We start from the raw sequence: 115,114 nt of genomic DNA, 5'->3' as shown, positions 1-115,114 counted from the left end.
GACTTCTAGTTTTCTTCCGGCGACCAAGGATGGAACATTGGAGCTCTCCAAAATCTTAGAGCAACGAAATCTTTAGGAGAGTGTCCAGGCTGGGAGGTTTAGTAAAGAAAAAGAAGAGAATCATTTATTAAAAACTTATTTGTTTTCATTCTTGCAACCTTAATTGATTTCTTTTGTATTCTCTTAGCATAGGTTATAGGGTTAGGTGATAGAAATTTCGTTGTATTTTTTTGGCCTTGTTGTTTGGGACCATCTCTACTTTTAATTTGTTTTTACCAATGCTTCTCTCTATCACCGTAGATAATAAGAAGTGATACACATTGGATGGTTATGATTGTGACTTGTTCATCCTTGAGGAAGATTCCGCGATGGTGATCGAGGAGTTCCAAGGCCTCATGAGTGCTGTCAGGGGGATGCAACTACTTCATAACATTCATCGACTCTTATGCGGCTCATCACTCCAGTGGTTTTATCTGAGAGAACCACGCTTCTATCTTAGCTCCTTTGCATTGTCTTTTATTGTCTGATTCTTTGAGCTATACTCACGTCCGATGTGTGTGAGTTGCCGATGTACCAAAAATAAATAAATAAATAAATAAATGATGTTGCTTTTTAAGGCAGCACCAACAAATATAATTCCAAAAATGCCAAAAAGCTTGCTTGGCTTCTCTATCTTAGATTAGAACATAAAAGTTAGTGCTTAATTATGGTATTAGCACCAATATTTGAATTTTGAGGATGTCCATACATATCTCAATCTCTCCCTCATCAAAAGGTTGAAGGTTCCAAGAACAGCATGGCTGCAAACTTGGGACCTATATATCAGTGTAGGATGAGGTTTTTATAAGAATTTTACTTTTCTTCACACAAATTCACCATCGGAGCACCCACCACATAGATCTCAAAGCACTTCAAACTCCATCATTCATCCATCTGTGCAGATCTCAAAGCTTTCAACAAATGAATCGACAATAAATTTGTGCGAAGAAAGACTTATCCATCTTTCGCACGAAAGAATGAACCTATTCATGCAACCTCAGCTAGGGGGTTCTTTCTTTTTATACAAGTCTGCATGTTAAAAATAGAGCTGGAGGATGAATTCTCTCCTCATCTAGCTCATCTTCTTCAAGCAGATGCTGCAGGTATTACATTCTGCAACAAAAAAAAAAAAAGCCAAAGTTGGAGGATGAAGTGCTTGAATTACTCAAGTCCTACTAGGCAAGTGCAAGGGGATAAGTGCAACTCTTTGGTTATTTTTCTCGTGCCATATTGGTGGAGGCTCATCCGTCGACGTCAAACGCGTCAAATGCCACGCCACCGATTGCGAAAGGTTACCGCTAGACTAGAGGGAGAAAGAGGGTCCAATTTGTACGGCCACCAGGCATCCATTCATTCGTCAAGCGGATAATTCCAAAACCGGGCCAAATCTCTCTTATCTAAACGAGTGATCTTTAGGATGTCAATCCATGGCATCTTTCCTTGGTTACTGGTAGAGTTCAGAATATATTAACTTATAAATTGTGACCGGGGGTTTCACCCCTGTGTTTGGAAACTAGAGGTTGTGGATTCAATTCTTAAATAGTGCATTCATGAATAATTATAATTCAAATGGATCTCCTTCCCTTTCTCTTTGTCTCTCTCTGAAAAAGAATTCAAGTTATTCAGTGGTTTTGCCATATAATAATGCTTTCAAATAAGAAAAAAGTCATGCATAAATTCGCAGCCGCATGCTTTTAAGAAGGTTTGTGTTACGGGGAAACTTAGCCACCATGCCCCACGTGACCGGCACGCGCGCCCAGGAAGACTACGGCTGCCCCTTGATCCAGCAATCCGACCTCGGGTCGGATATCTTCGGCTCCGCAGCCCGACCCCGAGTCGGCTGCCCCTTAATCCAGCAATCCGACCTCGGGTCGGATATCTTCGGCTCCGCAGTCCGACCCCGAGTCGGTTGCCCCTTGATCCAGCAATCCGACCTCGGGTCGGCAATCTCTTGACAACAACAGACTGTTCCCCTGAGGCACGCCGCGGCCCCCTGCTCCACTACTCCCTGCAACGGCCGAATCCGGCGCTGCCCCACGATCCCCTGTAACAGCCGTACAAAGCGGAGCTCCACTACGCCCTGCCATGGCCGTACCCAGCGCTGCCCCACGACGCCCTGTAACGGCCACGTCAGTGGCAACCCCATCGTGCCACACGATGACCAACCCCCAGAAAAACCCCCCAGCCTGATATATATGGGGCTGGGGGGAAGGGGGAGGGTAAGAAAGATTTTCCAGAGTATCATCTTACCTGCTACCTCTCCTTCTCCTTCTCCTTCGATCTCCCCTGACTTGATCGTCAGAGGGCCCCCACTACCCTGGAGGTGGTGCGAGGCTTGCTTGCAGGTTTTCCGGCGGAGGGCGGAGCGCAACCAAAGCAATTCAAAGGGAACCCCGTTCACACCGCTGTGCCAATCGTTCTCGGTTTGGACCCCCAGCAACAGTTGGCGCTAGAGGAAGGGTCCGGATCTCAGAGCGATCGTAATGGCACGGCGAGGTGGTCGTGGAGCTTCCAATGCTTCCGGTCGCGGGGCCTCTCGCGCCTCTGGCCGGGAGGCCGCTGCATCTCCAACACACTCTCGGCAACACTCCACCGCCCCACCGCCCATTCAGACGGTCGAAGCCGCCCAGTTCGACCAGCTAGCCCAGCAGGTTCGCACCCTCGCGGGGGCGGTGCAGAATCTGCAGGGTGCGATGTCCCGGGCGCCGCAGCGGGCTCAGGAGCCGCTGCTGCCTGAGCGTTCGCCTGTCCTCCTCAACCCGCGCTCCTTCCTCTCCCATGGGGAGGAGCGCCGGCGCAAGGAGGATTCTCGAGCACGCTCCATTCTGCCGGGACCTTCCCATCGGAGCTGTGCGGGGTACGAGAGGCGGGCCCGGGCGCGTTCCCAGACCCCCCAGTCCTCGAGGAACCCGCGCTCCAGTCGGTCCCCCTCTCGCCGCTCCTTGTCTCCCACCCACCGGTCGCGCTCCCTGGACCGGCGGGTGGACGATCTCCACCGACAACTCCAGGTCCTGAAGGGCCATTCCAAAGATCCCTTCGCCGACTTAGAGATCTCCTCCCAGCCGGCGCTTGCCTCGAGGATCCTGCGGACCCCGAATCCGCCGGGGTTCAAAATGCCGGCGATCGAGCCCTATGACGGGGCGGCGGACCCGCGGGATCACGTCGAGAGTTTCAGGACCCTTATGCTCCTCCACGGAGCATCAGATCCCCTTCTCTGCAAGGCTTTCCCGGCAACCCTCCGTGGCCCGGCGAGGGCGTGGTTCGCCGGGCTGGAGGCTGACTCAATCCGGTCCTTCGACCAGTTCACCCGCCTCTTCATCACTCATTTCGCCGTCAGTAGCCGGCGGCGACTGGTCTCCGACTCCCTCTTTGATGTCCGGCAAAACGAGGGAGAAAGCCTACGGGATTATCTTACCCGCTTCAACAGGGCTACGCTGGAGGTCCGGAACCTGAGTCAGGAGGTAGCTCTTTCAGCCCTGAAGCGTGGCTTCCGGAAGGGCAGACTCACCTTCTCCCTGGACAAACGCCTGCCGCGGAGCTTCCCAGAGCTGTTGTCCCGGGCGAACCAGTATGCGGACGCCGAGGAGGCGGCCGCCCACCGGAGCAAGGAGGCCGTCGAGATCCCTCCAAAGCTTGGGAAGAAAAGGCGGAAAGAGGCACGCTAGAGGAGGAGCCCGACGCCCCAGCGTCGGCGCAGAAGCCCGTCGCCGGCGAAGAACCACAGCGCCCCACGCCCTCGTTCTCCGCCCCGACGTTTCAACCGGTACACCCCTCTCCTGACTCCCCGGGCCCAGATTCTTATGGAGATCAAGGGGCGGGAGGACCTCCCGGCCCCGAGACAGATGCGGAGGATACCTGGGAAGAGGCCCTCCCGGGCGTACTGTGAGTACCACCGAGACCACGGCCACGACACAGAGGACTGCTTCCAGCTTCGGGACGAGATCGAGGCTCTCATCCGTCGGGGGCGTCTCGGTCGATATGTGAGCGACCGACGTCCCCCCGCAGACCCGCGTCCGGCCGACCCGGCTCCTCCGGAGCCTCGGGAGCAGAATCGACCCGTTGCGGGGGTGATCCACACTATCACTGGGGGCTGCCCCCGGCCCGTGAGGAACGCAGGGGGCTCGACGGAGGCGTCAGGGGCGGCCGTCGCAAAGAGGCAGAGGGTCGGCAATATAATCACCTTTTGTGATGAGGATATAAAGGGGGTTCAGACCCCCCACGATGACGCCATGGTGGAAGGCGTGTTCTTGTGGATAGTGGAAGCTCAGCTGATATCTTGTTTTACGAGGCCTTCCAAAAGATGGGCTTGTCCAGACAATTGTTGCACAAAATATCCACCCCCCTCATAGGATTCACCGGTGATGCTGTCCCGGCGGAAGGTGTCGTTGAGCTGCCTGTGACTGCGGGCGTCGCACCCGCAGAAGCCACGGTGCGACTCGGGTTCTTGGTCGTCCGTGTTCCCTCGGCCTACAACGCTATCCTCGGACGACCCGGACTGAACGCCCTTCGCGCGGTGGTCTCTACGTACCACTTGCTCATGCGGTTCCCCACGGCGGTCGGGATCGGGGAGGTCCGAGGCGACCAACCGACCGCACGGCAATGTTTCCTAGCGACCCTCAAAGGGAAGAAGCCCGCAGAAGCCCTAAGCGTCGAGTCCCTTGATGCCAGAGACGAGGTGGCCTTGCGGCAGGGGGAGCCGGCCGAGGGTGTGGTCGAAGTTCCCCTCGAGGAAGGCCGCCGGGACCGGGTGGTCCGGGTCGGCGCCAATCTCGACCCGGGAGCTCGGGCCCGGTTGGTGGAATTCCTTCGAGCCAATGCCGATGTATTTGCCTGGTCGGCGGCCGATGTACCTGGGATCGACCCGGAGGTCATTTCTCACGCCCTCAACGTCGACCCGACCCACCGGCCAGTGAAACAGAAGAAGAGACACTGTGCCCCGGATCGGATCCGGGTGGTCGACCAGGAGGTAGACAAGCTCTTGGAGGCAGGATTCATAAGGGAGGTGAGTTACCCCGAGTGGCTGGCAAATGTCGTACTTGTCCGGAAGGCGAGCGGGAAGTGGAGGATGTGCGTCGACTATACCGACCTGAACAAGGCGTGCCCTAAGGATAGCTTTCCGCTTCCGCGGATAGACCAACTGGTCGACGCGACTTCCGGATATCAGCTGCTGTCTTTCATGGATGCCTTCTCCGGTTACAACCAGATAATGATGGCCCCATAGGACGAGGAGAAAACTGCCTTTATAACAGACCGGGGGCTGTACTGCTACAAGGTAATGCCCTTCGGTCTGAAGAATGCTGGCGCCACTTACCAGCGCCTCGTCAACAAAATCTTCAAAGAGCAAATCGGCCGGAACATGGAGGTGTACGTGGACGATATGCTGGTGAAGAGCCGCCAGGCAGACCAGCACATCGTGGATCTGGAGGAGACTTTCACCACCTTACGGAAGTTTCGCATGAAGCTGAACCCAGCGAAGTGCGCCTTTGGCGCTTCGGCCGGGAGGTTCCTTGGTTTCATTGTCAACCAGCGGGGTATCGAAGCCAACCCGGACAAAATCAAGGCCATCCAAGGTATGTCCCCTCCGACCAAAGTAAAGGAAGTTCAGGAGCTCGCTGGAAGGGTCGTCGCGCTCGGACGATTTGTGGCAAAATCGGCCGAACGCTGCCAACCATTCTTCAAGGTGTTAAAACGCCCGAAAGACTTCCTCTGGACGGCCGAATGTCAAGCAGCATTCGACCAGCTCAAGGAATACCTGGCGTCTCCTCCCCTACTGTCCAAGCCGCAAGAAGGGGAGATGCTCTACCTCTATCTGGCGGTCTCCCCAACCGCGGTCAGTGCGGTGCTGGTTCGGGAAGAGGCAAAGCTCCAGAAGCCTGTGTACTACATCAGCCGGGTCCTACGGGATGCCGAGACGCGGTATACGAAGACTGAAAAGATCGTCTTCGCGCTGCTGACCGCGACCAGGAGGCTCCGCCCCTATTTTCAGGCCCATTCTGTCACCCTCTTAACTGATCAACCACTACGACAGATCCTCAGCAACCCCGAGAATGCGGGACGGCTGGTGAAGTGGGCAGTAGAACTCGGTGAGTTCGACATCCGCTACCAGCCTCGACCCGCCATCAAGGCCCAGGTGCTCGCGGACTTCCTCGCTGAGTGCACGGTGCAGGAGGCAGAACCTAGTCCACCGGAAACGCCCAGCCTCGACCTCCCGACCTGGACGCTTCACATCGATGGGTCGTCGAACCCCGAGGGTGGAGGGGCCGGGCTGGTCCTTACCAGTCCTGATGGAGTGATAGCCGAGTATGCCTTGAGGTTTGGATTTCCAGTGACCAACAACGAGGCGGAGTACGAGGCCCTAGTCACGGGACTCAAACTCGCCGGGGAGCTCGGCATCCGGCGTTTGAAGGTCTTCACCGACTCCCAGCTGGTGGTCGGGCAGGTCCGTGGGGAGTTCGAGGCCCGGAGCCCGACCATGCAGAACTATGTCCGGAAGGTGCAAGCACTCATTCCCGACCTCGGCAGTGTCGGCATCCAGCAGGTCCCCAGAAGCGAAAATGCCAGGGCCGACAGATTGTCCCGCTTGGTAGGCGCAGAGGCGCACAACTTGTCGAGGGCAATCTACCTGGAGACCCTGGATGCCCCGAGCATCGGCGAGGCTGGAGCGGTGATGGCGATTGATCCGGAGCCGTCTTGGATGGACCCGCTCGTCGCCTACCTCGCCGAAGGGATCCTCCCTGAAGATGAAGATCAAGCTCGGCGACTTGTCAGGAAGTCCGCCCACTACGTACTCTATGAAGGGAGGCTGTATCGGACCTCGTTTACCGCCCCCCTCTTAAGGTGCCTCCGCCCCTCGGAGGCGGCCTACGTCCTCGGCGAAGTCCATGAGGGCGTCTGCGGATCGCACTCGGGGGCTAGGTCCTTGGCGCACAAGATCATGAGGCAAGGCTATTATTGGCCTACCTTGTTGGAGGACTCAAAGGATCACGTACGGAAATGCGACGCCTGCCAGCGCCACGCCAACGTCCAGAGAGTCCCTTCTGTCCCCATGGCACCAATCACCGCACCCTGGCCCTTCGCACAGTGGGGAATGGATATCCTCGGACCATTCCCCGTCGCTTCCGCCCAGCGGAAATTCTTGATTGTTGCAATCGACTACTTCACCAAGTGGGTGGAGGCAGAGCCGCTGGCCACTATCACGGAGGCGCAAGTCCGGAAGTTCGTGAAGAAAAACATCATTGTCCGATTTGGGGTACCCCGGGTCCTCATCTCGGATAATGGTCGACAGTTCGACAACAAGCATTTCCGTGACTTCTGCGAGGAGTTCGGGATCGAGCATCGGTTCACATCTGTGTCGCATCCCCAAACCAACGGTGACGCCGAGGTGACAAACCGGACAATCCTCCAAGGAATTAAGGCGCGAATCGGTCGGACGGGGCAAGCTTGGGTCGAAGAACTCGAGAACGTCCTTTGGGCGTATCGGACCACGCATCGGATCCCTACCGGGGAGACGCCTTTCAGCCTAACCTATGGCACGGAAGCGGTTGTCCCCGTGGAGCTCGGACTTCCCTCGCCCCGGGTGGCTACGCACCGACCCGAGGCCAATTCGAAGCAACTCCGAGGAAACCTGGACCTCTTGGAAGAAGCGAGGGAAATGGCGCAGGTTCGGATGGCGATGTATCAGCGGAGGGTGGCCCGATATTATAACTCCAAAGTCCGACCAAAACTTTTCAGAATCGGAGATCTGGTGCTAAGGCGAGCCAAAGCATCTCAACCCGCGGAAGGTGGGAAGCTGGCGCCAAATTGGGAAGGCCCGTATAGGGTTCGCTGGGTAAACCGACCTGGCTCCTACCAGTTGGAGGCCCTAGATGGTCGAGAAATTCCAAGGAGCTGGAATTCCGCTAACCTACGGGTGTATTACCAGTAGAAAGACAAAGCCAGAAAGACAGTTCAAAAAATGTATAGTCCTTTTCATCTCAATAATTCCTGGTTACAATGGCGTGTTCGTGTGATTACAAAGAATTCCCAGAGGGGAATTGGGGAGTAAAGAAAGTAAGGAAGAGGTGGGGACTCCGTTAAGCTGAAGATCTGGGATCCCGAACCCTCCATCCGAAGCAGCTGCAATCCCACCGGGCGTGGGTGCTTCCCCCCGGAGGCGCCATCGACGCCTCACGCAAAAGACGAAGAGCCGGCGCGGACGAAGAAGAAGTTCGCACTGCTTCTAGAGGAACGCCACCTCCAAGGGATATTCCGGTCCTCCCCAGGAGAAGGGGAGGAAAGGAATACAAGGGAGAAGAGCGCGAGGAGGCGCGATCCCGGATGAAGCGTCTAGCGCAGAGCTCAATCGGGAGGTGGGACTGAAAAGAGGGGGGATGTGTGATCCCGGATGAAACGCCTAGAGCGGAGTTCCGCCGGGGAGAATCTCCTTGTTGATCCCAGATGAAACGGCTAGTTGGCGGAAGTCGCGAGGGGCGCGCCTCCCGTTCCTCCGGCAGGGGTTTCCCAGCCACGCACCGGAGAGGAGGTCCACGATCCATGGCAACCTGAACAGCTCCGGCTTGGCAGGCTCCACCGCACCTGCACTTATATTTATAGCCAAACTGTGGCCCCCCGGTCGTTCCGATGCGGGTGGCTCCAATAAATGCGGGCGCATCGAATCCGGAGCCGTTCCGGCTCTCGAGGCGTATCCTCCCACGACCTCCTAAGCGTCGTTCTCCTTAATTGCATTCTTCATGCAGGACACTCCGGGCGGCGTGTATCCCACGGCCCACGTATCTCCGCACGCGCCCAGGCCGCATCCGCCTCGAAGAACGCGCGTATCGCGGCCGCTTAACTGGCACTCCTCGCAAGCAGCAACTGGCCGATCCGATTTCTCAGGTAACGCCTCAATTAGCATTTAATAGCCTTCTGGTGTTCCCCAGGCGACGCTTCGAGAGGAGGAGAAATACGATCGCAGCTGGCCACGGAGAAACCCCGTCGAGCGGCAAGTGATAGGCGCGCGACCAACGAGTGGAATTCCCCGAGGCTCAGCCCTCGGATGCCAGGCTAACCCGATGATCATCCCGGGAGCAGACTAGCCTGAAGCCCCGACCGGTCGCCTCGGCTTGCGCCAGCCTTGGCCGACCAACGAGCGGAATTCTCCGAGGCTCAGCCCTCGGATGCCAGGCTAACCCGATGATCATCCCGGGAGCAGACTAGCCTGAAGCCCCGACCGGTCGCCTCGGCTTGCGCCAGCCTTGGCCGACCAACGAGTGGAATTCCCCGAGGCTCGGCCCTCGGATGCCAGGCTAACCCGATGATCATCCCGGGAACAGACTAGCCTGAAGCCCCGACCGGTCGCCTCGGCTTGCGCCAGCCTTGGCCGACCAACGAGCGGAATTCCCCGAGGCTCGGCCCTCGGATGCCAGGCTAACCCGATGATCATCCCGGGAGCAGACTAGCCTGAAGCCCCGACCGGACGCCTCGGCTTGCGCCAGCCTTGGCCGACCAACGAGCGGAATTCCCCGAGGCTCGGCCCTCGGATGCCAGGCTAACCCGATGATCATCCCGGGAGCAGACTAGCCTGAAGCCCCGACCGGTCGCCTCGGCTTGCGCCAGCCTTGGCCGACCAACGAGCGGAATTCCCCGAGGCTCGGCCCCCGGATGCCAGGCTAACCCGATGATCATCCCGGGAGCAGACTAGCCTGAAGCCCCGACCGGTCGCCTCGGCTTGCGCCAGCCTTGGCCGACCAACGAGCGGAATTCTCCGAGGCTCGGCCCTCGGATGCCAGGCTAACCCGATGATCATCCCGGGAGCAGACTAGCCTGAAGCCCCGACCGGTCGCCTCGGCTTGCGCCAGCCTTGGCCGACCAACGAGCGGAATTTTCCGAGGCTCAGCCCTCGGATGCCAGGCTAACCCGATGATCATCCCGGGAGCAGACTAGCCTGAAGCCCCGACCGGTCGCCTCGGCTTGCGCCAGCCTTGGCGACCAACGAGCAGAATTTCCCGAGGCTCAGCCCTCGGATGCCAGACTAACCCGATGATCATCCCGGGAGCAGACTAGCCTGAAGCCCCGACCGGTCGCCTCGGCTTGCGCCAGCCTTGGCCGACCAACGAGCGGAATTCCCCGAGGCTCAGCCCTCGGATGCCAGGCTAACCCGATGATCATCCCGGGAGCAGACTAGCCTGAAGCCCCGACCGGTCGCCTCGGCTTGCGCCAGCCTTGGCCGACCAACGAGTGGAATTCTCCGAGGCTCAGCCCTCGGATGCCAGGCTAACCCGATGATCATCCCGGGAGCAGACTAGCCTGAAGCCCCGACCGGTCGCCTCGGCTTGCGCCAGCCTTGGCCGACCAACGAGCGGAATTCCCCGAGGCTCAGCCTTCGGATGCCAGGCTAACCCGATGATCATCCCGGGAGCAGACTAGCCTGAAGCCCCGACCGGTCGCCTCGGCTTGCGCCAGCCTTGGCCGACCAACGAGCGGAATTCTCCGAGGCTCGGTTCTCGGATGCCAGGCTAACCCGATGATCATCCCGGGAGCAGACTAGCCTGAAGCCCCGACCGGTCGCCTCGGCTTGCGCCAGCCTTGGCCGACCAACGAGCGGAATTCCCCGAGGCTCAGTCCTCGGATGCCAGGCTAACCCAATGATCATCCCGGGAGCAGACTAGCCTGAAGCCCCGACCGGTCGCCTCGGCTTGCGCCAGCCTTGGCCGACCAATGAGCGGAATTTCCTGAGGCCTAACCCTCGGATGCCTGGCCTAGCGCCGGAAGAATTTTCTGAGGCCTAACCCTCGGATGCCTGGACTAGCGCCGGAAGAATTTCCTGAGGCCTAACCCTCGGATGCCTGGCCTAGCGCCGGAAGAATTTTCTGAGGCCTAACCCTCGGATGCCTTGCCTAGCGCCGGAAGAATTTTCTGAGGCCTAACCCTCGGATGCCTGGCCTAGTGCCGGAGGAACTTCAAGAGTCAGGAGTCGGCGAGACGCTACCAAGAGTTAAAAAGAGGAAGGACGAAAGTGAAATGGGGAAACACTTTGTTTGCATTAACTTTCGTTGCATCAGGGCCGAGACCCATACAACATGGCAAAACGCCAACATACAAAGAAAAGAACAAAGAAAAAGTACAGAGGGTCAGCTTGGAGGAACCCCTGGATCGGGAACGGCGAGCACGTCCGCGAAGGGTAGGGAGACGGTTGGAGAACCGGCAGGCAATGGCATCGGAGTGGAGTCGAGGAGGGAGACCCCACTCAGGTCAATTCCGGAGTATTTAGTGGACACCCTTGCCAGGCCTTCATCGAAGCCTAAGGCAAAGGAGTCGGACCCCGCATCCGACATGTCACGGATGAACTCGGCGGACTGACGATAGGCCTGTACCGCCTGACGCCCGATTTCTGCGCTCTTCTCGGCCAGCGCCGCCTCTGCTCGCTCCGTAATCTGAGCTTTCGCTTCCATGACCTTCGCCACAATCCGGTCGTCCGCCTCGGAGGAGACCCTCAGCAGATCGGCCCGAGCCTCCATGTGCTTCGCCTCGGCAGCGACGCGAGCAGCCTCAGCCTCCTCCAGGCGCGAATGAAGCTCCTGGTTGCTCGCACGAGTCCCCTCCAAGGCCGACTCCAATTCGGCCATCTTGGCTTCAAGAGATCGGGTTCGGTTGCGGGCGTTGTCGGCCGACTGCTGGGCCTTCTCCCACCTCTCCCGGAGTCGGCAGCCTTCCGGGACTGCTTTTCGGCTCGCTCCTCCGCCTTCCTGATCTCGCTTTCGAGACCCGAGGCAACCTTGAGTTGCTCCTGAGCCTCCAACAGTTGCCTCTCGAGGGCCCCCGGTTAAATAGGCGGAAAGGCGGGTGACGCCTCGGTGACGCCAGAGGACGCCTGGCTGCCGAAGGATCGTTCGCGCCCCAAAGGCGAATCAACGTCATTAAGGAAGGATGTCCGCCGAAATCCGCAGACTGCCAGATCAGCGACAACCGCCATACGCCATAAAGAAGGCGGGGAGCTCGGAGCGCGCGCGCCTTTCCGAGGGATGGCGGCAATCTCGAAGCGTCACTCCCTTCACCCGTTCCCCTCCTGGTTCCAGGCTCGGAAGTGGGGGGCTACTGTTACGGGGGAACTTAGCCACCATGCCCCACGTGACCGGCACGCGCGCCCAGGAAGACTACGGCTGCCCCTTGATCCAGCAATCCGACCTCGGGTCGGATATCTTCGGCTCCGCAGCCCGACCCCGAGTCGGCTGCCCCTTGATCCAGCAATCCGACCTCGGGTCGGATATCTTCGGCTCCACAGTCCGACCCCGAGTCGGTTGCCCCTTGATCCAGCAATCCGACCTCGGGTCGGCAATCTCTTGACAACAACAGACTGTTCCCCTGAGGCACGCCGCGGCCCCCTGCTCCACTACTCCCTGCAACGGCCGAATCCGGCGCTGCCCCACGATCCCCTGTAACAGCCGTACAAAGCGGAGCTCCACTACGCCCTGCCATGGCCGTACCCAGCGCTGCCCCACGACGCCCTGTAACGGCCACGTCAGTGGCAACCCCATCGTGCCACACGATGACCAACCCCCAGAAAAACCCCCCAGCCTGATATATATGGGGCTGGGGGGGAAGGGGGAGGGTAAGAAAGATTTTCCAGAGTATCATCTTACCTGCTACCTCTCCTTCTCCTTCTCCTTCGATCTCCCCTGACTTGATCGTCGGAGGGCCCCCACTACCCTGGAGGTGGTGCGAGGCTTGCTTGCAGGTTTCCCGGCGGAGGGCGGAGCGCAACCAAAGCAATTCAAAGGGAACCCCGTTCACACCGCTGTGCCAATCGTTCTCGGTTTGGACCCCCAGCAACAGTTTGGTTATGGTGCTTAGGAAGTCAATCACTCATCAAGCATGTCTATGACAATCTCAATTCTAAATTTGGTTTATATATAGTTGAAAGACTTATTTTTGATGATGAGGTGTCAATCAGGTGGCCATGTTGGGATTTAGTTGACCTACATCCAATCAAAGATAAGCCAAGTTTCAATTTTTATATGTTTTCAAACCTAACCAAGTCCCACATATGGAGCTTCAAATTTTGATTAGAATTCGCTTTCATGTCCTGAGCCGGTTGGATGGCGTGTCACATTTCTGCAGCCATCCAGATAGATGATATGGACTCTTACCTAAAGATTAGAATGAGCAAGAAGAAGTGGTCAAGAGCCATGAAGAGATGATTTGAAGACCTTTTCTAAAGTCGACGTGTAATCGGTTCAGGCAATCCTAGTAGATGCTTTAAGGGCTAAGATAAGATTTAAATCAATATCAAAAGTTCTGATTTAGAGTCAAACTATGAACGAGTCATCAAGAGTATTTTAGCCATTATTTTTTAAGGCATGAGAAACTCATGATGAAGTTTCTTCATACAGTGACAGTCAAAGCGGTGGCTGGAAAACTCTGATGACTAGTCTCCTATATAAAGAATCCCTTCCTCCCAATTGTTAGCTCATAGCACTCATCAACACATTTCCTCCTCCTCCTCTTCTGATTTCTTAGTACTGTTCCATTCAACCACAGCCATGGCGTTCGATGAATCAAGCGAGTATTTGGTGAAGGCAGGCCTGTTCATTCTGGTCCAAGTTATAGTCTATCTGATCCTGGCCAACTCTTCCAGTGTCTTCTCCAATACAAAGATGAGATCTTCAAGCTTCCAATCGATTCGATCGCTGAGCTTGCGACGTATGATCGACTTGCCCTCAGACTTGCCTGCAGGCACCGAGCCATCGCCCCGGCGCTCTGATATTAAGAATTAGTTGTGTCAACATCTTAATTAGAGCCTCCTCTCCCTATAGGAAAGATGGAAGGCCTCGGTTTTGGTTGTTCATGAAGACATAGGAATGCTATTCTTTTAATTATAGTTTGGTTCTTTGGTCATGATACGTGTGATTTAATTGGTGTGGAATTGTTTTATCAATGGATCAAATAGATTCAATCTTTTGATGATTAAAAAACTGTGTCCAGCTTTTATTTATATTCTTCCCTCTGTCCTTGCAACACAAGAATTATATCTGCAGCTGCATCACTGAATAAAAGTTTGGTATGTAAATAAAAAATAAGGTTGGTTTGCGGTTTGTGTTATGAACTGTTCCCTCATCTAAATCCTGGGGGATGATGCTCTTTGAAGAGATGTAAACGGAGGGAGTGCATATTGCCTTCCAAAAGGAGGTCATGAATTCATCAATTTCTTTAACTGCTGATGTAAAAGGAGGAGCAGTGGTTCTGACCAGTAACAGATCTGTACTATTGGAATGCCGCATGGCGCAAGAGAATTGGTGCAAAACAATCTTCTCATGCCATGAGGCTTTCAAGCAATGCATAGCAAATTTTTTTAGTATTGCTACAGGAATCTAAGAGTTCGCACATTGAGCAATCCTTTATTTTCTTGTTTTGCTCTTCAGAAAAAGATTGACGGTAGAAACGGAATTAGTAGTGTTTTCGTAAGAAACTATAAAATATATAAATCTACCTCATTCTATTAGCTTAAGCTTTTGGAATGATTTCAACATGGTATCAAAGCAGAGGTTCTGAGTTCGAATCCTGTCTCCGCACTCTTTAACCCCATTAGAACAAGTGGTGATTTCAACAGTTTTCTCTACAAAGCCTTCCATGAGAAATTTAAAGAACATATGGAAATTTAAGGAGCATACCTAATAGTCTTAATCCTTTTTCCTTTATCAAGGTCATAGATGTTCACTTATTATGAGCTTCTTCAAACCACTTAAATCAAACTAATAACAGCATGCTTGATTAGAGCCTATTATGTGCGATGCATGACTATAGTGTGCGGTTTGCGCATAGAGTGCTATGCAGCAGTTGATGGCCACCGGTAGGAGATGGACAGCTATCAACAGTGATGTGCCATGTATGGCATATAAAGGTTGCTATTGAGCGTTATATGATATTCTATGTTTCAGACCGTGCATTATCGACGATCCGTGCTTGGTGGCTAAAGTTTTCTTTTTGTGATTTTTTAAATTGTCTAAATAATATGCCTGAGTTTTTATTATCCTCTCTCTCTCTCTCTCTCTCTCTCTCTCTCTCTCTCTCTATATACATATATATATATATATATATATATATATATATATATATATATATATATATATATATATATATATATATATATATATATTCTGGAAAAATTTATGGTAGGGTTGCACATCTATGCACTGCAAGTTCAACCAACGTCCAATTCAAATTTGGATCATGTAGGAGTATAGACAGGGAAAATAGTTTAGATTACAATTGGCCCACTGCCATCGCAATAGATTGCTTCTACGTTGCATCTCAGACTTGGTGCAATGCATACGTAGGCATCATTAAATCTTAAATATCGCCCTCCATCCACACCAGGAAGCAGCAGTTGGGTGGTAAATTATCTCCTACATAAGAAGAAAAAAGTAGCAAATTTGTATCACTTTTAGTTTTTCATTTCTGGTTAATAGTGTTCGACCTTCTTGGAAACTATTTTGATTTTGGGAGTCTAGAAACTATATTTTTCAATTCACATGATCCTTTAGTTTCTTGAAGCCTTGCAAGTTTGCCTAACCGAGTCCGATATATAATTTTCCAGCAAGACAAACGTTGCCATCAACCTTAGTGCTAGGCTGCATTGCCGTCGACATTCGAGAAGGGGTCCCAAAATTCCTGACAGGCATAGCTTAGAAGAAGTTAGACTTCGATCAGGACGACCGCAGCTTAATGCTTGCAGTGCGACCCATCCACCACAGAATATTATACATCTCTAGATGGTTGCCATCAGAAGTCAAAGCTTAAGCTTATAAAATAAGGTAGATTTATTTATATATTTTTATATGTTCTTACACTCTCTCTCACATGTGAGCCGGACTTTTCTTTTAATGGAGGTTAAAGAGTGCTGCTTTGATACCATGTTGAAATCACCGCTTATTCTAAAAGCTTAAGCTTATAAACTGAAGTAGATTTATTTATATATTTTTATATTTTCTTACACCTTGTTTGATTCTCATCCATATGTAGCTGTGCAGCATTTTATGTGCACAAGAACCATGCTCAAATTTCTTACCTCATGATTATTTTATTTGAGTACTCCCAAACTGCTCCTTCATATTTTCATATTTCGGCACGTTGAGAGTCATTGATGATCTTTGTGATAGAATATAACAGCTAATAGTAGCAAAAATTTAATTTTATAAAATTATATATTAATAATATTATTTTGTTTTCAAATAAAATAAAAATATTTTCTTTCAAGGTTATTAATATAAAAATATAATATTCTATAGATATTGATTAAAAAAAAAACAGCAGTCTTAATCATCATCATGGTGACATATTAATAATAGCCATTTTATAATTATGCTATTAGGTGCTTAGATTATCGTTGATTGTTGCAATTAGTTTCAATGGTTAAATTTTAAATTCAGAAGGTGGCATACTTGTCATCCTCATACGCATATGTTGAAGGAGAGTTTGACCAAGTTTTCGAAACTAATTATATAAATTTATCAAAATAATAGCTACGCAGTTAAAAAAATATATATATATATAAAATATAACTATGTGCAAGAACAAAAAATAAATATGTGATTAAAAATCAAATGATAATGCATGATCAAGTAATAACCGCGTGTTGAACTCGGTCAAAGAATGAATTGGGTGTTAAATATTTTTTTAAAAAAATTACTCCATCAAAGGAATGGTTAGAGACGCCACCAAGATGCCATGAACCAAAGGCATATCTATACAATAAAAAAAAAATTATTTTATTGCTTCCAAGAGGGGAAAAAATCAAAGTCATGAGTAAAGTAATAGATTTTTGTCTCCTTTTACTCTTTCCACAAGCCGAAGCATGAACTCTTCTACTAGCTAAAAGTAAACCATAGAAACTATATATGAGGCCTGATAAACCCATCCAAGAGTCTCTCAACTTCTCTCATACCATTCCCATTCTGCCTTCATATTTCGTTCCCCCAGCCATAGCCATGGCGATAGAGGACTTCTTCTTTCATGGCCTTGAGGACCTCCTGAAAAAGTTGGCCATCTTCTTGTTGGTCCAAGCTCTGGTGTATCTGATCCTCATCAACTCATCCAATGTCTTCTCCTCCTCTTCCACAATGAGATCTCACAGTTTTCGGAGTGTGAGATCGATGAGCGTTCGACGGATGCTGGCTTGGTTCTCCGACGTGCCCGTTGGCGCCGACGAGCCATCCCCTTCCAATTCCCCGGCTGGAGAGGCTTCTTTGAAACACCCAGTAGATTAATTCTTTGTAAGATGTCGATGGCCTGACGATTTTGATGCTTTTATGGATTCTAAGAGTTTAAATTTTGAAGTAATGAAATGAAGTGATATGATTTATGAAAAATAGCTGAGTTCGTGCTTTTTTGGAGTATTAATTTAACAATTTCTGGCTACTAATGACTGAAAGTGATCCTTCATGCAATATTTTTGATGAATATGTCTCATGGCATGGTTTAAAAGATTACCTCCGTTTAGGAATTATTCCTAACAGTTACGTGCATGCATATGGTTTTTTCTACGTAAGTTGGTACATAAAAAATTTAATTAGGGTTTGTTATGATTACGATGGAGAACAGGGAAATTGTCCCCCTCATGTTTGATTCTAAAGACGACTCTTTTCCAAGTTGATGCGGCAGTATGCTGCTTAAGTTGTTGTTAAAGTTCAGAGAGCTATGTTGTATTTCGAAAAATTTGTTACTATATGAGAAAAAGGTACATAAATATGTGCCTAGGTCGGAGGCTGCGGAACTGTCGCACATTCATAGGAAACTTTCTCCACGAGTATGTAACATATCTCATTATGATATCAAAATCCCGCAACGGAAATAATTCAAATAATAACATTTAATTCTAATTAAATAACAAAATTAAAAGTTTTGCAAAACCAATAATATTCCAAAAACTTGCATCAACTCTAAAACAAAATCTAATCTAAATAAAGATGTCAAAATCTTGTCTCTAATTGCTCTTTCATGGTAAATCTCTGAGTTGAGCTAATTATTTGGATATGTAAAAATAGTAAAAAACCGTATAATGAGCTAGACAGCCCAGTAAGCAACAAATATTTTAATTAGATAAATCAAGCAATAATACAATAATAATATACTGAAATTAAACGTGTAAAATACATTGATTCAAAGCTAAATCGATACGCTATCCAATCACTTTAAATTTCAAATCTTGTTTCATAAATCAACTATTTTTCAAATCATCAAGTTCATATCGACAGCCATAAGACAACATTTATATAATATAGCTGGGCCAGAATATGAGCTTATCAAAGTGCCAATATATAATCCCTACTGGCAAGGTATCGATATGCCAATGTATAACCCCACTAGCGGGGTATCGATATAGCAGCAAATAACCCCCACTGGCAGGATATCGATATACCAACGAATAACCTCCACTAGCAGAGTATTGATATACCGACGAATAACTCCCACTGACAGGGTATCAATACAGTCTGGCTGCGAGTCCAAATTTATTTTGAAGCAAAAATTCATTTCTCATATTCAGTGTTCCAAATCATAAGATAAATAAATTCATACGATATCGAAATCAATCGAACATAATTCATATCAAAATCAATACGTTCAATTAAAAATCATACAATATTCTAGAAAGAAGCATATATAATAATAAAATACTATGCATCAACTTTATAAATCAAGAATGATTAGTTCGGGAGTAAGATTCACCACATCGAAAAGCCAAATCCCAAGCCAAACTTCGGAAGACATAACTTAGTTCTACATTACCCAATTGAGATAAAAGAAAAAGAAGACTTAAGGCCCACTTTTATAATTCTTTCATTTTCTTTTAAATTTCAATGGTTTGAGAGACTTCTTTCCTCCTCTGATCAGATCACCCTAAGGAAAGAGAGCAATTGAGTATTCTAAAGATCCAATATATTGAAGGCTAGGGTTTGGAAGAAAATCTTATACTCCGTAATCTCCAATTTTTATAGTAAAATATCTGCATCGTCTCTACCTATGGACGTGGATCAATAGACCCTACCATATAAATATTGTGCTCTTTTTTTTTAGCTTTTTGTTTCATTATTCCTTCTGTCTATCACAACAATGATGAATTAAGAACAATTTTGGCTGTTATAGGTATAACCTTCGTATTCATAAAATTATCAAAATGTTTCTCCTAGGATTTTTATTTTATCTTGTTCAATCACGTTAAGCAGAGCACTCATGTCCTCGATACAACAAGAAAATGGTATAAAAGTATTATTCTTCAGAAAAATCTCAGCATAGATGGGGAATATAAAAATCAAGAATATTATTGATTGATATGTACACATATAATAGCCTACCTATTTTGAAAAAAAAAAAGAAAAAGAAAAGAAAGCAGGAAGAAAAGAAATAACATATCAAATATTTTTTTGAATCATCTCCCGGACCTCATCCATTACTAGCCATGCTTTATGGCCTCCAATTACTTCAGCTTTCATTTCTCCATCCTTCCATAGCTGCATGTAGCAGCAATTTCCAATTATTTCTCCTTAAAAGAAATATTTCAATTAAGAAAAAAATAAATATGAAAATTAATTCCCACCTGAATGGTTGGCATTTTCTGAAGAATTCCCAGAAGTATCGAGTCCATCAAATGAGAAAAAAAGAAAAGAAAAGAAAAGATAAAACATAAAACTTAGAAAGCAGATATATAGTAGTTGTAATTGGACAACCATTATATTGTAAAGAGAGTGACAAGAAAAAGATAAACAGAGTCAATGGTTAACTCACAGAAATGTTCCCTCGCTTCACCAGTTCTTGAGAAACTTTGTTTACGTCCACATAATAAAATTTAACCCTGCAAACAAGAACAAGAAAGGTACAACAAAATTCACAGCAATATATCATAAAAGAGTTGCTAGAAAGTTAAATTTTCACATATTCCCTTTGCACCATCAACCACATTGTCTTGCGATTGATTTGAATGCTATCTTTACCTAAATCTTGCGATCATTCTGCTGCAGTGCATTTTTCAGATTTCTTACTTCATTGATTGGAGAATACACTGGAATTAGAGAATAATCCTCACCTTGGGTGGTATTCTGCTGCCAGCTTTTCTAACTTGGGCTTCAAATAAATGCATTTTCGACACCAAGCAGCCATCCTGGCCCAAGACAACTATCAATAACTTCAATGTTACTGCACTCAGTGGTGACATAAATTAGCTTGCAGGAGTTAAATTCACAAGATAATTTTAAGTAATTTTATCAACGATACTAAATCCAGTGGTTGTTAGAGCAAAGAAATAATGATGCAAATTGGATCAAACTTTCACAGACTCATTTGGGTTGGGCAGGTGGGGATGTACTGCACTCATGTTGAATTTGAGATGCAACTTGCTAGATACTAATCTAATCTTGTTTTTGCTATTATCCAACTGCATCCTCTAACATCTGATTTAGCTAAAAAGAGTTACACTTTTACTTGTAGCAACTTCCTAGCTAGCATAGACAATAAATGTTAGTCCAACTTATGGAAGAGTTGGTAAAGGTTGAGAATCCATTATAAATTCTTCTACACCTAAAGCCTAATTTACCATCATATAATTGTCACATATTTAGCACATAATTCGAACCCTGATCATCTTATCCATATCACCCTCTATCCGATGACTGCCAGAATTATATAGCAGACAGAGATAAGGTGTGGGAATAATTGGCTGAGGGCCATTAAACTCCCAATCCCAAAATTCTTCAAGATACCAAAAATTTATTTATAAAATTATTTCAATATTGAGGGTGCCAAATGTCTGATTGGGCATTGATACTAATGACCCGGGTTCAAATCCCACCCTTACTCGAATTTGGTTGGTCTTCTATCAGGTATAAGAAGTTATCCTTTGATTACCTTTCTCCTTGCCATCTTAAATGTCACAATTCTTTCCCCTGTCTTAAATGCCTCAATTTTGCCATCATATGTTTCTCTTGATTATTTTTCTCAACGTTTCCATGTAGCCATCCCACCCCATCCCATGTCTCTCTCCCTGTCCCAACTGACACACTCTTTATCTCTCACCCCAAGGCCTCAGCCCTCATAGGTCTTAACCATCTATCTCCCTTCCACTTTGTATTTATTTTAACATATTTCTAGTTACACTGTTTAATTTCTTTTATTTCATCATGTTCGATTTATTTTTCTATTTTTATTTTATTCTACTTTATTTTCAAAAATTATTTATGTTTTTAATTTTTTTAATATTTTCTTTTGTTATATTTTATCACTTATTCTTGTTTTCTTCTTGTTTATGCTGTTTTGTTTTTATTTCTTCTTTGTTGATTCTATATTCTATGTTTTCTTATGTGCATTTTCCAAAGGGAACTTAAAGGCTTTTAAATATGCTCATTTTATTTTTCCACTTTTATTTTATATCACTTATTATTTATGAAATATCTCCTTCTCTATGTTTATATCTTGGTTCTTACATGCATGCATTTTAATATCCTATTCATCTCTTTAATTTTTTTATTTTTTTGATGCAAGTACATATTTTATCAATTTCTAGTTGAAATTATTTTGTCAAACCTAAAAACCAGATCCTTTCTTTAGCAGTCCTGACCTAGTTACCATTTCTATTTTAGTCCATCATACATAGTTTTGGGTCTTTGTATTTTGTCATGCAATTAGGCATACTTCTAAACACAAGTTAGCATGTTTTACTAATAGATCATGGATTAATCATGAAATAAACAAAGACTATAAATAAAATTTCCAGTCCAATTGTTGTCAATTTATAGGGAAAACCTAAATTTCCCCAATTACTTTATCAGAAGTGTGAAATCAAATTTGGTCCAACTATAATTACCAGATTTACACTAAAGGTCAAGGGATATAACCATTTATAGAAGCCCTAGTTCACAAATTAAGATGGATTAGAGTGGGATTATATCAGGCCTTCCATGGACTTGGCCCATATAAATTAGACCAACATTAATGACCTCGGCATCCAGTGACTGCCCGGTAAACATACCAACCAGATTGAGAGGCTAAAATGTAATATTATAATATAAGAACAGAGAGGGGTTGGAGACTACTTAACCAGTCGATGACGATGGGCTGAGAGCGCTCCTGCGACAAACGGAGGATCTCATCCAGCTCTTCCACTCCGGCGATGGCTTCCATCTCGATCGATGTCGGCCTCGACACGTCTTGCTGCCAGAACAACCCCGCCTTTACCTCTCCTCTCGGCCTCCTTCTCCCGCTCCTCACTCCGGAGGACGCGGGGAATCCTCCGCCGTTCACCGCCACCAGCGAGCAGCATCCGCCGCCGCCGCCGTTGGATGCGTGGATCCCCTGTTCTCTGAAGCAGAGATCAGAACAGAGAATGTTAGGATTCGCTGCCGAGGCTGCCATTTTCCCCCCTGGAGCTCGGTTGCTTCGTTTTCCGGTGGGGCAAAAAAAAAAAAAACGGTGCCTTTAAGCTGATATCAGATCTGGGTATTTGAACGTTTGGCTGGAGACGGAGTGATGGGAACCGGGATTTGCGATTGAAAAGAGAGAGACTTATCCGGATGGGACTTGGAAGCAGAGGAGAGGAGAGGAGAGGAGAGGAGAGATTGGGCCCAGACAAAGAGAAAATATCTTCGGATTCATTGGACGGTCCTGATGGTCTTGTAGCTGGTCATTGGACGGTGATGATGTTCCAGGATTTATTCTGACTGAGTCACCTTCCTGTAGCTTTGAGTCCGTGCGGGGCTGCCGCGCCACCGTGCAAAGGGATTGTTTCCGGATACAGTGAAGCAATCCGAAGTCTCTCCGGAATCGATACGGAAGCGGATATTGATTTTGTGGTCTTGGTTCATCATGTCACGGCACTTACGTGGCAATAATTTAGAATCGATTTCTTAGGGATTTACAGAGGCTCTTTCTTATTATGCGGAATATGTTCTGCAGGCTGGTTGCACCGTTTTGGAAGCAGATTCAGCTTTCCTGATGGCGCATCTGAAAGAGAAGGCGCGGAAGGAGGTGGAGCACCTGCTTCTGGGCGACATTCGTCGGATACTACGGAAGTATCGGGTTCTCTAAAGACATGTCTTACGGAAGGCGAACCAGGCTACTGGCTAGATCGCCTCCTTCATTGCGCACCACTCCGGAGACCTTCTCTGGATGCAGCAGTCTTTTGTTCCTTTTGCTTTGTGTTGTTTGCTTGATGCTGATGTAGCTGGCTGTGCTCGTAATAGAGAAATGTGAGCAGTCGTTTCACCAAAAAAAAAAGAAAAATCTAGTTTCTCTAGTATATATAGGTGCAAGAAGATGAAAAGGCAACCTTAAGGGCTCGTTTGGTTCGCGGGAAGCATTTTTCCTCCTAGGAATATAATTTTTGGGAAGCAGATTCTTAGGAAGAAGATACCTAGGAAAATACTTTTGGCATGTTCGGTTGACCATGGGAAAGTGACAAATTTCCAAAGTGCTTATGTTTGGTTGAACATCCACTTTCCTGTAAAAGTTATGTATAATTTCTATTATACTCTTAATAAAAATTAGGTCTTTAATGCCTCTTTAATGTTTCTTTAATACTGAAGGGCCTTTTGGGAAAAAAATAAAAATGGAGTTATTCCCGCCTCATGAGAAAGTAACTTTCCCATGTTTCTCATGGGAAAAGACTTTCCCATGAAATGTGAGAATCATATTCCCACAGGAATATAACTTTTCCATCTCTCTTCTTTGAAAACTCCAACCAAACAAGAGGTATCTCATTGCTTTCCCGTTGACCACACTTTCCCCCCTTCTTTTCCTGCGAACCAAACGGCCCTAATGGCATTTCTTAGTAGTTGAATCAATTATGTCTTAAATTGTACCAAGAGCTTTAAGTTTATAATCGGGTGAGATTGGATGCATATTGCATTAGATGCATGATAGATCAACGATCTATTAATCCAAATCTAATATTGATTAAAAATTTAAATTCAAATTTGACCATTTTATTGAACATTAATCTAATCTACAATAAGTTGAATTAAGCTGAATAAGTTAAATGATTAACAAAAAAAAAAAGTTGAGAATAAAGTGGTGGGATGTGGTTTAAGATCGCTATCGCGCGCTGAAAAGCCATGACTAGGCTATCAATTGATTGGAGACGCTCCAGCTTGACCTGAGTTTGGCTCAAATTAAATTCAATTAAGTTCAACTCAAATTTAACTAAATCAAACTACTCATGATTCATGAGCTTTAAGATAATCTTAAACCAAGCTTGAAATTAATCAGGCTCAATTACGCTTGACTCCACAAGAATATTATATAATATAATATATGATATATATCATGTACATATATTTTACTATATAAAGTCTAAATTAAGTGCTCATGTATTTCATAATGTATTTAATAATTTTGTAGCTTTATATATTGTGAGAAATAATTTTAAATTTAATTATTGGAATCAGTTAATTGTCAATTCAAGCTTGATAGAAACCTGGACCAATTTTTGCTCAATTTTGAGGTTATCAAGCTAATTGATTGGACTAGTTCTCCTCTTGATTCAAAATTAAGTTCAAATCATGCTTGATCAGATCATAAACAAATCATGTTTGATCTTAAAAATTAGGTTCAAGAATAAGTTCAAACCAAGCGTGATCAGATCTAGGCTTAATCAAGCTCAACTTAAACTTATAGTCATTTTCTTATGTTTTGATCTAAACCACATCTAGAGTAGTGATTGGTCCCATTCCTCGATAGTAAGATAACAAAAAAAAAAAAAGGAATCCTTATGGAGGCAAATTAGGTTGGGATTTAGATCTAGCAATGTAGCTTCCACCAAGATCTCAACTTCAATCACTAGCTGCTAATTCATAAATAATTAAAAGAACAGAAAAACACAATTACATTTATGTACTTTGCCTGGGTTACACTTAGACTCCCTCTCTTTAAAAATCTCAAACCGGTCCACCATGTATTTTTCCATTCCAAATTGGCCCTTCAATCCATCATCAGGCTTTCGCAAAAGGCTTACAAGACTATAGTGTGTGTCTTAAACTTATGAAATCCATAAAGTGCCCCAGTCCATGCCTTCATCAACTGATCTTTATTTTAGTGCCAAGGCAAAGTCAATTATATATCTCATGTGATTTTCTTCTCCCCCACTTAAAACTAGGGTTCGAAGAGTTTCTAAGCCAACAATTTGGGACAATGGAGAAAGAGCGCGGTAGGGATAACCCTAAGGAGTCCAGCATTATGACTAGGAGGCAATGAAAGAAATATAGGCAAAAATTGAGACAGATTACCACGTAATTGAGCCAGAGCTTCAATATGTCCTTAAGCAATCTCTTCCATCTATGCCACTATAGAAGAAGAGCTATGCAAAAAATATATGAATAAATCTATCTCATCCTATAAGTATAAGCTTTTAGGACAAGTGGTGATTTCAACATAGTATTAGAACATAGATCTTGAGTTTAACTTCTAACTCTGTGCACACGAGATGGAGGTCATCAATAGGCTCCCCCAGAGGAATAGGAGGCTTGAGATTGAGCTCTAGAGTTGCAGAACCAGGAGAAACTGTTTGATGTGGTCTTCGTTGGCTTCTTGGATGATCACTGTAGGTGTCAATGGCAATGGGGTGGATCTGTAGTGCTACAGTCTCCCTTAGAGGCTTATTATTGGTCTTGGTTGGCAGCTGGTTAGAGGGTGAATTAATTTAAGCTTTTCATTGTGGTGCAACGGGCTATAAATAATTATTGTACTTTATATTTATATAATAAAATTATATAATATATTACTTTTACTTTTATTTTATTTTTTAATTAAAAATAAATATTAGTATTAAAAAATATAATTAAACATAAATATAAATATTAAATATTTAGTATTAAATATTTTTTTATAGGATTAATGATTTATAGGACTAATAAATATATTTTATGGAATATATTAAAGTAGTTTTGGTATTATATATACAGTGATTTTGAATTTCTATGAAATACCGAACAGGTTATTCTTGGATACTTCAAAATATTTAATGACTTAAACGTATCGTACTAAACGTGGTGATATGAGATAATCGAAGATCGGATTATCTTGGAATAAGAATTATCAGTGATCTAAAATCATTGGTGATCCTATTTGGGTCATCAAACGCTACATAAGGGAATTAGGAAAAGAAGGATGGAGGGATTCGTTTTAATTCAAATTAGACTTGCTCTAATACAATTATAAACCTATTAAAACTCCTTCCTGGTATTGATAAAGGGTAAATTAGTCATTCTAGCAGAGCTGTTGATGGTGTCATACGAGATATGGACCGATTCGAGAGTTTTTTAGTTTTTTAGTTTTTATTTTTGTACGCCGACACCTCACACAATACATATGTAAGTACAGTCAACAAAGTTAGGAAAAAAAAACTGGTGAAAAAAATAAGAAGCTTTTGTTTGATTCACTCAGAATAATCCACCAAAGTGATGCACTGCAAAGAAGATCATCCAACCTGCTGTACCATTTGTTTCTCGATAAATATGAATGATTCGGAAGGAGCTACAACTCTCGACGAGCCTTGGGATGTCGTGGGGCATAAGCTGCCCGTTCCTCGCTAGTTATTAAATTTTGAAGTGCAAGGATTTGAGTATAACAAGGGCAAAGTACAGTGTATATTCCCCAAAAGATAAAAAACGATAAAGAAACCCGTAGCATGAATTGTTCAAATATAGTAATATACCACTCTATTTTGCACCTACGTGGTCCATCCGATCACAATCATACGGTCAAAACCTTGCAATCCAAAGTCTATTTAACCATTTCTTCGTGATATCTAAAGTTAGATTACAATCGCGGACGCAGAGAGAACGGAGCCAAGGCTCACTCCTGTCCTCTTGCTCTGGTCACAGAGAGAGAGAGAGAGAGAGAGAGAGAGATGGGGTCATCAAAGACGATAAGGAGACTGGAAGTGGTGTCTCCGGTGCCCGCCGATATCGACATCGCCAACTCCGTCGAGCCCCTCCCCATTGCCACCATCGCCGAGGATCTCAACCTCGACTCCAAACACTACGATCTCTATGGAAAGTACAAGGCCAAGGTCTTCTCCCTTTTGTCCCCAAACTCAATCGCAGATCTTCTCGCTTAGGTTCTCTTCTCTTATTTGATTGGCTTGGTGGTTTGTGGGATTTTAGGTTCTCTTGTCGGCGCTCGATGAGCTCCAGGGATCGGAGGATGGGTACTACGTCGTGGTCGGAGGGATCACCCCGACGCCGCTCGGGGAAGGCAAGTCGACCACCACGGTGGGTCTCTGCCAGGCTTTGGGTGCTTTCCTTGATAAAAAGGTGCCGCCTTTGAACTCCTCTTCCTCTCGGTCTCCCTCCCCCACCTTCTGGATGCTTTCTGACAAACTCTGAGGGCTTTAATGATGAAAAGCTGCCGCCTTTGGCTTCGATGTCTCTTCCTTTTGGTATTTCTTCGTGGTTTGAAGGGGTTTTCTACTTTGTTTCTTGTACTTGTAGATCTAATCATGTGTTGGGTGTCGATCAGGGTTGGGTTTTCTGTAACTTCTTTGATGATTTAGCTACAGATGTCTGGTCGGTCATCCCAATTTGGACTGTGGGGTTGTTTTCATTCGACCATGTGAATCACTTATGAATGAGCGTGGAATTTTTCTCATCTTTATGAAGTACTCGGAGTTCGATATGGTTCGCATTTCTTTTCTTTCTTTTTTTTCCCCCCTGATTTAGAACAAGAGAGAAAGGAGAAAGTTTTGCTTTTAAGATAGACTACTGGATGACGTGCTTCATTTTTTTTTGGATCTTACTATAAAATGTGGTTTTGTTAATATTCCATGGGAGACGTTATTTCAGTATCATTTACTATGATCTTAACTCGCATGAGCAGATCTAGAACAAAGGTGCATATTTTTCACTTTCTCATCATGTTTGGACCACGCACAGGAGTATGTAAAACATAATCTAGATTGTGATTTTGTGAATCTACAAACGTTAATAAGGGCTTTTGTTATTTTGATTTTTATATCTTCATGTTGAGAGGAGAGTTAAATCAGCATACTCTTTAACTCATGTTGTTTTGGTGCTTTTCTGGTCTTCCTGAGTTTCAAGCCCTTTTTTTATATATTCACTTCATCAAATGAAATTGGAACTGACAATGACCCATATTGTCAACTGAAAGAAACCACACAAACAGATCTTGTTTACATTATTTATTTATTTATTTACTTGCTTATCCATTGGTTTGCAAAATTGTTCTTTTAATGTTTGAACTTAAAGGTGCAAGTACTAATTATTAGCTAATTAAGATTTCAAATAAACTTTGAGCTTAAATATGGTGCTAAACTGCTAATACATATAATCTCCCGGGATTGTACTACGTTTCTTGATCATATTGGTCTTATAAATGCTATTTAAGGTCATATATGACTAGTATGCTGCTGTTAATAATTCCAAAATTATTTCATTTGACCTTAAATATACTTCTTATGAGCATTCGTATTGTTTGGATACATTTTACTCTTACTCCTTTCATGAAAACTGCTGTGAATTTTGTTTTATAGCTTCTGTAATATTTATCTCTCTAGATTTCTTCTTCTTTCATTTTAAATTAGCAAAGGTGCAAATTGAGCTTGTATGTTTTTGCTTGAGTCTGCTTTCAGGGATTTGTAACCTTGTGCTAGTTAGCTCCTCAATTTTTTTTTGGCTTGCTTCACACCTCAGGGAGAGTTATACAAATATTTCTTAAAACTCAGGACCAGGCTAAATGAAGTTAGGAAAGTACATCACATAAATGAGCCATATTTTTTATGCATTATTCCTTACCCTGTGCCATCTGTAAGAGGCCCATGCAAATCATAGGTTTACTTGGCTTTGTTTTAAGATATGTTTATCTCGCCAATTGTCTGTATGATACATTCAAGTTTTTGGAAAATGTTTTCAATAGGCTATCGATTGGCCACCAATTCTGGCCATAGGCTCATTGCCTCATTTTTTACCTCTATACCCATAAACTGCATACATATTCTCCAGTTTATCTTTTATAGACCTTATCCTCTAATTCGTCCTTCGTACATTTGCTCTCAACTCTGTTTTTTGTTTTCCATTAGTAATTTAAAATCTGCAAACGTCATACAACATGACACCTTCTCTTAAATATTAGCTGCAAGCTTATGTGTGAAAAAATAATGATAGATGGGCTCAGACACATTGTAGGCTCACAAAAAATGAAAATTTATTTGTCACCACATCGACTTTTCTAATAATTCTTCTTCGTCCTTTTCACACGATTATAGCAATTTCAACACACAATACCTCATTTGTATAATTGTATGTTTTCATATACCTTTTTCTGAGATGAAAAAGATCAATGAAATATTTGAGAATATGAACTATTAACCAAAATGGGGTGTGGAGTAGAGAATGTCTTATTTCAACTGTTTTTGAAGTTTTTTGCCAAAAGCAAAAACTAGTAATGAAAAGTCACCATGTCTAAACAGTAAAGATTGAACGAAATCATTATAAACAATTGAACACTATTGGTATTGTCCTTCGCATGGATAAAACCAATATGGCCTAAATTTATTGGGTTACATTATTGAAGAATGCCAGCAAATAATTCTGAATCAGTTTTACAACTTATTTCTAGCAATACTATTTGGTTTTTTTCCTACCTACTTCATTACAAAACCGTGTCCTAGATTGCTTATTAATATTTTTTCTAAGTGTTATAGTATTTTACCAACTAAATCTGTCTCTGATTAGGTTGCCACCTGTCTACGTCAACCATCCCAAGGTCCAACTTTTGGAATTAAAGGAGGTGCTGCTGGTGGTGGTTACAGTCAAGTTATTCCTATGGATGAGTTCAATCTTCATCTAACTGGAGATATTCATGCAATCACAGCTGCAAATAATCTTCTTGCTGCTGCTATAGATACCCGGTTTTTCCATGAGGCATCTCAATCAGACAAAGCTCTGTTTAATAGATTGTGCCCTCCAAACAAAGAAGGCAAACGCACCTTTGCTGATGTTATGTTCAGGCGTCTGAAGAAGCTTGGCATCTCAAAGACAAATCCTGATGAGCTGACACCTGATGAAGTCAAACGATTTGCTAGGCTTGATATTGATCCAGATTCCATAACTTGGAGGAGAGTCATGGATGTCAATGATCGGTTCTTGAGGAAAATTACAATTGGACAAGGTCCTGAAGAAAAAGGGATGGTAAGAGAAACAGGCTTTGACATATCAGTTGCTAGTGAGATCATGGCTGTACTGGCTCTTACCACTTCCCTTTCAGACATGAGGGAAAGGCTTGGAAGAATGGTAATAGGAAACAGCAAGGCTGGTGAACCAATAACTGCAGATGATCTTGGGGTTGGTGGTGCTCTAACTGTGCTGATGAAAGATGCCATTAACCCCACTCTGATGCAGACTCTTGAAGGGACCCCTGTTCTAGTTCATGCTGGACCTTTTGCCAACATTGCTCATGGAAATTCATCGATAGTGGCTGATAAGATTGCTCTCAAACTGGTTGGAAAAGGTGGTTTTGTAGTCACAGAAGCAGGTTTTGGTGCTGATATTGGCACAGAAAAGTTTATGAATATTAAGTGTAGGTACAGTGGTTTAGTGCCCCAATGTGCTGTTATTGTGGCGACTATAAGAGCTTTGAAAATGCATGGTGGTGGACCCGAGGTTGTGGCTGGGAAGCCTCTCGACCATGCCTATTTGACTGAAAATGTGGCTCTTGTTGAAGCTGGCTGCGTGAATCTTGCCAGGCATATTTTGAACACAAAGTCTTATGGTGTGAATGTTGTGGTTGCAATCAATAAGTTTGCAACAGATTCTGAGGCTGAGATGAATGTTGTGAGAAGTGCAGCTTTGGCAGCTGGTGCTTTTGATGCGGTTGTATGCACTCATCATGCTCATGGTGGAAAAGGAGCGGTTAGTATTACGTCCATTTTTGATATGGCATGTCTATAGTGTACCTGTTTTATCTCAAAAACATGTCATTTATGCATCACTTTAGTAGCATATTTTATGTGGGACATCGTTGTTGCCGAATTTTGATTAGGAAAACCTTTGCTATCTGCTTTCTTAGTGCTTTCTTTATGGATTTTTATGTCATACCAACAAATTTCTGGCATGTTTTATATGACTCTTTTCTGTTTCCTGCTATGGCATGTTTCACTTAAACACTCGTTTTCCTGCATCTGTTTCTGTAATTTTATGTTTTACTATAGCCTGTAATATTTGAGACGCTTTGTCCATGTTTTATAATGATGATTTTTCTTTTGATTTCTTTTATCGTTTTCCATTGCATTTTTTATGAGAGTAGAAGCTACATGGCTGTATCTTGAAACTATTAGCTACATTCTTGGGACTTAGCATTTGTTTGGTCAGATATACATCCTGTACTGATTGAATGAAAAAAAAAGCAAAAAGGAAATATTAAAACAGAGCACCACTTGGTGTAGCATTTTTGTAGCTTGCTTTATCTGATGTTTCATGTCACAGTGCCATGTTTTTTTCTCTGTCCTTTTTTGTTTATTTATTTATTGTTAGATGTAATTTAAGTTCTGTAGTATTAATGTGCAAAACTAAATGCTTCTAATTGTGTGGATACATTTGCTTAGTTCCTCTGGCTTTTTCTGACCATGTATTTGAACTGATAATCATCTACCAACTTCTGGTTGCACTGAATTTGCCGTGGCTTTCTGCCAAAACCTCCAGGTTGATCTTGGTATCGCAGTTCAAAGGGCATGTGAGAATCAGACGCAGCATCTGAAATTTTTATATCCCGTGGACATTAGTATTAAGGAAAAGATTGGGGCAATAGCCAAGTCCTATGGTGCCAGTGGTGTTGAGTACTCAAAACAGGTAATTTTCTTTTTACTACTAACCAATTATGATAACTTATAGCATAAATTATCCGAATCTAATTGTGTGGAAAACTAAATCTTCATTTTAGACTTGAAATAATGCAATATGGTGAACAACTGCAAAGCAAAATTATTTGACTTAAAATAATGCAATATGGTGAACAACTGCAAAGCAAAATTATTTAAAGTCTTGATCACTACTGTTCTAGCATCTCAAGAACCATTAAGGGTCAATATGAAGGCACTAATTATCACTTGACTGTGGATTAGTATTGATTGAACACTAGAAATGAGAACTTTTATTCAGATGACCATAGACATTAATTTTCTTGTTCTTTAAATTCATTATCCTTGACATGATTTCTTTTGTGAAAGGCTGAGAAGCAGATTGAGATGTACAGCAGGCAAGGGTTTTCAGGTCTACCCATTTGCATGGCGAAAACCCAGTACTCATTCTCACACATCCCATCTCAGAAGGGTGCTCCTGCTGGATTTGTGCTGCCAATCAGAGATGTGAGGGCTAGCATTGGAGCTGGCTTCATATATCCACTTGTGGGAACAATGAGTACAATGCCCGGTCTTCCGACTCGACCTTGTTTCTTTGACATTGATATTGACATTGCCACTGGGAAAGTCCTTGGGCTCTCTTAAAATCTTCTGTATGTTGTATTTTTCCTCTATCACTGTGCATCTGCTTCAAATCTTTGTTGTTTGCCAAATGTCTAATGAACCTCGTTCTGTATTTTTCAATTGAATAAAATCAAAGCCTGCTATTTTCTGATCTAGCATAATATATTTGAGTTCAATTATATCACTTTAGTTAGACCAAGAAGCTTATACAGTTCTCCTTCTGTCTTAACATTTATCTAATGATGGTTAGAATACACGGAAAGATCCCTACCCTGATGAGAAGGAAAGAAAAAGAATGGTCAATTCGGAGTCGTGAGGATAGATAACTGGAGGGTCCAATTCTTGTGACAGATGATGCGGTGGAATTGTACAAAACTTCAAGCAGTTTTTGACAGTGCTTATAACAATTGATTGCCAGTATATTTTTGTAGGCTCAAATTTCCGAATGCTCACTGTCTGTTATATCATATTTATATAGGGCATTGCCAAGTAATATACTCCTGGTGTTCTTAGATTTCCTTCGTTTATAGATACTGGATTTCACTGTATGATATAATCATGGCACACTTTACCATACCGTATCGAATCAGAAGGTACAAGATATAGTGTATTGTATAGATTCGGTATCGATATACATAGTATGGAGGCATACCGACATTCGGTATGCAAAACCGGCTCCATACCATACTAACGTAATGATAGAGTGGTGCAAATATGGAGTCTGGTACTAAGACAACATATCTTATGACAAGATGTTTTTTTTTCCGAAATACTTGAATACTGATAGCAAACCGGTTGAAGATTTCTGAAATTTTATTTAACATGTCTGTAAGATAAATGAATTGATTTGGTGGCACTTTTTGGGGACACATCTACAGTGCACCTCACTTTTGCAGGTTGTCTTGCTGCAAATGCACCCTTGTAAAATGTTTATAAAATCAAACTGTGGAACTATTGGAAAATAACTCAATTGAAATGATGAGATGCCTAGAATCTATTAACGGCAGAGGAGGTAGGGAAGAAATATTTGCAGCCACTAGGGTGCGGAGGAGGATCACCTTTTCTTGTGAGGAAACAGGGTTGGTTCCGTCAATTAATTGTTGTCTTTATGGTTAGTGAAGCCAGCAAATGATAACAAATGATAGGCTGGTGAGCATGGATGGTGCCTATTGTTATCCCTTTCCTTCCAGGGAAGAGATAATGTCGTGGCTCATGGATGGTCCACATTAAAAAATAAGAAATAAAAATAACAGAGCTGAATATATTCTTTTATAGGTGTTTATAATTTTATTTTTTAAAATAAAAAAAAATAAAAATAAAAAGTGATGCCAAATAAATTTTTCTTTCATGTCACCTCTCTCTTCTCATGCCCTTTCATAAAATAATAACAAATTTTCACTATAAACAAAATCTTATATCCTTATGCATACTCTTGGCATTCTTTTAAAAGATTGTAGATATTCTATGCTAATGACCTGCGCTCAAGAGAGAAACAAAGTTCAAACCTTGGTGGAGGTATTTTAGTATATTACTACTATGTTGCTCGGAAAAAGAAAAATAAATATGGATTATCCTCAACATCACATATATGAACAGATGATTGAAAATTTTATGGAAGTAAGGCGTGAGAGTGGAGCAGCAATCTCTCCTGAATTGGAAAGATGCCAAGTTTTTTTTAAAGAAATATAATGAAAATGTCATCATCTAATTTCAAAATCAGGAAAACCTATCTAGTTCATGTATTGTGAAGAGGAGTGCTAACTGTAAAACTTAAGTTTCATTAGCTGCCTAACAATGATAGAAAGACACATGACATCTCCACATATCTTTATGTTATTGGAGCATTATGGTATGATAATATTACCCTATTTGCACGAATACCTCTTTCGAGCATTCTGCGTAGAAGTAACAATATAACATTGACAATAGTAAGAGCAACACCACCACCACCACCAACAATAATATCAGATTTATATAAAGATGGAATTAGCCATGGAAATTACCAAAGATCCACAAGCAAAGCAGTGACAATATGGATAAAGCAAATGAAAATATATATCAGAAGGATTTTGATTCCATAGCTAAAGAATTTTATGTGGCTCTCTAAGAGACTAGTAGAAGCACTAGAATAGCATTCAATTCTAGATATTACCATTTTAAGGCAAAGCTAGACTATAATGGAACATAATCTAACCCCAATCATCAACTAAGCATTTTATATTTCTCATCTCTTATTTGCAACAACAATACATTTTCTTGGCGATCAAGTTTAGTGATTGCATTTGCCCAAAAACATTTAAGTGTTGCACATGAATGCATCGACAAATAAATCTCAAGCAGCTTCACACTAATTATCAAACCATTTCTCAATAAATCAAATGGACGAAAATCCTTGAAATTAAAATATAAGCCTTAGAGACCTCTAATTTCTAGTCTAATAGAATGCAAAAGAAGAATAAGCCTGACCATAAGCGCTAAACCAAACCATAACCAAGAAAAAAATGAAAATTAGAGCTACAAGAACAATAAGCTATGCAAGATTTCATGAAGACATAACTGGTCATGATGGAAATCAGAATGTAAACAATACGATCTTTTAAATCCCCAACAACAACAACAAAAAAGAGAGGAAATGCCATCTATCTTAATATTACAAAAGATTTTGTGTCAAAAATTCGAAGCCTACCCTCCTTTTGTCTTTTGTCTTGTGTACTTTCTTTAAGTCTTACATTAGAAAGATATGAAATTCAAAAGATCTTTATATAGTCTTCAACCTTTTAACTTGGGGAAGCAAAGAAAGTAAGTAGTTTATACGCGCACGAGCCAAGGCAAAATTAGCAGATCTGATCCGAAAACATGTTAATTAGGTGCGTCGCGCTCGATCATTGCGCACAGGAGGGGACCCCGCAGGAGTTGAGCCCGATTTTTAGTTTTTTGAATTTAAATATTGTGTTTTTTTATAAACACCTCTTCCTTCTCTTTTCAAATCGAAAAATCTTATCTTCCTTCTCTTCATACTCTCTCTATTTTCTATGTTCCTGAGCGGTTCTGGGCTGTTCGATGGTGTCGCTGCTACATCGAGATTCATTTTCAGAGCGGTGCGATCTATTCTTAGGGACAGTGAAATCATATCTTAACCGATAAATTTTTTCTTCTTTTCATAACACTTTGTAACTAAAGACTATTCCGAGCATACTCACGGCCACATGTAGTGAGAAGTTGGTAAAAAAAAAAAGGGAAAAGAAAAGAAAAAAAAAGACCATGTATCAAGGTGCGAACTTTGAAGCAGATCTCTCCATTAATCCACCTGTTCTAAAACAGAATCCTATAGGAAAGGAGACATGAGAAGGATCTGTCTGTTTTTCCATAAAAACAATGAAAAGACACTAAAATAATTAATGGTGAGAAATTAAAAACTTAATTATAAATTTGGTTCGGGAGATGCGTCAGAGCTAGGGTTAGAGATTCAGCCATTTGTTTCTCTTTATAGATACGAAAGCAAAACGTTTTGGGGCCAAAACAATTCGATCCTGCGGGTCCCGAGCTTTTCTTTTTTTATTTTTTTTTTCTCTTCTGTCCGGTGATCTTCGAGAGAGGGCGCGCGAGCGAAGCGGGGGAAATAGAATTAGGGCACGGTCGGGGATAGGGAAGTGCTCTTGGGCTTCGAAGCCTCTACCGAAAGGAGGGAGGTGATACGACGCGAGTAAGAAGAAGTCGAAGAAATCGAAGAGATGTCGGTCCTCGTCGTGACAAGCCTGGGAGACATCGTGGTGGATCTCCACACCGATCGCTGCCCCCTCACCACTAAGAACTTCCTCAAGCTCTGCAAGTACTCCTCGTCTCCCTTTCTCTCTTTCAGTTCTTAGATCTTTGATCTCATTCTTGATCTCGCACATCAAATTCTCATCATGGATTCTTCCAAATCCGAAGGAAACCATCTCCAATCACACGAAGAAAAGCACTGTTTTTCTTCGACCATGTAGTCATCCAGTTTTTACATTCTTTGTGCTTCCATCTTTAAGCTTTTGATATGTTTGGCACCCTTTTTGTAATTTGGTTGATGAGTCTATTTTTTTTATTTTTATTTTTGTTTATTTTGGGGTCTTGTTGTTGTTGGGTGGGTGCGTGCAGGATGAAGTATTACAATGGATGCCTGTTTCACAAGGTGGAGAAGGACTTCTTGGCACAGACTGGAGACCGCACGGGGACTGGGACCGGAGGTGATTCAGTGTACAAGTTAGTATTTTTCTCCTCACTTTTGCATTAGTGTTGCTAGACTGTAAATTATCACTAAATTAGTATTGGTATACATGCTTTTTGCTGGGGAATTGCTGCGATTATGTGATGAATTTATATTCTCCTAGTTTTGTTATAAAATTTGCTTTCAGATTTGTCATTAAAGGGCTACAATTAGACTGTTGCTGAGATTGCCCAGGGGTGCTGGGGATCTGCGTATAGTCATATACTAATATCAAGGGTGTGCGATGTATAATAGTTCTTCTGGAAGTCCAGTTACTGCATCTACTAATATGCATTACAGCTGCATCTTAGAAGAAATAACTAATATGCATCAACAAAACAAACTGTTAACTTCTCCAAGAAATAACTATTCTGTCCACATGTGTCATCAAAATTTTGTGCAAGCAGCAAGCTGGAAATTTTGCTAGGACATGACATTGCTTGGCTTGCAATGCATCCTTGGATCCATCATCAGCTGCCACCTTTATGTTTTTATTGCTTTTATCCCATGTGTTAAGCTGGTCTTTCTATGTCCAAGTGTTCATCTCATCTTAGTTGTCCATCAGATTCTGGATTTGATTTTCTTTATTTACCATCCGTTATGTTTTGTTTTGGGACAATTCATGGTCAGGCCAGAATGAACCGAATGTTTGATTCCTTTGTTTGCATGTTTCCCTAGTTGGAGCCCCTTCTAGATCTCATATTGTTCATTTCATCTTATTTTCTGTTACACATAATGATCCTTTAATTTCAACAGCAACTTTTGCAGATTGCTGTCTGTCATTATTTGCGGAAATAGTTCTAGATATGATAATATTCAACCACATTCACACTTACTTGTTCTACTAGTAGCAATAAATCATATCAGTTGTAGTTTCTTCTGTTTGAGTCAGTGTAGAGGTCTTTACCTATCTAGCTATGTATCCACCTAAGCTATGTATTTTATCTGCCTAGATACTTGTATACCTATGTTATCTCTCTGTCAGAACTTTATGAGAATTTTTGTGATTGGATATTTGTCTTACCATTGGTGTTGTACTTTTAGATTTCTGTATGGTGAGCAGGCACGCTTTTTTGAGGATGAAATCCATCCAGATCTGAAACATTCTAAAACTGGAACTGTAGCTATGGCTAGTGCTGGAGAGAATCTTAATGCTTCCCAGGTATGCTATTATCTTTCTGCACACCATTTTTTTTGTTTTTTAAATTTGTGTTTCTATAGAAACTGCTTAAAATTTTTAAGATATAATTTCTTGTTTTGGGAGGGATCTATTCTGTAAAATTTTTCTTTTGTTGTGCTGACATTTTAAACCTATCTGAACCCCCATTTAACTAGTAGGAAATATGCTTGCAACTTACCTGGTATAAGTTCAGTAAAGTGAAATATCTGGAAGTTGTGAAGGTACCTTAGCAAAATCTTTCCTCCAATTTCATAGGGGCATGGTTGATTAAGTTGGATCAAACATTCACCTGATCAAGCAAAGTAGTTATTATAGAAGATAAAAGCATATCAGTGTAAAATCTAAGTAAGGAAAAAGCAATAGAATTGTATCATCTGATTAATGGTTGGCTATTTGATGATACGGCATATTAATTTGCATCATGTAATTGTTGTTTTTTTAGGAAGAGTGTATATCATCTAATGGCAGACCATTAAAGTTTTTATAGCATGTGCACCTCATAATTGAGGTCTAGTAATATGTCCTTAGTACCTTCTAGTGAGGCAAGTAGAAATAAATATTTTTGTGGAATCATGATGATCTACATTGCATGAAATGAAAGAGAAGATTTAAGAGGCCCATTGTATGTTAAACAAAAAAAATTCAGCTAACTTAACTAGCAAACTACATCTGGGGAAGACAAGCCTGGTGTGACTTAATGAGCTACCTTAAAATGATTCATATAAAATTAAATACAACAGTACAATAGTACCATGATAGAAATAACATCTTATTGGATTTTCTTTCTTTCCTCCAAACAATCACCTGGGTATTACGTCTTCTTATCTCATTGTAAAGAGTAAATTGGTGAAGGTGAGCTTGGATCTAATTTGTAGGTTTGGTTCTCTCTTGATTATATATATATAGAGAGAGAGAGAGAGGGGGAGGGAGAGAGTTTGCCAGTTATCTGTTTAAGGCTTACTTTCTTTTGGTGATTTGATCAATATGAAGGCGTGTATCTGGGCTTTCACCATATCAAATTTTCCTTTAAGATTGTTGGAGTGAACATGCTTGGCTGAGATGCATTCAAGGTCAAGTAGCTTGCAACAGATTTATGTACCGGAATATTTGGATTCCATGATAGGACCTTGCTGGAGTAAATAGTGGAAAGATTTCAGGTGTGTATGAGGTCTAGTGAGAGCTATGGAGCATAATAATGAGGGATATATATATATACGACATGATACGGATATGCTGATACATTAAATCTTGAAAAAGTAGGATATGATATGGCTATGGTGCATTGTTACCTAGACACAATGATTTTTGAGTTTTTCACTGTGGGGATTTGATACAACACTTGTGACATGGCATGATATGCATGGGACACGCCTCTTTTGAGAGTCCTTGTTCACCTGGATTCTTATAGAGTCCGATTGCCACCTCCTAATAGTCCAACAAGTCCATGAAAAAGGGAAAATAGAAAAACAAAAAGAAAAAGAAAGAAAAGGAAACTTTAAAGGAAGAGTAGAAGAAGAATTAGGGCATCTAATTTACTTCTCTTTGCTTCATGCATTTATCATCAGCTTCTTCGAGAATTTTTTTTTCTCTCCTCTCTTCTACATCTCTATCATCTAAAATAAAAAATGGAAAGCAGAAAGGAAGAACAGAAGGAGATATAGGGCATGTAAGTAACTTCTCTTTGCTCCCTGACTTTGTCGTCAGCGTTTTCAATTTTTTTTTCCTCTCCTGTCTCCTTCATCTCTTACTCTTCTTTGTTCTTTTTCTTTTTCTTCAGGGAACATCAATATCTTATCCTCTTGCGCCCCCAGCACCCCCCCCCCCCCCCCCCCCCCCCCCCCCAAAAAAAACAATGCTACTAATCTTCCTTTTGCAGAAATGCTTTAGTAACATAGAAACTTCACACAAAGTTACACAGACGATGTGCAACATCCAAATTCCTCTGTACACTGGCAGCATGCATAGTGTCATGTACTGGCAGTCAGTGAGATAGAAGAGTTACATATATCTATATAAATTTTTAAAAGAGAATTCTCGTTGAAGATTGTTTTTTCTATTGTTTTTTCTTTTTTATTTTACATCTCTCACTAGTTAGTAGTCAAAGCCTGAGCTGTCCAATCTTCCTTCCACCTTTCTCTTTTTGTAGCAGCTTTTAATGCTTGCCTGTTAGCTGTCATTGTAGCAGTAGCAGCACAGCTTTTTGAGAAGAAATTACAGCTGCATTAATGTTGCTATGTAAATTTGGTGTTTAGCCTGTTTCAATACAACATTATTCAAATAATATATATTCTTATATTGTATTATATATGCATACATGCATGCAGCATGCATGTTGCTGTATCATCATGTCCAGATTTTTAATGATTGTCGTGTCGGATTCTTAAAGACACTTGACACTGTGTCCTGCATCTAGGTAACAATGCTGGGGTACAACTGTAAAAAATATATAAGAAGGGCGACCCAGTGCATGAGGCTTCCGCTGTTGCAGGATCTTGAAGAGGAGGGGGGGGGGGGGGGGGGGCGAGGGGGTTAGATGTACATTGCCCTACCCCGCATGTGGAGAGGCTGTTTCCGTATTTCAAACCTATGACCTCAATATCACAATGAAGCAATCTTATAGTTACATGCTTAAGTTAGAGGGATTCGAATTCATTTCCTCCATTAAACCTGAGCTCTTCTACCATGTTAACTAGCCTATTAACTCCAAAAGCTTAAGTTGTTAGGAAATGGGTCAACAATGTATATTAGGCCAAACAAGATGAGAGTGCTTTATATAAAGCTGGTGCTGGTTTTCATTCCAGGAATGTTATTATAAACATGTGAATATTGATTATTTTTTACAGAGCTGAGATCAGAGTTTTGATTTTTCCTTTACTAGTAACATTTTCAGATGTTGTATGAAAATAGTCATCTGCTCTCTCTCTCTGCAGTTTTACTTCACACTACGTGATGACCTTGACTATCTTGATGAAAAACACACAGTGAGTCTTCTTATGATCAATTTTCTTGTGATTTCATAGGCCAAACAGTGATCTTGAGCGAAACATATTTACTTCATTGATGCAGGTATTTGGTATTGTTGAAGAAAAAGAAGGCTTGGACACATTGGCAAAGATAAATGAAGCATATGTTGATGATCAAGGCAGACCATTTAAAGACATTAGGTTTGTTATCATCTTATTTATTTTGATTGTACTGTTGGATTTTTTTTTTTGCCTATTTATGAAATTACAGCACCAATTGAATCTCCAGTCTTTTAAATTTATGTGGATTATTAGGAGTAATAATGACTGATTTATCTTAATTAAGTAGGTACTGTGGCAAGGTCTTTGACTCCTTACTACTTTGATGCCTTAGAAAGGTTACAAGAAGTATTGATGGAGAGACCTGAATTCATATTTTACATGAGTCCTATTTTGAAGACTGATATGTTTTTAGAGGACACCACATTTGGAAGGTAACAGAATTTAAGATCAGATCTGAATTTTAAACTGACAGAATCTCATCATGGGAGGTTTCTAAGTATGCTTGTAAATTTATTCAGGTCTAGAATTCGAATCATAGGCTTATTCGTATTTTAGTTTGATCTTCCTAGCTTTAGCAAGACTGGAAATATGTGTTGATGTGTTTTAAATTAAATGAGTTTAGATGTCACATACAATAAGTATTGCTAATAAACCAGAAAAAGTAAGTATACCTAACTTCTGCAACTTCTTAATTCCTGTGGAAATGTTAGACATGATTGAAAATGGATCTTATGCCATCTGCAGTTGAGTATAAAGTGGAGGGATGTCAATTTATTCTCTGGGGAAAGGCATGATGTTATGAAGGCTTCATGACATGTAGTGGTATGCCAACTCTAACCCTGAGTGAATGATGAGCTAGCATGAGGACAAGCAGAAACTAGAACTGGTCTTTCTGGATGGGTTGTTACTGTCACACCTCTCTTGCCCCTAGGATGTTGGCTCTTTCCCCCCCCAATCCTAATCTGGCTTCTCTGTGCGTGTTTCTCTCTCTCACCTGTCCTCTGAGCCAGGTTGTAATTTTTCTTGCTGCCCTTCTAGCAATCTGTACTCCTTTTTTATGCACTTAATGAAAAGGCAGTAGGATGCCCCATCTTTGTTTCAAGCAAAAAAGGAAAAAAAAGAGAGGAAAAAATAGAATTATGCTGTCCTTTTGGGTGGAAATCATTACAAGGGAAAAGACAATGCTTCTTCTGCTAATAAGCAATATACATGTTCAGTTAAAAGATTTTATTGTTTGTGGAGGTGGTAATAGAAAGATTTTTAAGTAATCTTTTGTTTGGGAATGCTGTGAGTAAGAGTCATGTTATTATATAACAAGTTTAGAAAGATTATTATAAGGGAATGAAGAAATGGGCATCTTAATCTGTTCTATTCTTAGGGCTGTCAAACGGGCCGAGCTGCTCGGGCTCGGCTCGGGCCCGGCTCGGTAAAAGCCCGGCTCGAGCTCGGCTCGTTAGTCAAACGAGCCCGAGCCCGAGCCCAAAATGAGGCCCGTTTAAATCTGAGCCCGAGCCCGAGCTCGAGCCCGAGCAGCTCGCGAGCCCAAACGAGCCCAAAAGAGAGCTCCAAAATCGAATTGGATTGGTTTGGGTTGGGACTTAGCCCGTTAATCCAAACCCAATCCGTTAATCCTTCCCTCCCACCTGACTGGCTGACCACCTCCTCTCTTTTTTTTCTTTTTTTCTTCTCCTTTCTTCTGGGTTTCTCCAGAAGCTTCCGGTGCCCTCCCCTCCCCTCTTCCGGGTGTCCCTCCCCTCCTCCCCTCCGGGTGTCCCTCCCCTCCCCTCTCGCCTTTCTCCTCCGCCGCCGATGACTCGCTGCCTCCCTCCGCCGCCGATGCCGAGCTCGGTTCCGTTTCTCCCCTCTCTCTTTTCCCCTCTTTGCCGACTCCTCCACCGGCGATCGTCGCTTTCGCGAGCTCTCCAGATCCGAGCTCCCTCCGCCGCCCTTCGTTCGTCTCAGAAGAAGAAGGCATCGGTCGTTAGGGCTGTTAACGACCGCGAGCTCTCCAGATCCGAGCTCCCTCCGCCGCCCTTCGTTCGTCTCAGAAGAAGGCACCGGCCGACGAGGTGAGTCTTCTCTTTTTTTATTTCTTTCTTCTGAGTCGCCTTCGTTCGTCTCTCCCTCTCCCTCTCTCCAGATCCGAGCTCCCTCCGCCGCCCTTCGTTCGTCTCAGAAGAAGGCACCGGTCGTTAGGGCTGTTAACGACCGCGAGCTCTCCAGATCCGAGCTCCCTCCGCCGCCCTTCGTTCGTCTCAGAAGAAGAAGGTGAGTCATTCTTCTCCTTTTTTTTAATTTCTTTCTATCCTTCTTCTCTTCTTCTTCTCTTTCCTTCCTTCATTCTTCTCCGACGAACCGCCGGAACTGAGCTCGGCTGGCGGCTGCTCGTTCTTCTCTCCGACGGTCGACGGAGACAGGGACGGGGATGGCCGGATGGGGCTGGGGATGGGGCGGGCTCGGGCTCGCCGCTCGGGCTCGGGCTCGCCGCTCGGGCTCGGGCTCGGGCAAACGAGCTTCACGAGCCTGAGCCCGAGCTAGAGCTATGCCGCCCGAGCCCGAGCCCGAGCCCGATCCCAATCCTGGGCTCGGTACCGAGCCCGAGCCCGAGCCGGGAAGTTGGTGAAACGAGCCGAGCCGAGCCTGCGGTGGCTCGGGCTCGGCTCGGCTCGTTAACAGCCCTATCTATTCTTCATGAGGGTCGAAAAAATCTTTGTCGTGGGGGATATAGGCTTTGAATCCTTTTGGTTTGTTGCATCATGATTCTGATGCCAAATCGTATAACTTTTCATTTGGAGTGGGTGGACTCCACCTAGAGTGGAAGTCTTTGTTGGTTGGCAGCATCTTGTATTCTAAGACTGGTACATAACAGTCTATGCGGGAGGAGGAGGAATGATTGATCAATTATCTAGTCTCACTTCTTTGGCCGCTTGATCTACCTTGGAGTTCCTCATATATCTATGATGTCTTTAATTGACGGTACGGGGTGCATTTTGTTAGACTTTGAAAAAGTTTTATGGAATTTGATCTTACGAACAGTTAAATTGTGTCACTTGGAAGGAAAATGTTTTTTTCTGATGAAAGATCGAATCAATTGACCTTTACACTAAGACAATTATAACAAATACAATTTTGTGGTTTGTTACTGTTGTTCTGAATCTTGCTTGGGACTGTGAGTGAAAAATTATTTGTAAAATGCAAAAAATGGGCTCCTGAACTGAGATTAGATACATTTGATTTTGAGTTGCACGATCAATTTTGGTATGTCTTTGGCAGATCTTAGTCCTTCCAGTAACACCATTGGAGAGTATTATAATTGCTCAATCTACTGGCATCTGGGCCTACCTACATGAGTTATGCAAGAAGTTTGGGCTATAGTTCTTGTTTAGACCTTGAGGATGATGACTGGGGTCTTCATTAATGTAATTTTGGAAGGTGAATCAAGTTGCTTATACCAAGGAGGCCTCCAATTGTAACTTGCCAAGGGGAAGTGATACAGACACAAATATCTGTGTATGTAGGCTCTTATATATATGTATGCATAAATGTCTGTAATGTATATATAGACACACACATACATAAAATTCATAACTAACCAACTTCTCTTTAATACCTTCATTATCCCAAAATCTATATATGAAAGGATGCATAGACTAAACATCGGTTGGTGCAAATTCATTTTAAAACTCTCCTTTCAATTCTTGATTTAACTTTATATTGAGTCCCACTTAACATAAAATTTTAATTTTTAAAAAGGAAAACCTTTGGAAATTTACTATTAAGAATGTGTTCATGCATGGATGTGAGACCAATAGTTTCTGGCATGCTTAATTTTCTGAAAGAAACTGAAGGTCTAGACTCTTGATTTTGCTGGAAACAGGTTTTCTCCAATGCCTTACATCGATCCCGAGCAAGAAATTTTTTGAAAAAGGATCACTGGAACATTTTCTTGCAAACATACTAATTGGTAAGGACATCTGAAGGTCCTGAGGATATGAACAAGAAATTATTATAAGCATAAGGATATTACCATCAGTTTCCTTGGTAATGTCAATGTGAAAATGACAATATAGCTGAAAATCTTTATGGTATGCCACTGGAAAATGTTAGGGACCTGCTGTTGGTATAACATATGAGAAAACTGTCAACATACAGCACTATGCTTATCATTATCATTTAATTTTTGGCACATAGGAGAATAACATTTTGTTCTTGAACAGAAAGAAGCATACACCAGTTATACACGCCATAATTTTCAATAGCCTAAAGCAGCCTGAGCTGGCTGGCCTTTCCATGATGGGCCAGTTCTAATTTGTATATAAATACCATGCTAGTTGTGATCCGTCTTGGCAACATCTAGCTGAAATGTACCATCTGGTTTGCTGAAGCTTGATCTCGATCATCTTTTGTGATTCCCTGTAGGTCGCTATTTCATGTTGATAAAATCTGTCTTGCTACTTTCTAGAAAGATCTTAGAAACCATATCTGAAGGGTTTTTTCATAAAACAAGAAGCAATTATTTTGTAGTTTTTTAAGTAATACGTACTGCTTTGAAACGGGACTCCAAATTGCCAGGAACATAAATGGGTAATGTTTTTTTATTTATTTTTATGTACTGCTTTGAAACAATTCACTGAATGAGCGCTTATGTGGTAACCTTGCATCTCTCTCCCCCCTTCTTTTATTGACATTGCCTGCTTCGTTCTCCATCAACAGAATCAAACATACATATATTTTGGATGATCCTTTTGATGATCCACGTCAGCTGGCAGAATTTATTCCTGAGAAATCTCCGGAGGGAAAACCACATGATGAGGTAACTTGAATATTACTACCAGTTTGATTAATAGCCTGGGGCCTATAAGATCTTGACATTATCTTGTCTCTAAGAATGCTAGTTCATTTGTTAGGTCCTAGTTCTTTGTTAACAATCACATTTCATTCGATTACATTTTTCTTTTGCATACTGTTTTTCAATTGATAATGTAAATGTTCATTACTTCATTCAGATACTGCGGAGTTCATTACTTTCAGATCTCTATAAAGCTTAGATTTAAGCACTATTGTTAAAAATAATCTAATATAAGAATATGTGTAAGGATTAGGTAAAGAAAAATAAAAGATATACTGTAACTTGATTCTGAGGAAAAAAAAGAATTTTGATTGATTTATTGGATATGTAATGACATTTAGATAGTCCTAGTAGGCTTATAATTGCTTGATTTTAGTCAGAATTTGGAATCTAAAAGTGATCATGCTTAGGAAATTGAGAATTTTTTGATTGAGTGGAATTAAGAGTCATATTATGAGTCAAATGTTTTATATAGTCCTAGGGACCATGATAAGTGTTTATGGGTAAGTTTGGAGTCCTTTTTAAGATTTCTGAAGGATTGGTATATACAAATAGTGGCCTGAATTTTTATGTTTTTATGATTCTTTTAAATGATTTAGGTGTTCTTCTTTCTATGGGCTGTTGCCGCTCTCTTCTCCTTTTCATCCATAAATCTCTAAGTCTCTCCATCTTCTTGCTCATCCCCCTTTCTAACAGAATGTTTTGCTCTTTTTGGCGGTATATTGCTGTAACCTACAGCTGAAATCTGTTAATGTGAAACTTAAAGTTTAGTTCAGTGCAATAAAGTCTTCAACACAGCCCTGTTGTCGCATAAGGCTGCATCAAAACTCCAAGATTGGGGTTTTTTTTTTGGGTGTGTCTGTGTGTGTGTGGGCTAGTCCTGTGCTGTCTAGGGAAGGGGTTGATTGGTGTTTTTTTCATTGATTATATCGGTGAACATCTGAAAAGGTCAAAGTTTTGTCTGAAAGGGAATGGTCTAAGTTTTATAAAGGCAAGGTTGGTCAAACTTTTTTGCTATTATGATAATAAGCTTCTAACCTTGAGATCTTGGGTTGAACTCTGTACTTTTGAAAATAAGTCCAGGTTTATGTTTTGGGCACCGCTTATCAGAAAATGTAAGCAATGAATAGACCTAACTGCTTAGAATGTATAGTGTTGAGGAATAGTCCCACATGGAATAGGTTAGGGACTCTAGTTGACTTACCTGCTTAGAATGTATAGCATTAGGGAATAGTCCCATATTAGATAGGTAAGGGACTCTAATTGGTCTCATATACTCATGTGCCCATCCACCTATCAGATTAAGCTTTTGGGCCTGATTTTAACATGATATCAGAGCCACCTATCCTTTGCCTGCTGATGCCTCCACACTCATTAATCTGCATGTCACCCCTCTCATGTTTTCCTTCCTCTTCGGGATCTACACATGAGAAGGGGTGTTAAGAAATAGTTCAAATCAGATAGGTTGGGGACTAAGTAGTGTCATATGCTCTTGAGTCATCCACCTACTAGCTTAAGCTTTTTGGTCAGGCTGTAACATATAGTACAAAATATGTCATAGTCTCATAGAATGCCTAAAACGTTAATATTCGACATAATAAGGTTCATATTTGAATCTCTGAATTTATAAATTGCAATTTTGGAAACTTCTATGCACTTGTTTAAACATGAGCACAAGCTTTTCTGTCCTTGTGGCTTTACAGCATAAAATCATTAGTGCGAGTTGCTTTTCTACTTGCTTGTGCAACTTTAGTGTCATGTGAAATTATTTAAAACATACCTATGGCAAGCATGACCAAGCGTAATTTTGACATAGCACTAGTTGAATTTCTCTTTGTTTTCTCAGGAGGAGATAGTGCCTTGTTAAGTTGGTCTTTTAACTGTTTTGTTGGAGTATAGAAAGAGAGAAATCATGTACAAAACCAAGTAAATCATGCATATGTGATGCAAGCTGGGGGGCCTAGCATGAGCATCAGAGTGACATAGCAGAATATCAAACTATCTAAGCAAGAAATTAAACTAAGTCTAGAAGAAAGCAATTAACTTTGGTAAGTAAAGGTAGAAAGATAACCATGTACCAAAAGGCTAAGGATAAGTAGCAGCTCTTTACTTCCTATTAATAAGGCCTCATCATTGTTGGAATCTGCCAAGCTCCTTTAAAGCACACCATGACCAAGGACTCCTCCAATGACCATGTTGCTATCCCTAGAATCTACCAAGCTTTGCTTCGGAATCCATCAGATCTTGCACTGAATCCACCATGCAAAAAGGATTTTGAAGCGGTCATGAGTTAAGGATGTACTTCAGAGAAAACTAGCTTCATTGATTTGTAAAACACAAGGGTACATGGGCGTATTTATGGGCTTTGGGGCATGGCCTGCCATACCTCCCAATACGGGGTGTACCATACCGCTCGGTACGGGGTGTACTATACCGTATGAGTTTCCAATCTGTATGAAACTTAATTTCAAGTCGGTACAAGTCCCATACTGAGGCGTACTAAGATAAAAATTGAGAAATATGGTCAGAGAGTTATTTTTGATACAAGGGTGTACCGTACCGTACCAAACCGACATTGTACCGATATGGTACCTGGTCCTGAGATTGCGGACGTTACTTTGGGGTCTGATACATTGAAAGGGACGAGTATGTCTTTCAAAGTTCAACTAAAACTTGAAACAATGGAGTTCTAAAGCAACTAAAACAAGTAACCTCGCCTTAAGGGTAAGTCTAGAAGCAAAATCCTTCCGACGGTGAGGAGAGCATCGATTGAATGGATCGAGTGACAGTTAGGCTATAATCAGATTGATTCTGATGGTAATATGGCGGCCATCTTGTTCTGGGGTTCCTTGTCTAGATGGGACTCGAACACTTTGATTTTGGACCGTGACTTGGTGCCATTAGTATACATTGTCGGATGTGGTAGAGTTGGACTCTAACTGGATGACTCCAAGGGGCTTCATAGAAGGCCTCCTGCCATCAAATTGAATCGGACAATGGCCTGTTTGCTATCAGATTCTTGCTGACAGTGATATGCCATCGGATCAACTTGACTCCGACTAGGGCTGGTCTTCTTTTGATGGTAAGTCCCGTGCCATTGGTTGGTTTCTATCGATACAAACTTTGTCGTCGGATACCAAGAGTCTTGCGTTTAGATCAGGGTTTGGCTCGTGTGGCTCCTTTGGTGCTTCCAAGTCCTTCACGTTGGTCCTAGGAGGCTTTTAATCATAGGACTTGGCATAATTAGGCTAGGATCGCCCAACCATAGGGTCAAGTATCTCCAGGCTGCATCAATAAGAGCCAACAGATATGTGAGGAAGATATTTAAAATTTTTCTATGGTTTCTTTTTGATATATGCTGTAGCCTTCTAGGATCAAGAAGAAAAGTTTGTTCTTCACTGAACAAACCTTCTGTCAACATTTCATTCTCAGCTCCCAGTACTCGTTAGATCTTGTTTTCTTGGTGTCAAGAGATAATGCTAAATTTTCTTTTATCTGCTCAGGCCTCATAGTTTATAGGATTTCGATGGTAAGTGTTTTTGCAAAGCCTAAAGAGGGAGTGCTCTCCAATATCGTCATTGCAAGAATTCTGAACTCCTTCCTTGGGGTACTGTAAATTATGCTATAATGATCATTTATTTGGGTCTATTTGGACATAATTTGTGTCCCATGGAGGCTGGAATAAAAAGTATGCAACAATAAAAAATCATGAAATAAATACGTGCACTATGGGACCGGTGCTTGCAAGAATTCCCTGATTTTTGTTTTCTTCCTCATGCGTGTTGATACTTATGAAGCAAGTTTCTTCTGGTTCTGATAATACTGTTATGTTGCATAAACCACATGCCTAGTATCATGTCACTTGGATATTTTTTTGTGCATTTGGAGTGATGCATAATTTTTATGAAATCATTGATGAACATACCCATCAAATAAACCTCTTTTGCATTGGAAACACTTAGAGAGCTGAGGAGCGGTTGGAGGATAACTGGGTTCCCTTGGATGATACATTAGCCCCTGAAGAGCTCGAGGAGGCGATTCGTTCTAAAGAGTCACATACAAATGCAGCTATTCTTGAAAGTGTAAGAACTGCTACCCAGGTTCCACAATTTCATGTTTAAATAGATGCAGCTAATGTTAATTGTTGCCTTAATTACGTTACATTTTGTGCTTGCAGATAGGAGACATTCCAGATGCTGATATAAGGCCACCAGATAATGTGCTATTTGTTTGTAAACTTAACCCAGTTACACAAGTTAGTGATCTTCTTCTTCTTCTTCTTCTTCTTCAGAAATATTTCCTGAGGATAGGCATTACTCTGTGTTGTGTTATATAGGGCAATCCTACGTGAAAAATTACCAAATCCATCAGTCCTCTCAGTCTGACTCGATATATTGAAATATTTCTGAACTTTTTCTTCCATTTCTATTGTCAAGTTGTTACTTCTAAATGATGTCTAATTATGCTTTAATCTAATGCAGGATGAAGATTTGTACACGATCTTTTCACGTTTTGGAAATGTTACATCGTAAGTGTACTTTTTGGATATTCAAATCCTTAGCTGCAACTCATTTTTGGTTCTTTTCTGTAAAATTCATGTATTTCTGCTTGCAGAGCTGAGATAATTCGTGATTATAAGACAGGAGATAGCTTATGCTATGCTTTCATTGGTAAGTTTTTTCCCTCCCTTTAGTAATTTTTGTAACTTGTAGTTGTTAGGTGCTACAACAAAAGATTTTGTGGTATTGTAATGAAGTAACCCTCTAGATTGTGAAGGAATACAATCTGACTCGTTTGCAAAAAAAGTGCTTTATTGGTGCTGATTTTATAAAATCTGAATTACTTTTACATACGATGAATTAGCATGGTTCTATTGCAGGTAGTACTTTTACTCTAAGCGGTCGCTATATTCATTGCACTCATCACTTGTTTCTCAAGGTCGTTGTAATAGAGAATGATAGAATTATCTATCATGCTTAGTCAACCTCTAAGCTTGGTCTATGTGATCCATCAGTCATTTGCTGATGGCTGACATTTGATTAGTTGTCAACTGGAGTCCAGCTGTCCCTCTTTCCTTGGATCCATTATTGTCTTATTGATAAATTTGGATGCATGACTTAGTTAACGAACACTGGTTCAATTTCCAGAAGGCCTACTACTGCTGATTTTTCTTCAACCTGGCTGAGGTTGATCACTAGAAGCATGGATACCGATGTGGGTTATAGGATATCGATACAACATGATACAGATATGTTGACATGATGAATCTTGGAAAAACGGGATATATTGATACATATACAATATGACAATAAATAAATGTTTTTTTAACAAATAGGATGAAAAATCCAAAAAGCATGATTGCTTTCTTACAAAGTACCATGTAACAAAAATTCAAGATCATAATACCGAGATAGTTCACAAAATGAAAATTCAATAAATAATTAACATAATAAAAACAAAACCAGTAAACATGTGTAAGAAAATAAAACAAGGGATGGGTGAGAAAGAGGGTGGTCAATAACTTATTGTAAGTTATTGGGTGTGGATACAAATCCAAGCTCAAGACCCACTTGACTCAAGCATAGTAATCCACAATATATCAATAAATGCCTTAGAAGTGTCCCGAGAGTATTTTGGAAGTATCCAGATGTATCCCGGGAGTATCTAGGAAGTATTTTGATGTATCCCAGGATTATCTAGGAAGTATCCAAATGTATCCCAAGAATATCTTGGAAGTATGCAAACGTATTCCAGGAGTATTCGAGTTATATTTTAATTATAAAAAAATTCAGGATGCTTATGTTATCCGACAGGTATCTGGGCTGTATCCGCATTCAATATGTATTGGATACAGCCACAGGTTGTGTTTTGAACCATCCTTGCTTCTTAGGTTGATTATGATGTTGTTCTTTTTGAACACCATATTAACATAGTTGTGCATGCTCTGGCTTTCTTAGCCACCAAAAAGAAAATCCAGAAGGCCCTTTCAGTAATTGAATTCCATCCAAACCTTGGGCATTTGTTTATGGCATGCAATTTTAATTAAAACCGCTGCAAATATAAATGTAATCTGATAAGATATTTCTGGCTGGATGTGAATAATGCTGGAAGCCTCCAAAATCACCAGAGTTCAGCCACAAGGGCTCTGTCTAGCCTGAGTTTTCATATCTATGCTTTGTTATGAGCTTGTATCTCTGCCACTTTGAGCTTATTCCATCAAAGATGGAGTCCATGGTTTTTGTCTATATGCTAGAATCGTGATTTTTTAAAACAAAGGTTATTGTCTCTGGCTTCTCTTTCATTTGTTTATCATTTATATGAAATCTGACATGTTTAACTAAAAATTATCTGGGGCGCATTATGTAGGATGATTGAAGAGAAAAATCTCTGGTTTCAAACAAATGAAGGGCAACTAAAGAGACATATGGTGCTAATTGACAATAAAGAGGATGGATAATGTTTATATCAACTTTGATAATATACTGTCTTTTGAAAAACCAGTTCTGATTTCTAAAACCAATGCTAGTTATTCCTTCAAAAAAATATATTTGGTTTCAGTTTTTTCTCCTTTTTTGAAAAAGGACATAATGTAGCTTTTAAGCTAAATTCTACATTAAGATCCTATTCCTTAGCTTGACACAGCATTTTTTGATCTTTTGGAAAGAGTTTGCTTCAGACCTTAGAAAAACAGTAAAAGCATGAGCCTTCTAGATGTTACTTGCTACCCAAGTAATAGTTTCCTGCATAATTACCCAAAGAAAAAGGGTTCTGCATCCTTGTTTGACTTAGTGGTATTGCGTACTATAAAGGCCTTCACCTTCTTCAGGGTACATAAAATATCACAAGGAGTGTGCAAATTAGAAGTACACTTCGAGTATTGCTAGTATTTTGAGATTCCCTAACTGAAGGAGTAATTCATTCTTCTTTGCTGAACCAACTATGTCATGGCTTGTAAAGCCACTTACATATAAGTTAAGCTATTACTGTGAATCATGATAATTTGTCACCCATGGCTGCCACCTTTGTATTTGCTCCCTATGTAGTTGTTTCACCATAGATCCAAGCATATAACAGAATTTGTTTTTCCCTCATGCATGGGCACTCCATGTGGGTCTTCCATCTTTGAGAGGTGAATGTTGATAGTAATTGTGGCCTTTTATCTGATTTAAGACAAAAGCATAATTACCAGTATTTGCTTCTCCGAAAGTCTTCTAGAATTTCTTTTCCATCGTTTTTGGGAGTAGTCACAACCTGCTTTTATTTGGAAAAATTCATAGCAAAAATCCAGGAGAGCTTGTAAGCAAACATGGGTTGTATCTCTGTGCATAGTATTAGTTGCTGTCTGAAATTAAATGAACTAAACAATCTCTGAAGATAAAGTGATGTCAAATGAAGGATGATTCAGGTCCTGTAAACAAGAAATTTCTTAGGAGGATTTATCTTGAAGATTAAGGAGAGTCTAGCCTGTGCTTATAGGGGTTCTTTTGGTTTTTAATGAAGTTTGATGTTAGTCTCTCTCTCACTCTGTGTATGTGTATGTTTATTTTTTTTGTCTGTCTATCTCTCTGTCTCTATGGAGTGCTAGATGTAAGGCTTTTATCATCTACATCTTGTCATTATCATCAATAGTGCGACCACTGTAAAGTAGAAGGTTTCTAGGAATTTGAAACAGCTTGTCCTGAAGGAGGATGTTTCTAGAATTAGAACCAGACTGCAAAAGGACCCATATAGCTCACCTGAAAGGATAGGATTAAGGTTCGCCGTTCCAATGCATACTGCCCCATACCAGGCATACTATACTATACCAGTACCGAACCATGATACGGTATAGAGGGTGTACTGAGTCTTGGTACACTAAACAGATCCACATACTGGACGTATTGACATTGTATGAGCATGGTACCGATGCGAGCCTGTACCGAGTCTCAGTATGCTAAACCGATACATACTAGGCGTATTGACATTGTATGAGCATGGTATCGGTGCGAGGTTCGATGCCGAAATTGCTAACCTTGGATGGTATAAGTTTAATTAATTAGATTAAACATTACTTTTTATTTGGTGATTTATGTGTGCATGTATGTGATTACTGGCTGAATATTGGCTTACTCTTTGATATAGTGTATTGATATTTCTTTTTCATATATTCCTGTCTTCTGAATGTTAATATCTCATTTTAACCACATGCTATATTGTTTCCTTTTTCAGAATTTGAGGCAAAAGAGGCATGTGAGCGAGCCTATTTCAAGGTGAGTTTTAGCACTTATAAGTTGTTGCCTTTAATTAAGTATTGGAGAAAAAACAAAATTTGCCAATGTTACTATTAGTTATCTTATGTGAGGCTTGCTACAGTAATTTTGGCAAAATTGGTCGAGTTTAGAAGTCAAGCTGAAATTGTAAATACAAAATGAACAATCAGTGTATTCTCCTTGAGTCAAAAGGGGGTGACTTTAGTGAATATAACTCAAGACGAATCTCCAGACATTTGGTGATTTTAATACATAATTGGGTTAACTGTATCATCCATGACAAACATTTATCTCCTATATCAAATTATGTGTTAATATGGAGTAATAAGACATTGCACAAAATGTGTAGCATGCCTGTTCCTTGACACAATCCATATTAATACCTAAGTTATAGTTAGAATCAAAGTTTGCCGTCTCAGTACTGGACCTCGTACCGGTGTTACACTAGCACTATATTGGTGGTACGGTTTGGAGCCTTTTCGGCATATCAAGTGTTAGTACGTCTCCCATATCGGGTAGGTATCAGTACTGAACATATACGATATAGTACGCCCCGTACCGCTTGGTTCAGGCCGGTACGGCGAATCATAGTGAGAATCAAGAGAAGAGACATGTCCTAAATGCATTGTTTGCTTTGCTTTGGTCTTATCCTTGGGAAATTATATGGAGAAGTTGAAAATATTATGTGATTGCTGGACGCTAGTAGAACTTTAAAAAAAATTAATGTTACTGTTATATGAGCAGATTGATAGTGCGAGTCAAAGAGTTCAGCAATGAACAAAATGAGATGAAGTGAGTTAAGGGGTGGATCTCTTTTAGAACTAAGGTGGATCTATCTCAAAACTAGGGTAAACTAAGTTAGTGAATAGCAGCAATGATAGAGATGAAGTGAGTGAGAACTAGTTAAGATGGTTTGGTTATATACAACATAAGCTATGGAGAGTAGGCGCGACTTATCGGTGCGTACAGCCACCTACCAGGCATTATACTGTACTGGTACTAAACCAAGACTCAGTATAGGGCCGAACTGACCACCGTATCGGATGTACTAATATTGTACCAGCATGGTATCAGTATAGGTTTTGGTCTGATGTTGCGAACCTTGTTGGAGGATCTTGACAAAGAGGGGTCTTGTTTAAGTTTACAAATGTTGGAAAAGAGGAACAAAACATGAAATCATATGTGGATGGTTTCTTACCTTAGTTCACATTTTGAGCAATTTTTCACGATAAAATTACCATAGACAACTAGGAATAGCATTTATGGATTGAGCAAACAATTTATACATAAATTATGGAAAATATTTTAAAAGGAACATCCGTTGTATCTAAAATGGCACCTTTTTGTTCTATGTTCAAACTAGGCAAGTAGCCTCCATTTTTGGTACAACCTTTGGAAGAAAAGTTTTAATTGCTTGTTTACATTTGTATTCTTGCAAATGATGGTTCTGGGTTCCGACAACCATATGTTGATACTTGCTTTATGAGTTTCCAGGCGTACTGATGTTTTAGAGCCTAGCCCAAGGAAATACTACATGTTGTAAAAGAAACTTTGTGCAAAAATCAAGTACCATTGTATGAAGGATAAGCAAACCAAAGATAAGTGTGAAATTTTTACTTAGTTTGTGCAATTTTCTATTTGTGATAATACGTAACTTTGAATACATTATATTCCAATAGCAAAATTATTTATGAGATTCCGTAACACATCCTAAGTTTTGTTTTATAAGATTAGATTGTTTTTAATTGCTAAACTTTTTTGTTTAAGTATCAAAAACTTAGTTGAAGGATCTCCAGAGCTTTATCGAAGATTATGTATTATATCTAGAAGCATAAATTTTATATTTTAAATAACCATGACAAAACAATCCTATCAGGGTCCATTTCACAGTTTGCTTTCTTGTAATCCATATATCCTGCCGTAAAGTTGGCATTGAACTACCACCCTTTTTCCTATCAACCAGCATTGTGAATGTCAAGTTCTTAGTTTAAGTTAAAAATAACTTCAGTGCACAATTTAGTGTGTTCTTGCAAGTTTTTTTATAATATATCGTATACCATGATTTTTTTCTGACTCCTCCATGACGCAATTGAGTGATAATGACAGATGGACAATACTTTAATTGATGATCGAAGGATACATGTGGATTTCAGTCAAAGTGTTTCTAAATTATGGAGCCAATATAGGCATAGTAAAAGGAGTCATACAAATAAAGGTAAGCTTTAAGGTCTTTCTGTCATTTTGATTTGATATTGTTATTTAAACATTGTCCATTGTCTAGGATTATGTGCACAAGCTCTTCCACTATAAAAACTAGAAGTACTCATATATGGATTTTCTCTTCCTTCTATTAGTTATAAGACTATCTCAAAAGCATATTTCTTTCATGAGATATTGTTTGCTAATGACAAATAAATCTGCATATCAAACCTATCACATATATAAAAGCGTGTCCTAGTACACTACACAGCCGAGACAATGACGGGTTTTCTACGACCAAAGAGATGAAGGATAGAAATGTTGAGAATCCAAGATAAGGTCACGACGAGACGGGCCATTTATCATTACAATAAATGTCAAGTGAAAGTGTAGTGATGTATGCAACCAAGGCATCCTAATAGATCGAAAGATTTGAACTGTGTTCCTACATGACCTGATCAATTCAATCTGGCACTTGTCATCTATTTTCATTGTTCAACTATTTGACAATATGAGAAAACCAAAAGCTCTGCCCTCCCCCTCTATCGATCCAAGGGGTGGAAGGGTAGAGGCCTTTGGCGTCCCTTCTAATCAAGAATTGGGGCTAGATAATTACTGGTCTCTATGTTTTTCTCTCATGCTTTTCTTCATTTATGGTTCATTATTTTGGTGTTTTTTTTGCTAAAGTTCATTATTTGGTGTTCGAAGTGTAGAGGAACCACACTAATCCAACCCGAACTTAGTGGTTAAACTATACTGTGGTGATGATACTATACGGGAGGTCTTGTAAAAAATAACTGGACACCAGAATGATAAAAAACTTTAAAAGAAAAAAACCCAATTAATTCATTACATGAAACAAAATTACAGTATGATTTTGGAGCGGCAATGGATTCATTGACGAGCCATTTTTTTTTAAAAAACATTACAGTTATGATTTTTTATCAAATAAATATATGAATTATGGGAATAGGAAGGGTTTATATTTATGGATTAACATTACAAGTAAAAGGAGATCAAAAATTCCATGCAATTTCAATACATTAAAACCCAAATCATTTTATATATTGGTAAGTATAGCTATTAGTGATTATCTAGAAAAGGAATATATTATTGCTACGCATAAAATTTTGGTAGCTTCCACCATTACAAGGTCCGGGGAGGTCTGGTGTACGTAGCCTTACCAGTGTGCAAAGAAGTTATTTCCATGTTTCGAACCGTGATATCTAGGTCACAATTGACAACCTTACTACTGCATCAAAGCCTGCCCTCTTCCTGTCACATATATCATCAACAAAATACAGCAAAAAACCTTAACAGCCTGCTTCTTTTATGCTCCTACCTTCTATAGTATTGGAGCTTCTTCAAACTTCTAACATGAGGCTTTTATATACTAATCTATCCATAGATAAGCTTCAACTTATAGACAATATTTGATTCCCGCCAAGCAAATATTTTGGTAATTATTCCGTATACATTTCATCTTCTAAATTTTCTTGGAGAATGACATTTAGGCATTCAATTTGTTTAAGGTCAATGTTGATTTGTAGCAAGAGATATTGTTACTGTGATATTAAGCAAGTTCATTAGCAACCAATCTCGCTTTCAATCTTTTAACTACACTATTAGGAAAAGCATATCATTTAGACCCTATTTGGCTGCTTTTATGGCTTAATCCTTGGACAAACCCAACATGGGCTACCAGTGAGGAGTGGGGTGTTAGTAGGACTTTTTTGATTGGGGAGCAGTGTCTATACAATTATTAAAAGTTTGAAATGCTACAAATGATCTTTCAAAAGGGATCTATTATCTCTATTTTTTTTGGATTGCGAGATAAAAGCTCCCTGGTTGCAGGACTTCTCTTCTATCTGCATGGCCCATGCTCATTGTGCAACTGGCAACTTATACATGCATCTAACATGCCTTTAGTAGTGTGGATTCAAAAACCAGTAGAATGAGATGATGCAATCGTTATAGTATTACACCAAAGCAAAACCGGTATTGGTACCAGTGTCGGGACATGAGAACAGCACAGGATTGGGACATACCAGCTGTCCTGATCAGTATCAACTGATACCAAGTCTAGTACAGCTGATATGAAGCCCGCACTGATGGGGATGACATATTCTTTTTTTGAAAGAAAACACAGGAAACAGACAAGCAGCTGTCTTGATTGGTATGATCCAGTATCAAGGCTGGTTTGGTTGGTACCAAACCCATCTTGGTTGGGACAACAATTTTTTTTTTCCCAACATAAAGAACCTCCTTGGTGGTCTCTTCCATGAAGTCCGGCAAAAAAATACTTTTAGATAGTTATTTTTAGCAACAACTACTCTCTAATCAGGAGTCCTATGCATACTCTTTGGTAGTTGTCTCATATTTAACTTTTGATGGTAGTTTTCTCCTGAAGTAACTTCTCATAAGTGGCTTTTTCTGCATGTATGTCACTTATCAAACTCTATAAATGTAAACTCTCTCTCTCTCTCACTCACTCTGTTATTCCATGCTAAAAAAACAAACTTTTGAAAAGTGGTGAAGAAAACATGACCATCCATGTTCACCTATTAGAAGGAAAATAAATTTATCTTTAATATGGGTTTTAATAGGACCAAAACGTGTGATCTTGGGAGAAAGAAAATAAGACATTATGGAGGAAAAAAATAAAAGATTTTGAACTGGACTCCTCCTTACAAATCTGGAAAGAAAAATTCGATTCACAACTAATTCTTATCTATCTTTTTCGAAAAACTGGACTCTAAATAGTAAGGAAAAAAATCTTTTAAAAACTAAACTGACCATGACTGTTTATGTCAGGCATTCTAATATATCTCAAATAATTATCTTTAATAATTTGACATCTATTTTCTTCTCCACGTAAGCAATGCCATATGTAGTATTATTAATCAATAAACAGTGAGTTGCTTGAACAAATGTAAATTTTTTATGTTTGATATGCCTCTCAGTAAATCTTGTTTTTCTTAGTAAGCTACAAACTGCTTGAGGCAAACCAGAAACTGCTGGGATCATCTAGATCAGGTGCCCCTTGATCCTCCACTTTGAAGAGATGCATCTTCCTGCCCCTTACGTGTATATGTTGTCTGTCTTGGAAGGGGACTTCACTACTTCACCACCAGTCAGAAATGGGTATCTATAGATCCAATTAGCGAGACAAAAGTTTTGAAAAATCACAATTGCTGATGCTGCAAATGAAGTGTGCTGTTCATGGACAGCTTAAGCTTGGCCCATAATGGGCTCTCAAGTTTGTCTGATTAGAAGTCAACAGAGGCACAGAGGTCAAGTCACATATTAAGCCTCAGCCTATAGATGAGCCAGGTCTGAATAGGCAGCAAGCATGATAGCAGTATAATCTTGAACTTGGGTTAAGAGCAGACTGGTTCAAATGGGCAAATGAGCCAGACTCTTAAAACACTTGTAGCTGAGCTTGGATCGAGCTTGGGCCAATCTTGAACACCTGACCTCTTATATAGCAGTCTGAGTCTCAGCAATTGAAATCTTAGCTCATTCTACTCATTTTCAGCCATAACAATCACAAGTGGGAACAAGTTTTTTCCCGCTTAGATTTAGCAATTATACATGTTTGATTCTCACATCAGTAATTTTAGCTGTTGTTTCTTTTGTCATTGACAGGAGATTCTAGCATATTGAGTGCCTGTTCTAGTTTTTGAATATATATGAGCTCTTGCCTCACCTTATATATTTCTTTCTATTAGAAGCGAGTTCCACCATCCCATAAGATTGAATTGACCTCTCATCTAACTACAATGCTGCAGTCTAGTATGACTTTCTGAAAATAATTGTGCAGATGGCTGCTTCAAATGTGGTGCTCCTGATCACTTTGCCCAGGATTGTGATCAAGAAGCTGATGATAGACAAAGAGGTACAAAGTATGTGCTGAAAGATGATAACATGCAGCGTGGTGGAGATAATCATCAAAGGTCTCTCTCTCTCTCTCTCTCTCTCTGTGTGTGTGTGTGTGTGTGTGTGTGTGTTGGTGGGGGGGGGGGGGGGGGGGGGAGGGGGTGCATGCGTATGTGTGTTTTTTTCTCTGTTGTGCGTGGGAACCAAATCCTCATGCTGAAAAATCTTTGGCCAGGTATGACATGTTGTTTGATGAAGATAATATGGATAGCGAACACAGAGGGCAAGAACGAACGAAGAAACGAAAGCCAGACCATCATAATTATGAGCATTCTACAGGAAGAGGTTATGATAATAAAGGCTCAGAGAGACAGAGGCATGATGAGAATGGAAGTAGACGTATTAGAGAATATGAGAGGAATCAAGGAAGTAAGAGGCATTATGAGCATCTAAGATACGAAGATAAAGAGCATCGTAGGCGGCACGATAGTAGTAGGCATTGTGATGATGGAGATAACAGAAGTTCTGGCAGTGGACGGCGTGAACATGATAGATCAGATGGTGATTGGCAAAGGAAGGATGAGAGAGAGCATCAGAAGAGAAGCAAAGACAGTGACAAACATAGGAAAGATGACAGATACCATGATAGGAAAAGTAGGGACCAGGACTATGAGTCGTACAAGGAAAGAAGACAGAGAGATGAAAGAAGAAAATGAGGGAAAAGGCTCATTTTATCTGCTCTTGTTTTAAATTTGGATTAGTCTTCTGTCATCTTTTCAGCAATATGGTGTAATGCTGTGTGAAGTTAGGACCTGAAGCAAAAAATTTTTGCTAGTGTTCTATGATAGAAAACATATGTGAATACTACAAGACCTAATATTTGCAAGTTTAAGTAGCTTGATCTTTTTCTTTATTTTTGGTACTGCATAGCTAAATCTTAAAAAACAGAAAGTAAAAAACCTCATTGCTTTCCTTTCCCATCAACCAGAATTTGGGAACACAATTGAGACCCCTCATAACTGAAATGCTCTACTTATACTTAGCTGCTGAAGGAATCTCTAAATAACATTCCAATCAATAAATTGCTGGCTCAACTATCAAATGATGAACAAATTTCTTCTGTTATTTGATGTTCAGAACTTTTCCATGAAATACTTGCAACTTATTTAGAAAACAGCCTCTGTTGATGAGTGAGATTTGTTGCTATTCCTGCTGTTAATTTGTTCTCTCTTTAGATTGGCTTGTTTGAACTTTGATGCACAGGGTTAAAATTAGAAAAATATATTATTCTACCACGGATCAGAATGCTATGCATATTTAAAGAAATGCATGCTTGTTCTCTCGACCATTTAATCACTTCTTATGATAATTGCATTTTACCCTACATTTCTTTTTTCAATTTTTATCCATAGAAATCAACCAATTCTCTTCGTACTGATGGTGGTATGTGTTCCCTTCACTTCATACTGTTGGTAGTGTGTATGCTAAAATTAACGATAACCTTTTCCATACATATCCATTTCTCTAAATGCCCGGTCACATTTCTTGGAGACGTTTGTTACATGTACCAACTTGTTAACTAATCATACGATGTAATACGTTTTTTAGTTTACAATTTTAACAATGTTATGCATATTTGATTAGAGATATGTCAAGGTTAGTAGTTCAATTTCTCAAGTTATGCTGCCTACAGTGGCTGATGGCAGGGGCCAACTTTGATTAGGTAAAGTTAATGAATGTTGGAGGTAAATGACCTAGATTTCATCTTGTCCTTACCTTGATCTTGGCCCCTCCTCTCATTTTGGTTCTAAGAAATAGGAAATTTTTTTAACTTGCCAATAATATTGTTAATATTCGTTTTGCACATAGATACAAAGGTACTAGATCTTAATAATACTTCATTTTTGATTTATATAATTTTAATATGGTAAATCTTTTTCAAAAAGAAAAAAAGGACCGTACTACATCATGATTAATGATGTAGACTTTCATTACAAAAGGACCACATTATTTCTATATTTGATGACATTTAATATCTAGGTAATTATGGAATTTTATATTTGATTAATGATTAACTCTAACACATACTGGTTCGATACAAGATAGGCATCCAATTTGACCTAGTTTTTAGTTTTCATTTGTGTTCCTTCTCAAACATTATTTTTACTCCATAAAACCAAAATCCGCTCCCAATTAAACTTTTAGTTCAGAAGTAAGCCTGTTTATCAAACTAAGTGATATAATCTTTATCTAATTGAGCAACTCCATAGCCTGTCTTCTCCAGTAAACGTGCCGCAATCAACAATAATCTCCAGTAAGGAGCTTTCAGAATTACTCCATAAGAATATACTAATAACACAGGAAAATCCTTAAATAATATATATAACTTATTGAAATGATAAGCAAAACTTTATTTTATATTGTGAACCTACAATGGGTTCCTGTTGAGCACAACTGAAAATTATAGAATGTGTTCAATCAAACCTAACCAATAACCTATAATTTTTATTGGCATTTTTTCTTCACAGAAATTAACTACTAGTACTCAAAATTAATGTGAAGCACGTTCGAACTCAAGTTTAAACACCAAGCTAAACTTAAAGAGTTTGAAATTATTCGCCGACTAAATGACTGATGCTATGTTTCAAGTTAGCTTTTGGGCTATTCATTTGTATCATCTACAGAAAAGCACTATCAACTGGCAGATTAAGTTTCATTAGCAGGTACTGACTTTGTCCGAAGATGCCTTCACCAAGAATCCTTTACCTACTTTGCTGGGGTTGACTTCTGTTGGAAACTGATCATAAAACATTCTCGAGCTATGAAGAATGCATCCTATGGACTTCTAAGATTCCTAGGAACATCTGATCGATGAATCGATCTAATTCTGATATGTCTCAGGTCCAAGAGATATTGTACAATGTAATATCTTATCAGAGTTCAATGGAATAAGCAATAATTGTGTTAATTACGAATTTTGGTCTAATGGAAGAAGTCATCGTTGTTCTATTTTGTACCTTGAGCAGTATTTGTGTTATATTTAGCCTAGAGGTCGAAGCTTTTTTCTCCACATGATAAACAAGTGCCGCGGCTAATATTAATCTTGTTAAGTTTTGGATCAATGAGAACATCAGATATTCTTAATGAATTTAACCACAATTCATCATCAAACACACTTGGAATTGTGGATTTGGAATGCTCCCTCGGACCACCGAGCATAGTATTTTTATTGTATGTACTTACATCTCTTCTTCAGCACTTCAGTGAGACTTCTGTACATCTCCTAACAAATTTGAAAAGTCTTTTTGATTGGAAAAATTTCATGGATGATAGCACACACCACTTTGGAGGCGTGTATCTCAGAGAAGTTTCTTTGTTCATCCATTCCAGCTTAGCCATTTTACTCACTAATCCAAGTTGACACTGATCTGAACTTGAGTTATAGCTAGTATTCCAGGATGCCCATCTGTTTAGTCCCAAAGTTGGCTCTCTCTTCTGCATGGCAATCTCATAGCATCAGAAACTGTCTGTAATATTTGGCAACCAAGCCTTAAAGCACTTAGATTCAGATTAATATGGGTGCAAGATAAATGATTCGGATGAGTTGATCTTTTTTTCTTTTTTTTCCTTAGTTCCTGCTGCAGGTTAAATAAAGGCAGATCAAACAATACAAATAGAGACTTTGCCTTGTCCTTCCTCCACCAACTGGGCTAAGCTAGGACTGATGCTGCCCCTGGAAGCTGAGGTCCTCCGGCCCCTGATGTCACCACAATTAGTCGGTGATCATGGAGAGAAGGAAATCTGTACGGTGTGGACCATGTAGCTGGAAAAGCTTCTGAACGAAAAAAGAATGGCTTGCTGGATCCCAATGCAAATGGGGCGGCAGCAGAGGAAAGCAGGGTCCTTAAACCTGTAGCCATTGTTGTTTTGTGCCTTTGGGACCTGCCCTTTTGCCGTCTTGTTCTGCACAAGTGCTGAAACCATGCAATACTGTATTTAAAGAAGAAAAGAAACGAATGCTTTCGAAAGAAGAGTTAAATCAACTATTAAAAGAACAGTAAAAGCTTGGATTCTATCTAGCAGAATCCTGGTACCAGTATGCTGTTTTTCTGTAGTACCTTGCTCTCTTTTTTGGGTTTCAGATGCTTCTCTTGGCACTGGGATTCTAAGAAACTGCAGCATGGGGTGGGCCAAAATCCGTGTTATCTTTGCTCTCATGCTGTGTTTTGGATCCAGAAGCATTCCAGTCTCTCGTGTATCCTTTGATCAGGAATGGGGGACGAGAAGAAGTTGGTCCGCACTGCCACAAAAGTGTGATCACTCTTGTTCTTTTTCTTTGATAAAACGGATAGATCATACAAGTCTAACATGAATACATCCAAGAAGATCAAAAATAAAAAAAATGACGGAAATGAGAAGGGATGGTAACGTAGTTGGCTCATAAAATGCCATCAAATTGCGATGCACATAGAAAGCGACCCAATCAGCTGCCCTATTTGCCTCCCAATACACGTATGGAAGGCGACACAATCCATCATCAGTTTGTGGATATCCATCACCTGTCTTCGACTGGCTCCGAGTCCATCTGATTGCTATAGCTCAGTCCTCTTTGAGGTGAACGAGATCTGCTCCCAGGATGAGCCTCGAAGTGTGAAGACTCTACAAGAATGAACCAGACATCATGAAGTTTGTCCATAGTCACTTTGATAGTGTGCAACAATGGACTGATTTATACATCATGGTTTGCTCTCCACCTCATTCACCAAAACAAATCCAGTCTGAGATGCATGTAGGACCATGGACTCTCCACCTGTATGTATAAAGCAGCAAATGCCTCAAAACCAAAGTTTTCATAATATACTAGATAACACTTCATAAAATACAAACACTTCATAAAATACAATGAAGTATAAAATTTATAATGTAACACAAAGTTGTGTGCAAAATCATATATATATATATATATATATATATATATATATATATATATATATATATAAAGCTTAGGTGAATGGTAGGACAAAAAGATTGGCAGAGATGATTTTATAATTTCAAGAGATGATAGGATCAAAACTATTGGCGAAGAAAAGATAAATGTTTGATCATAAGATGATGACATAAGGTTGTGATTTTTTTGGTGACTCGAGCTTATTATGTTGTAACAATGTGGGCTTATATTTGCTACTAGGTGTTAGTGGGAGACCATATGCTTGTGTCGGTGCTGAATACCTACAATATGCCAATTAAATGGTGACCCATTTGTACGTAAGCTTCTATTGGTTCATCTTTTAGAGGTTTTGGATAGCCAGCTATGGGCATGAAGAAAAGCAAGGGAGGCAAGATCTACAGCACCCACCACCATGCCATATCTTTTCAATTTCATAACTTATGTCACCCAATCAACATTGATAGCCTTTCAATCTTGTTGACATTATTCTGGAGCTGCTTTTGCTTGGATTCTTCGATCTCTTTTTGCCACAGCAAGTTGGTGGGTAGTTTCCAGTTGAGCACTTTAAACAGAGGAAGATGCCTTCGGTCATGTGAGGCTTCCTTTTTCTTTCCTTCTTTTTTTTTTCACCCTTAAGCTAGTTATCTTCAATTGTTCGTGGCTCTGTTTAAAACATGGCATGCTTTAAAGCTAAACCACAGACAATGTGAACTATGATGAATGATGGAACTTTAATAATTACCCAAGATCTTTTTATTGAATAACCTTTGTAGGACTAAATATACGCCGGCACGGATCCTCACATACTCCTCCGTTCAAGTTCTGATGTCCTTGTCGGGTTAAGAGTTCAAATCCATTCAAATCTAATTACATTTCAGCGAATAATCTATGTGAGACTAAACATACACCCGCACGAATCCTCACATACTCTTCCATTCAAGTTCTGACGTCCTCGCTAGGTTAAGGATTCAAATTCATTTAAATCGATCACAAGCACCACGATTGGCCCGTGGTCAGCCCTAATTGGCCCATGCTACAGTATCTTCTAGTCCACAAAGCTATTGGCCGAGTTCGCTCTGATACCATTTGTAACAATCCAGGACTTTATCCAAAAAGATTAACCAAAAGTTATTTTTTGAATTTCTTAATCCTACATAAGTACCCAAGATCTCTTTGCTAAATAACCAATGTGGGATTAAACACACGCCCGTACGGATCCTTACAATTTGCATAAAAGGAGATCAAGAGTTATATATATATATATATATAGGTTGAGAGCAAATGCTAGACTGCATTTTTCTCTAATTCACAGTTTCTTCTTGGATGTGTTGTTGCATGCTCTTCTGATCGACAAAAAAATATACTGCTTAGTGCCATCTGCATGATGTCTGGGACTGCCACCATTCTGGGCCACAAGAACAAGCGAGATTGCCAGGAAAAATTGATCAAGCTCAGTGAAGTGGAGTTGGATGTGGCTGCCACCATGATTTCTTTAGGCCTCTTTTCTCATCTTATCCCACCATCTTTCATGCCTCATGTGAGTAATAGAAATTGCCACCAACCAAAAATTATCATTTTCCAATAAATTTAAGCAATGGAATCCCTCTTTTTTAGTCTGACAATTAGCCAAGAGTTAAAAACTTAGACATCTAAAATACTAAGAAAATCTTTAGTAATGGAGCCACTGCATTAGAAGTGGGCATAGAATCTTAATTAATGGAAGAAGAAGCCATTGTTTGTGGGGCCATGAATGTGAGTTTAAACCAGCAGGCTCAAATTCCGTTTCTCCTCCTCTTTCCAAGAGAGAAAACGTGGGGTTGCCGCCGTGCTGGATTGCGTATTCAGTTGGAAGTTTGTGAGTCAGTGAGCTATAATGGAATTTGGCAGTTAACCATCTTTTTCTTGTCTCCTTTTCCCTTAGTGTGTTTGAAATTTTTCACCCTAGAGAAATGTAACTTTGGGGAGTGGTTGCTTCTTTCTGGCTGTTCCCCGAGAGAAGCCTACCTTTTTGTCCAAAAGCTAGTCGCCTACGACTAGTTTGGTTCCGAGATAATAAAAAAAGAATATGGTCAACAGAAAAATTAAAAATATCTCTTATTTAATTAAAGTTTTTAAATAAGAGAAATAAAAAAGGTAGCGTTTTTATGAGAATAATTTTTTTATATTTTATGAAAAAAAATCTATAAAAGACATGAAAAAATTACTTTTCCACCGGTTGAGAATTGAGCCATCAAAACCAATGCATAAGGTCTTTTCCTTTCTTAAAAATATAATAGGTATTTTATACAATTTTTTTAGAAGAAAAATATATGTTCAACCAAACATAAGCTACTAAGGAATGTGTCATTTTTCATGATCAACTAAGTATGCCAAAATCATTTTTTCAGATATCATATTTTTAAGAACCATCTTTTTAGAAAAAATATTTTAGTAAAAAAAATTCTTTCTGCAAACTAAATAAGTTCTTAGAACATGAATTGGCAGCATCAATGTGGTAGAAACCATGATAAAAAGTTTCTGGCTCCACTGCCAATTACATCAAGTAACACTATAGAAATGTAAGAAATATTCTCATTCTTTATTCCCATATGATTGGGAGATATTTTACAAACCTGCAAAAAAAGAGAGATTTGTTTCACTTCAAGGGCTAGAGATGATTGGCATAACAAAGGATGTCAGATAAGAATTCATATTGGTTTGGTTCTCAAATTTACCAACCATGCATCTCCCATGATAAATTCAACACTTTTCTGCCTGAAAATAGAAATTTGCACAATTCACAAACTGAGGGTGTCTAAGATGAATAAAAATAGAAATTATAGAACTTAGTAGGGAGCGTAACATTTACAATTCCTAATAATTATGTTGTAGGTGCTAAGCAAGAGCGATACGCATCATACTTTGTAACAAATGGCAATCATGTTAAGGAATGTCCTCGATCGGGCATAAATAAAAATAAATCCTTCGAGAATTAAAAAAAAAACAGTTCAACTCTCCAATAATTGATTTTATATTATACAAAAATATCTTCTAATCTTTTTTTTCTAAAGCAATATGATGGTCATTTCCCAAGCACCTGGATGCTTTTCAAATCTGTTTATCTTTTTTAATTGCAAGACTTTATATTCACTGGATGTCAAGTCCAAGCCCCTGGGTTTTTTACATCAAGATTATTCTTCCCCTCACCCACTCAGTTGTAAGTTAGGAGTGTTATCACCTTCCATGAGAGCGATGAATTTTTTTGACTAATTCTTCTTTCAAAGTAATTTGACTTGGACCTAACTCAACAGTTGAGGAAAGTTCCAACCCAATACAAAAGAAATATATCAAGGTTAGTTAAAAATGTTGAAGAAAAAGGATAGCTTTCAGATTCATTGGAGCCTAATTAACCATTTGCATGCTAACAAAATAATGAACAAATCAATCCACCTCAGATCCAAACCTATGTCATGAACTTTTGGCTCCTCTACTAGCTGATAACCTTTAAGATTATTGCACCACCAAGTGTCCCAATGAGTTATCAAACTGATTCCAAACTGATGTGAGGAGAGATTGACAAGGGGTTTGGCCATTCATGGGGTGCCGTATGGGATTGGGAACTGGCTTGGCAACTTGTTTAGGCCTTGTTTCCCTTTTCTTTCATATCAGAGTGATTAGATGCCACAGATGGTGGAAGGAATAGGTTGGAGAGGAACGGTTCACCAAACGCAGGGAAATAGAAGTCATATTAAAAAGGCACCAGCATTGAGACTCCATGGAAATCTTTTAGATCACTCCGGTCCCATTCGTTTGGCTCTCTACTCAGTTTAAAAATTAATTCGAATATAAATATATCCGTAGAAATCAAGAAATAAAATATTCAAAAATCAAGTAGGAAGATCTGCAGTGGAGTTCTATAATGTAGTCCCAGCCACATAAGTCACTATTCAATCGGCTATACTATTCTCTTTCTTGTAATGTGATGCCTGAAAAGAGAGCAAAATAAGATGAGATGTAGCCCTAGTAGATGGTGAATCTGAAAGCCATTTAATAACCGTAAAAGAAATCCTTTTCTAAATAAATGTGAGAAGCTTTCAACATCTATGAAGCGTAAGTCAAGTCATATTCTTTCATGCAGTACGTTATTTCACCATCGGAACTATAGTATCAAAAATTCTCACTCTACTTGCTACTACTAAAGCACCACTAGCACTCATGATAACGAAGTTTGATCCACCAAAACTATCTTTGTCCTGCACAATACTACCACAATTAATCTCGAAAAAATAGGGGATGGTGGCTTTCCAGACTCATAGATAAAGAAACCCTACTTCAACAAAGAAGAGCTAGCATATCCAGAATTCTTGCAAAAACACCGTATACACCTCCAACATTGTTGTTGTCAAATATTTGAAATATTGTATCACCCAAAACTTGAAACTAAATATCCAAAGAGAGAGCAATTCTGCACAAGAAATTTATACCTCACTTTTGATTCAATTTGTTCGGGCGGCCATCTTTCTGATCCAGCTACACCCATAAGTCGGAAGAATTAAATCAAATTGATCTAACCAGATCAAGATTGTGTGAGGACCCGTGCGGGCGTGTGTTTAGTCCCACATCGATTATTCGCTGGGTAGATCTTGAGTATTTATATAGGATCAAGAAACCCAAATAATACATTCTGGCTAGCTATTTTGGGTGAGGTCCTGAGTTGTTACAACTTACAAATGGTATCAGAGCGGATTCAGCCCATAACCTATGTGGACTAGGGGACACTGGAGCACGGATCTATTGGAGCTGATCACGAGCTGATCGTGGTGTTTGTAATTAGATTCGAATGGATTTGAACCCTTAGTCTGACGAGGACGTCAGGGCTTGAACGGAGGGAGTATGTGAGGACCCATACGGGCATGTGTTTAGTCTCACATCGGTTATTCGCTGGGTAGATCTTGCGTAATTATACAGGATTGAGCAACCCAAATAATACATTCCGGCTAGCCATTTTGGGTGAGGTTCTGGGTTGTTACAGATTACGAAGAGACTTTATGCGGTTAGACTCTACTAATTTAAGACTTAGTTGGGATGCATCTAATCACCTTTTTTTTTTTTTTTTAAGGAAGAAAAGGGAAAAAAAAAACTTTGGAAAGACAAACGAGAAGGAGAAATCCGTACAGATACAGTGGTCGTGTCCAAGTGTCAACGGCTACTCGGTCTCGCACTCCCACGTCTTCTTCGCCTCCTTTCCGTCCCAGCGTAATTAGTTGCCGACTTTAGTATAAGCTGTCCCCCACCGAGCGTCCTCCAATGATTCGATTTTGACACGTGGAAAGATCTGGACCTTTCATTTCTATTAGCATAAAAATTTGACCATGGGGCCCACGCGGAGATGCCGCGGCAACCAAGGGCAGGCAAAAGATCACATGAAGTCGCAGGAGAAACATAAATTAATCGAGGCTTCGGTGGCCCAACTAAACGAGAAGGCTGGAATCACCGCAGAAGCACCGGATTGTGCACAATTACTCATTTCGCCCCACTGAGTTTTCTTTATTCTCTTTCTGCTCCTCATTCATTTCTTGAGTAACTTGGACCAACTTACAAGGTGGGTTGTTGCAAAGCATGGAAGTAACATACTTTATATGCTTTAGATGATCGTTGAGCAACTAATTTATATGATTTAGGTGGTCCGAATTTGATATCATGCTTATGGTACTGAGCTACAAACATTTATAATAATGTATTTAAACACCATGAAATGGGTATATAAAACCACACAAGCTATATTTACTTAAAAGGTGATATCTAATTTAATAATATATTATATTCTATAATCACATATAATTAGTAGAGAATAATATCATGATATATAATAAATCTTAATAAGAAAATTGGTTATATAAGTTATTAATTAGCACAAAATCATGCATTTCATCGTAAGAATATCCAAATGATACATGACATCAGGGCTTTCTTTAGCACCAAAATTAGGGCACAGATCATCATTCTAAGTCAGTTAGCTCACTAACCTTATTTTCGAAACATTCAAGCATATGTTCAACCAAAAAATTGTTGAAAATTTGGACTTATTTTCGATATAACCATGTAGGAATCACAATGTTCTCTATATGCATATTAGATTTCTATTTTGATTTATTGTGTATGCTTTCTTTTTACATATTAAAGATATTTTTAATTTTCAAATATAAAGGTAAGGGATAAAAACCAATCGATTTGGATGTGATTTCAGTTATTTATATGTGCATAAAAATTTAATTTTTTAAAACAGTTATTTTCCTATAATTTTAAGCGATCTAAAATAACTCCAACAAAATGGCATAACCGCATATTTTGTGACAAAGAGACCTTTTTTTCCCCTCAAACACACTGTAGCTGCTCGCACTGAGAAACGAACACCAGGCATGATTGCCTCCCACCCTCCTCTCTGTCTCTCTCTTTCTTCTTCGCTCTCCTCACTTCCAAACCCCCCCCTGCTTCTCTCTCTCTCTCTCTCTCTCTCTCGGCCCCCTGTTTGACCATTGGAAACTCCTCTTCTTCTCTTGTTTTGTCCTCATCTTCTTGGCCATGAAGGACGGCGGGATGCTCCCAAAATCGTCGAGCTCTGGCTCCGACCAGAAGGGCCTCTTCGCCGTGGTCAGGACCCGGCGGACGAAGCTCTTCGCCTACGGATTCGCCTTCGCCTTCGTCGCCTGCACCACTTTCCTCGCCTTCAATCCTTCCAGCAACGGCTCCCCGTGGTTCAACAACCTCTTCAGCTCTGCCTCCTTCTCCTCTTCCACCGCCTCGTGTGGATCCCAGATTTCCTCCCTCTTTTCCTGTATCTTCCCCAATTCCTCTTCGCCCTCCCCCGGAAAGACGCCTGCTTTGCTGCGAAATGCGGGCAAGGAAGTGTCGGCAGGGGGCAATCAGACGGGGAATGGCGTTGGGTCCCAGAAAGATGGGATTTTGGGGAGTAAGAATCACACGAATGCCGGAATTGGGTCACAGGGTAGTGGAGCTCCCGGGAAAAACCGGGCGGAGAAAGGCGTTTCTGCTAAGAATCCGGTGGATGGGGGGGCGGGGTCGAAGAAAGGTGGAAACTTGGCCACGAAGAACCAAACGGGAAGTGGAATAAGTGGAGTTGCGGGAAAGAACCAGACTGGAAAGGGGGTTCCTGAGAAGAATCAGACGAAGGAGGGAGTTGGCTCCAAGAAAGATGGAGTCTTGCCGGAGAAAAACCAGTCGGTGAGTGGAGTTGGATTGCAAGGAGGTGGAGTTCTTTCAAAGAATCAGACGGAAAAAGGAGTTGCCACAAATGGAAATGGAGTTTCAGGAAACAAACAGGGGGAATCAAGAGCCAGTCCTCAGAAAAATGGAGTACTGGCCAAGAATCTATCGGCTAATGGAGTTCCGGCAAGTCAAAAGAGTAGCAAAGCTCCGGCGAAGGCCGAACAAAAAGCTTCACTCAGAAAGCAAGATGGTTCTATGGCATCGACTTCAAGGAGCAGCGGTGGGAAGAGAGATGAATGGATCAATGCTTTGAAAGATTGTGATATATTCCAAGGGAATTGGGTGAAGGATGATTCATACCCACTCTATCCTGAGGGATCTTGCCCTCACATTGATGAACCCTTCGATTGCTATCTCAATGGAAGGCCAGATCGAGCTTACCAGAAACTCCGGTGGAAGCCCAGTGGTTGCGATATCCCGAGGTGAGAAAATTTAGAACAGAAATTCGAAAATTATGCAAAGCCTGATCCAGCTATGTGTTTCATGTAATGTATGCAATTGTTTATATACTGTGTTCAGATTGAATGCAACTGATATGTTGGAGAGATTAAGGGGAAAGAGGCTGGTTTTTGTCGGCGATTCGCTCAATAGAAACATGTGGGAGTCTCTGGTTTGTGCTCTAAGACACTCTGTGAAGGATAAAAAGAAGGTTTTCGAGGCATCTGGTAGGCATGAATTCAGGACTGAGGGTTCCTACTCTTTTATGTTCAAGGTTGGTTTTCTTTCTTCCCAAGTTAGTTCTATTGTTTCTTCATGATCTTCCTGTCAATCGCCATAGTAATTTATTCAATTCTAATTGGTGTGTAGGACTACAACTGCTCTGTGGAGTTCTTTCGCTCCCCTTTTCTTGTTCAGGAGTGGGAGATGCCGGTAAGCAGTGGGAAGACAAAGGAAACGCTTCGGCTCGACATAATTGAGAGATCATCTCCCAAGTATAAGGATGCAGATGTCCTTGTCTTCAACACTGGGCATTGGTGGACTCATGAGAAGACCTCCAAAGGGTAATCTAGAGATATAGTTTGTGGAATTCTCTTCTATTTGCATTGCATGGTTTAGAGTCAAATTTAAATAAGCTTATCTCCATATAGGAAAGACTACTACCAAGAAGGCAACCATGTCTATAGTGAACTCAATGTTGTGGAAGCATTTCACAAGGCTCTTACTACATGGGCAAAATGGGTGGACACCAATGTTAACCCTAAGAAAACACTCGTCTTCTTCAGAGGCTACTCTGCCTCGCATTTCAGGTAACTAAAGATTTGCTTTCGTTTTTTTCATTGAATATTGTGTGATTCAAGAATTCTATGTTCATTCTTTTGATCGGTGTCCTGAAATTGATTTGTTCTTTTGTCTGGTATAGTGGGGGTCAATGGAATTCTGGTGGCCAATGCGACCAAGAGACGGAGCCCATTAAGAATGAAAAATATCTCTCTCCCTATCCACCAAAGATGCACGTCTTAGAAACTGTTATCAAGGGAATGAAGACCCCTGTCTCTTACTTGAATATCACAAGAATGACCGACTACAGGAAAGATGCCCACCCTTCCATCTACCGTAAGCAAAACCTCACCGAGGAGGAGAGGAGGTCCCCTGAGAGGTACCAGGACTGCAGTCACTGGTGCTTGCCGGGAGTGCCTGATTCTTGGAATGAGCTGCTATACATACAGCTATCGATCAAACAGCATCAACTATTACAGTAAGTTGACAATAAAGAGGTGGACACTCAATGGTGGTTGTTTGTATATTAATTCTATATGGCAGAAGCGAATAACCAAGGAGCGGATCAAAGTTACGCCGTCTTTATAAAGAGAAACAAAGTGAGTTTTGTTGAAGAAGAAAGGTTCAGATATAAGTTATTTATGTACCACAAAGTGGAAAGTGTGCTGTTTGTTAGTGATCTCCCTCATCTATACACAATTCTTTTGAGCCTTTTTAGGATTATAAGAGTTCACCTAATGTGTTAATTTAGAATAAAGAATGCCATTTCTGTGATTATAAAGCATTTTGTGTCTATTTCATTCCTTTCTTTTCTTTTATTCTGCCTTCTCTGATCGTGAGTTCTTTCAGCAAATTGTTTTACCTTCATGTGTGAGTTGTTTGTTGTTCTTAACATTTTTTACATATTGACATGGTGAAGTTTTCAGGAAGATGAAGTATTAAGGTTTTTTTGCTCACCATCCATTATTGACAGCACACCGTTTAGTATCACAAGTGTTGCATGTAAGCATGCTGAAAGAGATGAACTCATCAAATTTCTATTCTGACACATCTTTTAGCTGACTTCCTGCTGCTTAGCAGCATAGGCCGAGTAATGTGGGGAGATTGCTAGGCATCAGCTTATAGGCTTATTTTTGAGGTTAGTATTATTTGATATTGGAATCTTTTAACCATTGTATGGAGATTGCTAGGCATCAGCTTATTGGCTTATTTTTGAGGTTAGTATTATTTGATATTGGAATCTTTTAACCATTGTATTTTGTATCGGCCCGAACCGAACGGAATGGAACGTACCATACCATACCGTTCGGTACTGGTATCCGGTCCAGGTGGCATGTCGACACTTGATACGCCAAAAAAATCTTGTACCATACCGTATTAGTACTATGCTAGTGTGGCACTAGCACGGGGCCTGGTACCGAGACGGCGAACCTTACTTTTAAAGTTATTCATTGCATGCTATGATAGCCTAGACGATGTAAGGCATTTAGGTAGTAAAATATTGAGATGGATGACATTAAAAACTTGTATCTATTTCAGAGTCTAATATCTTTTTTGTATTGGTCGATATAAAAGGTACTTAAAAGGCTTGTTTATATCCTTAAGACGCTTTTTTAGTTGTGGATCTGTGCTTTCCTCTTTCAGCATTTTTTTAACAGGGAGGATATCTGGTCAGCTTTTGTCTTTCAGCATTGTTTGTACGGAGGATATCTCAAGTACTTATCAATTGTTAGAAAGAATTTGGTGGATTTACAGTCATCCATAGTACCGGTTGAATGATGCCAGTCTTTGTAGACAATGATGCCGCTGGATCAAAGGAGTATCAGCATCTACAAGGGACTCTTTATGGTTCTTATTGCCATTAGAGAGTGTTACGTCAAATGAGTCTTCATCCATGTTGTTCAATGAAGCATTTATGATTGTTTCATGGATGGTGAGATTTCTCTATCCACTGCCTTTTTCCATCAACTTCTACATGCTGCAACCAAAAAGAGGAGGTTAATTTTTATTTAGTCTCTCACTTGAGATAGAAGATGCATATCTAGTTAACTACAATTCCACTAACTAGTTGTTATGTGGGACATACATAAAGGCTGACAGAGGGATGGCTCCACAATCATCCATTTGACTCGACGCAGATTAAGTGCATGTCATTCCTTTATTCATTAAGGGTGGTGTATCAGAAATTCTATGCTATTTTCTCCTGTTATGAATCTATTCGTGCATAATAATACTGGAAAACAATCTCAACTTGAACTTTCTTGACTGTTCTCGGCAACCCGGGAAAACTGTTGTGTTTATTTATTCTGCTCCTTTCATTTCTTGCCAAATTGAGTTACTAGAAAGTTGTGCTTTATTTGTTTGTTTATTATTGCGGTAGAAAGTGTAGAATTTCATTACTTATTGCTGCTTGTATCTGGAAATCAAGTTTTCAGCCTTGCGGTTTTCATCCGATCTATTAATTTCTGTCTTCAAATAGATTGGAACTAACAATAGTGAACAGTTAGGGAGATGATCCCCAGTTGAATGTATCTGGAGGTTGTAATCCATTGGCCAAGATGCCCTGGTTGGAAATAAATGATCAGGCCAAGCAGGTATGCCAGATTGATTGGGCCTTGGAGACCGACCCCCCCCTTAACCCCATGCACTATTAATTGTTGAGTTTTTTTTTTTTTTCTTTCTTTCCTTCCTTTGATGTTATCTTTTGGTTTTGGTCAGTGGATGTTGGTTGTTTGAGTCATCCTCAAGGTATAATATTGCGAATGGTCATTTCGAGTGGCATTTCACCCCTAATAACAACTCATCCGGCGATTCTTCGATATCATTCAATTCAAATCTTCACTTAGTTTCACCCAAGTTTCATCTTGTTCATGGATGAATCACTCAGGTTCGGTATTTTATTGAGAATAGTTACATGTGAAGGCTGTATAATTTTCCAATGGTAGTTATCTAGGCCATTGTTTCCTTCCATTATTCCCCATTCTTCAGAGATGTCTTCTTGTTGTAACCAAGGAGTCGTCTTCCTGCCAGTCTATATAACTAAAGCATATTGCAGAGGAGGATAAGGTCTCTCTTTGTAACCATGGAAGAAAGCTTTAAACAGATGGTCATGGATTGTGGGGAAGCTTGATCAGTTCATCAAGAGTAGGATAGCATGACAAGGAACTACCTCATGTGGGATTAACTTATGTTAAGAAACTCTCAACTCAAAACTAACCCTTTGTTTCTGCAACAACTGATATCATACACACATCAACTCTGCCTGACCTAATCCAAAGCAAATTTGGGTTGAGGAGTTTGGAGTCTAGTCAGTAGTTGGATATTTTTGGAGATCTGGTTAGGTCAGCTGGAGTCTTAACCTTATCAGACCTATTCAAGTTGCAAGGACGAACAGGTGTCAAAGCATTGAGCCGAGTCACTTATGCACTCACCTGTTATTTTATGGGAATATATTCTAATAGCTAAAAATCTAAGAAATATGGGACTGTTCCGATGGTGCCATGACTTTGTTCTTTTTAGACTCTTTTGGAATCATTATGGAAATACTATAACTTTTGCTGATGGAATGGAGAATAATATTGAAAACATGATATATAATTCATGTTAAAAGACTTGATACAAACCATTTGGATGGTAATATGATTTTTTCCTGCTTGATATTATATCAAAAGATTGTCTGGAAATTGTATTGCTGATATGCTTCTCATGGCAAGCCAAATGAAGGATCCAATAAGACAATGAGCGTCTGTAGCTTGTCTATGTTGTTTTAGAAAGATAAGTGACATTAGGGCTGTTAATGAGCCGAGCTGCTCGGGCTCGGCTCGGGCTCGGCTCGGTAAAAGCTCGGCTCGGGCTCGGCTCGGTAGTCAAACGAGCCCGAGCCCAATATGAGGCTCGTTTACACCCGAGCAGCTCACGAGCTCAAACGAGCTCTAGTCTCCCACCGAAAAATTTTATTTCAGCACCATAATTCATAAAAATCTGACCACATAGAGAAAAATAGCTTGTTATCGAGCCCGAGCCCGATTACGAGCCCGAGCTCGGGCTCGTTCTGAAGCTCGTAATTGAAACGAGTTTTACGAGCTCAAGCCGAACTTTTGCTTTGCCAAGCAAGCCCGAGCTCGAGCCCAATATAGAGCTCGTTACCGAGCCTGAGCCCGAGCCCCGAACTTCTGTGAAACGAGCCAAGCCGAGCTCTCCCAGGCTCAGGCTCAGGCTCGGCTCGTTAACAGCCCTGGGACATGAATCATTTGAGAGAAGTTGGCAGGTAATGCGATATCAGAATCTCTTGGGTTTGCCATTTTTCTTCTCACAAATTTATGTTGCAAAGGTGGTAGGTCGATATAGACTATACCTAAATTAACTATCCAATCCATGAATCTAGCAGAAAATTCAGTCCAATCTTGCAGGATTTTCTAAACAGATTGTGTATATTGGTTCGATTCGCTTCTCGGGTTGACCCCTTAATATGATAGATATGCTTGTCGCACCGAAGATACGCCAGCAAAATTATGTGACATGGAATGGATTAGATTTAGTAATCCGATTTTAACCGATGCAAGGAATGGAAGCCATAAATATGATTGAAAAGGAAACACATTTTTGGAACATGTCAGAAATTTTATGTGGATATATTAGTCTTTGGCATGTGCATTGCACTTCAGTGGAGGCATGGACAGGTGATTTGGTTGGGAGGCAACAAGTGACATTAAAGAGAGACAGAGAAAGAGAGAGCAGGGACAAAATAAGACTCAACATCTTGCAGTTATGGTAAGCATAAATATTGATGGTGCCTCCTGCCTGCAGGCTTTGTGCCCCACATAGAGCAGGGTGACCTTTTGATCCAAATTTGAAGGGTTAATTTACTATAAAAATAGATATAGAAATAAGAGACAGCCATGCACCTCTTTTCTCTTGTCTAAATAACCTTAACTTGTGTCTCAATCATCCTTGGAACTTATTTGCTTTAGGATATTACTGCTAAGTCTGACTTGAATTTAGAAGGACATTCTGGCCAATTACCCAGGCAATTTAGACCCTCCTCTTTGTGTGTACATTGAACTTCTACAAGCACAATCAAAATGCTGACATAATACATTAGTTATAATTGCAAAATATTGACCAAGATGGAGACAAGCATTTCCTATATAACATTCTACTAATACATATGGAGCAAAAGCTGGATCTGCAAGAGTATAAGAAGAGGAGCAAGTGTGCTTCCTCAACAAGAAGTTTGAAGGGTTCAAGTAATGCTTAAATGATAATAATAAGACATGTTGAATTTAAATATAACCCTTACTTACATGTATTTCATGTGGCGACCGAATACGCCACCAACCAATCATCATTCCTCATAAAGAAGCATTTCCTGGGATATGCATTATTGACTATTAAGATAAGATGCAATCTCTTGATAACTTTTATATGTAACAAACTAGAATATCAATTTTCTGAAGTTATTTCCATATAGTCTCTGATACAGTTGAGCAAATTGCGTCGAATTGTTGTAAATTAACCACTTTATTCTTTGGCTTTGCAATATGCATTTTTAAGTTATAGGGCTAATCTGCATACCCATAGGATCATTCATGAATCAATATTTGTGTCACTGTATACTCAATTTGTAGGAGATGAGCCTCTCCTCTAGACCAAGTGCATGTAAAAGGTTCGATGCAAAATTGGTTTACCATTTATTTTGCACCCTAGAACATACCTAACAATCAGCAAGTTGCAAGAAGTTTTTAAGTGTCAATCACTTCTCCTAGGGCAAGATAACATAAATCAGTCACTTTTTGCTTGAGCTTGATGACATACAAGTGAATGAGATGGTTTCAAAAGAAGCATTTAGACAGAAAACTTGACCATTACATTAAAAAAATTCTACAATAATCTAAACCTAGAATCAGCACATATGGATGCATGCAAGCAACCCTCAGCTTCGGTGTGCCCATCTGTCCAAATGTGGGTTGAACCAGCAGCCATCCCCACCTCTCTGTTTTTTTTTTGCGTTCCTAAGACCAAAAGTCCAAGGAAACACATTATATTATTAGGTTTGCATATAGCCTAGAGAGAGAGACAGAAGGGGGGACCAACCAAGAGTATAGCCATGATATTATTTTGAGTTAGATATAAATATTTTTGGTATATCGGCTATTCACACTAATCTTACGTGAATGTAGCCAGCACTATCAAGAGAAAGTAGACTACTCAATGATGAAGAAATATAAGCAATTTTTATGAAGTAATTTAATCACTATGAGTATTACCTAACATTCTTATTTTTGGTGTAAATAGCAGGCGTAGAGGCAAATTTAAGCTACCCACTAGCAGGTACACCTCAAGCATCATATATAATCCATAACTTAGTATTGTTCTCAAGATTACCAAGCAATCGATATATGTAATATAACTCAGTATCATTGTCAATATTATCAAGCTATCGGAGGTATTATCTTACCACTGGGGATTTTATTATTCTTTTCCCGCGAACCTCAAATTAAATTATCTGTATTCCTCAAAATTTCATATCACTCTAGTGTATTATTATTATCACAAGTGACAACCATGTAACCAACCCTAAGTAGCTAGTAATCAATACCTTATACATCATCAACAGTCATTTTCCTAGGCATGTGATGATGACTTGAGAACAATGAAGCTTTTTAGCTATTGCACCCAATTGCCACAAGGTTGGGTCTGATTTCAACTAGTAAAGAGGATGACCACTGCTTCTTCCCCTCCTCACTCGACCACTCTTTTGAGAAGTCAAAAGGATCAAAAAGCCTTCCTTTTCCGCCAAGAGGTTCTTAAATTCTAGGCTCCCAATCATTGCTTCTTGCGTGCCGGGAGTGGCACTCCCCATGAGAGGAGACATCATCCCTTCTCACGAGCCACTTACTCTTTTGGCTTTGTGGAACTATTGGTTGTAAACTTCTTCTCTCTGTAATAATTAGCGTAGAATATAGCATGAGGGCTATGTCTCTACCATTGACCAAAAAAAAGTTGACATCATGCATGTATATCAATCAAAAAGGTCAATCCAAACTTAGAGGCATATCCATAAAAATAGGTGAAGATAGTTGGCTACCTATATATGCACCAATTAGCACAAGCATTCCCTCTTGGTCGGTATTTTAATGTACATATATGACACCATCATTGGTAAAATAAGCGCATTATTATCTCAACTGGTGCACATTCTACTAATCGCTTCCGAGATTAATAAGTTCAGCCAACTATCTTCTCTGCTATATGCCCATGTCAAATTTGATTTGCACTCTAAGATACATGATAATTTTGCTGATGCTAGCAGTACTTTTGTGTTTCTATTTTTCATGAAGACTAAAAAATTGTACAAAGCGCAGCCATGATATAGGTAGATGATAATGATGATAGCTTTTGAAAAGGATTAATTTTTATCAATTTTCGGCCGAAAAATAACTTAAGTCGGTGCAGAAGTGAAAATTTGGTTTGTGCATTAGCTAAGATAGTTCATGGTGTCATTACCGATAAATAGGGTTGGAGGTGGGTTGGATGAAAAACCTCGATCCAACTGACAGCTCTTGCAGACCGGAGATCTAGCTTTGCTCTTATGATTGCAAGTTAATTATTAGGTTTTCGGTTTCGGAGGACTACGACGATTCTTTCCCTATTGTAATGCTGAAGTTTTAAGGTTCATTCAAACTAGTGGAACTGATCCTTTTTTTAAGTTCATGAAAGCATAGTTTTCCCAGTCATGTTTCTTTAGAAATTTGTTATGAAAAGATCAGAAGAACATGGCATGCGCATTGAGTAGGTGCAGTTGAACCATGACAATGAGGTCATGCAAGCTATCATATACCATCCTACCTAGACTACACTTCTTAAAATGCCCAGATAATTAAATTTATGGCCAACGGACTCCACCAAGTATGTTCCTCATGGGTGTCAACTAATATGTTTTTTTAATATCATACCAAGATAATGAAAAGGATGTCATGCTTCATATTTTTAGTGCACAACAAACAGAAGCCAATTCTTTGCTTCATAGGTTCAGTTGCCAAGCAATGGTAGGGTATATATTTTACTTACGTATGTGGAAACTTGAGACCAGCTTGCTGCTCCCTGGTTCAGTTTCATTGTTAAAATATGTTTCATTAGTATAAGCCTTGTTATTGAAGTAGGAGAGTTAAAACGAAAGCAGACTTCTTTTAACAAATTAAAGGCATCAAACAAAGACTTCAAAGGGGTTTCAACGTCTCCCAGTGTGTCACATGTTTAGTAGTTCTAAACTTCCCAACTATTTTCAGAGGTGTCATTTGACCCGTCTCCTTTGACGGATGAAAAATTTACACAGTACCATTAGGTTGAAATTTTGGTGCTTTATTTGATCCAAAATAAGCTTATACCTTGGCTGGTATGGATTTATTCGAGTTAGGTACCGCCAAGATACTGACATGATGCCATGTTTGGATTTGCATCACTTATATGTGACTTTCTTTCCTTCTCCTTGTGCCTAGCTTCTCTCTCTCTCTTATCTCAAATAAATGCGTCTATCTCAAGCAATAATAGTCTTCATCTCCGGCTGCAGCATGGAACTTACTTCCGGGAGATGCTATAGGAGTTGGTTACTTCAGGATGTAGTTTCTCGTTTCTGTTTATTCCTAGCACTCGAAAAAAAAAAAATCATATAATTAAATGAACCTCTGCTATCAGAAGAGTTCGCTGAAAGTTTTTTTTTGTTCTTTCAATATGATGAGTTTGATGAAATGTTTTGAAGGCTGTCTGCAGCATGATGCAGCAATGGTGGATTTTAATAACAACTCAGAACTTCATCTAAAATAACTAATCAAAAAATATTTTTTTTATTTCATATAAATATTCAAAATTTATCCACCTCACAGCCTTGGAGCATCGAAGAAGCCTGTAAAACAGGTCTTAGTTGACATATATTTAAATCACTGGAGGCTTAAAACCCCATAAACCTCTCAAACAAGGTTATAAGCTGTTTGTGAATGAGAGTTCGAGTGGAGCTTGGCTTATGACTCTATTGTGACAGTCCACATACTCCATTTTTTTACAAGAATTTAAGAAAAACAATGTTCAAAAATATATGAACAGTCAAGGACACAGCACTTCAGCATAATAAGTCGAAATTTTATATTAAAAAAAAGAGCAAAATCTGCGAAGTGTGAACAGTATCAGCATTCTCTTTCTCCCTGGAAAAAGAATAAGAGAAACCATGAAATCTCTCTCCGTCAACAACTCCATCACTCTCCTTTTTTTTAAAAAAAAAAGACCCAATATTTAAAACACAAAAAAGAAACCATTTAAAATGTGAGTATTTACAAGAAAAAGGCCACCAGCGGTCGGGCCCGGCGGTCACGACGCGGCCGAGGGCTGGTGGGTGGGGGCAGGGTGCGGCGGCACGAAGGGGTAGAAGCGGGGCTTCGAGAAGAGAGACGCGAAGGAGGACGGCCGCTGGTCGGCGGCCGGTGGGGCGGCAGAGGCCGTGGTGGTGCAGGCGGAGGCGGCGGCGGCGGCGGCGGGTGGAGTGGTGGTGGTGGAGGAGACGCGCTCGCAGGAGGGGCACATGGAGAGGGTGGTGGCCGGGAGGTGCATGTAGAAGGGGTGAGTAGTCTTGAGGGCGCGCAGCTCCGCCAGCTCCTTCTGGAGACGGCGGTTCTCCTCCGTTAGCGTCTCGCAGCAGCGCTTCAAATACTCGCAATCCACCTCCGTTTGCTTCAGCTTCGTCCTGTTACGTGAAACGGGCCCAAAAGAGAGAAAAAAGTTCTCGGCTTGAGAGCTAGGCAGTGAAACGAGTGAGAGAGAAGGGACAAAAAAAATGTCTTTCAAGGTGAGAGAGGTGACGATCAGTAGCCATCACATAAAAATGAATCAAGTTTGAGAGAAGAAAAGACTAAAAACTTGTCATTTGAGAGTAACCGAGAAAATTTAATGGAAACAAGTATGGCTATGAAATTTTTCCAAGAATCAAGCATGGCTGGATACACGTACGCATATAAAATAGAGACCATGAACCTCTCTCATTGGGGTGATTGGATTCTAGGACATATGAGAGAGAAGAAAATCTCCTACTGACTCAAATGCTTAGAAATATAAGGAAGAACTTGTCCTTCTTTCTTGTCTGATTCTAAAAAGCCCGAGAAAAACAAATCACAGTAACAAAATAAATAGTTCAAGATGGAAGTGGTGACAACCAAATGGAAATTTTTAAAAGGCCAAGAAAAAGAAGAGAGAGAGAGAGAGAGAGAGAGAGAGAGAGGCTTAGAGCTCATCAGGCATGGGATTATTGACTCGCTAAACACCAAAAGAAACCGTGGAGAGAGAAAATGAAAAAGAAAACCATCACGCAAAACCTTAATTTTTTTTTAAAAAAAAGTTAAGGAAGAAGAAAAGGAAAACATAAATACCTGGCTCTTCTGTTTTGAAACCAGACTTCCACTTGCCGGGGTCGAAGATTTAGTTGTTTAGCCAAAGCAAGCTTTTGCTTCTGAAAGATGAGAAAAAACAGAAATTTAACAGAGTTTTTGGGAAAAAATTAGATTTTTATCAAAGAATCAGTTTTTTTTTTTCTTCTTCTTCTTCTTCTTTTTTGATAAGAATTATATAGGGTGGTGGTCAGATTTATATACGGGGTTGAGAGTGTTGTGTTCTTTAAAGCTTTCTTCGAGGAAGGCGGACTGCTCCTTGGAGAGGCGGAGCTTCTTCCTTGCAAGCCCGTTCTCCTCCTCGTCGCTGGCTCTTGAGGAGGCCCTCTCCGCCTCCGCTTCGCTCCGACCGGCAGCCACTATTCCACCCTCGCCGCCGCCGCCGCCCCTGGGGGCGGAGAAGTCTATCTGGAACGAGGAGACGGCGCTGTTCGGCGACGACGACACCACCACCCCTTCCTCCTCCGCCGACGGCGCCTGGTTCACATCCAACCCGCGGGCCGAGACCTCCAAATTTTCTCCTATTCAAATAAAATAACAGAGGGAAATCCATCAATAACCATTGTAAAATTCTTAAAAGCAGCAAAAAAAAATCGTATTTTTATCCTAAAACTGTTTAAAAATAACAAGAAGACATAAAGATCGAAAAAAAAACTTGTATTGTCATTTTTTTATTTTTTAAAAATAGGATGGTAAAAAAATACATTTCCAAAGGGACTAAATAACCTCCTCACTTGTTTAGGGAGAGAAGGCGAGTAAAGCCACGAAAATATTTAAATTTGCCGATTTTTTTCGAGTTATCGCATGAAACCTTAAACAAATAGAGAATATTGATCAAGTAACTCAGAAATTTTTTCTAAAAAAATGAAAACAAAAATATTTTTTCCTGCTTTTTTTCTTGCTACCTCATGAAATCTCGAAAACAATAGAAGATTTTGACTGAGTTGCTCCCAAACCTTTTAATCTTTAAATCGATCTGGTCAGCCATTTGAAACTAAAATCTTAAGAATGAAGAAAAAGATTCGATATTTGTAGTTTAGTTAGAGAACTTACTGGTCTCGGGCACCCCCGGGAACCCCAGCTGGGACGACGAGCGCCGTGGAACAGGGACCAAGGGGAGGAGGTTAAGCTGAACTGGGTGGTCAGCAGAACCCCTCTCCTCTCCCCCGTCTCTCTCCTCCTCCTCCTCCTCTTCCTCCTCCTCCTCCTCCTCCTCAACCCTTCTTCCCTCCTCTTCCTCTTCCTCCCTTCCTCCGAGACCAACTCCCAACCCCATCCCAAACCCCAAGCCCAGCCCTCCGCTGGCCTTCACCCCAGCCTTCTCCGCCGTGTACATGGCCTTCGACGGCGCTTCCCCCAGACTCAAGCCCAGCTCCATCTCCGGCAACCAGAGACTATAAGAACACACACAAACAGAGAGAGAGAGAGAGAGGTTATCAAAATCGAAGGAGCAGGCAGGAAGAGAAGGCTTGGGGGGTTTTATAGAGAGAGAGCGCGATCGATGGCGAGGGCAAGCCAGTTTGACCGACCAGCCCAGGTTGACGAAACACACGTGACCCAGAAAAAGGAAGCAAGAACTAAAAGAAAATAATTAAAAAAATATTAAAATGATAAAAATAAATAAAAATAATTCCATTAATCATCATGGATTTCATTTCTTTCCCTTCGATATCAATAAGATACCAAAGTGATCATATCCACATTATTTATGGACTTGGTTTCACAAGGAGCACTTCTAATTTAATGCTAAACTTATTTTGCCATCCCTCGTATTAATTTCCTTTGTAGATTCCTTGGTTTGCTATTATCTTATGCATGGATTTATTTTGTATAAATATATATTAGTTTTTGATGTTTTGTTTGGTTAAGATAGGGACAAACTTAGGGGCTGCTCACTGGCTGCAATAATAGGTTATGATGGCTACTGTTATAAGCTGGGGGTAGATGAGGATGATGACTGTCTCTTGGAATCATAATGTGATGGGCCCACTCCTTGCATGCAGTTTGCTTATAATTATGAGTTTAATTATTAGATTTTTATCCAATGCAGATGCCCATCAGGTTTTTGTAACTCACCACCAGACCAACAGGAAGTCATGCAGCAGAGTGACAGCAATGGAGGCTCTGAGAAAATTCTGGACTACATGCCCAAGATTTCTTTTTTTAAAAAATGGCTGATATTTTATGCAAATTTCAGAGAAGATGACTACAATTTTTTCTTTACTGTTTGTATTATTAACTAACAATTGATCTTTAGAATTCAAAGCTCATGAACATATACTTTGATCAATTGCAGCTGCAAACAATCCATGATACATAACATGCAAGCTTTGTAATTACCAGACTGATCAATTGATCTTTGCATATTGACTTTTTTCATTCTTCCCATACATATCCATACATCTTCAGTTGTGTTAAAAGAAATTCTTTAAAGGGATTGTGCTGCACATGAAAATAGAGTAGAGTGAACAAAGAGAAGCATAAATTACTTCATTTTTTTTTATATCTTTATAAATATGTTCACTATCTCATGTCTTTTAAAGCAAAATGACAAGCATCCTATCCTTTGAACTGTCCTCCTCTACTAAAAAAGCTAATATACAAAAGAAGAGATAGAAAGAAATTTAAAGGTTTCTACAAGCATAATTAGAATTTGATAACCACATATCCCCTATTATTACTCCAATCACTGAGCTTTAAAATGGCCATTTCCTCTAAATGGCACTAAGGACCGTCAATATGTTCTAAGATAAATTTTTGTCAGCACCCCACCTTTGGCAACTATTTGGAGAGAAATTAATGATATGATACGCTTCTAGATGTATCAATCTACATTTCTTAACAAAAGAGAATTTCAAGACAAGCATAAATAAAATATTCAAAATCTAACCATTTATCTTTAGATTTGAACATCAAGGACATTATCACACACCAAACTTTTGTGTTACTTGCACATGTCTAGCTCGACCTTAGTATAGATCCATCATGGAGACGAGTGGCTAATATAATTGATCCAAATCTTGTGTGTGTATATATATATATATATATATATATATATATATATATATATATATATATATATATATATATATATATATATATATATATATATATATATATATATATATATAAAACAAAAATTGAAGGGTCTACTTTTAAATGTTTTGCTTGTTAGAGGCCCACATACAAACTAATAGAAAGACGAAGTAGCAGCACAACATTGAGATGGAATGCCATTCTGAGTATTTTGCTATTATTTTAGCTTTTCGATGGGTATATTTTGAGATATTCTTTGTTTCTTATATCGGAATGGGAAGAGAAGGTAGTACATTATGCTTCATAGATGAATTGGAACAACTCCTTTAATTAAACTTAGAAATCTTGGTTGGATTCAAACCCAAATGTCTAGGAGTGAAGCATCCACGGAATTCATCCATCATCCAATATCCTCCTAGCCCTAGCCTACACCCATTACGTGACGAGGTCACGTGCCAAGCTCCAGTGTTATAAATAGGCACTCCCAATTTATTGTGGACCTTGCAAGCCGTGTGCCCAAATTAACTCCTCGCATCCCTAAACAACGTCTGATTCCATCCATCCCTTTACATTCTATGCCTTTATTTATTCCTCCCTCTTCCCTCCATTTATTTTTCTTTACTTCTAGTTTGAAGTCAAAACGAAATGAAGTCCGGCCGGGTTCCCGAGTTAGCACCGAGTCAAAAATAGTTGACCCGGACGCGCGAGACGCTGACCCACCAATCGTCGTACGAGACGCCTCTAAACGCGACACGTGCTCGGGTCCGACTCGTTCCTGCGCGAATCCCTGGTTCTGACGGCAAAGGAGGGGGCGAAGCAAGAGGCACGCCAAGCGGGCCCCACCGGCGACCGGCTCCCGCCAGTGACCCCGGGAGTCACACTTGTCACGCCTCGGAGATCATCGCAATAATTGAATTCGTGCATGAATGATCAGTGGCGCACGGTCCCCCGGACAGTAACCGGCTACCGCCTCACCCATCCCCCAACCATCACCGTCCTTCTCCTTCCGATCGGACGGTGGAGAAAGGGGGGCACAGCGTGATGCGACACTCGAGCTGGTCTGGTGTGAGGCGGGCACAAGGAAACGGTGGTTTAGAAGCGGTCCCATCACCGGCTTTTATTAGGAAATCTTTGGTGTGATTCTCCGGCCGTCCCAGAATCCCACCGGGGGGTGTCGCAGTGAAAGCGGTGATGGGATTGGATGAGGGCTGGCTGATCTTAGCTGTATGATAGGGTAGCTGACAGCCGTTTGATAGATATCAAAGGGCTGCCGGGGGCAGACTTTGTGCTGGTGGGGGTTTGCTCGAGAAAGTACTGATTATTAAATTATGAATAAAGTAAAACGTGGGGAGTGGGGAGGTGAAGTCAAATTTCTCCTGCCTCCCGTTTGATACGGTGGGTTAAAAACGAAGGAATTTATTTGAAAAATCCGAGGTCTTTATTTTGAAGTAATCCTCTAATATGTTTTAATCGGAGATTTCATATAGTTCACATATGAGTATAGCCAACATGCGAAAAAAAAAAAAAAAAAATAATAAAAAAATATCCATAGTTCTTGTCCACATAAACTCTCCGAAATGTCGGGCCACAAAAAAAACAATCCAATCAATAACTCCGTTTGCCTTCTGAAACATGTGTGCTGCTTGGAAGTGCTCTATTTCTCACCAGTCTACGAGTTTCACCAATCAAAGGATGATCATCCTCAAAGCGATCCACTCCCTGTAACTAATCAATCACCGTGGAAAAATCTTCCTCAAGATGTACCCGATCAGCTTTGAGTACTTTTTTCGCATAAGAAATACTCCTCCAAGCTGCTCGAAGCTTCGCCTCAATGAGCCAATGGTGCACCGCCCCCTACCACAACCAGCATGCTCTGATGGTCTCAGATTATAAATTCTACTCCTCCATGCAAATCATCCATTGACAAGCCACCATCAAAATTGACTTTGAAATGACCAAGAGGTGGGGGTACCTCAGAAAAATGAGCAAATTTAGGCACCGTGACAGCAAAACGGATATCCCATCAGAGATATGATGACAACTAATAAAATCAAAAAAAAAAATAATACAACAAACAGTGATTCACTTTCCTATAGATATTTGTGGTCCGATAGAAACCACACCCATTTAAGAACGTGTAGATATTATGGCGCAGCGGTTTAAAGCCAATATCGTATTTTCGATTTTAGACCTATTTAATTACTATGGTTGAGTCATTTTCATAGAGAAAGTAATAAAATTGTGTTGATTAATTTGGAGTGGAGGTGGTTGAAACGCCGGTCGGGCGGGCCGACAGGCGGGATCGCGTGATGGGGGCGTGGTGAGCGACGCAAGCTGTCCACCTGGAGGGGACAGCATCGCAGCGGCAATCATTAGTACGGTCGACCTCCTGTTCCGTCAAAACAATTATTTTCGCCTGATTGATCGTGTCCCGCCCCCAACCTTTTCTCTTCCACTCTTCTGTCGCCGGTCATCCCTTCCGTTCACCGGCGCCGGCTGTTCACGACGCAAACGCTTGACCATATAGCTAGTAGCCAAGTTTCTCATACCGCTAAAATAAAAAGAATTCAAATGTAAAACCGTCACGGCAATTCTCCACGGAATCGTGAACAGGAAAGTATGATCCCCGAGATCTCTTTTTGCCGTTACCTAGGCTCACCTACGATGTACGGCCCGTCAAATGATACTCGCCACGTCACCCTATTGGATGTGACCCGACGGAGAAATCTTGGCCGTCCGCTCCGCCGACGCAGCTCTGGCGCTCTACCGCCAGGGGAATCCCGTTTCGTGCAATACTGCACCCATCTTTATTTATTTTGGTAAAATAGATAAATTACCACCAAGGTGGTAGTCTAGTGGTGCTGGGCAGAAATTCTAACTTCATGGTCCCAAGTTCGAGGCGCTGCGGCGATGATTAAAATGTAGCTTCGACCACTGCTTGGACATGAGGTATAGGATCGCTCTTGAACCGCTAGTAGCCGGGGTGGTGCCAAGTGTGACGTACTCACACTTGGAACTCGAGCCAGAGCCTAGAGGGGTAGCTGAGCCGGGCTAATCGGTTAGGATGCCCAACATACGGCCATTTCTGTCCGCATCGAACATTCTCCTAGCGGAGCGGGGGCCCAGTGGGGGTGGGCTTGTCCTTCCTCTCCCTACCCCTACCCCTCAAATCTGCTATATTAAAAATATTTTTTTTTCTATAATATGCCCGCCAATGGTATGGTGACACGAACGGTACGTGCGGACGTCAAGCTAGGCATTTTGTAGTATTCCAAGTCCCATCATTCTTTCGTATGATTGCTCCAATAGTATATTGGGCACAGGTATAGCTGTGTGGCTATCAAAGTGAGAGAATAAACCTAGTATGTTTAGTGGATAGGGGAGGAGATCCAGCCTCCTCTTACCTCCCATGCAAGCTTTTCCATAAGCAATAATTTGTTGAATAATTAAAAAGTTGATGGACATTATGATTGGATATTTTCCATGCATCATCATCACCACCATCATCTGCCTTACAAAATACTCATTATAAATTCCCAACATCTATAGACATGCTTCCACTTATCTCCTACTACTAATATTATTATTTTTATTATAGTTTATTAATTTTTTTACTGTTATATTAATATATTTTATTTAAGTCAGTATACACTCTTTAACTATCTAAGTTTAAGTACCTGCTTGTCTCCCTCTCTTTAGTGTATTGTATTACTCCAAATCCTTTAGTGTGTAGAACAGAAATAATTGATTGTATAAAACTACGAAGCATGGAATCTATAGCATCTATTCATGCAATTTGAACAATTTTATTTAATCCTATGATTCACTATATAACTACTAAAATTACTTATAGTAGCTAGCTTTTATATTGAATTTATTTCAGGATTTTAATTGACTATCTAATAAGATGTCCGCCATGATGGTTAGAGCTTTCATGTATCCTCACGTATATATAATGAAGAAAAAAAATATGTATAAATAGTCTCGTATTTAGAATTTAGATGATGTGGAGTTTATAAACTCAAATATTTAATATGAGCAAGTTGTTTGTCGAGTAATAATTTTTTTTCTAAATTACAAATATATGCTCAAAAATGATGATAAAATTACTCTATGTTATATAAATAGAATGAAAGTATGAAATAATCATTGCTATGTATTATATACACCATAATATTTCTTTTATGGTCATGTGATTTTCTTTGGTACATATTTTATCTATACAGCATGGAGTTAATTAAGTAAGATAGTTGACCACAATGTTGCATCCCTTCCCTCATAAAAGAGAATAAAAAAAATTAAGAAACATAATCCCCAGCCAAAAAATATATTGAGACGAGAGAGAAGATGAGAGCAGGAGTTTTTTTAAGTGAAAGAAGAATGGGCTTGGATTGGTCCAAGGTTGCAATGATTGCTTGTTTGCCCTAAATGTTGCATTGTCCCTTTGAATTTACTAAAATGCCCTCCCCCATTAGGTACTCTGTTGCCCCAGTCAAGGCCGCAATGGCGAGTGGCACAAAAGCGGTGGCATCCATGTAAATAAAGCCGAGGTGGATGGGGTTTTCGGCGACGGGGGTTGGCTTCGAGAGTACGTGTCGCTGCCTCCTCTCCACCTGTAACTCCCGTGCGGTCAATCATGGCACGTGCTCCGAGTAATCATATCTGAAGCGTTGGGCGCAGCAGCAGCTCTGTATCTCTACTTTTCTCTCTATCTCCTTTACTTTTTAACTGTCAGAACCCCTCATTATATCCCTCCATTCCTATTTTGATGCGCAAAAAAATAAAAGAGTCCATGTAAGAAACAACGAAGAAAAATACTAAAGCTCTATTTATAAAATTTTTGAAGATTTAAAAAGTACTTTCTAACCATTCAAAAGTATTTTTAGATAAAAAATAGTATTTGATAAAATTTTCGAAAAACTGTTTCAGCTTTTATGAAAAGTTGAAAACAGCTTTTGGAGAGAAGCTCTAATTTGAAGCTCTCCGAAAATACTATTTTTAGCTTTGTCGGAAAACTATTTTTTGGACCAAAATACCTCCATTTAAATCTCACTTTTTTTCCCAAAACCCTCATCCCATTTATTCCTCTCATACCCATCCTCTCCCTCTCTATCTTTTTCTTCCTCTCAACGTCGCCGCCTTTATTCCTTCTTCCTCTTCTTTTTTTTTTCTGTTTTTTTTTTGTTTTGGGAGCTCGTGGCAGCCCACGGTGGCAGCCACCATGCCAGCCACCACCCATGGCCGGCGATCCTTCTATATTTCAATGAAATAAAATAATAAATAAATAAATAAATAAATAAATAAAATAAATAAAAAGAAAAATAATGAGTGAGTGGCAAATAATCTGATCTAAATAAATAAATAAATAAAAATATTAGTAATTATTTAATCAATTTTATCACCTAGTTAGAAAATTTGTTAGAGAGATAAATGGTTATTAGAAGGATGAAAAATTAATTTATACTAATAACTATAATATTTTATATATTTAATATTGTATTATACTATAAATATAATATTATATTACATTATATCATACTACATTGATATGTTATGTGAAATAATTTAATAATATATTAAATTATTATTCTATAATACATAATGTTATAGTACTATATTATAATAATATTATATTATATCATATATTTATGTATTAAACGTATTATATTTTATTATGCTCTATTGTATAATACTGATAATGTCCTTTATGGTCATTTTGTCACACAAAAGTACTTTCTCAGTTTGTTTACCAAATAAATGTTAAAGTACCACAGCATTTTAGAAATGTAGTTACCAAACAGCAAACAACTTTTTATAAATGCTTTGCTTACAAATCTACTTCTAATAGCTCTACTTCCAAAAGCTCTATTACTAACAGCTCCCCCAAATAGGGCCTAAACTAGCTTTCTTTAAATTATTCATTTTGACAAAGCTTTAGAAATTATTCATTTTGGTTTTCATGGGACTTGCACCATGCTATTCAGCTGTTCATGAATTTTTTTTTGATCAGTATCATTTTGTACTATATATGAGTTTATTATTAGTCCTTGGTATTCATATAGTGACATTGTAACTCTTGTGTCAATTGAATTACATATATGTGTTGGTTTTTTCTAAATAGTTATTCAAATATAAAAATAAAACTAGTTTTTCTTCTAACTCTTTCTGTCTTTTTCTTTTTTTAATATATCGGTAGCTTACGTCAAATGAGCATGGGTGCTATCTTCAGCATCAAGAGAAAGAAAACAATAAAAAGGTAAAAGAGGCAACTTCAAAAATATGGTGGTGATATCATCACTAAGTTTGAATTTTAGATCTCTCCCAATTGGAGGGGAGCCAAGGGGATGAACTAAGAACAATTGATGTTATTAGGTTTTGGCGAATGAAATGCATGCTAGAAAAGGACAAATAACCATGATTCCTTAAATCTCAAATGAAAGAGAGGAGAGGAAGAAAGAGACTCAACTAGGTTTGAAAACGCAATAAATCTTATGTAAATGTTAGGGTAGGACTTGTGCAAACTAAATTTGTCATTTTTGCCCTGAATTAGTCTTCCATAAAATTCTATTATTAAATTTGGTATAGCTAGGTGTTAGGTGCATTAGAGTTGAGCTTAAACTTTCAAGCTTACACTTATTTTTTTTCTTCTTAGCATTGATTTTCTTTTCACTTTTAACAATCAATGAGGGAAAATTAAAGATATTAATTATAATATGTACAATAGTCGGTTATAATCATTATCTATATATGCATATGATTTTTGTGGAAACACAAAATAAATATACTCTCATTATAATTTAGAAATAACATTGTTTTTTATGATAAAAGTTTCTTTCAAAAAATTTTATTTTATGTTCAAACTAAGACTATGTTGTACTTTTCTTTTAGATGGAGCTTAGCTTGCTGTATTTTTCTTTAATTTTTTTTATACTCCTCTTGTATCGTTTTCTTTATTCTTACAGCCAAAGATCGCTCTGTGTGTAATATAATATATTGTTGACTCTCTTTTTTTTTTTGGTGAAATATATTGTTGACTCTTCACAGCACGCAGGAGAACTAGAAAGAAGAAATTCTGAATTAAAAAGTGTACTAGGAAAGAAGAGGGAGACAACACCTGAGCAAGGCCTCTTTCCATGTCCTCCCCCCTCAGCCACAGCCCAAATCTATGGCCTTTTTCCATGCACAATCATGCCTCTGCTATAGTGACAAAGAAAAGATCAGCAAAAGAGAAAAAAAGGTTATAGAGAACAGGGATGATAGAGCAAGAACAGTGATGATAGGACCAAACATAGAGAATAAATAATTAATAAAAATATATATACTAATAATTTAATATTGTCGAATGATGTCAACAACCTAGAAGAGAAATCAAGATTATTAACATTTCCAGGGCATGCATCTTGCAATCATATGGATCTGATAGTCACTGCCTACCCTAGTTCTATTAGGATTTTTTTTTATTCGGCTGGTTTATGATGTCTATCGTGAGTTCTTATCCTAATCCCTACTAGGATTTATATTCTAGTTAGTTATTCCAAGGCTATCCCATCTAGAGAGCTGATGGCCGCCATCAGAAGATGAACAACTATCAGATAAGGCGTACATGAAGTATATGATATGTAAAGCTATCATATTTTATGGATGTCCATCTGCTGATGGTGGTTATATTAAGTGTTGTACATCACTTTGCGGTGCAAACCGTGCATGATGGAGGAACCATGCTTGTTTTTTTCTGCTAGAAAATGGTAAAATGCAAAGCTCGTTAATGCTTTTGTCCCTTTTTTGAAGAGAGTTGGCATGTCATTGGTTGATAAGAGAGATAGAGTGGTGTTACACTCAAGGGTGTGGATAATATATCACCGTCCAAGCTTGAGTTGGATTTCTCTATTCCCTACTTCTTGTTCTTATGTTTCATTTGCAGGCAAATAGAGCATTGCTCTACCTTGTAATTTTTGGAGCTAGCATTATAACTGGACACTTTATCCAATTGATTCAAGCGATTGTTGGTTATTGTTGTGGACTAAGAGTAACCGCGTTTCTCTCCAGAGGTATTGTCCGTTTTGAGAATCGGAGATCGTAGACCCTTATAGGGAGCCACCCATCCACCTCTCATGGTTTTGCCTTTTAAAAGACGCCTCTGAAGAGAAAGAAGGAAGCCCCTCCATTTAAGGTACATCACTCTTCGTCACACAAGCGGTATGGGATTAAAAGGGTCCCCCGACACCTTATCCAGTTATCATTACCATCGAGAGAGAGCATGCGAGAATCCATGTCATGGCAGCTTATTTTTTTTATCACATAGCAAAAGATTTGATGAATACGTCGCTGTTGCACGCTGCTCCCTCCTTATCATGGAAGACAGAAAAGAGAGAGCCTTGCTTTTTTTTGAAGAGAGAAAAAAAAGAGAGAGCATTGCTTGCTCCACATATCTAGAACATTGGAATCCTAAACTTTTTTTTTTTTTTTTTGGATGTTTCTTTTCTCACAAACATCAAGGAAGTGTTACATCTTAAGTCGAACTCATGGCCTCACAAAGTGCCAACAGGTTGAGACAAATATGACAAGCATGGTTAAGCATTATTAGTTAGGCTTTGTGTCATATGATGGTAATAGATCATTGTGTCTTGCCTTGGTTATTGTTTTTCTTATTTTTTTTTTTTGATATTTATCTTTCTTTTTAGTACTCATCAGTATGTTTGTGATAATTTAGACAATAAAAGAATCATTGTGGTAGAGCAAGGGATCATTGTGGTACCCCCCCCCAACCTCCCCCTCCAAAAAAAAAAAAGAAAAAAGAAAAAAGAAAAAAGAAAAAGACTCCTTGCCTCAAATTAATAGTTTAAAAAGTTTTTATTTAACAGAAAGTGAAAAAATATTACATAATAAATATTTCTCAACAGATTTAAGATCGTCTATTATGCATTGTTGCATTAGTACTCTATAGTACTTGATAGGCACAAGAGATGAATGGCTATCCATAGCGATATACTATATATGATTTGATAGTTGTTCATCTTTTGATGGTAGGCGTCAAGTGCTACACAGTACTCTACAGTGTAAACCGCATATCATAAAGAATTCATGCTCTTAATGATGTGTCGTATAAGGCTGGCAATGCCCAAAAGCTACGTTTGGTATGATATTTTTTTTGTTGTTGTTCAAGATGAATTATACTTTGACAAGTCCAAGAACTTTTATTATTAATTATTTTTTTAACGTAAATTCTGGTCTATAAAAATATATTTATAAACATACCAATTCATATCACATCAGTGGACCAAGGATGTACATTTTTTTATTTTACTATAGTTTTTCATTAATTATCAATATGGTAAAGTCCAATATGAGCACCATGACTTGGAATTCTTATTTCTAAAAATTGAACTTTAAAGTGTACATAATGATCCATACAAAATCGCTTGATCGAGATCAAATAGTATTCGATTCTACACTTTATGTTGTTAGTTAATTAAGTAGATATACTATTTCGAAGTCAGCTATTGAAAACCAGCTAGATTGGCTCGTTTCTCTGTCAATGGTCATTTCTCATCTCTTGCCGCATGAAATCCGATCTCTTGTTCCAGATGACGGAGTTATGCCTTTCTTGGCCTTTTGGCTAAGATCAAGTTCTAGTTGACAGAATTGGAGTGCAGTTTCCCCCGTTTTTAGTTTTTATTTTTGGGTCTTCAACCCCTGATGTACCAAAGAAGAAAAACAGTTCTTAGTGTGCCTTTAATTTGTATCTTAAGATAAAGATGTTACGTCTAGATAGATCTTATTAAAATAATCACTCTTCTATGTCCATACACAAGGTCACTATAATATAGTTTTAAAGATAATTAAGTTATACCAATTTTATCTAACATTAAAAATTTATTATTTTGCATATTATTCCTTATAGTATTTCATATTTGCATATTAATTCTTTAATACTTCTATTTGATTATTGATCCTTGCAATCCTGTAACTCTTGGTATTAATTCCATTGAGTTTACTTAACTAGGCTTGAACTGGATATTTTTGATTGACTCTTCTCACAATATTGGCTCACTAAAATTTATCATTTTGTTACTATTTGGCTAGGAAGGGAAAGGAGAAGGAAGAGGGGTGGTGGGCAAGGTGAAATGAGAGAAGAGAGCCTGGAGGCTTGGAAAATCCCATTCTCTCTTCACTTTAGCCCACTTTATAGATTTTTTTTTTTTTTTTGTTGAACTCTAGTAATCCTTAACCATGGTTTGGTTTAGGAATACTAATAGAAGTACTAATATGCATAATGGAGTAGATCGCAAGGATTGATATGTAAATATTGGAGAGATCGATATGCAAAATAAAAGATTGTCGTGAGTAATACTCAGAAAAACCTAAAATATAAAGACTAATAACCTGCTGGATTAAAAAATCATGAAGAGCAATTCTAGTCTCCCCAAAAAAATCCACTTTAACCATAGAAAAATGTCATCTATGGATTTGAAATTCAAGACACTTCAGATCCGGTCGAGAATTTTACTCTTTAGCCCTTTTTTCTAGTCAAAATTTAGTATATACTGCATTGATCTAACCTATATTACTTGGGTAAGTATATCTAATTCAACTCAGCAATTCTTTTTTTGAGAGATGGGCCATTCTCTAGTCAATTAACTATCCTGAGATGGCCCACCAAAGTCATCCAAATGCCTTATAGAAGGGAGGTTCTTTACTTCTTATCCAACACAAATGTCTTTTTAAAATTCAATTTGAAGCATTAACTCAAAAAAAAGGGAAAAGAGAATTCAATTTGAAGTTATTCTATCATGCCAAATTGCGGCCTTGTTTTTAAAACTTATGCACACAGGAGTTACCTTATTTTCTCTTTTACTGCTAATGTGGGCAACATGAAACTTTTGCGATCCTTCATAGTTCATACACACAATCATGAAAGGATCTAAATTAACTTAATTTGGAACAAATCTTAACACAAAGAAACATAAGTAATAATTAAAATGAGGCTTATGGCTTTCCACTTGGCATGTCTAGTTTATGGCATGGTGAGATAACTAGGCCAAACTTTATACATGGTAAGCAAGGTTGGCCAGACCAAAACCATTTAGATAATTAAGCAAGCTCAGAGTGGGAAACTAAATGACAGGTGCGCATTTGAGTCAAATAATCAAAACCAGCGTCGTATTACCTCACCATCTCGTGTCAAAATGCAACTAGCTTCTTTATATTCCAATCTTCTCACTCTTTCTCACTTTCCAAAGTCTATGAGCCTATTGTTGTGCCCTATTTCTTGCCTATATCTATATTAAAACTCTATAAAGTACCTTTCAATGTAACATAATGATAATATTATTCTAATCCTCATTTGAAACTTTATTGTTTACCTTTAATTGCTATGGGATGACTACTTACTGTTGAGTAACTAGCCGAGCCGAGTTGAGTAACTAGAGGCTCGAGTTTAACTCGATTTAAAATACTCGGGGGGGGGGGCGAGTTGAGTAACTAGAGGCTCGAGTTTAACTCGATTTAAAATACTTGGGAGGGAATCGAGCCGAGCCGAGCCGAGTTGAGTAACTAGAGGCTCGAGTTTAACTCGATTTAAAATACTCGGGCTCGAAACTCGACTTGAGATCGATTGAGAATTAATATCAAAGCTCGAACTCGACTCGATCAAAAAAAAATGTAATACTCAAGATCAACTTGACTCAACTCAAATATTAATTGAGTCATCCTCGATCTCGAGTTCGAGCCTCGGTTATAATTAAAAAATATGCTTAAACAAAAAATAATACAAGATTATATTTTTAAATATTAAATTAATAGTATATATTATATATAAAATACAGTATTATCAAAAATATAGATACTTGACTAGGCTCGCGAGCCTTCGAGCCGTGTAATTTACTATTCAATCTTGACTCGAAAAACTGCTCGAACTGCTCGAGCTCGATAATAGACGAGTTGAGTTGAGCTCAAGTAGCTCGTGAGTTGCTCGGCTCATTTGCACCTATGCCTACCGGTAAACAAAGGTAGAAAAGATAAGTAATCAGATTTGGTCATGACTAGATAGATCAGATCGCTTAAATCCAACAATGATTTACAAAACAACCTGAAGCTTAACCATATCATGATCCATGAAATTGTTAACCACAGAGTAACTAAACTCTTGGTTTGATTATTCCCGCAGTCATGGGTTTTCTCTTTTAACTTGTTTCAACTCGTTACCACTATAAAATATTAAGGAAAAATATAGTGCACAACTGCTGAAAAATGATGACCTAATGATAAGAACACTTAAAAAGAAAGAATACAAATCTAGAATAAATCTCTTGTTTATCTAGTAGTGATTGCAATAATAGTGTTATTGCTGACTATAGCAACTTGTATTAGTCAAAAAGAAATCAGTGTTATCCCTGGAAGCAACTTGTATTATTCAAAAACATCATCATTAATCTACCACCACATCCCATATCTAATCCCATAGACCCTAGATTCATCCATACCACTGGGTGATTGAGCTAGATCTTTAGGGTTCTTAGCTTTTTGAGGATCACATCAAAGGGATTTGTCCTTGTCATTCCCCCAAGAGTCAGGTCAAAGCAAAATTTATAGATAATGCAAGACAAAGAAGAAGCTAGGTTAGCAGCAAGTAAAGACTAATGGAAGAGAAATTTATGGTGCTCATTGAACAACAGGCGGGTATTAGATCAGATTTCATGCTAACAAACAAAATTTCATGAGAAAGTTAAAAAAGAGAGTGAAAAAAGGTCTACTCTTGTGATTCAGCAATGAAACCCTTTTCTGCTGGTAGGCTCCTTGCATGTTCCTTTCTAATCCTAGGTTTTAGATCAAAAGAATTTAAATATTGTTGGTGGTTGGTCTCAGCTAGAAATCAGTGGAAATTAAGAGACAAGAACTAAGCTTTCTTGGCCTATATTATTGTGAATTTTATGATGGAATGATTGGAAAAAGGTGATATGAATCCATGGTGATGGAGTTCCTTTTAATTTTTCTAGTTGCTGTCCTTTTCGGAGGAAATGGAAGCTAGGAGACCTAAAGGGAGAGAAAGCCAAAAAGATCTCAAAATCAAAAGATCCCCAATCCTCCATTGCAAGAAAGATGGCTCATTTTAGGATTGAGATCAAGCCTTGTAGAGGCTACTAAAGACTAATGCCTTAAGTGAGGGCATATGTTCAATTATGATGGATTCAAAAGTAATGCCATGGATCGAATGAAATAAACCGTTTGCATTAAGTATTAGAAAGTGTAACTTAATCCAAAGGCCAGTTCTGAACTTAAGGTAGGTGGCTTATATAGAAACCATGCTTCTGATGCCCCAATGACAGGTCAATTGCCTTATTAAAGATACCCCAGGCCCAGACACCACCATTGCCAAAACTTCGGGGTGGTGCATTTCTTAAGTATTTGACATTAGCAATTTCCTTCAAGAAGATCTTCCCTTCTTTTCTGTCAAAAAATCATGGAATGGAAAACAGAAACTTATCAAGGTTTTTTTTTTTTTTTTTCATATTCCCTTGAATAGCACCAGTCATATTTTGTAGACTTCATTAAGAAATCTTTAGCTAACTTGCAGTTGGTAGTTCTTTTTATTCCATTCCCAGCGACCCCACACATGCGCGTATATGTATGTATGTATACATATGTATTTCTGCAACAATGTCAAGATGGAAGCCAAAACAAGTAAATGTCAAGCTATAGATCAATGCATGAATATCGTGGTCAAAGGAAAAACACTAATTACTAAATCTAGATAATGCAAATATTCTGCCAATAATAAAAGTATGCATGTTTATTTGCAAATATCCAAATGGGATGGGGTTGGGGTGAAAGAAGAATTTACCTTCATTTCTGTGAATATACTATTAGATTGCACAATGGTCACATCGAGATCTATGCAGATGGATGAATGGAGGAGGACTGACACTTTGAAATCTGTGGATAGTGTGATCCGATGGTCAACCACAAAAAAAAAAGCAATCATTCTTTTGCACGAAAAAAGATCATTCATTCTTTTGCACATACGAAAGAAGATCAATTTTGAACGGAAGATACAATCCGAACCTATCCAAATATACAAAATATAAAAAACTCTTTCTTGTGAAAATATTTTTGATCTCTCTCCTAACCACACAAGACTTGGCCCTCCTAAAACATAATATCTCTTGCAACATATGCTGCCAATTGGTGGTAGAATGAGAGAAGTAACAGAAATAAACTTAGAGGCCAAGCAGGGTCCCTCTAGTTAAACGATCAAACCAAAATCTATTTACATGGATTAGGCTAAAAACCTAGAGTATATTACATTTAGATTATGCATTATTTCTGCAGTACTGATAACTAGCACATCATACTCAATAATGATACTTATCTTTTTGAGCAAATTGGTGCTTTCCCACATCACATTGCATTAGAAATGAAATGGCAAAAGGGCTGAATCAGCCCAAAAAAGGATAGAGCAGAGTCAGGGATAGGCACCCAACTCTCTCGGACACAAAAGAGAATTACATTGTGATCAACCTCGATTGGTTCTAGGGAACCCAAACCAAGGCCAATACATCAGCAAACGCAATACAAGAAAAACTGTCCTCATTGCTCTTCCTGAGAGCATGGACATCAATGGAGGTCAGCAGCTAACAATTTATCTTTCACCATCAACCAAGAAAATTCTTTACCTTTAATGAGCTTTGCCTTTCACCAGCTACGGGAAACAGGATACAAGGGATACAAGAGCCCCTACTGCTTAAAGATATGTGGAAACTTAGTGCTTGGTACGACATAGAGGTGAAACCAAGGGGATCGGAACCCATATTGGGGCCACTCTGTTATCGCCTCAGTAAGCCCGATATGGAAGCCGGTTCAGCGTATTAAGTATTGGTACGTCTCTCAGACTGCATAACGATACTAAACTGGTATTGTACGACATCTTCCGCACCAATTAGTTCGGTAGGGTATGGCATACCTTTGGTGAATCTTGACTCCTTTGAATGAAATCCTCCACCTATCCATATCGGTTCCAACCCTTGTTAAAGAACAAGAAAAATCTTTCAGTCAGAGTCGCATTACCTACCCATTGATCCTACCGAAATCTAGCATTAACTCCCCTTTTTAGACTAGTTGGAAATGCTGGAGCCACTCTAAATACACCATACCAAAAGGCCGAGACTCTCAGCAATCTTCGAAGACGAAAAACACAAGGTCCCAAGCTTTGATAGTAAGTTCCTGGAATTAACTAAGCGTTGTGGTGAATAACAATTCACAAGAGCACCACCGAGCACTATATAAGGCAGCAATCATCTATCGGGTGGCAAACGAGCCGGATCGGATCAAATACGTATTAATTGGTCAAAAATCTAAAAACCCAAACCCGACTTTCTTATTGCATGGGCCAGAAATCCAAATCTGAACCTGATAATTTTATTAAACAGATAACCTGATCCGATCTTTAACAGATTGAATCAAGTTAAATGGGTTAAACAGTTTAAGCACTGCGACCCCAAGACTCGCAAGAATGGAGAGGCGCATCTGTAACAGGTTGAATCATATTAAATAGGTTCAACTGTTTAAGCACTGCGGCCCCAAAACTCGCTAGAATGGAGAGGAGCGCACTAGGTCTTGTGCGGACGAGTTCCACCTTCTCTACGATTCCTTTGGATAATACACAGGGTCTGAAATCCCAGAGAAACATTATGATGGGCCTTCAAAAAAGGCGACCTTGAACCAGAACCCTTTTGTCTTCCAACTTTGACAATCCATGATATACTGATTCTGAATAAAAGCATTTTGAGCATCCCCACGAGAGTTGAGATTAACCTTTCTCAGAACAAACACTGTGTTTCAACTATGACTCCATTGGGCTAACTCCTGGTCCTCCTGCTGTTTGTCAAGCCGTTGTCAACTAAGACTCCAATAACTTGCCATGAGGGATATTTGGTTGTCATCTTTTGTTAGAATAATTGTGCTATCAAGCTTTTCCTTGATGGTATGGCTCTCATTGGAGTTCAATATATCCTGGTTTTATGTATTGGGAGGGGGAAAAAAGGAACTTTAGTAGAAGTGAGTACATAGACTTTGACAACCGTGCCTTGTGCCATCACATATGTAGGCATCCAGATTGTAGGAATGAAGATTATAAGGTTTTCTGTGAGGCTCATAAACATAAAACAATAAAGTTAAGGATCCTGCAGGAGAATATAGAGTTTGTAGGCTTAATGGAGGACTTTGGTAGGCTACATTGTAATGCAGGGTTTGCAAAGAAAGTAGGACATTCGAGGGCAATTTTGATGTTCAAGAGTGATCTTCAGGGGTTTAATATTTGTCTTAATTATATTTAGACCCAAGTTTGTGTTAGGTATAAACCTGATATATTTCAAAACTTGATCTGTTGAGGCTCATGTAAGAACCGATCTAATCAGCCATTTTGAGTCAATTTCTCCTAGATTTTACTTTAATTAAGTTGGTTTGAATTCGGAGCTTCAACTAATTGAAGCTTAATCTGATTGAAGAGATCATCCATAGTCAGGGTTCACATGCATCATCCTTATGAATTCAATTTTAAGGTTTTTGACTAGAAACATCCCTCTTTTTAGGTATTCCTCATTTACCATTCTCCTTTTTAGTTCATGTTTTTAAAGGACAATTTTGAGGATAGACAATCTTCTATTTTGCACATAGTTCGGCTTGTTGCTATGCATAATGATCCATGTTTTCTGCACGTATGTAGATTTGTTAGGATTAAACTAAAATTGCCATCAAGGGTCAGTCATAAAATTCATTTAACAGGGTTAAACATGAGATGATATCAATCCAGGGGGTGGACCTCAATTGCCACCGCTTAAAACCAGTTAGGGTTCAAAGTCATGAGTTCAACACAAGTGTGGACTCTATCTAAATCTCGGACTTCAGTGTCATTTGTTTCTTAACTTAGGACCTATGCATCATGTTCTAAAACTTTTTGATTAGTTACAAGGCTGTTCTTGGTCGTCATTTTGCACCTCAAAGAGAGGTCTTCAAAGTTTCGAGTTTTTAATATACTTTAAATTTGAAGAGTTGATCATAAATGCCTAGTGCATCCCCGGCCCTACATTGTATCGTATTTGTAAATCCTGGTACATGACGATTTTGGCATGCATCTCCCGAAGCTCCAAAATTTCTAAAAGGTACTGTTGGAGCAGGAAAAGTGAGTTGCGTCCCACCCAGAGGTATTGTCTGCTTTGGAGAAGAGCACCCACCTTTCCAGAACGGTGTTCCCTCCCACAGCTTTGCTCTTCAAAAGGCGCTTCTGGGAGGAAGGGGTGTTGCCCCTCCATTTAAGGCGCAATCCTTTCCACTACTCAACCGATGTGTGACTAAAGGTTTGTGGCCCATTTTTACACACCTAACACTATCTCCCGAGTGGGAAGGATTGTGCGGGGGGAGGTCCACGCACCCGGAGCGCCCTATCTGTTGGAGCAGAAAAAGTGAGTTGCATCCCATTCAGAGGTATTGTCCGCTTTGGGGAAGAGCACCCACCTTTTCAAGACGGTGTTCCTGTTCACAGCTTTGCCCTTCAAAAGGTGCCTCTGGGAGGAAGGTGCGTTTCCCCTCCATTTATGGCTCAATCCTTTCCACTACTCAACTGATGTAGGACTAAAGGTTTGTGGCCCTTCTTTACATCCCTAACCGGTACTAATGATAATTTTAATATAAACATGCAGCAGAATACTTGCAAATTAGGTCTAGTATTCTCTTAGATAAATGTTTGAATCCTCTTTTGAAAACATAGACTCCATATTTATTTCTGGTATCCCCTTCAAACAAAGTCTAGTCTTATATTATTTATCGAAATTGTTATACAGTCTATATATATTGAAGCCTAGATATTAATATAGCACAAATCCAACCCATTAAGATCCAACATTCAACTACTGCGGTCCGTGTGGTTTAGATGTAGCCTAAAGCTAAGGTCCGATCAAGGCTCACTTCTAATTGAAAATTGCCCAAAAAACTCGAGTTGTATAACCTCATCACAGGGGAGAGATACGTTGTTCGAGAGGACGCCATCCTTTTCTTCATCTCGTGATAAGAGCCGAGCAAGGATGGGAGCGAATGAGAGGGTTCAAGAAACCCTCAAAAGCTGCGAGCCACCACCACTCGCAGCATCCTACTTTTTGGCCCCCGTCCGTTGACACCATACACGTAGACGCGCATGTCCTACTCCCAGCACCCTCCCGGGTCCCAAACCATAATTAATTAAATTTATTTATTAATCAACTAATTTTTTACGTCAAATAAATTATTATAAAATAAGAGCCGGTCAAAAGTTAGACCCGATACTTATGCTCATACAGTGCTTACTCACACAAAACGTGTGTAAGCGCACTCAATAGAATTAGAAAAAAGTACTTCTCAAAAAACTCTTTCTGCACTGTTCGTCTTCTGATAGACATGAGAAGCTCAAAAGGTGTCGCACTCTTCTGCGAGTCTCGAAGAAGCGGATGCCGATTGCCACAGTTGTGCTGCCCTCGCTCAACTATCGTGGCTGAGCCTCCCACTTAAAGAGCCAATTTTCTCATCCCTCCACTATTAAATATTTTTTTTAACTATGTAAATATTATTTCGTTGCAATTATAATTAGTTAATACAATTAATATAAAAAATATATTTATTTATAATCTCGGTTCGGACTTTTTTTTTAAAATTGGGCCATCCTGGGTTACTAAATTTTTCTGAGCGGGCTGGGCCGGCCACGTGGGCCGTGATCAGCTGTACCTAAAAGGCCCCTCTGGCTATTTATTTCCCGGTCATCTCCGTCCGTTTATACCGCCGGCAGCCGGTTCCTCGGTGGTCGACCGGGGAACCCGACCGCACGTGCTGCGCGCCAGTCTCGGCCACCCCACCTCCGCCTGTGCGTCCCTTAGTGCGGGAACTGCACCCCACCCTTTATTCTTTAATTTACTACCCCCATCCATATATAATAATAATAATTAATACAAAAAAATAAAAAGAAAAAACCCAAGAAAAGCCCCTCTTTATTATTTTAGTCCCTTGAGGAAGCCTTTGCACTCTCCCAAATCTACTCTCTCTCTCTCTCTCTCTATCTATCTCTCTCTCTCTCTCTCTCTCTGTCTCTCTCTTCCATCATCCATCTAGCTTCTCCCAATCTCGTCTATGAGAATCCGGAGGAGACTTCCTCTCCCCCCCATCTCCTCTCCTCTTCCTCCTCCTCCTCCTGAAATCGCAGATCCATGTGTCTTTCAACTCCAAGCACCAAATAAAGGAGAGGAAACAGAAGAGAAGGGAGTTGGAGGAGGAGGAGGAGGTGAAGGGTTGCACCCAGTTGGGGATCTACGAAAGGAACCCCATGGATGGGTGATGGATCCCATTAATTGGGATCCATCCCCCTCTGCCTCTCATCCAACTACAGGGAGGAGCAAACAAGGGAGGAAGCCACCCTTCTTTCCTCCCACACTCAGCCATGCCCAGGTAAGCCCATTTCCCTTCCCCCTTCTTCTCAACTGCACTGCTCTTCCATTTCTCTCCAGCCATCAGAGCCCCTTCTTGCTTCTTTGTTCCTTGGTGGGTGCAATGTGGAGGAGAGTAGAGTAGCTCACCTCGATCTTACTGGTGGGCTCTTGGGGCTTTGGATGCAGGTCTTGAAGGAGGTCAAGGAGGAGGAGATGGTGGATTCCAACAAGAGATGGAACGCCCAAGTTAACAGTAACAAGAGGTAGGTAAGAAGATACTCAAAATTCCCCCTCTCTCTCTTTCCCTTTTGCAAGTAGGCAGTAGCTCTTATCTCTCTCCCATTCCTTGTGGTAAGAAAAGAGGAAAGGCATCCCGAGTTTTTGCCAATAGCATGCATGTCGGCTTGACCCATCATAACATCCCACCACCCCATCCATGCACCCATCCACACGCTTGCACACACATCTGCACCTCTTTTGCGTAGTTATTGGCTGCTCGCTGCAAACGTGTGGGTAGTCCATTGCACAAGAGAGTATTAAGGAGTTGGGGAGCGGCCTTTGGTGTAATAATAGGCTTGGGAGGAGACTGGAAATGTTCCTCGTGATGTGTTATGAGTTTAGTCCACTTTTGTTCCATTTCTGGGCATGTATTCACTTCCCCAGGATTTCTGGGAGCAGCTCGAGTGCGCTGGTCTCCGAGGAGGCGGCGCCCGGGGAGAGGGTGCTCCTGCCGAAGAAGAGAAGAGGAGGAGATGATGATAACGGGAATGGACATGGGAGGCGAGAAGAGAAGACGCCGAAGTCGAAGGCAAGGGCGAAGGCTAGCAGCAGTCAGGTGGAGAACGATTGCACTACTGTTCACGGCGGTGAGAACAAGAGAGCCGATGCTGTGATGGTGAATGGGAGTGCTGGATCTAATGGGAAGAAGAGGCGGAGGCCGGCGGTGCTGATGGAGGGTTCGAGGTGCAGCCGGGTAAACGGGAGGGGGTGGCGCTGCTGCCAGCAGACGCTTGTCGGATACTCTCTCTGCGAGCACCACCTGGGGAAGGGGAGGCTGAGGAGCATGAGCGGCGTGCGAGTCCAAGCCGGCAGCGGTAAGCCCAAGAAGAGCACCGAGGGAGGAGCGGATGGAGCGGCACCATTGTCTTCTCCACCACAAGAAGAGGAGAAGGCGGCGTTCGACGTCAAGCAGTGCACGGGAGTTGATAAAGGGGAGGAGGATATGGAGGAGGAGGAGGAGGAGGAGGAGAAGCAGGTGATGAGGAAGAGGAGGAAGAAGATTGGAATGGTGAAGGCTCGAACCATCAGCAGTTTGCTCGACGAGACCAACCACTCAGTGCAATCGACACTTTCACCACTGGAGCCAGCACCGATGCCATCGATCAATGAGGGTGCGACCATTGTGTGAGATGGGAGCAACTGGAACTACTCTTCCACTAGTTCTTCCTTTTTGCAGCAAGTTTGAAAAGTGGGTGCTGGAGGTATTCTGGTTCTAGATTTATGAGTGTGCTACATTTTATGTTGAATTTTTGGTTCTTTGGTTCTTTTGGAGAGAAGAAGATGGTTTCCTTGTTGTGTGTGGGATTCTAATGTGGCTTGTGAAACATGGTGTAGTTTAGCTGGCTTTGTTCCTTCCAAGTTCTTTATCTTTACTTCCTTTCGCTAGATATTTAGGTAAGAAAGCATGCAAATGTTGTTGCACTCCCTCTCCTCTCTCTCCCTCCTTCTGTAATCCAGAAGTCGGAGACATGGTCTTGGTTTGGTGCAAGTTTGGCCATTATTACTCTTATGATTACTACTAGTTTCACACTACTGTTAGTGTTATCTCTATCATTAGTAGGACTACTAATTAATATATTCTGGTGACAGCATGGTCTTGCGAGAAGGTCGTGATATGTGAAGACTAAGGCATCTTAGTTAGCTGTAGGAGGTAATTAGTTTGGTGCAGAAAGCTGTGGGCTTGTGTTATAGCGTTCTTGACCCTCGCCCCTTCCCTTTCGTTTTTGTTTGAAAAATCTCTTCTTTTTTTTCTCCCTTTCTTCAGTTTGTGGGGGGGGGAGTTGGCAGATCTCTCCTTTTGCGGCCACCAATTTGGGTGGCCAAGACCTTACAGTTGGGGCCTAATCTCATGTACGTTTTTCTGAAATTTTTTGGGTCCGCTTGCCACGGTGAGTTTATTGCCTTGCCTTTTGCTCCTTGTGGGGTCCAAAAATGGTAAAGTTTGGGTACCTTGTTTCTCACCGTATAACCCGGTTACTTTTCTTGAAAGAGGAACAGGATTCCTTGGAGCTTAACACCTTGGACTTAATTAAATAATCTTCATGTTATTAGTTTAATTGTTTGTCAATTATCCATATATTTATTTGCAAATAAATAATATTTTGTATACTTTTTTGGTAGAAGAGCAATAGGAGTAGTGCTTCTCAATTTAATCTCCTAAGTCTTAATGAAGACATTACATGAACATGATATAAACCTTGCATTCTGGTACAATTATTGACGGATTTTACCGGTTTGATAAGCTGGCATATTTTCTTTAGCATCCATTTGTAGTTTGTAGGTGATCAGACTAGTTATGTAAACTGTCTAGTGTCGATATTTGGTTATAGGTTTCTGAGCTGAAATATTTTTGCTTTCTATTTTTAAATTTATACGTCAATTTGGAAAGTTTATAATTTGCCATTATATCTAAGTATTGTGGTCATGTTTGGCTATATGATTATTGATGATTTATTATAATTATTCAAGTTTTACCGACCCTTCTCCTGCTCGATCATATCGAACTAAATCGGTAAACAGAAAATTCCATCATGCCGATCTACGGAGACTAAATTTAACATGCTTTTAAGGAACTCAGTTACGAAAAAACGCAATAAAACATTCTAGAATAAGAGTTCAGACAAGTGGCGCCCTGGCAAGAGCTCGATCTCTCTTAGATCTATGCTTCATCTTGGTAGGAGATTATTGAATTCTGATCAATTCTTAACTCTGGAAGAATGAAGGTTCTTGGGGGACCGGGTCTTCCATGGCGCATGGATAGATCTTTTACAGTAACTAGCCGAAATGATGGCAACTGGATTTGAGAGGAGAGTAGGTGCAAGATGGAAGGACAAAGATACATGGTTGATTAGATGGCAAGATAGCACTGGTGGAGGGATATGTCTCTTTACTGTTCGCAGAATTGGTGATCTTTGATTGGACTCCGAAATCTGACCTAACTCAACTATACCGAGATTAGGAACAACAAGGTGTATTTCAATTGCAAGCTATGTCTGGATGGAACAATAATGACCCACATAAAAAAGAATGGGTGTGCTTTGGTTGGGTTGGATAACCTTCCAAATTCAATATTATTCGAATATTATAGTCGACGTCATCGTATGCTTGCATACGTTGTTAATTAAAGTCTCCAAACTATAAAGAATGTTCTTGAGAATATTAATCAAATGAAGTTTGTTCACATAGTTGCACCCTCAAGGAGGAAAAATATAATCAGGTAAAGTTAGGGAGCTAGTGTGGCTACTAGATTGGGCTGGCATCCTATGGTTTAATAAGTCTGACTCATCAAACAAATTGAAAATTTGCACATCCATGAGCCACTAGATGGCGTTGGGTATGAAAAAGCCATGGAATTCTATTTTGTACACAGCATTAGCTAGCCTGACTAGGACCTCTTATAACTATGAGTTTATGATGCTTGAGAGGTACTGAGGTGGAATCTTGTGTGTTATATATACATATATTTATATAGTTTCTGGTTTAGTTCATCTTTTGAAAGATTCTCTTTCCATTTGATTCTTTAGTTAATTATTTGTGATTACTATAATTCTTTATAACATGCATTGCTTTCTCCTCTATCTTAGCTAGTCTAAAAGATCTTGGAGTATTGCGTGCCAGACGCATTGACTTCAGTTATATAATTTGTTAGAAATGTATGCGAGTTAGTGCTACATGAACTCTAGATTCATCTATGCATGATGAGGTCTTGGCCAATTCAGCAGGGCATGTCACAAGATTGAAGGCTGGTCACATCATGTAACTTTCGAGCCAACAGACATTGTCCCTTCCCTCTTATCAATCGGGTTATTGAGTTTAATGGAAGATTTTCTTTTCTTGCAGCCATGAATTTTACACCAACATCCTAAAGAGCTGATATTGCTTTGTGTGATAAAAAACTTCAAAAAAAAAAAGAAACACTCAACACTTGATGGATAATACTTCTTCTTCTTCTTCTTTCTTTGGTAGAAAAGGCATGTAGGTTTACTTTAGACATTGATCCTCTAGATGGGATGATAAGGTTTGCAAAATTAATTCATAGATTAAGCTGAGTAACTTGAATTTCATCTACGATATTCAACATAGAAGTCCTGCATGGCTGTACTGATATTGACCTTAAAAAGACCTATTCTATATTCTCTTTTAATGCCAAGTTTTAAGGCCTCTGTTCAACAAGCAAGCCTTCACTCCCATTCATACAGCCTCTTCGAAAAACCACAACCACAAACTTTTTCTCATCTGCATCACAAGTTCCTTGTAGATAAATCATAGGTTGTGACACTTTCTTCAGTTATATTGCATGGATATAGCATCCCAAATCACTAATACTAGTCAAAGTCATAATGTTAAGAAGCCATGCAAATGAAAAGATGATCATGCCACAACCTTCTAAATAACCTCCTCTCCAAGTTACCTTCAACATCTGATATGACCCTACCTTTGATAACTGAAGAATAACAGAAAATATTTCTTTTTTGTGTGGACTATGGACTTCCTCCTCCTCTTTGTGTGGTGGAAGATAGATAAGCATTAAAGCTTTAGAAATTATAATTAAGCGACCACAGAGAGAGAGGTGGTCTATTTGGTGTGACAACTACTGGAGAAAAAAAGAAAGACCATCACGTAGCAAAAGATTCAAATTTTTGGTGTCCACGCATGCAACTTTTTCGCGTTGGCTTTGGTTTCTTTTAAGAAAAGTCAATGCAGCTGATGGCGATTTCCAAATCCTTGTATCCAATTTTGGCCCTTGCCATCCGCTCATTTGTATCATGGTGCAAGAACTGCGCCTACTCCGGAGTGGACCACCTGCAGACTACCAACCAACCATGACCCTCCAACAACTGGTCTGGTGCTGCAGACCTAATAAGCGGTCTCAATTAAGATCCGTAATCTCGAAACTCAGTACCGTATTGAAACTTTATTGATATAGTACATTGCACTTTTGTACCGAAATAGCTATTTAACTATTTTTTCATAATTTTTATCTCGGTGCATCTCAATACAGGTCGGTATGTCTCAATACGGATCGGTATGCACTTCGGTACACTTCGGTACGAAGCAGTACGCTTTGGTACTGAGCGGTACAAAATTTTTGCACTAATTTAAAATTAAGTTTTGTACCGATTTTTTTCTGGTACGGAGCGGTATGACAAACCATGGTCTCAATTGTATGGATAGTTGAGGAATAGAAAATCTCTCTCTCCCACACAACACATACCCTCTCTCAAAATATAGGGTTCGGATGTTATCTTTCGCGCAAGAAAAATGATTGATCTTCTTTTGCAACATCAACCATTGGATCATACTATGTGCAAATCTCAAAGCATACCGAACTCTTTCGTTCATCCATCCATCTATATAGATCTCGAAGTGATTATTGTACAATCCAACAGTGACTCATGAGAAGAAAAGTGGATTCTGCTTTTGAGGAAAAGATACAATCCCTACCCCAAAATATATGAGTTGATATATATAACTTGGGATTTATCCTAGTGATCATGCCTTTCGGCTTAGCAGGTTTAATTGCTGCGCTTTGTTTAAATTTATGAATAGAAATTTAAAGTCATAAATCATAACCAAGATTTTTTTCCCCCCCTAGCTATATGAAGATGGGCTAGTTAATTTCTTTCAATGTCCATCCCTATTAATCTTCATTCATGGGCACTTCAAATTTGTCCAAATCATTTTTCATGTGTGTCTCAACAGACTGGGTGGGATCTCATTTTGTACGTTTGTGTTTCATATTCAACTCGGACACAAATACTTCGTCTTTGGTCAGTTTTTCCTGAATCTTTAGTATTGCACTTCTTTCATGTTTATAAACTACCTGTTGACTCGATGTTACCTCTCCAATTACATCTAATTAGACAAAAAATCCTCATACATTGAAATTGAATAAGAAATTTCTTTACAATTGCTTATGAAACTAATATGGTATTTAAGGAGTATGATTTCCATTAGGAGCTAGTCAGGTTTTAACTAATACTCGTCCAATTTGGGATCGAGATGATATGAAGCTTAATTTTCATGATAACTATCAATTCTATTTTGACTCATAATTAGCAGATAGAATTGCCTTCTGTCACAGACTTAGGATTTGCATAGCACTTAAAAGCTTTGCTTATCCGTACTCACCACTTAGCCCGCCATTCAAACTCTCATGATAGATCACTGAGACAAGACTAGAGGGAGAAAATGAAAAGTAATAAAATCTTTTTTTTTTAATTGAGACTCTACTATGTGCAACGAATGGTTAGGATATTTACATGAATCACAAGTTGAATGGTAAGAATTACTCTAGCCCCAAGATTTCAGAAAAATTCCGAACTTTCTTGTTAAATCCATAAACTTATGGAGAATTTCATAAAACCCTAGCTCATTAGACTTTTTTTTTTTTTTTAAGTACAACAACTGTTTATCATATTTTGATGATGTAGGTATAACCAACAAAATCAGAAGCAACAATCTGGCATGCAGGAATCCTCTTGACTTCTTTCAACCGAGAAGATTTACATAAAAATAAATTTATGCAAGATCTCCATCGTTCATCCACTACTGCCCCTGTGCTTCGTAGTATGCGGCAATTCATACTTCTTCAACTCTTAGACAGGCCTTGTTCAAACACCAGCATGGAAAACCCTTCATTTTCTCTTTTCTTTTTATCTTCTGGATTCGAGGAATCAAATCAAAATGCTACATATAATGAAATAGATCATGTTCATTTGGAATCGCCATAATGAAAGAGGTGGCAAGGTCTCCACCAACTTACGGGAGGGAGGTGGCAGAGCCCTCGCCCAGCTTCACGAGGCGTAATTGCAGCCAGACTTTGGACGTAAGCCCATAAATAAGAAGCCATTCCATCTAAAGTCCAAGGGCACCTGAGTAAACTCCCATCTCCGCCGTACGACATTAGCTGGAAATAGATTTGTTTTCTGGGGAGGGAGGATGAGACGACACAAAGCTAGCAGCAACTTGAGCTCGAATATGGCCAAATGGGATCATACGTAATACGCCCATGCTTACTGGCAGGAAGAGTCAAATCCTACCACTGGAAGTTTGTGTAAAATATTCGCATGGCCTTCGCAAGCCATTTGCCACTCTTTATTTTATAGTCCTCCTGCCAAAAGCCAAACTTTTGTGGAACCAGTAAAGTGGGGCTTTCTTGTTCAGGTTTTGGTAATTAATTATAAGCATTCATCCGAGTAGCTAGCGTTGGGTACTTGTATTCGCATACATATGATGCTCGGAATTAATGGTTTGGATTTGATTCATGAAATTTAAGAAACTTTTAGGCATTTGCATAACCATTGTAAACTTTCTAAGCATCTTCAAGCAAATGTTTTAAAGATAGAGTGGTTTTAAGAGAGAGAGAGAGAGAGAGAGTTATGTACTATGGAAAATTATCATTTTTTAGCATCTTTTTAGAGGTTGAAGGTAAATAAAATTAGAAATGAAAAAAAAAAATGAGAGGCATTAAGCCCGAGAGTTTTGTGTAAAGCAATTGTATCCAACCTTCTAGTAGGGGATGCACTATGACACAAACATCATAACTTTTGAAGAAAATCAATCAAACTTTGATAGTTAGATTGCAGCACACTGAACTCTATTATGTGATAATTGCTGCAGTCCTTTCAATCTAAATTATGAAAATGACAAGGAAAACGACTCTTTACCGTTCCTTACATCAAGGTGGCATTAAGCTGCAGAATAACTGAGGGAAAAGAGATTTGCTGTACCATTAAAGGAATAGGCCTATCCCCCGAAAATATGGGGGAGATATCCCAATTTGAAGGACATCTCCCTATTTAATTTGCAATCAAATACCACCATCACAATTAATAAATAAATAAGAAGAAAAAAAAAGATAAGGTCCCATTAATTAGCGTCACTACTATTTTAATTGGCAGCTTCAGCGAGATTGCGAGACGCTCGAGCCTATAAGAAGCCTTTCAAGCGTAGGAATCATTACACTGGTATTAGATTCCATCTTGCCAGCCTCTAACAGTGGCTTCGTACAAGCTGGCGCCGCCAAAAAATAGTTATCTAATATTAACACTGTACCACCATGAGCTAATTTAGCAGTTGCCAATAGATTTTAGCGTACCCTTGGCTCCTGGTGGAAGGTCATATCTTGGCCTAGAAAATTGCGTCATATGTCTCATTCTTTCATCTAGAGCCTCCTTTGATGCCTTATCTTTAGGGAATTACTACATGTCACATCTACCACAACATCAGACCATGAGCCCATCAAGTTCCCTGCTAAAGAAGCAGCAAGAAAACTGATTGAAAGGTCTTTGACAAAATAAAGCCCTTCCGTATACATACATATTACCAAGCAATATGGTCTTTTAAGGGAGATGAGAGAGAACATTCTTTCCTTGAGTAGGA

General features: G+C 40.2%; 7 protein-coding genes across 11 annotated transcripts; 5 read left to right on the top strand and 2 right to left on the bottom strand.

Annotated features, from left to right (window-relative positions):
- Positions 1 to 15,272: 15,272 nt before the first annotated feature.
- Positions 15,273 to 17,931, top strand: LOC148699525 (uncharacterized). Its single transcript, XM_088714254.2, has one exon. The coding sequence runs from the start codon at positions 16,911 to 16,913 to the stop codon at positions 17,277 to 17,279; it is 369 nt and encodes a 122-aa protein (XP_088570380.2). The 5' UTR covers positions 15,273 to 16,910; the 3' UTR covers positions 17,280 to 17,931.
- A 157-nt stretch (positions 17,932 to 18,088) lies between these two features.
- On the bottom strand, positions 18,089 to 23,549 carry WCRKC1 (WCRKC thioredoxin 1). The gene is made up of 5 exons (XM_039131479.3): positions 22,100 to 23,549; positions 20,093 to 20,167; positions 19,795 to 19,861; positions 19,607 to 19,624; positions 18,089 to 19,520 (listed from the first exon to the last, which is right to left on the bottom strand). Exons 1-5 carry the CDS (start codon positions 22,411 to 22,413, stop codon positions 19,422 to 19,424), a joined length of 573 nt encoding a protein of 190 aa, XP_038987407.3. The 5' UTR covers positions 22,414 to 23,549; the 3' UTR covers positions 18,089 to 19,421.
- A 3,251-nt stretch (positions 23,550 to 26,800) lies between these two features.
- On the top strand, positions 26,801 to 32,643 carry THFS (10-formyltetrahydrofolate synthetase). Its single transcript, XM_039131478.3, has 5 exons — positions 26,801 to 27,064; positions 27,159 to 27,308; positions 29,745 to 30,920; positions 31,710 to 31,856; positions 32,234 to 32,643. Exons 1-5 carry the CDS (start codon positions 26,903 to 26,905, stop codon positions 32,507 to 32,509), a joined length of 1,911 nt encoding a protein of 636 aa, XP_038987406.3. The 5' UTR covers positions 26,801 to 26,902; the 3' UTR covers positions 32,510 to 32,643.
- Positions 32,644 to 35,851: 3,208 nt separating this feature from the next.
- On the top strand, positions 35,852 to 61,023 carry CYP59 (cyclophilin 59). Of its 3 annotated transcripts, XM_008790976.6 has the most exons (14): positions 35,852 to 36,317; positions 36,620 to 36,724; positions 37,773 to 37,890; positions 40,839 to 40,889; positions 40,975 to 41,072; positions 45,648 to 45,747; positions 49,746 to 49,865; positions 49,961 to 50,038; positions 50,265 to 50,311; positions 50,398 to 50,453; positions 53,992 to 54,032; positions 56,139 to 56,247; positions 60,055 to 60,187; positions 60,346 to 61,023. In XM_008790976.6, exons 1-14 carry the CDS (start codon positions 36,220 to 36,222, stop codon positions 60,824 to 60,826), a joined length of 1,635 nt encoding a protein of 544 aa, XP_008789198.3. In that variant the 5' UTR covers positions 35,852 to 36,219; the 3' UTR covers positions 60,827 to 61,023. The 3 variants fall into 3 exon arrangements, with proteins under 3 accessions (XP_008789198.3, XP_026660329.3, XP_088570621.2); XM_026804528.4 differs by lacking the exon at positions 40,839 to 40,889 and having other exon boundaries at positions 35,928 to 36,317; XM_088714495.2 differs by lacking the exons at positions 35,852 to 36,317; positions 36,620 to 36,724 and having other exon boundaries at positions 40,799 to 40,889.
- Positions 61,024 to 71,392: 10,369 nt separating this feature from the next.
- Positions 71,393 to 74,323, top strand: LOC103706766 (protein trichome birefringence-like 1). Its single transcript, XM_008790978.6, has 5 exons — positions 71,393 to 72,746; positions 72,844 to 73,036; positions 73,132 to 73,325; positions 73,413 to 73,571; positions 73,685 to 74,323. The coding sequence occupies exons 1-5, from the start codon at positions 71,620 to 71,622 to the stop codon at positions 74,022 to 74,024; spliced, it is 2,013 nt and encodes a 670-aa protein (XP_008789200.4). The 5' UTR covers positions 71,393 to 71,619; the 3' UTR covers positions 74,025 to 74,323.
- A 7,457-nt stretch (positions 74,324 to 81,780) lies between these two features.
- Positions 81,781 to 85,625, bottom strand: LOC103706825 (homeobox-leucine zipper protein HOX27-like). 2 transcript variants are annotated; one of them, XM_088714181.2, is made up of 4 exons: positions 85,026 to 85,625; positions 84,177 to 84,493; positions 83,955 to 84,034; positions 81,781 to 83,326 (listed from the first exon to the last, which is right to left on the bottom strand). In XM_088714181.2, the coding sequence occupies exons 1-4, from the start codon at positions 85,348 to 85,350 to the stop codon at positions 82,903 to 82,905; spliced, it is 1,146 nt and encodes a 381-aa protein (XP_088570307.2). In that variant the 5' UTR covers positions 85,351 to 85,625; the 3' UTR covers positions 81,781 to 82,902. The 2 variants fall into 2 exon arrangements, with proteins under 2 accessions (XP_088570307.2, XP_088570308.2); XM_088714182.2 differs by having other exon boundaries at positions 81,785 to 83,275; positions 85,026 to 85,620.
- A 20,417-nt stretch (positions 85,626 to 106,042) lies between these two features.
- On the top strand, positions 106,043 to 108,102 carry LOC103706767 (uncharacterized). 2 transcript variants are annotated; one of them, XM_017842708.5, is made up of 3 exons: positions 106,043 to 106,469; positions 106,637 to 106,713; positions 107,129 to 108,102. In XM_017842708.5, the coding sequence occupies exons 1-3, from the start codon at positions 106,155 to 106,157 to the stop codon at positions 107,856 to 107,858; spliced, it is 1,122 nt and encodes a 373-aa protein (XP_017698197.4). In that variant the 5' UTR covers positions 106,043 to 106,154; the 3' UTR covers positions 107,859 to 108,102. The 2 variants fall into 2 exon arrangements, with proteins under 2 accessions (XP_017698197.4, XP_008789201.4); XM_008790979.6 differs by having other exon boundaries at positions 107,114 to 108,102.
- The last annotated feature ends 7,012 nt before the right edge of the window (positions 108,103 to 115,114 follow it).

The sequence above is a fragment of the Phoenix dactylifera genome, chromosome 18 (assembly GCF_051530095.1).
Source record: "Phoenix dactylifera cultivar Ajwa chromosome 18, Ajwa_hap1_PhDact_Kaust_v1.1, whole genome shotgun sequence".
Taxonomy (NCBI): domain Eukaryota; kingdom Viridiplantae; phylum Streptophyta; class Magnoliopsida; order Arecales; family Arecaceae; genus Phoenix; species Phoenix dactylifera.
The sequence above is the reverse complement of the archived record's forward strand: the minus strand, read 5'-3'. Positions and strand labels throughout refer to the sequence as shown.

Coding starts and splice junctions, on each gene's coding strand:
- LOC148699525 (XM_088714254.2), top strand. CDS start 16,911: ATGAGGCCTGATAAACCCATCCAAGAGTCTCTCAACTTCTCTCATACC.
- WCRKC1 (XM_039131479.3), bottom strand. CDS start 22,413: ATGGCAGCCTCGGCAGCGAATCCTAACATTCTCTGTTCTGATCTCTGC. Junction 20,168..22,099: donor CAGCCCATCGTCATCGACTG/GTTAAGTAGTCT, acceptor GTCTTGGGCCAG/GATGGCTGCTTGGTGTCGAA. Junction 19,862..20,092: donor GCAGCAGAATACCACCCAAG/GTGAGGATTATT, acceptor TCTTGTTTGCAG/GGTTAAATTTTATTATGTGG.
- LOC103706767 (XM_008790979.6), top strand. CDS start 106,155: ATGAGAATCCGGAGGAGACTTCCTCTCCCCCCCATCTCCTCTCCTCTT. Junction 106,470..106,636: donor CCACACTCAGCCATGCCCAG/GTAAGCCCATTT, acceptor CTTTGGATGCAG/GTCTTGAAGGAGGTCAAGGA. Junction 106,714..107,113: donor CAAGTTAACAGTAACAAGAG/GTAGGTAAGAAG, acceptor TCACTTCCCCAG/GATTTCTGGGAGCAGCTCGA.
- THFS (XM_039131478.3), top strand. CDS start 26,903: ATGGGGTCATCAAAGACGATAAGGAGACTGGAAGTGGTGTCTCCGGTG. Junction 27,065..27,158: donor ATGGAAAGTACAAGGCCAAG/GTCTTCTCCCTT, acceptor GTGGGATTTTAG/GTTCTCTTGTCGGCGCTCGA. Junction 27,309..29,744: donor GTGCTTTCCTTGATAAAAAG/GTGCCGCCTTTG, acceptor GTCTCTGATTAG/GTTGCCACCTGTCTACGTCA.
- LOC103706825 (XM_088714181.2), bottom strand. CDS start 85,350: ATGGAGCTGGGCTTGAGTCTGGGGGAAGCGCCGTCGAAGGCCATGTAC. Junction 84,494..85,025: donor CCCGGGGGTGCCCGAGACCA/GTAAGTTCTCTA, acceptor TTATTTGAATAG/GAGAAAATTTGGAGGTCTCG. Junction 83,327..83,954: donor TTTCAAAACAGAAGAGCCAG/GTATTTATGTTT, acceptor TTCACTGCCTAG/CTCTCAAGCCGAGAACTTTT.
- CYP59 (XM_008790976.6), top strand. CDS start 36,220: ATGTCGGTCCTCGTCGTGACAAGCCTGGGAGACATCGTGGTGGATCTC. Junction 45,748..49,745: donor AGGGAAAACCACATGATGAG/GTAACTTGAATA, acceptor GGAAACACTTAG/AGAGCTGAGGAGCGGTTGGA. Junction 50,039..50,264: donor AACTTAACCCAGTTACACAA/GTTAGTGATCTT, acceptor AATCTAATGCAG/GATGAAGATTTGTACACGAT.
- LOC103706766 (XM_008790978.6), top strand. CDS start 71,620: ATGAAGGACGGCGGGATGCTCCCAAAATCGTCGAGCTCTGGCTCCGAC. Junction 72,747..72,843: donor AGTGGTTGCGATATCCCGAG/GTGAGAAAATTT, acceptor TACTGTGTTCAG/ATTGAATGCAACTGATATGT. Junction 73,037..73,131: donor CCTACTCTTTTATGTTCAAG/GTTGGTTTTCTT, acceptor ATTGGTGTGTAG/GACTACAACTGCTCTGTGGA.